The sequence below is a fragment of the Eulemur rufifrons genome, chromosome 16 (assembly GCF_041146395.1).
Source record: "Eulemur rufifrons isolate Redbay chromosome 16, OSU_ERuf_1, whole genome shotgun sequence".
NCBI lineage: Eukaryota > Metazoa > Chordata > Mammalia > Primates > Lemuridae > Eulemur > Eulemur rufifrons.
The window spans coordinates 41,523,951-41,654,822 of NC_090998.1; the positions used below are offsets into that span (position 1 = coordinate 41,523,951).

Genomic DNA, 130,872 nt, shown 5'->3' on the forward strand with positions numbered 1-130,872 from the left:
TTCTCAAGGGGAGAAGGGGTGTTAAGTTCCACCTTCTTGAGGGTGAAGTATCTACATAAATTATTTGGAAATCTTCTGGAAGTGTTGTCTAGTCTTGATTTGTTTATTTATTCAATTATTTATTTATATCAGTGTTATGGGTTGAGTTGTGTCCTCCAAAGGAAGATACATTGAAGTCCTAAACCCGTGTAGCTCAGAATGTGACCTTACTTGGAAATAGGGTCTTTGCAGATTTAACCAAGTTAAGATGAGCTCAATAGGTAAACCGTAATCCGATATGAGTTGTGTCCCTATAAAAAGGAGCAATTTGGACAGAAACTCACAGAGGGAGTACCATGTGAAGACAGTCATGCAATGTCAGAGGCAGAGATTGAACTGAAACCGAGGAATTCTAGGAATTACCAGCCATCACCGGAAGCTGGGAGGAGGCAAGAAAGGAGTCTATCCTGACTCTCAGAGGGAGCAAGGCCCTGCCGACACCTAGATTTTGGACTTCTGGCCTTCATAATTGTGACACAATAAATTTCCATTGTTTTAAGCCACAGAATTTATGGTGCTTTGTTATGGCAGTCCTAGCAAACCAATACAATCAATATGCACTCACATACATTTATTTTATACTTTGAGTTATAATACAGTACTAAGTAATTCATTTTGTTGCTTAAATTGTTTCAGCCTTGGCTATTGGGAGCTTTTTTTGGTTGGTTCCTTTGTCCCTTTGATATGTCCCCATCCTTTTGTTTTTTGAGCACTTCCTTACTTTCTAGTACTACAAGATGCTCTAGATCACCTTGTATTTTCCCTGACCCCACCCCAAGAATCGGCTATTTCTCCAAGGAATGGAGAAACATTCACTCTTTTATTAGAGAATGGTATTTAGGAACCAAGATCTGGGTGCCAGGTATACTCACTCCTACTGGAGTGTCATTACTTTTAGGCTCTCTCAGCGAACAGAGTAATATATGTATGTATACACACACTCTATTAATTGTTTCTGTAGCTATCCATCTGCATATATGTTAAACTAAATATGAGTTCACACTGATGTCTCTGGCTCTAAACCAGTGCCACAGAGCTCATTCTAGCCTGCCATAACTTCTCTCTCTGACAATGAGAAACTTGATTCCCAACCTCCATTAATTATTTGCTCAACCCAATATAGATCTAAAGCAGTTTCAAAAATTTTAAGCCATATCCTATTGAGAAACAAATTTACCTATAAGAGTACTACATTTATGTAGAGTATATCATTCTTTTTATCTTTAGCTTTTGACATTTTCCAGTCAAAACACTGTTTTCCAAAGTTACTTAGGTCAGCTCCTTTTTTTCTTACCCCCTTCAATGTCATAAATATGTGATACAATTAGATTAATTTGTCAGTCTACATTCTATCCCGGAATACCCTGGCATCCCGGCTGATTTTTTTTTCTTTGAGGCAGAGTCCCGCTCTGTCACCCTGGCTAGAGTGCTGTGGCATCAGCCTAGCTCACAGCAACTTCAAACTCCTGGACTCAGGCAATCCTCCTGCCTCAGCCTTCCAAGTAGCTGGGACTACAGACATGTGCCACCATGCCCGGCTAATTTTTTCTATATATTTTTAGTTTTCCAGCTAATTTCTTTCTATTTTTTAGTAGAGATGGGGTCTCGCTCTTGCTCAGGCTGGTTTCGAACTCCTGAGCGCAAACGATTCGCCCGCCTGGGCCTTCCAGAGTGCTAGGATTACAGGTGTGAGCCACCAGGCCCGGCCCTGGCTGACTTTTTAAGGTGTTTATTAAATATATGTTGGATGGACAAATATTAGTGCTAAGCTCCCCAGGAACACAATTCCTCCCTATCTGTGTCCGTATCTTCCAGTTACATCTACATAAATAGGTGCTCTATGAATCCATTGAATGACTGAATATACTTCTATTCACTTAATTGCAAAAAAAGCAAGTCCCAGATCCCCAGCTGCTGCTTTTTGTTCACTAATAATTCCCAACTCCCAACCATCTGGCTGACTCTGGCCCAGTCTAGAAAAGTCTTCTGTTCCCTTCCCAGCTCTCATTTCTCTGACATCACTGGGCGTCTGGTAGAACGCACATGTGCATACACGCTGTCCTGCTCCCCTGCCTCTTTACCTCCGTGTCTGTTACATGAATGTGTGTTTTCCTCTCTTCAGCCCTACCTATTTCTTCTCCCAAACGCTATTATAAAGCCTTTGACAGTTTCCAGTCAAAACACCATTTTCCAAAGTTCCCAGGGCTTCCCTGGGAAGCACTTTTTTTTTTTTTTTTTTTTTTTGAGACAGAGTCTCACTCTGTTGCCCAGGCTAGAGTGAGTGCCGTGGCGTTAGCCTAGCTCACAGCAACCTCAAACTCCTGAGCTCAAGCGATCCTCCTGTCTCAGCCTCCCGAGTAGCTGGGACTACAGGCATGCACCACCATGCCCGGCTAATTTTTTCTATATATATATTTTTAGCTGTCCATATAATTTCTTTCTATTTTTAGTAGAGATGGGGTCTCGCTCTTGCTCAGGCTGGTCTCGAACTCCTGAGCTCAAACGATCAGCCCACCTCGGCCTCCCAGAGTGCTAGGATTACAGGCGTGAGCCACCGCGCCCGGCCGGGAAGCACTTTTTGATTTATCCTAGGGGCAGGTTTTGCTCTCCTAGTGAACCCCAGCCGCACTCTGGGCCTCTCAGGCTTTGGCAAGAAGAGGACAAAGAAAAAGAGAGGGTGGGCTGGAGGGGAGAGGGGGCCAAGAGATCCCCTGGAGTGGGATGGGCTAGCTCAGAAGTCCAGGAGAGACAGCCTCCAGAAGAGTTGGGGTGCTCCCTTCACCTCTCACCCCTCCCCCAGGACTGCCTTTGCTCCCACCAAAAACATCAATATTTCCTTATGTCAATTCTAAAGTTACATGGGCTGGAATCTGGGGGCCCAGAGATAAAGAAGGTGTGGGGCCCCTGTTCTCAAAACACTCACAATCTAACTGGAAAAATAAGCACAAGAAAAGAAGCAAAAATTGGCCAAGCATGTAATCCTAGCACTCTGGCAGGCCCAGGTGGGAAGATCACTTGAGGTCAGGAGTTTGAGACCAGTCTGAGCAAGAGTGAGACCCCGTGTCTACTAAAAACAGAAAAAATTAGCCAGGCGTGGTGGTGAGTGCCTGTAGTCCCAGCAAGTCGGGAGGCTGAGGCAGGAGGATCCCTTTGAGCCTAGGAGTTTGAGGTTGCTGTGAGCTAGGCTGACGCCAGGGCACTCACTCTAGCCCAGGTGACAGAGTGAGACTCTGTCTCAAATAAATAAATAAATAAATAAAGCAAAAACACAAAATAGCAACTCAATAATGTGGATGAAATCAAAGGAAGGAAAGGCCTCAACTGGCCAAGAGGTGGGAAAGAGGTTGCAGAATTTAGCTTTTGGTGAGTGGAGTGCGGGGAGGGTTTAGTCCCTGCGAGCTGAAAGCCTGGAGTCCAGGGGAAGAAATTACCTCTGAACACCAATTATGTCTCATCTTCACTTCCCCTTAGCTCAGTTCAGTACCCAAGATGGGAAACCGCAGCGCAGCGGGGTTCTGGGGAAAGCAGTTCAACCAGCTGGCAGAATGGGAGTGTGTTCGCAGGGCCATTGTCCACGGGCAGTGAGTGCCAGATGGAGCACAGGGCCTGTGGAGGCAGGAGGACATGCAATACTCTCGATGGCCTTGAGGAGGAGAGAGTCACAGGGATCAGGACTGAGTTTCAGCAGGACCAGTTTGGAGGGCGTGCGTGGGACAGATGGCACAAAACAGGCTGGAGACCAGCTGAGGTTCCCACAACAGTTCCCCTCAGGCCCATGCCAGACTTAGGCCATGTCGTCATGGTCACCGATCTTCCTCTCTGGGTCTTTCTGTCTATGGACAGAAGTGCCACCACTTCTCACCTCAGACTTAAAGCTGAATAGGGTCCAGGCAGGCCCCTTCCTTTACCCTGTGTTCTCAGAATGAAGTCAGCACCTGGGGGTGCCCTGGATCTGGAAGGCTGGGTGCGAGAGATGCTAAGCATAAGGGATCAATCAGTAGAACAGAGGGTAACATGGAAGGGGGGGAGGAAGTCCCAGCAGAGTTTATTTATAGAAAAACCTAAGTAACAGCCCAAGCTATTTAGCCTTTTCTCAGCCCTGGCAGCGGCTTCTCAGCAAACTTCTCATGCAGAGGCCAGACAGAATCCCCAGGGTTTCTGCCGTGGCCCACGCTCCAGCCTGAGTGCCCACGGTGTGCTTCAGATCTCTGCTCTGGGTGCTGAGCAGAGGGCATCCCAGAGGGAGGAAAAGCAGCGTTCAAGAGTTTCAGTCTGCAAAAAGGAGACCATTGAGACCCCAGCACTGGTGGGCATGCGACACCGGACATCCGCGCTGGAGGATGGGGGGAAAGGGAAGTGCAGTGCTGGGGTGGTGGATGCTATACTGGGCTGTGCAACCCAGCTGTGACTCTAGGGAGGAACCGAGCTGGGCAGGTGGGAGCAGGGAGCAGAGCAGGGGAATCTGTAGAGGTGGTGGTGTGGGAGGGGGAGGGGATCGAGGAGGGAGTGGTGGATGTTAGAAGGTAGGAGAGTATTGGGCTTTTTCTGCAGGGTAACCTACAAAGAAGGAGCACAAGCATCTTTAAGCCACACTGGGATGCTGTGAAGAACACAGCCATCTCTTCCCGCATCCCAACTTCCTGCAGGCTTTTCCGTTTTACTCAGAAGCACCAAGCTGGAATCCAGGAGGAAGACCCTAGCCACAACCATGTGCAGGGCAAAATAGTGATAAGGGTTTGGGGGACAGGAACCAACCTCCCCACCCAGGTTCACAGCTTGGGGCTGGGAGTGGAAGAGCATAGGTAGAGGAGAGCTGCCCCACAATCCCCCTCCTCACTGCCTGTCCAACTTGCATCAGTATCTCAGGGTACCAGGGAACTACTGCTCCTCCTAAATGCAGGTCCTGGGGTCCCAGGAGAGCCTGTGGGGAGGGGTGGTGCTGAGAGGGAGGTTCATTTTATTTTGTATTTACCTAAAAGTTCAGGAAGCCCTTGCTGACATTCTTGCTTGGGGGCCCAGAATTTAAACTTAGTCACTGCCCAGAGCCCTTGTTTTAGGAAAGAATGAGATGGCCGGTTGCATAACTCGGAGCTGGGTGGGTGTGGGTTGCCGAAGGAAACAGTCCCTCTTCCTGCCTCTTGCAAGGAGTGCTGGGGAAGCAGGTGGGCAGCAGTTGAGGCAGACTCTTGGAGCTAAGGTGGACGAGTGGGCAGACAGAAACACCCAGACCAGTCCCTCTCTGAAGGCCCCTGGGCACAGCACAGCCTCATGAACGTAGAAAACCCAACAGATGGCTGGGGGAGAAGGGGACAGAGGAAGGGGACAGAGGAGAGGGACAGAGGAGCAGGCTGACCTGAAGGGCAGGCATGTGTCTGGGGAGGTCTGTTCTCTGGCCACTATCCCCAAGAGCATGCAGAATATAGGCTCCTCTAACCTTTGTCCCCCCTCCATAGTTTCAACTGCCTAATTTCCCCCTTTTCCTGCCTCCCAGGTGTTCGGCCAGTTCTCACCCTGTGCATTCAGCCTCTCTCCAAGGAGAGGCTGACTCAACATGCCCCACCACAATGTTGGGGTTTCCCACAGTTCATTCAGGGTGTATTCCTTCCCATCCCTGCTCCCCCAACCCCTCTATCATCTTACCCAGTCGGGCACCCCTCACACCCCTTTCCCCATGGCCACATCTCAGGGATACTTTCTCTTGCCCCTTTCCCAATTTGGCCCCTCCCCTTCTCGCGGTTGGTCTTCTTCTCCCACCAGCAGTAGGTCCTCCCACGACCCCATCATCCCTCATCTCCATCTTTTCTCTGTCTCTACACATTCATTCACATCCCTCTTGGGAACCCCCATCCCTTCTCAGTTCCCTTTTAGCCCCCCATCTTCCCACTCTCCACAGGGCCCCTGCCTGTCCTTCATCTTCACACACACACACACACACACACACACTCACGCACAAGAGCGTATCCTCCCGCCCTCCCCTTCCTCCACCCCTCCCCACCCTCCATTCCCTCCAGCCAGCTGTACAGCTCCCAAATTCCGGGCTAGATTCCCAGGAACAAAGCAAGAAAAATCAGAGCAATTTGAGAAGTAAACAGAAACTGGGAAGGGAGGGGAGAGAGAAGAGTGGGGAGGACCCAGGTGGGGGGGGCTCTCCAGTCCCACCCAGTTTAGGGAATGCCCCTGCCTTCTCCACCTCCCCCCCTTCACCTGGCTCTTAAAGGGCCGGGCCCCAGACCGGCGGCTACTTAAGGCAGAGGGGCGGCGGCGAGCGGCAGCTGCGCTACAACTGCTCGGGAGAAGCGGACGGGGCAAAAAATCATGACCATGACCCCCCACAGGCTGCTGCCGCCACTGCTGCTGCTCACTCTGCTGCTCGCTGCCAGCCCAGGAGGCGCTTTGGCGCGGTGCCCAGGCTGCGGGCAGGGGGTGCAGGCGGGCTGTCCAGGGGGCTGCGTGGAGGAGGAGGATGTGGGGTCGCCAGCGGAGGGCTGTGCAGAAGCTGAGGGCTGTGTCAGGAAAGAGGGGCAGCAGTGCGGGGTCTACACCCCTAACTGCGCCCCAGGACTGCAGTGCCAGCCGCCCAAGGACGACAAGGCGCCGTTGCGGGCGCTGCTGCTGGGCCGAGGCAGCTGCAGCCGGACCCGCGCGCCCGCGGGTGAGTCCGCGCCCCGCCCCTTCCCCACCCACGTGGGACTCGCATCTCCCGGGGCTGGGCGGCCTTGTGAGCCGCAGGGTCCTGACCTTGACGCTTCCTACTCCCCGACCTGGGGGGCACCTTGGAGGGTGGGGAGGGGCAAGCGCAGGAAGCAGCTAGGAGGGTGGGGTGTGGCTAGGGGACCTGGGTAGAGAGCTGGAGGTGTCTGAGCTCTCCGCCTTCTTTTTTGATACCGCTATTTATTTTCCCTAGAGGGAGCAGGCGGGGGAGGGGGAAATGGAGGGTTTTGGGGCAACCCACGTGCCCCTGCAGGTCCAGCTCCTTCAACCCTAGATGCTCAAGCTGGAGAAAGGACCCAAATGTTGTTCCCAGCTTCTGCTTGGAGAAGGAGGGAAGGGAACCCCAGACTTCCAAATTCTGCACAGGCTGAGAAACGTCTCCTTCTATCCTCTTAATACCAGTGTTCGAAGCACCTGAACAGAAGGGGTCTAGGATCAAAGATGCTCCAAATCCAGAGTTGTACTAGGCTTGACTAGGGACAGAGGGCAGGCACTGTGTGGGCCCAGGGGGAGGGAGAAAGAGGTGGGAAAAGAGGGAATCTGCCAAATCAGGGTTATGATTTAAACCTGCTCAGAATCCTTCACCCACCTACCCCACCCTACTCCAAGGAGGAGAATGCAAGCAGAGTCACTGGGTGGGTGGGACAGAAGTGAATCAGCACCCAAAAGATGGGGGGGCAGCAGGGAGATGAGGAGGGCAGAAAATGCAAACTGCTCCTACCCCAGACAAATCTGAGCTCCTAGTTTCTTCCAGGGCAAGGGATGGAAAATTAACTTGGTGTTTCTTTCAGTTCCAAATGCCTGAGTGCAGGCTTCTAAGGGTCCTTCCAGAAGAGGTGGTCTGGGTGGGAGAAGGCAGTGTGGATCATGGTCATGACTGGGTACTAAATGGAGGGAATGCGGGACAGGGTCTGAGGAGGGTGGGGTACCCTCAGGGAGAAGGATCACACCCAGGATTGCAGAGGAAATGGCTCTCCGTTGCAAGTAGCAGTTACTTGGGAGCTTGTCTTTGGGCAGGGAGGGAGAGAGGGGACCCCTTCAGGGGTTCCAATATCTAATTTTATAGCCGGCGCAAATTCCAAACAGTACATGCTCCCCTCCCTGCCTTTTCCTAGCCTTGACTCATTTCCTCACCCCTTCCCAGTCCTGAGCTCTCCCCAGGCCCCCCAGGAACTATCTCCAGAGCCAAGAGCAACCTGCCAGTTGGAAGCCCCTCATTCCCTGCACCTTTGCAATCTGCTCTCAGCCCATCCTGGTTAAGAGTTGAATCCGTATGCTCCTGGGACCACAGGGTTGACCTGGCCTGAGCCACAGGGGACCAGAGGGAGAGGTCCCCACTGCAGTGCCCCAAAAGTAACCACATCTCAGGCCTGGGAGAGGTGGGCTGAGTCACAGCAGGGTCACAGCCGGGACACACATTCCGCTTAGGTCCCTGTTGACCCCCTCCTACATCCGTTGTTCTACTGCCCCATCTCCCTGGCTTGGTGCACCCCCTTCTGGCCTCTGGTGGAACAGCCAGGTCTTCTCACTCGAAGCCCAAAGCCTCGCAATAACTAATAGTACTTTGAATTTGTTCTTGGCTTTTGCTTTCCAAAATGGTTCTCCGTTATAAGCCGTAAAATTACTCTGGGGACTATTGGGGAATACTGTCAGGAAAAGTCATATAACTATTTGTCAGAGAAAGAAACTAAGGCCAGCATAAGGTAACAGTGGCGCCAGGTTCTAACTTTCCGTACTTTTCTCCCCATCCATAAGGCCCCTTCTGTCTCCCACGTCAGTGGGTAGTGGTGGGAGGGCCCCTCTCCACGTGGCTCTGGTCATTGGCATCTGCCTCATTCCTGACCCCTTCTTCTCCCATTCTTCTGGGGGTTGTAGAGGAGAATCCCAAAGAGAGTAAGCCCCAAGCAGAGACTGCCCGCACACAGGACGTGACCCGCAGAGACCAACAGAGGAATCCAGGGACCTCTACCACTCCGGCCCGGCCCGGTTCTGGGAGTGTCCAAGACTCCGAGATGGTGCGTTTGGGACAGGAGGAGTGGGGAGCCCTGCAGGCTTCCATCTGAGATTTCTGCCTTGGGCTTGGAGAAGTCTCCGGTGCCGGCCCTGGAAGCCTGGCTGGTGGGGCCGATGGGCTGTTCAGGGGAACTGGGCTGGAGCAGTCCTGAGCTGCCTGCTCTCCCTCCCCCAGGGCCCATGCCGCAGACACCTGGAGTCAGTGCTGCAGCAACTGCAGACCGAGGTCTACCGAGGGGCTCACACCCTCTACGTGCCTAATTGTGACCATCGAGGCTTCTACCGGAAGCGGCAGGTGAGATTCTGCCTCTTCTGCCCTTGCTCCAGCATGAGGTTCCTATGGGGGTTGGGGGGCAGTTTACAAAGTTGCATAAATAAGACACTGTCCCTGTCTTTAAGGATCTTCCAACTTTAGGACCCACACAGACAAAGAATAACCAAGCATACATTGTAGTAGAGGACTTAAAGGACCTAAGGAATGGGCTAGCTGAGCGGCTGTCAGACTTGGGGCATCAGCATCACCTGGAGGGCTTATGGGCAGACGGCTTACTGGCCAAGTCCTACCTGCAGTTTCCCATTCAGTAGATCTAGGGTGGGGCCTGAGAATTTGCATTTCTAACAGGCTCCCTAGTGATGCTGGTGCTGTTGGTTTCGGAACAGCACTTGGAAAACTACTGTTCTGGGCTAGCAGAATGCACACAATTTATTGCTTGAAGAGGGGGAGCCAAGGAAAGGGAGCCCAGTGGACCTCACTGTCCTGAGAGAACTCCAAGATGCTTGTGCATCCTCAGCCCCAGGAGTCCCCGCCCTTCTGCTGGAAGCCTCCCCCCTGATCTGTGTGCCTCTCTCCCCAGTGCCGCTCCTCCCAGGGGCAGCGCCGAGGTCCCTGCTGGTGTGTGGATCGGATGGGCCAGCCCCTGGCAGGGTCTCCAGATGGCGAAGGAAGCTCCCCCTGCCCCACCGGGAGTAGCGGCTGAAGCTGGTGGGTGAGAGGGGCTGCAGGGCCACTAGGCCGTCATCTTGGGTTATTTGTTGAGTGATGACTAACGCAGGGGCTCTGAGCCCCACAATCCACCTTCAGGCCCTGACCCCTTGCCCCCTCACATCTAGTTGGAGAGATTGTTGATGTTGGCTTGGGGTGTTAATAAAGCTGTGTTGGGGGTCTCTGGCTTATGTCTCTGTGTCTACCTCTCACAGTTCAGGAGCCCCTGGCCCTCTCTCTGCTCCGACTGCAGCCCACCCGTAGCAGTCTCCCTTTCTTAGAAACTACCTTCATTCCTTCCTGCTGTACTTGGAACACAGGAGAAGCCACTGGCAGAGGCTTCGAGCCCTCAAGCCTCACCCAGCTACCCACTGGGAGTTGGGGGGTGGGAGGAATCACTGAGATCATGGCCTCAATCTGTTGTGACCTTGTTTCTAACACTGATCTTTGGACACAAGGGGGAGGGGAGGGATTAATAGTTAATTGCCAGCAGGAACCCAGCAAAGAGGAACTCTCAAAGCCCTTACTCTTCTGTTACTTCCTTACTAAAAAGGGAAGGAAATTGTTATTTATATGTGAGCTCATCCCATGGCCCTGAACCATGTGATTTTACCTAGACTACCTCTTCTTGTGCTTGCAATCACCTTGTGAGTTAGGGATTTTGCCCTATTTTTCACAGGAGGAAACTGTGTCTTAGAAAGTTTGGGTCGCTCTTTCTTTCGTTGCCAATAGTGCGCAAACATGGTGAACGTTCCTAAAACCCACCGGGCTTTCTGTAAGACATGTGGCCAGCACCAATCCCACAAAGCGACACAGTACAAGAAGGGCAAGGATTCTCTGTATGCCCAGGGAAAGCAGCATTATGATAGGAAGCAGAGTGGCTATGGTGGGCAACTAAGCCGATTTTCCGGAAAAAGGCTAAAACTACAAAGAAGATTGTGCTGAGCCTTGAGTGTGTGGAGGCCAACTGCAGATCTAAGAGAATGCTGGCTATCAAGAGATGCAAGCAGTTTGAACTGGGAGGAGATAAGAAGAGAAAGGGCCAAGTGATCCAGTTCTAAGCATCTTTTGTTTTATTATGAAGACAATAAAATCTTGAGGTTATGTTAAAAAAAAAAAAAAGTTTGGGTCACTTGCCTGAAATTACGCAGCCAGTAAATAATAGCGGGAGGTTTATTTCTGGTTCTTCTGTATGTTACAATACCTGGCAATCCTTAGGTGCTGAATAAGTGTTTGTTTACTCTCCTGTCTGCCTACATGCTAACCCAAGCAGTGTCCGGAAGAGGTGACTTTCAAGGGCCGTGGCACCCAGCATTTCCTGGAGGGGCCGCACCACCATGAGTATCAGGGGTGCCGACCCCATGAGAATGTTACCGCACGCATACAATCCCACTCCTGCGGTCTAAGGGAGCTGAATGCACTGATATGTGAAGATGTTCTGACTCCTCCCTGACCTCCGGCCTGCTGGGGAGAGATGGAAGGCTAGCCGTGCTGGTTAAGCCTCAGAGAGGCAAAGTTCCCCTCCCCATGCACAGTGGCCATTCCTGTGGGAGGGACAGCACACTTGGAGCCAGGAGTCTGGGCGGTGACTGGGGTGTTAAAGAGATGCAACTGTTCTGCAACAGACAGCAGAGCAGAGCCTATACCTGAGAAGCTGCCCTCCAGATCAGATAACCTATCAGGCTCCAGGAGGCCCTCTCCTCCTGAAAGGACTTTAGTCTTTGGAGCTGCCAGCTGAGCTGAGTGAGACAAGAGCTGAGCAGGGCAGGGCAGGCTGGGAGGGAAAGGAGGGAATACAGGTAAGGACTGCCTGCTGCCCACTCAAGACCCACATCATGGAGCCTAGGGGTGGCCATTTGCGGAGGAGAGATGGGCCGAAAGGGGAGCAGGAGGAGCAACACTCTGGAGAAGGTGAGCCACCCTCTGGGAGTGCAGAGGCTCAGGAGGGGTTGGGAAGAGATGCACTGTTGAGGGGAGGCTCCTGCTGTCTAATGTCAATCTTTCCAGCTGTCCTGGGAGGTCAAGGAAGGCAGACCCCGGCCGCTCCCCCAAGCCACCCAGCTGAGACATGGAGGAGAAGGGGCTATTGAGAGCTGTGCCCTTACCTTATCTTTCTGACCCTTTAACCCCAGAGGGTGAACGGAGCAGCTTCCTGTTCCCTGGGCATTTTCTAGTCTTGTCATCAGGCCCCCTGCTTGCTAATGGCCTCCTCACTACCTGCAAAAACAACTTCCCCTTCTAGTTGCTCACCCACGACACTAGATATTGGCGGGTTGGGGCAGGGGTAGGGGGAAGGCTGCTGAGCATTCAGAGAGCACGTCCTGGACAGAGGATGCCTCTGGGTCTGCACAAAGTGGCAGAACTCTAACTGGTCCCCTTTGAGTGTGCCCTTTGCTCCCTCCTCCTAGGAAATGCTGAGACGCACAGAGCCCCAGACTTGGAGCAATGGTCCCAACATATGGAGGTGAGGGACATCAGAGGTCAGAGGTTAAGATGGAGAGTTCCTGGGGTGGCGGGAGGCAGGGCTGAGGACTGGCTTGGTGATAAAGATGATTTGTCCTTGAGTTCAAAGTTCAGGTTAGAATTCAGGGTTAAGATGGGGGGTTTGAAGCACAGGTCCTCAGGCCAGGGACTGACAGTCAGCCAGTGAACAGTCTTTCTGTTAGTGGGGCTAGAGGTCAGGGGTAAGAGAGTGAGGATCAGATCAGAGGTGATGTGGATGGAATTCAGACCCAGGGAGCGCAAGCCTTGCTCGTGCTGCCATTCCTTGGTCCTCACTGCTGCCCTGGGAAGCCAGAAGATCGACTCCTGGGGAACCTGTGGGAAGGAACCATGGCTTGTTCATCTTTTTGTTCCTAGCACGTAACACTGTGCCTGGCACAGAGAGAAGCTCAGTAAATATTTGGTGAATTAAAGGATGGCTGACTGCATGGAGGGACAGTGGGCCCTGCCCTGGCTTTGTCCTGTAGGCTGTGAAGACACAGTTGCTGGAGCAAGCGCAAGGACAGCTGACGGTGCTGCTGGATCAGGTCATGTGGGAGGCCGTGCAATCCTATCCCCAACAAGGCAGGCCTCTGCCCTCCACTCCCCTAGATTCCTTGAGCAGGTGAGTCTGAGGGGCCAGGGGACCGGGGAACAGCTGCAGCCAGCTCCTCCATAGCAAGGATCGTGGACCATAGACATCATCTTATGCACCCTTTACGAGCCTTGGCATGACCCTGACTTCAGCCTTCCCTCTTCTCCCCTTGTCATCTTGTCTTCCCGACACAGGCCTCCACCTTCTGGACCTTGTTCTGCCCTGGCCCTGACCTTCCCCTACTACTGCCCTTGGTTCCCAAGTATTGACCTTCTGCATGGCCCCGCCCTCGGCCCACTGCCTTCTTCCTTCCTGGCCTGACTCTGAACAAATGTCTCAATTCAGGACCCGGGAGCCACCCCTGGGGAAACGGAAAGTTTTTGTCATCCGCAAGTCCCTGCTTGAGTAAGTCAGGGCATGGGAGGAAAAGAATAGGCTTCAGCTGAGGGGCCATGTCACCTCATTTCCCATCCCTAGGCTCCAGGTGGTTTGTGGGGAGGACTTGAAGAAGGTTTCTAAGGTTCCTTTTCCCCCATTTGCCCTGGGCATGGCTGTGGAAGAAAGACCACCAGGAGAAGTCCCAGCCTTTAGCTGGAAGATCCAGATCACTAGGCCCTGTGCCCTCATGTGCACAGACCCTGAGCCAGTCCCTGCAACTCTGGGGACTCTCCCACACTGACCTTCGGGCCCTGTCCCTCTAGTGAGCTGATGGAGGTGCAGCACTTCCGCACCATCTACCACATGTTCATCGCCGGCCTGTGTGTCTTCATCATCAGCACGCTGGCCATCGACTTCATTGATGAGGGCAGGTAGGCCCCCTCCCCCCTGGGGTAGGCACCCCGATCTGGCCAGACCCTCTGGGCCCCCAGTCCCCCACACTGCTTCCAACAACCTTCCCACCTAAAACACTCTCTAGGACCCCTTCCCTCTGCAGCCTTGGATGGCCCTTGGTCTGTCTCCTGGAACCAGCCACTCTGGAGACACCATGATCCCTCTCAAAAACTTCTCAGTGAGGACCTTGCCCTGGGGCAGATTACATGTGTGCATACACATGCGCATCCATGCACCTTCCTGTCCAAGTCAGTTCTATTCCACTCAAGTAACCGCCACTGAGCACCTACTGAGTACCAGCCCTGGGGGCCAGAGAAGCGAGCAGGGCAGACCCCATCCCTGTCTGTGAGGTACTTCCAATCTGTCCAGGAAGCCAGACATGCACACAAGTGCCTTGGTGGATCATTCTTCCCACAGAGCACCCCTGCAACTCTAAGGATGAGCTTCAGAGGGCGGTCTGCCCCTGGGGGTCTGCATTCTCGTGTCCCCTGACCTCACCCTAAGTCAGCCTTAGAAAGCAGCAAAAGGAAGAGGACCAAGGATCTGCAGGTTCAGCAATAGTACTTCCTTTTGGTAAAATTTTTATTGTCAATTATCCAAGTTTTATAAGGATAAAAATCTCAGTGAAAAGTTCAAATACACTTTTTATCATAAAATGACAGTCCTTCTTGCCCACGCCCTCAGTCCCAGACCTCTTCCCAGAGGTAACCATTTGTAACAGTTGTGAGTTTCCCTCCAGAGCATTTTTCATGCATTGACATCCATATGTATATAAGTACCAAAGAGATGTCTGTTGTGTGGGTTTTACATAAATAAAATACTGTACCTATTATTTTGCAATTTGTTTTTACTCCCTAATAATCTACCTTAGGAATCTTCCCATTTTAATGATGGCAGAGTATGGAGGTGCCAGATTTTGTTCATTTAGTCTTTTATTAATCAACATTTAGGTTGTTTCCAATTTTTCCCCTTCACAAACCATACACTCTTAACCTAGGCAAACAAAACTCTGAACAACTTGTATCCTCTTGGCTCAAGTCTACAATTATAGACACCCCAAAGGAACAAAACTAAGGAAAATCACAGTCTAGATACCTCATATCCTAGCACTTGTGGTATACAGAGTACTGAGCCCTCCTGCAACACCATGAAATTCACAGAGGCCTCTAAGGGTCATTTAGAATCAAACCTATTCCAGGACTAAGTCTCGGGCAGCACCCTGTTCCAGAAGCCCTGGGCCACAGAGGTGCCATCTTGAACACCTCCAGGGATGGGGAGCTCACAACCTGATCAAGATACCTCTGTTTATTTTCCAGTAGCTCTGATCGAGGAGTAAGGGGACAAGGACGGGCTACACTTTTGTCCACTTTGTCTCTCTTTCCCCACTCCAAGGCTGGTGCTGGAGTTTGACCTATTGATCTTCAGCTTCGGACAGCTGCCCCTGGCGCTGGTCACGTGGGTCCCCATGTTCCTGTCGACGCTGCTGGTGCCCTACCAGGCCCTGTGCCTGTGGGCGAGGCCGGGACCCAGGGGCGCCGCCCGGGCGTTGGGGGCGGGCCTGGGCTGCTCGCTGCTGGCCGCCCACGCAGCGGTGCTCTGCGTGCTGCCTGTCCACGTGGCGGTGGCGCACCAGCTCCCGCCCGCCTCGCGCTGCGTCCTGGTCTTTGAGCAGGTGAGGGGTGAAGCGCTGCTGGGGCAGGAGGGAACAGGCAGGCCATCCCTGCAGGGGCAGCTCTCAAAGAGCAGAAGGGCATTTGGTAGAGAGTTGGCAGGGGGAGCTAGTGACGAGGGGCAGAGTCCGTTGTGAGGGACCTGGGGGGAACCCGCAGCTCCTAAGGAACAGTAAACGAATGAGGCGCCAGTTCACCACTTCGCAAACATGGTCTGACGTCGCAGTCACGGTCGCACGGGCTAGGCCGGGTGAGGACTCCGCCTGGGCCTCTCCTGTCCCCCCAAGGTTACCCTTCCTGCCAGCAGCGCTCTGTGTTAGGCTATAAGGCGATCGGACCACACAGATTTTACACCCTGCCTGCCGGCTCTGTGGGGAATGAGAGCACAGAGCGGTTAAGTGATTTGCCCAAAGCCACTTGGCCTCCCTTCCACTCCGCCTCAGGTCAGGCTCCTGATGAAGAGCTACTCCTTCCTGAGAGAGGCTGTGCCTGGGACCCTTCGTGCCAGAGGAGGTGAGGCGGGCAGCTGGCCCTGTTGCGAGCTCAGTCCACTGGGCTGGTGGAATGAAGCCAGTAGTTGCAGGATCCTCATAAAAGTGCTGCCTTCCCCAATCCCATCTTGCCCCCAGGCCACAGCTCTGGCCTCCCACTGGGCTCTGTGGCCTTAGTCATTAGACATGGTCAGGTCCCATCTCTGAGAGATGGCCCTTCTGTTACCCAGGACTTCTGGCATTTTCCTATTTCCACGCCCAGCCTGAAAAATCCAGGATATGAGAACCTCATGCAGGCATACCTCAGAGATACTGTGGGTTTGGTTTTAGACCACCGCAATAAAGCAAATCATGAATTTCTGGGGTTCTCAGTGTATGTAAGAGTTATGTTTACACTATACTGTAGTCTATGAAGTGTGCAGTAGCATATGTCTAAAAACACAATGTACATACTTTAATTAAAAAATACTTTATTGTTAAAAATACTGATGATCGGCAGGGCGCAGTGGCTCACGCCTGTAATCCTAGCACTCTGGGAGGCCGAGGCGGGTGGATCGCTCGAGGTCAGGAGTTCGAGACCAGCCTGAGCAAGAGTGAGACCCCGTCTCTACTAAAAATAGAAAGAAATTATATGGACAACTAAAAATATATATAGAAAAAATTAGCCGGGCATGGTGGCTCATGCCTGTAGTCCCAGCTACTCGGGAGGCTGAGGCAGTAGGATCGCTTAAGCCGAGGAGTCTGAGGTTGCTGTGAGCTAGGCTGACGCCACGGCACTCACTCTAGGCTGGGCAACAAAGTGAGACTCTGTCTCAACAACAACAAAAAAAAAAGTGCTGATAATCATCTGAGTCTTCAGCGAGGGTCTAACCTTGATGTTGATGGCTGCTAACTGATCAGGGTGGCAGTTGTTGAGGTTTGGGGTGGCTGTAGTAGTTTCTTAAACTAAGACAACAATGAAGTTTGTCACATTGATTGACTTTTCCTTTCATGAAAGATTTTTCTGTAGCATGTGATGCTATGTGATAGCATTTTACCCACAGTAGAACTCTTTCAAAATTGGAGTCAGTCCTCTCAAACCCTGCCAGTGCTTTATCAACTAAGTTTATACAATATTCTAAATCCTTTGATATCATTTCAACAATGTTCACAGCATCTTCACAAGGAGTGGATTGCATCTCAAGAAACCACTTTCTTTGCTCATTCATAAGAAGCAATTCCTCATCCATTAAAGTTTTATCATGAGATTGTAGCAATTCAGTCACTTATTCAGGCTCCACTTCTAATTTCAGTTCTCTTGCTATTAATATTTCTACCACATCTGCAGTTATTTTCTCCACTGAAGTCTTCAGCCCCTCAAAGTCATCCCTGATGGTTGGAATCAACTTGTTCCAAACTCCTGTCACTGTTGATATTTTGACTTTCTCCCATGAATCATGAATGTTCTTAATGGAATCTAGAATGATGAATTCCTTCCAGAAGGTTTTCAATTGACTTTGCCTAGATCCATCAGAGGAATCACTATCTATGGCAGCTATAACCTTACAGAATGTCTTTCTTAAATAATAAGATTTGAAAGCTGAAATTACTCTTTGATCCATGGGCTGCAGAATGGATGTTGTCTTAGCAGGCATGAAAACAACATTCATCTCCTTGTACATCCCCATCAGAGCTCTTGGGTGGCCAGGTGCATTGTCAATGAGTAGTAATATTTTGAAAGGAATCTTTTTTCTGAGCAGTAAATCTCAACAGTGGGCTTAAAGTATTCAATAAACTATACTGTAAACAGATGTGCTGTCATCAGACTCTGTTCCATTTGTAAAGCACAGGTAAAATAGCATGATTCTTAAGGGCTCTAGGATTTTTTGAATGAAAAATGAGCATTGGCTCCAATTTAAAGTCATCAGCTGCATTAGTCCCTAGCAAGAGAGTCAATCTATCCTTTGACGCTTCGAAGCCAGGCATTGACTTCTCCTTAGCTATGAAATTGCTAAATGGCATCTTCTTCCAATAGAAGGCTGTTTTGTCTATATTGAAAATCTATTGTTTAGTATAGCCACCTTCGTCTATTATCTTAGCTAGATCTTCTGGATAACTTGTGGCAGCCTCTAGACTAGAACTTGCTGCTGCACCTTGTACTTTTATGTTATGGAGATGGCTTTTCTTTAAACGTCATGAACCAACCTCTGCTAGCCTCAAACTTTTCGCCTGCAGCTTCCTCACCTCTCTCAGCCTTCGTAGAATGGAAGAGAGTTAGGGCCTTGCTCTGGATTAGGCTTTGGCTTAAGGGAATGTTGTAGCTGGTTTGATCTTCTATCCACACCACTCAAACTTTCTCAATATCAGCAGTTAGGGTGTTTTGCTTTTTTATCATTCATGTGTTCACTGGAGTAGCACTTTTAATTTCTTCCAAGAACTTTTCCTTTGCATTCACAACTTGGCTAACTGGTGCAAGAGGCTTAGCTTTCAGCCTATCTTGGCTTTTTATTTTATTTCTTTTTTTCTTATTTTTCTTTTTTTGTCAGCACAGAGAATTGAGTTCAATTTTTTCCCCTATCTTGGCTTTTGACATGCCTTCCTCACTAAACTTAATCATTTCTAACTTTTGATTTACAGTGAGAGATATTTGACTATCCCTTTTAGTTGAACACTTAGATGCCATCATAAGGGTATTAATTGGCCTGATTTTAATATTATTGTGTCTCTGGGAATAAGGAGGCCCAAGGAGAGGAGAGAGATGGGAGAAGTGTCGGTCAGTGGAGCAGTCAGAACACACACATTTACTGATTAAGTTTACAGTCTTCTATGGATGTGATTCAAGGCATCCTAAAACAATTACAACAGTAACACTAAAGATCACAGATCACCATAACAGATATAATAATGATGAAAAAGTTTGAAATATTGTGAGAATGCTAAAATGTGACACAGAGACACAAAGTGAGCACATGCTGTTGGAAAAATGGCACTGATAGACTTGCTTGATGCCGAGTTGCCAGACCTTCGGTATGTTAAAAAATGCAATATCTGTGAAGCACAGTAAAGCAAGGTGCAATAAAACAAGGTATGCCTGTATCAGGAAGTCAGGATAGAAGGGCAGGAGACTGGGTTGTGGAACTTGTGGGCGCCAAGTGAGGCTCTGGCCACAGCAGGTCCTGCACTGGAAAATGGGGTGCCTAAAATGGAAGCAAAGAGGGGGCATTAAAGAGCACGCTCATTGCGTGCCCACTTGCCTCCCCCAGCCGGCATCTAGATCCTACATCCAGCTCCTCCTCCGCCCCCCCCCCCCCCCCCCGCCTCTGTCCTATCTGTCTCTCCGCTCACCAATCCCACCCCCTTCCCCAGCAGCCTACCCACCTCCGCCCTCCCACTCCCTAATCCACCTGCTTATTCTTCCTCAGGTAAGGGGGCCCAGGTCCCCAGTTTCTCTAGCTACCTCTACTTCCTGTTCTGCCCCACACTCATCTACAGGGAGACTTACCCCAGGTAAGACCCTGCATCTCTGCCCCCGGTGCCCCGGCCCCAGGACCTGGCAGGTGGACTACTCCTTCTCATTGCACAGCCCGTTATGACTGAGGGTGACCAACTATCCTGGTTTACCCAAGACTGTCCGATTTTAGTACTGAAAATCCTACACATCCCAGGAATACTCTTCGTGGTTGGTCACCTGAGTTGACACCCAAGCTAAAAATCCATTTGTCATCTCTGGTATGGAAAATTCAAAGTGTCCTAGACCCCACACACCCAGATAGTCCTCCCAGGCCTGCGGGATTGAGGGGGCTGTGGAGAGAGGCCCCAGAACCCGTGCCCGGCCTGAGCAGGGAACAGCATAAAAGGGTGAGAAACATATTATCCCCATTGCTGTTGCAGGACACCCAACGTCAGGTGGAATTATGTGGCCAAGAACTTCGCCCAGGTCAGCAGATGGGGCAGAAGGGTGGACCACCTGTGACTCACGGTGGCTGAGGAGACATTGCTGGGAGTGAGGTGGGGGAGGCCTGGGGAGGAGGCGGCAGGGTGGTGCTAAGGGAAGACGAGGTAGCTGCTGAGCCAGAGGTCCGATCCCATGGGCAGCTCCCAGAGGTGTGCGCCCCATCCCTCCCCAGGCCCTGGGCTGTGTGCTCTACGCCTGCTTCATCCTGGGTCGCCTCTGCGTTCCTGTCTTTGCCAACATGAGCCGAAAGCCCTTCAGCACCCGTGCCCTGGTGCTCTCTATCCTGCATGCCACATTGCCAGGTGTGCCCACCCAGATGGGGCTAGGGAACGCCTCGCTCTTCACCTTCCGTCAGTTTCAACACCTTCCCCCTCTGAAGCTCGCCTCGTATCTGTCCCCTCCTGTCAGTGCTCATTGCTGCAATTTCAGTTCAGATTACTAGCCAACGCCCCCTCCATATCAGCCTCTTAAGCTATCTCCCTGGCACCCAAATCTTTCCTCTCCCATCTAGCCCTGACACTGCCACCCAGGCAAACTTTCCTGTGACCAATGAATCATTCCCTACCCTGCTTCAAAACCTCCAGTGATTACCCATTGTGGGCACTTGTAGATAAGATTTAACTTTGGTCTGGCATTCAAGGGCTCTTCCCATGCAGCCCCAGCCTGTCTTCTCATCCCACCACAAGCCCTGAAAGACATGCACTTCCGTGCCTCTGGGCCTTTGCTCATACTGGCCCCTCAGCTTAGAATGCCCTTTCCCCATTTTCCAGCCATGGAATCTAGTTCCTGGGAGGCCCATGGCTGAGATGTCCCCTCCTCTGAGAAGCCTGCCTTTTCTAGCCATCAATTACCATGACCCACCCCTTGCCCTGCACATTGATGGCCTCCATGCTTAGCTCCCATTACATTTGACCTTGCTACGTGGTTGGACATGCCTCTCTGTGTCTGTCTCTGTATGTGTCTCTCTCCAAACACTATGAACTCCCGGTGGCTAGGGGCTGTGAGATCCATCTTTGCATTCCCAACATCTGGCACCGAGTAGATGCCAAGTAAATGCACACGAGCAAATGGATGAATTAATGAATGCATGAATTTGTGAGTGACTAATAAATGATTAGTAAGAGTTGGGGCCCTGGTTGCTGGGCAGGGGCTCCTCAGAGCCCAGATCAGGGCTGCCTGGGGGTCCAGGTAGGGCTGTCTGACCTGCAGCCCCTTGTCCCCACACACCAGGCATCTTCATGCTGCTACTCATCTTCTTTGCCTTCCTCCATTGCTGGCTCAACGCCTTTGCGGAGATGCTACGATTTGGAGACCGAATGTTCTACCAGGTGAGGGCCTGAACCTGGGCCAGTTGGAAGCTGGAGGCAGGGAGGGTTAAGGAAGGATCTGGGGAAGATGGTGGCTGCGTTGGGTGTTCCTTCAGCTGTGCTGCCGAGCTCCCACAGTGAGAAATGCGGTCCTCTAGGTGTGGTTATAGCGCTGCCCCTCCATCTCCCAGCCAGCCAGGGCTAACTGCTTTTGTGTGCATGGTACTATAGAATCTTCTCCTGAGATGGGGAGCAGGAGGGAGGACAGGGGCTGGGAGAGTGCCTGCTGTCTGTATTCTGCCCTTCTGGAACACTGGGACCGGGTGCCCACAGAGGGAGCAGCAGAGAGCAGCTGGAGCCTGGGGTACTCACCTGCTTTCCCCGACCCTGACCCCACTCCCTCCCCAGGACTGGTGGAACTCAACGTCCTTCTCCAACTACTACCGCACTTGGAACGTGGTGGTCCATGACTGGCTGTACAGCTACGTGTATCAGGATGGGCTGTGGGTATGGGCTCTGCAGACCCTTCAGGTCCCAGAGTTAACAGAGGCCCACCCAGCCATCCTCTCCTTCCCTCCCTCTGTACCACCCACCTTTCCAGACCTAAGGGTCCTTTAGATTTCATCTGTCCTCATTCTACCCAACCCAATGGGTGGGAAGTCCTTCTTACAATCTAACTTTCTTCCTTCTTTATCCTTAATTCCACCCCCTTCGCAAGGCATTTCTTCCCTCCTTAGCCTTCTGAGGAACATGCATATAGCAATTTTCGGTTACCAAGGTCTTTCACATACATTAATCAGCACATTAACCGTGAGAAGTAAGTATTATTACCTTCTTATTTTAAAACTGCAGCTACGGCCCAATGGGCCAATAAAATGCACTTAGATAAGACCAGTGTCAGCTCTTCTGACCCAGATCCCATATTCTTTCCATTGCACCACACTCCCTCCTGGCTTCCTTAAAGAGTGGGCTCTTCGTGGAGCTCAGGAAGACTCACTTCCCACTCCTCCCTCGCCCTGCCAGCTCCTTGGCGGCCGGGCCCGAGGCGCAGCCATGCTGGGCGTGTTCCTGGTCTCTGCAGTGGTCCATGAGTACATCTTCTGCTTCGTCCTGGGGTTCTTCTACCCAGTCATGCTAATGCTCTTCCTCGTCTTTGGAGGTGAGCTTGCCTCTATGCCACTGGAGGGGAGCCATCCAGAGGGAGGAGGCCTGGGTCCTGCTCCTGGAGATCCCAGACTAATGGCGGGGAGGCCACACACCTAGGACCCAGAGGAAGCTGCTGGGCTGAAGAGGTGGGGTGGGGAGGGAGGCAGCAAGTGGGTATCCCAGGGGCTGTGGGAGGAGGTTTCTGGTTGAAGAGCATTTGACCAGGGCACAATGGAGGAAGACAGAGGGGAGAAAGCAGATAAGGTTGGGAGGTTCGGTAGGAGATCAGGATATTGAAGTGTGAACTGAGGAATCCTGGTTTTACATGAGCTACTGGACCTTCATGGGTTTCCGCAGCTGGGTTCAAGATCTTCCCCAGTGGAGCCTTCCTGTTCCATCTTTTCCCAGTACCCTGGGATGAGAGGGAAGCCAGGGAGACAAGGCACGAGTATCTGCAGCTGGGGTGACAACTTTTCCTCCTGTGCCAGGGCTGCTGAACTTCACAATGCACGACCAGCACACGGGCCCAGCGTGGAACGTGCTGATGTGGACCTTCCTCTTTCTGGGCCAGGGCATCCAGGTCAGCCTGTACTGCCAGGAGTGGTATGCACAGCGACACTGCCCCTTGCCCCAGGTAAGGCACTACAACTCTTGCCCAGCTCCCCATCCAACAGGACACATCCCCTTCCAAAAAGCCAGCACCTTTTTGTTCCCCAATTCAGCAGCCATGGTCAGGCGCCAGGGCCTGGCTTGGGGGTGATGGGCTCCCATGTTTTGGATGCACAGGGTGGGTCACCAAGAGTGACCTCATTCATAATTCACCCTTCTCTGGCTTAGACAACCTTCTGGGGGCTGGTGACACCTCGCTCTTGGTCCTGCCGTCCCTAGAGGTCAGGGCACCCTCACTGCACAGATGACACCATCAAATTCTTCTCCGCCTGCAAAGCCTGGACCAGGGCTCCTCTCTGCGTTTCCAAACATGGTTCTCAGTCGACGGGGCCTGCATGCCGGACCTGGCCAGGGAATTGCAGGGACTGAGGTCAGTGGACCTGTAGGTAGCTGAGCACAGACTCAGCATGGGGGTGACTTAGCCCCATCCCCATGGATTGGGCACACGATCCCCTCCCACCCCACGACTGTCCAGACTTGGGGAGACTTGAGGGACCTTACAGATTTGGTGAATGTGGGGGGACTCAGGAGAACTGGGGCCACCAAGGTTGAGAAGGGTTTTGTTCTTGACTTTGTGCTCCTTCCCATACAACAATAAACTCTTTGTCTCCCTTTTTTCATTCGTTCATTCATTCATTCATTTGCTGAAGGCCCACTTTTTGACAGGTATTATTGGGGGAGGGGTGAGAATTTGGGGTGACATCCTTCCTTACCTTCTCTACGCCACAACCCTCTCCCTGGAACCCAACTTCTACCCCTCTCCCACCTCTATTCTTTCTCCAGCTCACATTTCCATGCCCTTTTAATCCTGCTCTGGCAACCTCCGGCGCGTTTTGAGAGGACACATAGCAGGCCCCGTTTCCTTTAGCAAACCCAGGAGAGAAACCTGAGCCATATCTTTTTGTTTTGTGAACCTCAGTTTCCACATCTATAAAAGGGATATTGGCTGGACGAAGTGGCTCACACCTATAATCCCAATGCTTTGGGAGGCTGAGGCAAGAGGATCCCTTGAGCCCAGGAGTCTGAGGTTGCGGTGAGCTATGATCACATCACTGCACTAGTCCAGGCCCCAGAGTGAGATTCTGCTTCAAAAAAAAAAAAAGAAAAGAAATTAGGAGTGTCCCAACTGTAGGAACACAGGAAACTATATTAGGTAGGGTACAGAAGTTCAAAATATTTATATTCAGAACTGTTCCAGAAACTAGATGGTGTGTCTCTCTTATCTACACAGATTCCCTAGCTGGTTCTAGGGAGACATCTGGGTAAGGAAAAGGAAAAACATTAGCCCCTCGGGGAATGAGGACAGAAAAACCAGGGTCTCTGAAAGAGGTGGAACACATCTTTTTTTTTTTTTTTTTTACATTTTAACAGTATATATAAGACATCTTTACATGTTAATAAACACAGATCTAGTTTGTCATTTTTAATGATGGCATGGCATTACATTGCATGTATATACTATAACTAATTATGTATATTTCAGTTGTTTCCAATATTTTCCTTTTTTTTTTTTTTTTTTTTTGAGGCAAGATCTCTCTCTGTTGCCTGGGCTAGCATGCAGTGGTTTGATCATAGCTCATTGCAATCTTAAACCCCTCTGCTCAAGCAATTCTCCTGCCCCAGCTCCCTGAGTAGCTGGGACTACAGTTTTGTACCACCAAGCCCGGCTAATTTTTCTATTTTTTGTAGAGATGGCATCTTGCTATGTTGCTCACGCTGCTCTTGAATTCCCGGTTTCAAGTGATCCTCCTGCTTCAGCTTCCCAAAGTGCTAGAATTACAGATGTGAGCCACCAAGCCCAGCCTCAATATTTTGCTCTTATAAACAATTCAGAGCACCCTCACTGCCTAGATGAACATCTTTGTGTAAATATATATACATCTTTGTGCTCGTTCCTCAGGGAATTTCCTAGATGCAGAATTACTGGAATGTTAGGTAGGTTTACTTCAAATGTACACACTGCTAAACCTCTCTAGAAAGCTTATATGAATTTACAATACATAGTGTCGCCCATCTCCCCACCCTCTTGCTGATATTGGGTTTTGTCAACTTTTAAATTTTTGCCAATCTGATAAGCAGAAAATTATATCTATTGTTTTTATTTTTGCATTATGATCATTCGTTTAAAAAATTAAGTATATTTTCCTGGGTACCAACCATTTTTATTTTATTTTTATTTTGTTTATTTGTATGTTTATTTTGACTGGCTAATCAAACTTTTTTAAAATTTTATTTTATTATTTAATTAAGCTTTTTATTTTGAGATAGTTACAGATTCATATGCAGTTGTACGAAATAATAGAGATATTCTACGGCCCTTTATCTAGTTCTCCCAATGATAACATCTTACAAAACTATACACAGTTGTGTACAATGTCACAACCAGGATATTGACAATATAATCAATACACAGAACATTTTCATCATCACAGGCTCTTTAATGTTGCCTTTTTTTTTTTTTTTTTTGAGACAGGGTCTTGCTCTGTTGCCTGGGTTAGAGTGCCGTGGCTTTGTCATAGCTCACTGTAACCTCAAACTCCTGGGCTCAAGCAATTCTCCTGCCTCAACCTCCCAAGTAGCTGGGACAATAGGCACACACCATCACATGCAGCTAATTTTTCTATTTTTTGTAGAGATGGTGTCTCACTCTGTTGCCTGGGCTAGAGTGCCGTGGTGTCAGCCTAGCTCACAGCAACCTCAAACTCCTGGGCTCAAGCAATCCTCCTGCCTCAGCCTCCTGAGTAGCTGGGACTACAGGCATGCACCACCATGCCTGGCTCATTTTTTCTATGTTTATTTTTTGTAGAGACGGGGTCTTGCTCTTGCTCAGGCTAGCCTCGAACTCCTGAGCTCAACCGATGCACCTGCCTTGGCCTCCCAGAGTGCTAAGATTACAGGTGTAAGCCACCGCAACCGGCCCAGATCTTAACTTTTTCATTCAACTGATTTTGTATATACCCATGTAATCATCACCCAAAATATGTAGAACATTACCATGCCCCCAAAAAGTTCCCTCATGCCCCTTTCTTGTCAACTATCCAATAAGAGGCAAGGACTTACTTATTTCTACCCTCAGATATTAGCTTTACCTGTTTTACAACTTCATAGAAATCCAGTGTGTACTCTTTTATCAATGGCTTTCACTCAGTTTAACATCTTTCACTCAATATAACATTTTTAAGATTAATCTATGTTTTGCATATATCGTTTGTACCTTCTTATTGCTCAGTAGTATTCCATTTATGAATATATCACAATTTGTTTATTCACTTGATGGACATTTGGGGTGTTTCTAGTTTGAGGTTATTATTAATAAGGCTGCTATGAAGATTCAAGTGTGCACTTGAAAAGAATATGTACTCTATTGTTGGGTAGAGTGTTCTTAAATATCAATTAGGTCATGTTGTTTGGTAGTATTGTTCAATCTTTTATGTCCTTTGTGATTTTCTTTCTACTTGTTGTATCAGTTATTGAGAGAGAGGCGATGAAATAATTGTGGATTTCTCCATTTAGCTTTTGTTTTACATATTTTTGAAGCTCTGTTTTTAAGAGCATAAATATTTAGGATTGTTACGTCCTCTTGATGAATTGACCTCTTATTATTATGAAATAACCAGCTTCATCCCTCATAAAATACTTTGCTGTGTCTGACATTAATATAGCTACTCCACCTTTCTCTTGATTAATGTTAACATGCTATATCTTTTTCCATCATTTTATTTTTAAACTATTTGTGTTTTTATATTTAAAATGCATTTCTTATAAGCAGAATATAATTGGATCTTGCTTTTTTTTATCCCATCTGATAATATCTGCCTTTTAATTGTGGTGTTTAGACCATTAACATTTAACATGAATATTGATATGGTTTAAATCTACCATCTTTCTATTGTTTTCTATTTGTTCCATTGATTCTTTTTATTCCCCCTCTTTTTATGCCTTCTTTTGAATAATTATGAGTCCACAAGTGGAATGAATGATACATTTTATTTCTTATATCTTATTGTATGTCCTTTATTCATTTCATGTTTTTGATATTTTGATCATGTTGCTGTTCATTCCATTTCACCTACTCCATTGTTACTTTGGCAATTCTACCATACTTTTCCATTACCTTGATAGCTACTTTTCCTTCCCAGCAATAATTAATAAAACACATATTTCTTTATCATTATTTGAAAATATACCAATTATTTCTTCCATTAAGATATTTCATGTCCTGCTGCTTCTACCAATAAGACAGACCTTTAGAATACTTTTGCTTACTTCTTTCCCTCTGCTTCCAACTCCTAGGTTTTGCTGAGACAGGATAGTACTTATGGCCCTAGATATAATTAGGTATCTATCAATCTCTATGAACATTTAACTATGTAATATTTTGCCAGGTTTTTTGCTCACTACCTGTTCTTTCTCCTCTTCACCTTCCTCTATCTTGATTTGTCTGTTCTGTAATCAAATCTTTCTTGAATATTTCCCTCAGGTGAGGTATGAGATCGATATATTCCGTGAATCCTTCGGATCTCCAAATATCTTTCTTTTGCCCTGACAGGTGAAGGTTTTTCCAGCTGGGGATAAGATTCCTGGGTAGCCATCTTTTTCTCTTAGTTTTCCCACTTTTGGCTTCCAGTGTTGCAGACAAAAAGTCCCACGCCAATCTGATTCATTTCCTTTTGTATTAATAGGTTACTTGCTCTTTCTGCCTAGAGACTTGAAAATGTTTTTCTTTAACCTCAGAATTTAGGAATTTCATGTCTTTCCTTGTATCTTCCTGTTCTCTTTCAGTCTGCAAGCTCAGATCTTTCTTCAGGTCAGCAAAGTATTCTTCTATTCTTTAATTATTTCCCCTCCTCCATCTATTCCTTTCCCCCTTCTGGAACTAGTATATTTGAATGTTAGGACTACTGGATCTATTCTCCAAGTCTCATATTTTCCTCATTATTTCCATCTCTTCATAGTATTTGCTCTGTGCTTTTTGAAATATTGTTTCCACTTGTTCTTCCAAGCCACTAATTTGAGTCTCAGCTGTGACCATTCTCTCTTTCAATACATGCACTGATTTTTTTTTTTTTTTTTGAGACAGAGTCTCACTCTGTTGCCCAGGCTAGAGTGCCCTGCATCAGCCTAGCTCACAGCAACCTCAAACTCCTTGGCTCAAGCAATCCTTCTTCCTCAGCCTCCTGAGTAGTTAGGACTACAGGCATGCACCACCCCGGCTAATTTTTTAGTTGTCCAGCTAATTTCTTTCTATTTTTAGTAGAGACAGGGTCTCACTCTTGCTCAGGCTGGTCTCAAACTCCTGAGCTCAAACGAGCTCAGGCCTCAGCCTCCCAGAGTGCTAGGATTACAGGCGTGAGCCACCGCCCCCGGCCCCCATACACTGATTTTTAGTTGTTATTGTTGTTTAAAATAATGTTTTTTAGTTCCAGAAAAATTTGGGGTTGTTTTTTTTTTTCTTTTTGGCACACTACTTGACTCTCTTTAAGTGCTAATAGTTTCTTAAGTTGTCATGAACCTCTTCCAGTGGTTACTGTGCTTTCTAGTGGCCAGGGAAACCAGCTATAATAACCTCATCCCTGCAAGGCCAAAGCTCTGTGAGTCACACTCTTCTGCTTTTCCCATGGTCCTGGTCTCTGCTCAAGGGCTCTCCAAAGCTGGTCTGCACAGTACAAGAGTGAGGAAGCTCCTCACCAGGGCTACACAAGAGGTCTTCCCCCCCTTAACCTTAAGTTCAAGCCTTCACATGGCACCCTGCCCGCTGACCCTGGCAGCAACATGGCTAAGTAGAGATAGGTGTTTGGAGATGGGAGTGGAAAAGAGGAGTGGAAATTTCCTTAGAACAGAAGTTCTCAATCTCAAACAGTAGTTCTCTCTAACGTGCGTTAGAACCACCTGCAGGGTTTGTTAATACAGATTCTTTACGTCTAAAGTCTGAGAATTTGCATTTCTAACAAGTTTCCAGGGCAAGCCCATGTTGCTGATCTAGGAACCACACTTTGAGAACCACTGCTTTAGCATACACCAAACCAAGTCTTCCTTCTTTTCTACCCTCTTCGTCTTCAAAATTATACTTCTTTTTTTTTGAGATGGGGTCTTGATATGTTGCCCAGGTGGGTCTCCAACTCCTGGGCTCAAGCTATCCTCCCACCTCAGACTCCCAGGAGCTGAGATAACAGGTACACAAGCCACCACGCCCAGCTATGCCTTTTTTTTTCCCCCCAATGGTTAGGAAATTAACCCAATGTTAGGTACGTATTGTCTCCTGGTTTATGTTTGGCTCTCCAACTGGTTCCTAGTACTGGCTCTTTTGCACGTGCAGGCTCCACCCAGGGCCCCTCCTCCACTGAGGCCCTCACCTATGCTTAACTTACAGGCCCCGGCCCTCAGTCTGAAGAATGGGGGCCGGCAAAGGGCCAAAGGCTCTCAGGGAAGGCCCCCAGTTAGGCCCAGTTGGCGTACAGGTGAGTCAGACCAGAAAGTGCCACCTTTGCGCGGCCTCAGGACCCCTTCCCCCCTTTAGGCGCCCTTGTGTTATTGCCCTTGTGCCCACAAAACGGCTGCCACTGTCCCGGCCTCAGTCCAGGACCCTCCGGGATCGGTGGGGCAGGTGGCAGCTCTCACTCCTGCGGAGTGACATGGGGCACCTGCAGTGGGGGTGGGCGTGCTAGGATGGCGTGTGTGGGTCTGGGGCCACCCTCCCGACTCTCCTTCCTGGCTGGGAACCCCCTTCCCGTCTGGGGTCTGTGAGCCTTGCCGTTTCTGCTTGCCCCATCTGTGTCCCGCAGACTGCGCCCACCTACTCGCTCCAACCGCCTCCCCTTAACCCCTTTGATTTTGTCCAGTGTTTTCTCTAAATCGCCGTGCGCGACCCCCATGTACCACCCACTCCACTGGTCGTGGCCCCCTCCGGAAGCCGTGCTGCTCAGGTGGTCTGTGACCTCCGTCCCACCCCCACGCCCCACTGTTTGGCGCCCTCGGGTGCTCCAGTCTTTGGAGCCCCGCTTGCACAGCAAGCACTGCCCCGCTCGGGAACACGGACCTCAGGTGGGCATTTCAGCAATGTCCAATGCTCCTACTATTTATTTGGAGGATTTCCTTTCCACTCTCCAAAAGAAATATTTCATTCTTCTCTCTGCTCCCATCCTCCATGTCCAAGCCCGCGGGTCCCATCAGCTCTCCTGTGCCGCAGTTCCTTCCCGCTGGCTGGAGGAATAGCCCTCCTCGCGTCAACGGCCATTCCCTGTCCTCACACCAGCTCGCGCAGTCCCGCCTCCGCGCCAGGCGCCACCCCTCCGCTCTCCTTTCCACTCAGTTGCGCCAACAGCATCAGGACGTGCCCTCCACGATCCGGCCTCGCTGGCTTTCCCTCCCTTCACTCTGCTGCCTCGTCACGCTTCTGTCTCACTTCTCGGCTTCCTGTCATAGCCTCGCTTCTTGAAAGAGTGCTCTGTGCTCACCGTGGAGGTTTCTCACCTGGCATTCGCCGGCGCGTTGATCAGGGGTCTACAAAGGGGCCTCTCATGTTTTAGTGTGGGTTATTCACTCCAGTCCCCGTTCCTGCCTGTCATTTCCCTCCTCATCCTAGGACTCCCTCTAGCACATGACAAATCTATATGTAGTCTTGAAAAATACAGTGTTTTACTGTACCTTTGTATTTATATAAGTTAATTTATGCTATGATTCTCATCCCATTTCATTCGTCACTTTCAAAAGATGTATCAGTGGTGCTATAGGTAAATTTAGCTCATTTCTGTTGATTCCTGTGTGGTATTCGATCGTATGCACACACCACATTTTATATGTGCCTTCATTTAGTAGTGGACAGTCATTAAGGTATACTCGATTTCACTAGAACTGCCAGATAGTCTCCAAAATGGCTAAACCGGGAACCATTTGTATTCCCACCCTAAGTGCATGCATGAAGTTCCTATTTCCTCATATCTCAGAGCTGAGGTATCTAATTTACTTTGCATCGAAACAGCCAGTTTTTCCACCACTATTTGTTGAAAAGACTATCCTTTCGCCACTGAATTGCCATTGCATCTATTTTAAAAATCAATTGATCTGCTACTTTGGGTGGCTGAGGAGAGAGGATCCTTTGAGCCCAGGAGTTTGAGACCCAGCTGGGCAATAATGAGACCTGGTCTCAAAAACAGAAATCAATTGATCTTATATGTCTGGATCTATTTTTGGATTCTCATTAATATTCCATTGATGTATTTCTTGTTATGCTAATACCACACTGTTTTGATTACTGTGTCTTTCTATTAAGTCTCAAAATCAAGTAGTGTAAATTCTCCAACTTTTTTTCTTTTTTCAAAGTTGGGTTGGATATTCTAGATTATTTGCATTTCCATATGAATTTTAGAATCAACTTGTCAATTTCTACAAAAACCATGCTGACATTTTGATAGAGATTACATTGAATCCATAGACCAGTTTGGGGAGAAGTGACATCTTAGCAATCCATAAACATGATAAATTTCTCCATTTAATTCTTATTTAATTTCTCTTAGCAGTGTTTTTAGTTTTCAGTGTATAGGATTTACACATCTTTCATCAGAGATCTCCCTAAATATTTCGTATTTTTTGATAACATTGTAAATGGTATTGTTTTTAAATTTAATTTCCAATCGTTTATTGCTAGTATATAAAAATACAATTGATTTTTGGGTGATTTTATATCTTGCAACCTTGTTAAACTAGTTCTAGTAGCTTCTTTTGTAGATTCATTAGAATTTTCTAGAAAATGATCATATCACCTGAAAATAAAGACAATTTTATTTGTTCTTTTTCAATCTTTATACATTTTATTTCCTTTTTCTGCTTCATTGCCTGGCTAGAACCTCTAGCACAATGGTAAATAGGAGGAAAGAATGTGGATCTCCTTGCCTTGTTCCTGCTCTTAGGGGAGAAGATGTTTTATATACATTTATACATATATAACTTTGCATATCTATATATTTGCATATATATCAACTTTATTCAAATATAATTCACACAGCGTACAACTCACACAATTATGGAGGTCAAGAATTCCCATGATATGTCATCTACAAGCTGGAGAATCAGGAAAGACAGTGGTGCAATTAGGTCAGAGTCCAAGGGCATGAGAACCAGGGCAGCCAATGGTATAACTCCCAGTCCCAGGCCAAGGCCTGAGAACCAGGGGTAAGGAATGGTATGATCCCAGAGTCCAAAAGCCCAAGAGCCAAGAGCTCCAATGTCGGCAGGCAGGGGAAGTTGGATGTCCCAGCTCAAGAAGAAAGAGAATTTGCCCGTCCTCTGCATTTTTGTTCTATTGAGCCCACACTGGTGAGGGTAAATCTACTTTACTCAGTCTACTGATTCAAATGATAGTCTCTGCCAGAAACACCTTCACAGACATACCCAGAAATGATGTTTTACCAGCTATCTGGCTCAGGCAAACTGACACATAAAATCAACCACCACAGCAATAAACCTCTAACTAAAATGAACAGGAAAAAAAGAGAGAAGACACAAATCATCAATGTCAGGAATGAGAAAAGTGACAATACTACAGATTCTATGGGTAATTAAAGAATAATAAGGAAACAAGTTTCTGTTAATAAATCCTACAACTTAGATAAAATAGACAAATGTCTTAAAAGACAAAAATGACCAGTTTACTCAAAAAGAAATAGACCTGAATTGCCCTTATCTGTTAAAGAAATTGAATTTGTAGTTTAAAAATCTTCCCCCAAAGAAAATTCCAGTGTCAAATACCTGGTGTACATAATCCTCAAGTCTATCTACACCACCTCCAGTTGACATTAAAAACACTTGAACCCCTGAGCTAACTATAAAATGTATGTTGTTATAAGAAAAGCTAAAAATAACATGCTACAAATTAAGGAAATGTGCAAGCTAATTATGTTGGCACCAGAGAATTTGCTAAAAATGAACTCCAGGAATATTTTCAAAACTAGGCCATCACACTGACTGGATCCCTCTAACATGTGGAAACTGGATCTCAAGAGCTGACAAAATATCAGTCTAGAAAAGAAAGCACAGAATTATTGTATTTGTTGGGAGAAAATTAGAGAAATAGTGGTTCGTACAAACAAACGGTTTTCCTCTTTAGAGTAAAATGCATCTTCCGGTTAAGAGACAGACACTTTTGTGACTGTGTTGAGAACCTTAGCCCTGCCCAGCCTCAGCTGCCTTACTTGTAACATACAGCTTGAAAAAGCTGCCCAAAGGCCAAGGTTATATCAGATGAGTACTTGTAAGGGTCTTTCAACTTCAAGAGCCATAATTCTATGAAACTGGTAATGCTGATGCTAAATCGTGGGTTGTAAAAACATTGCCATCTTTATACAAAACTCCAAGCTTTTCCACTTCACATTAAAACCTCTCGAAAAATGAGGGTGTGCCAATTAAGCACCCCAACTCTGTACCTCATTCCCCCACCTACCCTCCCTAGGTTATCATGCATTCACTCTACTGCCCCTCAGCTAGTCCCAGGGAAACGTCACTTCTGCCTTTGAAAGCTCTGGCCCTTAGCACAGCTAAGATAGGTCAGGAGATCCAAAGGGATGTTAGTTTACGTTTTAAAAGTGCTGAGCATACCCAGTAGCAGTGACCACACCTGGTGCCTAGGTTGTGGTTTCTAAATACTATTCTCTGCTAAAAGGAATCAGAGCTCCTTGAAGAGATGGTTAGTTTCAATACCAACCAGAGAAGGGGCAGACAAGAGGCAAGATAAGCCTGGAACGTTTTTGTTGTGCCAAGAAATAAGGTAGTACCAAAAAAAAAAAAAAAAGGGAAAAATGTCATGTCAAAAGGATATGGAAGCCAGATTATTAATAAAAGGTCAGACCTGGGACAATTTAAGCTTTAAAATAAGTAAGGACAGAAATGAATTATAACCTATTGAATAAAACAAGGGTCCATAAACATAAATGAATAAGGAGAAGGGACAGCGCTTTTTTTTTTTTTTTTTTTGAGACAGAGTCTCTCTCTGTTGCCCCGGCTAGAGTGCTGTGGCATCAGCCTAGCTCACAGCAACCTCAAACTCCTGGGCTCAAGCAATCCTACTGCCTCAGCCTCCCTAGTAGCTGGGACTACAGGCATGCACCACCATGCCTGGCTAATTTTTTCTATATATTTTTAGTTGTCCAGATAATTTCTTTCTATTTTTTTGGTAGAGACGGAGTCTCGCTCTTGCTTAGGTTGGTCTCGAACTCCTGAGCTCAAATGATCCTCCCGCCTCGGCCTTCCAGAGTGCTGGAATTACAGGCATGAGCCACCGCGCCCGGCCGGGACAGCTCTTTTTTAGTCTAATGCCAAAACATAAAAGTGGAGGGAATGTTGGAGTTAGAAGATCACCATTTTGCAACCATTATGATAAAAATTGGCTTGGGCAAGAATCATGAGTGGATACTAAGTCAAGGCGGAGAAAGTATGAAGAGGAGCAGGATTATTTGCATAATTTCAAACTGCTCATAGATTGCTTATTAGTTGCAAGGGGGAACATAGTAACTATATATAGTGGAGAGAACAGGCAAAACCTTAATCAGTTTTGACCTTGATGAAATTAACACCACCAATAAGGAGCAGATACACGTTATATGCCTTGGGATGCGCTGTCCCTTAAAAGAACAGGTGACTTATGTCATATGCCAGCCCAGAATGCATGAGGAAACACCAGGAAAAAGCAAATTGATGAACAATTTATAAAATAATTGGCCTGTTTTTTTTTTTAAATGTCAATGTCATTAATGACAAAGAAAGGCTGAGGAACTATTTTAGATTAAAGAAGATAAAGAGATGTGACAATAAAATGCAATACATGACGCTGAACTGGGTACCGGAAGGGGAAAATGCCATAAAGGCATTATTGGGACAATTGGCAATTTTGGGATATGGGCTTTATAGTGTCAATGTTAAATTTTCAGAATTTGATAATTGTGCCATGATTAAGAGAATATTCTTGTTCTTGGGAAATATGGAATACAGTATTAGGAGATAAAGGGAAATAATATATGCAACTGACTTTCAAATGGTTCAGAAAAAAATGAATATAGTACATATATAGAAAGAATGATAAAGCAATTTTGTCAAAACATGAAAAATTGATAAATTTGTGGGGCCGGGCGCGGTGGCTCACGCCTGTAATCCCAGCACTCTGGGAGGCCGAGGCGGGAGGATCACTTGAGTACAGGAGTCCAAGACCAGCCTGAGCAAGAACGAGACCCCGTCTCTATAAAAAGAAAAAAAAACTGATAAATCTGCATAAAGAGTGTGTGGAAGGTCTCTATTCTTACAACTTTTCTACAAGTTTGAAATTATTTCAAAGTAAAAAGACTTTATTTTTTGAGTACTTTTTGAGACAGGGTCTTTGTCACCATGCCAAGCTAATGGTTTTATTTTTTAGAGATGGGGTCCCCCTATGTTGCCCAGGTTGGTCTTGAATTCCTGGCCTCAACTGATCCCCTCCCTGGCCTCCCAAAGTGCTGAGATTACAGCATGAGCCACCACATCTGGCCCTAAAAAGATTTTTAAAAGGTACATAAATAGAAGAGAAATAGCCAAATGAGAACGTAAGGTGTATAAGAACAGTTTAGGCATCCAGTCAAATTCTGACTTTACTGTAGCTTGTACTCTTTCACCTACTTTCCTAAAAAGCCTCTTACCCTCAACCTCACAGAGCTGCCACACATCACAGATGCCCCGCCCCCCCCCAGCTTCTTTGCTTCCCAGCCCCCGGCCTACCTCCCTGAGAAGGGCACCGTCTTCCTTCCCCAGCCAAGAGGAGGCCGGCCTCTGAGATACTTTGACTCCTTTGCTCTTCTTTTCTTTTTTTCTTTTTTTTTTTTGCTCAGTCATAACATAGCTTCTGATTTTTTTTTAACATGGTGTTTGTTTTGTTTTGTTTGAGACACGGTCCGCCTCTGTCACCTGGGCTAGAGTCCAGTGGCGTCATCATAGCTCACTGCAGCCTCAAACTCCCGGGCTCAAGTGATCCTCCTGCCTCAGCCTCCCAAAGTGCTAGGACCATAGGCATGAGCCACCATAGCTGGCCTTCTTTGTGTTTAAAACCAAAAACACCCTTTCCAACATTGCCACCTACCCAGGTGTTCTTAATGTCTTTGTTTTCCTGTTTGATGGAAATATGATTTCCCCAGGCCAAAGGTAAGACAGGTGATTAAACCTGTGAATGGCCTCATCCTTCTTGCAAGCAGCAGATCCACAGCATACAGTTAATAAAACAGCCCCAACACCCACACCTGTGAATCAGATACACCTGCCAACAGAAGCCGGTTAGCTCCATGGTTAAAAGCCAGAAACATGGTCTGAGTTTAGTTTCTGACTCTACTGCCTAAAAGTTGTGTGACTGAGCAAGGCAACTCGTTCCTGGAGCTCATTAATCATTCACTCAACAATAGTTCCCACCTAATAAACAGCAGACACTATTTTAGGACGTAGCAATACAAAATCTCTGCTCTCTGAACTTACATTCTAATTGGGTAAGATGGAAAATAGAAAAATAGCTAAAATATATAGTACGCCAAGTGCCTATACATGCTATGGAGAAAAACAGGGCTGATGAGGGGATAGGAAGTAGAGAAATAGGAGGTGAAAACATAGTTTTAAATAGTCAAGGAAGGCTTCACTGAGGAGGTGACATCTGAACAAATATCTAAAGGAAAAAAAAAGGGAGCTAGCCATGTAGATGGATGAACATTGAGCAAAAGGGGACAGCAGGGGCAGACACCCTGGAGCGGCCAGGTCTCAGTTGAGCGATGACTGAGATGAAATCTTAAACTCTTTGAGGGCAGGGGAAGGAGTTACACATAGCAGGAGCCCAGCGAGTGTTGATAGGAGAGAGGAAGCCAGGAGAGGGAAAGAGAGAGACTTATTGAATCCAGAGATTTTGAGGTTAAATTTTGGGAAAGGAGGAAAAGAAGCATCAGTTTTATAAAGTTGGAAAAAAAAACAGGTGATTAATCGATTTTATGTCCTGTTTTTTTGGCCTTGTCTTAAAAATATTTCTTAAATGGATATGAGTCAAGGAATTGGGAGATTTTATTTTTGTTTTTGCCTTCTGGCTTTGCTTCAAGTTGAAAATAGGGATTTTTTTTTTTCTTTTTTACTATATTGGAGACATTTTGAAGATATATACAGAATCCTTTAAGATTAGGGTTTAGAGTTCACAGTGATATTCTCAAAACAATTTTTTTATTTGGAAGAAATTAAAATACCATTTATAATAAGAATAACAAGTTTATTGGGGAATTATCAGTAATTTATGAATGGAAAGGCTTTTTTTTTTCCCCAAATGGTTGAGAGAACTGAGTCTGCGATTTGGATGTTCTTTTGCTATGGTTTGTACAGTCTGTATTGGCCTCTTCCAATAACTTTGGATGATTTCTACATGACCACGTTGCTGTTTTCATAAATGGTATTTTTAGGAATTGGAAATAACAGAAAGTTCTGGTAGACTTGCCACTTGTTCTTAATAACTTGTGTAGCCAAATGCCTCTTTCCCGAAAGGTGACTGAGAACCACGAAGAGCCAGGATTGTAAATGTTAAATGGATGTTTTTATGTAAGACAGTAGCAATACCAGGGGATGTAACAGTGGCTTGGTTGCTGGTTTGTTGTTGCTGCTGTTATTGTTTTTTTTTTTTTTTTAACTTTTCTGTTCTTTAAATTACAGAAGAAAAATCTTTTGTCTGCATGTGTGAAGATTTTTCCAGAGTGATAAGTGGATAAGGCTCTGGTCACAAGATACAATCAGTGCCCACTTTGTTTCAATGTCACCAAAGTACAATTAATTTTAGAGTGACTCTACTTTTAGTCTTTCCTTTCCCACTAAAGATTTTGGGGGGAAAATTATTCCTATATTTGGCTTCTCTTATACCTGCTTTTTTTTAAAGAAATGAAGTTCTCCATTGTTTGGTTGAAAGGTAATACACTTCAAAACATATCAAAATAATATATCAGAAATTTTAAATTTATTATTTTCCTATTACAAAAGGAATGCATATTCATTACATAATAAAAGCGAAGGAGCACAAAAGGTATAAAGGAGTCTATTCAAAACTTGCCTATTATTCTATCCCAGGGAAAACTATTAACATTTTGGCATATTTCATTTTATCAGTCTTTTCCTATGTATTTTTGAACATAGCTCAGATAGTATTATATAAAAAGTCTTATATCCAGCTTTTTTAACATAACATTATATTAAAGTTATATTTTCTCATATCAATAAAAATTCTCTTCATAAACATAATTTCAATGCAGAATAACATTCTATCATATGGATATACTATACTTAAACATTCTCAAATACTTAGGAGAATTAGTGGGTCAAAGCATATAGATCTTGTGAAGGCCACTTTGTTTCCTAGACAGGTTGTTCTTGAGAGCACAGGGAGGGAATAGAGGCTCGGTGACAAGGCTGGCGACGAGGAGCAGCAGCTCACAGGTCCCGGCCCAGCCGCTCCAGCTCGTCCAGGAGGAAGTCCATGTCAGCAAGGGTCAGGGAAGGGTTGGCCACAACCATGCGGAAGAAGTTGCCCCGGGTCCCATGGGGCTGGTAGCCAATCATCATGGAGCCCTCCTTCACCATGCGCTCCTTGAGCACAGGGGCCACCTGTGAGAGGGCAGAGAGGGATTCCAGCTGCAGCCAGGGGTCAGGGGAGGGGTGTGCTGTTTTCCTGGCCCCCTGGCTACCAGAGATGCTTTTATCTTCCACCCAGCCACCTTCCAGGGGTAGAGTTCATTGCTCAGACCCTGACCTTGGCCCAGTTTACATTTTCCACCACATCCAACCTGCTTGACCTTCTCTATCTTCTGTTTTACTCCCCATTTCTCCTGTCTCCAAGAAATCTGTCACATGAGCCATTTTCTGCCAAATCCTGACTTTTCTCTGATTTCCAACACTGCTTTAGTCTGCCTTCAAGCCTGTCATCCTGAACACCTTTTCCTCCCCTCTCTTAATTCCTGTAATATTTTTGATAATATTAATCTATGCCCTGTGATCTAGCATGTAATTTACAAAATTGCCTTGAACACGTTAGTTTCAAATAGGTAACTCTTCTTTTCTACAATAGCAACTCCACACAGGCAAGAACACTCTTGTCCTTTCAGATCATCTGCAGCACCTTGTACCAATCTATCCTTAGGGACCAGGGCGTGACATGGCTCCTCGCCTCTGGGAGCCTTGTACCGACTGGGCTTACCAGGTCGTTCTGTCCCCAGCATCAGTGCTAAAGCTCTGCCAACGTCTTTCTGCCTCACATCTGTCCCGGGCCTGAGCTCCCATCCCAACTCCCGGCACAGAGGTCTGTGCACTGCACACTGGTGACTTCTCTTGTAACGCCCCTCTCTGTCTTCTTCTTACTTCCCAGAAGTATACCTTGCTCCTCATGCCCACCCCCAGAGAAAAGAAGCCACGTCGGTGTGTCGTCCAGGTGGCATCCCGTCGTACCACGCACGGCCAGCAGGGGGCGGAAACGCGCCAGCTGCATCAGCGCCCGGGCTGTGTTGGGCAGAGCGGGCGGGGCAAGCCTACCTTAGACAGCCGCTCCTCGTAATCTGGACTCCCCCGCTGCCCCCGCAGGCTGGGGGGTACAAACCAGAAACACACGTTGACAAACTCAGGCTGAGAGGAATGAGGAAGGGGAAGGTGTGAGCTGAGGAATGGGGCTGGGTTCCTCTCTCCCCGCCAAGCAGAGGGCCGCAAAGGAGCACGGCGTCCTACCTCCATGACCAGCTCGAACCCTTCCCGCTTCTTCATTTCCTCCACCAAGTACCTGCGAACAGACAGTGAGAAATCACAGAGGAGGAGGAAAGGCAGAGAAACACAGCCCACAGAGAATGAGCCAGAAGGACATAGAGAAAGGCAGCCCTGAGAGCAGGCAGAGGGAGGGGTAGAGCCCTGGAGAGGGGCCCCAGGACGCCCCCAGGCCTACCTGGCCAGGGCAAAGGTCCGGTCCACGCGCTGCTCCAGCCCTTGCCCGCCCTGCGCCTTCCACATAAGCCACAGCTTCAGACAGTCCACGCGGCGGCCACACTGCACCACCTTGTCTCCCGTGTCCAGAGCCACATCGTAGAACTTGTCCTGCTGGAAAAGGTAAGTGGCCTGGGCCGCGTGGCAGCGCTTGAGCAGGTTCTGTGCAGGGTGAAGAGACTGTCAGACCCTGGCCTCTGCGCCAGGCTCTCCTCCAGGGTGGCGCTGGGGGGGTCTTCACTCGGGCCCCCAGCACCAGGGCACTGCTGGGATGGCGGCCAGCTGACTCAGACCCTTCACTACGTTTTCTCCCAACACCCAGGGTTCTTCCCAAACTCTGCCCAGGATCCCTCTGACAGCAGCTTCAAGCTGGAAACTTTTCCCTTTGCATAAAGACAGGCTGCTGGGGAAGTGCGGGAGCCCAGTACAGGTAAGGGTGGTGGCAGATGCTCAGCTTCAGATGGGATGGTAAAGAGAACACAGTAGGGCCTGGACCCCCTCTAAGGTGGCACAGAGAGGAAGATGGAGCTCTAGGGAGAGGTGGGGCCAGGGCAGGGGCAGGGGTGGACCCACCGAGGTGTCCCGGAGAAGCAGCGCAGAACACTGCAGGCCTGCTGCAAGGAGCTTGTGGGGATTCCAGGCCACAGAGTCAGCCCTGAGTGGGGTGAAGCAAAGCCAGGTCAGGGGCTCCTCCTCAAGCTGCCCAACCAGAGACCCTCCTCCAGTAAAGGGGCTTTGGTCTCACCCCCACCCCAGTAGTCAGGAAGAATCCCCATGTCTGACCTCCCAGCCCTAACCAAGCATCTCTCCAGTCCCCTGCCCACCAACCTCCTTTCCCCAGTCCCATCCTAAGCTGCCCAGATCATGACTATTTGCTGGATCAAGGATTTCAAAGGCAAGATTTGGGAAGAAGGGGGCCGTATGCACCTCTGGATCCCATCCAGGAGATGCCTGTGTGTCTGTGACAGCAGGACGCTCCCACCCCAGGCAGCCTGTGGAACAGGAGGAACAACGCAGGCCTTGGCTTCAGCTCGGCCCACCCCCCCCCACCCCACCCCGGGCCCAAGTCCCACTCACATCCACATGCAGCCATAGCCCATGACGTTGGCACACGTCGGCAATTGCCTCCAGTGGGTCAAAGGCCCCCAGCACAGTGGTGCCAGCAGTGGCACTGACCAGGAATGGCACAGCACCCTGTTGCAAAAATGTAGAGAGAAAAAGAGGCTGTAGAGTCATCTCAAAAGCTACCCAGAGCCTGGTGCTGGGCCCAGCTCTAAGCTCTTTGCATGCCTGACCTGGCCCCTTTCAACCTTACAACAATGTGTTACTGTCCTCTTTAATTTGCATGCAGGGACACTGAGATTCAGAGATCCAAGCAGAAGCTCCAGAGATGAACTTCAAACCTAGGTCTGTCTGATTACTTATTTCCAAAGCTCACACTCTCAAAAAGTTTTAATCTCTTACTGGAAGATCAAAATGCTATTGAAAAAATTCAAATAGTATGAAAGTTTATGCAGAAATTGAATTAATCAAAAACTACCACAAAGGAAAGCCCAAGCCCAAATGTCTTCATTGATGAATTCCAGAAAACATTTAAAGAAAAATTGATGCTAGTTCATAAACTCTTCCAAAAAAACAGAATATAAAAAAACCAATTGTATACATTAGCAATGAACAATCTAAAAATGAAATTAAGAAAACAATTTCATTTTCAAGAACATCAAAAAGAACAAAATACTTAGGAATCAATTTAACAAAAGAAATGCAAAATATATACCCCAAAACCCACAAAACATTGTGGAAAGAAATTAATGACCTAAGTAAATGGAAAGACATTTCATGTTTATGGATGAACACAATCCCTAACAAAATCCCAGTTGGCTCTTTGCAGAAACTGACATGCTGATCCTAAATTCATATGGAAATTCAAGAAACCCAGAATAACCAAACGCATCTTGAAGAAAAGTTAGAGAACTTAAACTTCCCAATTTCAAAACTTACTACAAAGCTACAGTAATCAAGACAATGCAGTCTATAGCTGTGATTCCCAACCCCGGGCCATGGACCAATACCAGTCCTTGGCCTGTTAAGAACTGGGCTGCACAGCAGTAGGTAAGCAGTGGCAGGTGTGCCAGGGAAACTTCATCTGTATTTACAGCCGCTCCCCATCACGCGCATCACTGCATAAGCTCCACGTCCTGTCAGATCAGCAGTGGCATTAGATTCTCATAGGAGTGCGAACCCTACTGTAAATTTCGCATGCAAGAGATCTAGGTTGCACGCTCCTCATGAGAATCTAATGCCTGACGATCTGAGGTGGAGCTGAGGTGGTGATGCTAGCACTGGGGAGCGGCTGCAAATACAGATTATTCCGAAAGACAGAAAGAATGTTGGTTGCCAGGGGCTAGGAGAGGGGGTAATAAGGAGTTGTTTAATGAATGTAGTTTCAGTTTTGCAAGATGGAGAGTTCTGGAGACTGATTGCACAACAATGTGAATGTGCTTAACACTACTGAACTATGCATGTAAAAATGGTTAAGATGGTAAATTTTATGTTACACGCACATGCGCGCAAAGAACTGGCAGTAGATTCTCAACAGGGACCCTATTGGCATGTTGGGTGGTACAGTTCTTCTTCATGCAGAGCTAGCCCTGCACATTGCAGAATGTTTTGCATGCCTGGTTCCCTCTCAATAAAGGCAGTAATGCTCTCTGGTTATTGTCACAAAACAAAGCAAAATAAAATAGCTCTACACACTTCCCAATGACCCCTTGATGATTGGAAGAGTGGGGGTGGGGGTGGACAGTAGTACCAAAGCAAGTATCCCTAGATGAGGAAGGCTACAGGTAGAGTGGAAACCCTCCAGGCAAAGGGAGGAAGCTGTCTCACCTCTACAGCTTCAATTCCAGAAACATCCGTGGCCTCAGCACAAGCTTAGAATGTTCTTATCCACTCATATGCCCACCACCTGGTCAACTCCTTTTCTCTGTTCAAATCTCAGCTCGACCATTACTTCTAAGGGAAGCCTTCCCTGACCCCTTCACCTCTTCAGTAGGTCAATTTTCCTGTATTACCCTCAGCAACCTAGTGGCCCCACCCCTGAGGCTCCACACAGTCACTTCAGCCCACAGGGGAGATGGGCATGGAGCTCACAGCACACACGCAGCTGTTTTACATATAGTTATGAATATCAGTCTTCCTTACTGAATAAAAGTTCTATGAAGGGAAAAAAGGGGCAAAAGATCTGAATAGACATTTCTCCAAAGAAAATATACAAGTGGCCAATAAACAGATGACAAGATGCTCAGCATCATTAGTCATCAGGGAAATGCAAATCAAAACCACAGTAAGATACCACTTGACACCCACTAAGTGGCTATAATCAAAAAAAGATAACAACAAGTGCTAGTAAGTATGTGGAGAAATTGGGACCCTCATACACTGCTGATGGGATTCTAAACTGATAGGGCCACTTTGGAAAACAGTTGCAACTCCTCAAAAGGTTAAATACAGGCTGGGCATGGTGGCTCACGCCTGTAATCCTAGTACTCTTGGAGACCGAGGCAGGAGGATTGCTTGAGGCTAGGAGTTTGAGACTAGCCTGAGAAAAAGTGAAACACCGTCTCTACAAAAAATAGAAAAATTAGCCAAGCATGGTGGCATCCACCTATAGTCCCACTACTCGGGAGGCTGAAGCAGGAGATCGCTTGAGCCCAGGAGTTGGAGGTTGCAGTCAGCTATCATGATGGCACTATACTCTACACTCCAGCCCAGGTAACAGAGCAAGACCCTGTCTCAAAAAAAAAAAAAAAGAAAGAAAGAAAGAAATACAGAGTTACCACATTACCCAGCAATTCCACTCCTGGGTATATAGCCAAGAGAAATGAAAAATATATGTTAACACAAAAACCTGTACACAAATGTTTATAGCAGCATTATTCATAATGGCAAAAAGAAAAATGGAAACATCCCAAATGTCCATTAGCTGATGAGTGGATAAATAAATGTGGTATATCCATGTAATGGAATATTATTTGGTCATATAAAAGAACAAAGTACTGGTACATGCTACAACTTAGTTGAACCTTGAAGATATGCTAAGTAAAAGAAGCTCATTCCAAAAGACCATGTATAGGATGACTCCAGAATTCAGAATAGGCAAATCCATAGACACTAAGTAGATGACTGATTGTCCAGAACTGGGAGGTTTGGGGGAATTCAAGAATGATGGCTATGGGGTGTGGGGTTTCTTTTTTTGGGGTGAGGAAAATGTTCTAATATTGATTGTAGTGATAATTACACAACTCTGTAAATATGCTAAAAAGTACTAAACTATATACTTTAAGTGGATGAATTATATGTTATGTAAATTATATCTCAATAAAGCTATTCCCAAAAAAAGTTTACACAATAAAACGAGAAACTCCGTTATTCTAATTGCTGCTCGTATTGCTACTCAGAGATAACATCCATATATCAATAAATATATACTATTGTAATAAATAAAACAGGTTCATAATGTCCAGTCTATACTGCAACTTGCAATATATACTTAGTGTATATAGTGGAGGTATTTTCACGTTAGTATATATATTCTTACCTTATTCTTTTAAATGGCTATACAGTACTCTAACAATAATAATTAATACTAACAAAACCAGCAACCGTGCTAATGTTTATATAGTACATCTATGTGCCTGGCATTGTTCTAAGAGCTTTACCTATACTAATTCATTTAATCCTTACAACAACCCTATGTGGCAAATTTTATATTATGCCCATTTTACAGAGGAAGAAACAGACACACAGATATACCATAACTTATTTTATCTACTGATGGACATTTAAACTTTTTAAAAATTTTACACTTTTTTCCAGGAAATGTTCTCATGCACAGAGTTCTACGCACTTGTGATGATGGTTTATAGTTCAAATTCTTAGCAGTGGAACTCCGAAGCAGCAGACACATGTAAAAACGGCACAGATGGTGCCCTCCTAGACGGCTGCAGTAGTCACATGCCCCTTGAGGCGAGGGGCACTAGCACCCCACATTCCCTAGCTCAGCCCACACCCTTTACCACCACCCACTCGTCTTCCTCAGCTTCCCCTGCACAGACCCTCCCAGCCCACAGAAACCTTGTACACGGCGCTCCAGGCCCCCAGGTCCTTGCTGCAGTGCTGCCTGGGGCTCCCTCAGTGGCTCAGTCCTGCCCCTCAGAATCAGGCACAGGCCCTGAGAGCAGCCTAGTGTCCTGGCCCCTCAGGCTTCCTATCGTCACTTCAGCCCTCAGGGGAGATGGGCACGGAGCTCAGGGGAGGGAAAAAGGGTGCCTTGAGCAGGGCGAGCCCAAACAACCCCACCCCACCTCACTCACTCACCTCTGCCTCAGCCATGATGATCTGCTGCTCCAGATCCTCAGGGACCATCTTCCCTCTGAAAAAGAAATCAAGTGGGAAGAGAAGTGATAGGTTCCCTAGGCCAGGAGGCATTGAAAAGCCTGTTGAAAGCAGGGAAGGTGGGGCTGGCAGTGCAGAGGCCACATGCTGGCTTTTCCCTAAGAGGGGTGAGCGAGCTCTCAGGGCCCGGGGCAGCAGACTCTGGCAGGCCCTGGTGGAGAGAGCAGCAATTCTGCAGGAACAGTGAGGGCAGAGAAGTCCACCGGGGTATGGGCCTGCGGCCAGTGCTTTCTGGCAGCAGGAAGGTACAGTGTACCAAGCTGGGTCAGGGCCATGCGCACAGAAGTACTTTCACCTCTCATCAGCCTTGACCACTCGGACACTGTCAGTGCCAAGTCCCAGAAAAGCAGCTCCCTTCTTGATGGAGTAGTGACACTGTGAAAGAAGACAGAGGGCAGGTTAGCACAACTTGGGCTAGTGGTCAGCAGGCAGGAGGATGGGGAGGAGAGAGACAGGTGAAAAGTCAAGTTTAAGCCACAACAGATGGGATCCTGAAGACCAGGGCTTCTCAATGTCCACGTGCACATGGATTACCTGGGTGTCTGGTTAAAAGGCAGGTTCAGATTTAGTCAGTCTGGGGTGGGGCCTGAGACTCTGCATTTCTAACATGCTCCCAGGTCAGACCAATGCTGCCGGTCCACAGACCACACTCCGAGCAGAAAGAGTGTGGACTTAGTCCTGCACTCCTCGCCCCGGCCCCCGCCCCTGCACAGAAGGCAGAGGGAACCGGAGCATTTACTTGGAAGGGAGCACATCCGCCCAGGGACGGACTGGCCTCCGAGGAACACAGGGCAGGGAGGGGAGCTGAAGGGCCCTTGACTTAGCTGCCTAGAGGTAAGGATCAGGCGCCCAGGGTTCGTTCTGTGCCTCCTCCCACCTCCTTCGATGTGAAGAGGGCCAGGGGCGGCAGTGCCCGGAGGCCCCGCTGCTTGCAGTCCGGGAAGCGCCGATAGCGGGCCAGGTTCATAGCATACATGTTGGAGATGGAGCCACCTGTGGTGGGAAGGGCACATGGCAAGAGGAATGGGCACCAGGTCAAGACTGGAGCTCACCTCCCCTGATCTTTCCACCAGAAGAACCCATCAAAGAGGCTGGCGTGACTGGCTCCCAGGGCACAAATTCCCAGGGCCAGCAGATGCACCTGACTCCCCTCCTCCATTCCCTGGGCTGCACCCAAGGGACAGCCACTACTTGGAGAGAGCACGGGCCAGGGCACCGATCCAGGGACTGCTGGCAAGCATGAGGATGGAGGGGACTGGACAGCCCTTTCTGGATTGGCCCGGGCCCAGGTGGAGAAGAAACAAAGAGGAATCGCCCCTCCTTGCCAGCTGCTTAGGGCAAGAGAGTGATGGGGGAGGAGGAACCCTTAAAAAGGTCAAAGAGCGGTCCCTCTCCTGCTCACATACCTGGGCAGAAGACCCCATCCCCAGAACTCCAGCCCACCAGGGCCCGGAGTTTCTTCAGCACCTCCTCTTCCATGAGTACAAACACAGGGGCGATTTCATACGTGTACCTGCCAGAGAAGGAATGATGAGAAAAGGAGAGAGACGGAGAGGGACTGCCAGGGACAGCCCTTCACCAGCAGAGAAGTCAAAGAAAGGAGATGGTGTGAATGGGCAAAGGAAGGGGTGGAAGACAAGGACAAGTTGGTGACAGAGAATCAGGGAAGCAAGAATGAGAAGAGACTGGTGTCAGGAGACGTGAGAAAGCTTGGAGGACAGTCCGAAGGATGAGAGGGAAAACGCGCTGCCAACAGATGTTCCCAAGAAACGGTCCCCCCAGCGACCCCCCGCAGCAAGCCTAAACCCTCTGTGGGGGGCTGGGACGGCTCACTGGCTGGTGTTGAGGGTCTCAGTGATAATGCGCCCGGCCAGAGCGTGGGCATCCAGGCCCGAGAAGAGCTGGTTGAAGAACCGGGGGTGACCTGGAGAAGGGGAGCGGGGCAGGGAGCTCAGGGTGGAGCTGGGTGCAGACTCCGCAGGCTCCCCCCACCAGGACCCAGGGCACACCAGTCTTGACGCTGTAGCGGATCACAGCCCTGCACCGCTCCAGGATCTGCTCCTGCGACTCCCCCTGGCTCCGCAGCTCCAAATCCAGCAGCTGCTTCAGCTCCTCTGGCTCCTTCCACTCGCAGACCTGGGAGGGGAAGGCACCGTGGACGGGCTGTGCAAACCACACCTCGGCAGACACAAGGCATCACCAACTTGCACTTAGAACAACTTAGGAATATTTTCAGAGCAAAAATATTCACATGAACAAGGGTAAACAAACACAGTGCGACCCAGCATGTAAATCCCTGAGGCACCCAGGGGGATGGTGGGATTGAAAAGAGACAGGGAAGACTGGTGGGCAGGAGGAGGTGGGAGAAAGGACTCACCTTCTGGGAGGCACAGGTCCCTTTCCGAATGGCCTCGTCCATAACAATCCCAAACACTTCCTGGAGCAAGGCTTCTGCAGCCACGGGGTTCCCATTAAGGGCAGGGAGTGGTTTTGAGTCAGCCATCAGGATAAAATCTGCGAGCAGAGCAAGAGTCATTCCCTCCTCAGCCCGTGCACCCTGCGTGGACCTAACCAGCAACAGCCTCCACCTGAGTCCTGCAGCTCAGTCCCAGCCATCCAGCGCCAAGGCACACACAAGGGCAAGTGAGAGCATCCGAGCAGACAGCCAGTGGAAACAGGTGGAAGAGAAAAAGACAGCTAGTGCTAAGCAGGGGACCCTAGTGGCCATTGCCCACCTAAGGCAAAGACAAGAAGCCTACCTCTCTGCGTAGGCAGTTCAGGAGAGCTGGGGGCAAGGTACACAATAGCTTCTCAGAAGAGCAGGACCAAGTCGGCAGAGGGAGTGAGCAAAGCCAGCGAATCTCGTAGGCATGACATAACTCTCACGACCCTTGCCCCAAAGACAACACTGACAGATCTGGGATAGGGCCAGCAGGTTCAGGTAAGTCCCCTGTATAATCATTAGCTTACAGAAAAGGTGGGGACATGAGATGAAAGGCAAAAGGCATGTGGTAGGGTTGAGAGAAGCAGAGAGCTGGCATGGAATCGGGAACCTCAGGGCCCAGCGTGGGGGTGTGGGAGGGGAGGCAGGGCAGCTTCCTGGAGACTGAGGGGGAGGTGAAATGGTTTAGGCTGATCTCTTTTGTTTGCAAGAAGGATAGGAGGTTATGTTGAGGAACCATTTTGCTAAACAAGCACAATCCTGTGCCTTCCCGGCTGGGTGGGAGTCCTTGCTTAGCGTGAGCACCAACTCTGTTGACCACTGGGAGAGCCCCCTGCCCCACTGGGAGGACACAGCCCAGGGCATGGCTGGTTGCTGGCCCTTGGTGTCATCAGAATTCAGAAAGGAGGTGGGTGGAGGCTGAAGGCTGAGGAAGGCCTGCAGTGGAGCGGGAGCTCCCGAAAGTGGGCGGAGAAATGGGATGGGTGATAGGGAGGAAAAGGAGCATTTGTGGGCGGGGGAGGAAAGCCATGAGCTACAGGGAAATGAGCAGGGCTCCTCCCGAGGTCAGAGAAGGCACCAGCAGACTGGCGCACAGGAGCAAAAGGGGGTAGGCAGAGCCGCGTGGGGTTGTGGAGAGTCTTGAGTGCCGGCCTGGCTGAGGAGTCTAAATTTTATCCTGCACAAAATGGGAAGTCACTGAAAGATTGTTCAGCAAGGAATAATGTGATGAAAATGATGCTCTCAGAAGACTGGTTCATAGCAGCAAGATGCAGAAGAATTAACAGGCCATTGCAGTAAGCCAGGCAAGAGGTGACCCACACTTGAAAAAGGGTAACATTGGTAGGAAAGGACAGATGGAACAGTCCGCAGGTGTGGTCATTCCCTGGATTACACTGAAGTCAACACTTAGGGGATCCATGTTGGAAGAAAGAAGACTCAAAAATGACCCTGGCATTTTGAACCTGGGTGAGTGGAAAAATAATGGTACCCCTAAAAGGAATAGGGATGCAGAAAGGGAAAGCTGTATAGAAAATAAAATGGTTATTTTTTGTAAATACTTATCCAAGTGGAGGTCTCCTGGGACTACAGATACACCCATGGGAGAGGGCCAGGCCCAGCGCTCTGATGAGATGCTTGAAGGGAAAGCAGATGCGAGAGGTGGGGGACCGCTGAAGCCTGTGATGGGCTCCATCCCCCAAGGCAGAGAACGCTCAGAGAGATGGATGGGAGGAAGGGGCAAACACGGAGGCCTGGGGACCCCCAAATGGGGAGGCAAAATGATCGAGAAAATTGGGAAGGGAAGCAACTTTCCTCAAAAGGGACTGCTCTGATATAATCCACTGTCCACAGCCACCAGACCTCGGGCTACAGCCACGCACCACACAATAACATTCCGGGCAACAACGGTGGTCCCATGACATTATAAAGGAGCTGAAAAATTCCTATCTCCTAATGACAGCCCAAAATAGCTTTACTCACACATTCGTGATTATGCTGGTGTAAACAAACCGACTACACTGCCAGTCAGTATAAAAGTATAGTACATACAATTACATACAATACATAATACTTGATATGTTACTGGTTTATATATAAATATTTACTATGCTATATGTTTTATCATTATTTTAGAGTATATTCCTTTTACTTTTTTTTTTAGGTTAACTGTAAAATAGCCTCAGGCAGGCCCTTTGGGAGCTGTTCCAGAAGAAGACATTGTTATCACAGGAGATCACAGCTCCGTGCGTGTTATTGCCCCTGAAGACCTTTCCAGTGGGACAAGACGTGGAGGGGGAAGACAGTGATATTGGTGATCCTGTGTAGGCCTAGGCTAATGTGTGTTTGTGTCTTACTTTTTTAACAAAAAAGTTTAAAAGATAAAAAAATAAATTATTTAATAGAAAAGAGCTTACAGAATTAAGGATATAAAGAAATAAAATACTTTTATATAGTTAAGCGTGTGTTTTAACCTAAGTGTTATTACAAAAGAGTAAAAAAGTTTTTAAAAGTTTATTAAGTAAAGGCCGGGCCCAGTGGCTCACGCCTGTAATCCTAGCACTCTGGGAGGCCGAGGCAGGAGGATTGCTCGAGGTCAGGAGTTCGAGACCAGCCTGAGCAAGAGTGAGACTCCGTCTCTACTAGAAATAGGAAGAAATTATCTGGCCAACTCAAAATATATATAGAAAAAATTAGCTGGGCATGGTGGTGCATGCCTGTAGTCCCAGCTACTCGGGAGGCTGAGGCAGGAGGATTGCTTGAGCTCAGGAGTCTGAGGTTGCTGTGAGCTAGGCTGACGCCACGGCACTCACTCTAGCCCGGGCAACAAAGCGAGACTCTGTCTCAAAAAAAAAAAAAAAAAGTTTATAAGTAAAAAAGTTATAGTAAGCTACGTTTAATTTATTATTGAAGAAAGGAAAAAATTTAAAACAAATTTAGTGTCATCTAAGTGTACGGTGTCACAAGGTCTACATTAGTGTACAATAGTGTCCTAGGCTTTCATGTTCCCTCACCACTCACTCACTGACTCACCCAGAGCAACTTCCACTTCTGCGTGTAAGTGCCCTATGAAGGTGTACCATTTTTTATCTTTATACCACATTTTTGCTGTACCTTTCCTATGTTTAGACATGTTTGGATACACAAATACTTTGTGTTACAGTTGCCTACAGTATCAGTATAGCCACACGCTGTACAGGCTTGTAGCCTAGGGGCAACAGCCATACCGTATAGCCTAGGTGTGTGGTAGGTTATACCATCGAGGTTTGTATAAGAACACTCTATGAGGTTTGCACAACAACAAAATCATCTAACGATCTGTTTCTCAGAATATGTCCCCATCTTTAAGAGACATATCACTATAGTTGAAAACACAGGTCCAGGGATCCCTGGTGGTCCTACCCTTACATTTCCCTGGGTAGATTGGGTTTGAGAAAAACCGGAGAGCTAATCCAGGCCTCGGTCCTTCATCAACACTCCTTCCAGCCTCCCTGGTGGGGGGCAGCATTTGAGATCAAGATGTTTGAGGGAGGAAAGAGGTTAACAAAAATAGGTACCATTTAGGTACTTACCATATACCATCCTCTGTACTTAATAAGCATTATTCTAATTTGCACAGCCATTTAGGGTAAGTTTATCATCTGCACTTAAAGATAAGGAAACTGAGTTTCAGAGACACTATGTACCATGTTCAGGTCACACAGCCAGCACATGGCTGAGCTGGGTTTAGACACAGTGTGTTGGGTTCTGAAGCCCCTACCCATGGTGCTCTATTGCCTCATGCATGGCTCTCTTGGGCAGGGAGTTCATTGTGGTGGAAAGACCACTGGGCCAGGAGACCTGAGGGGCCCTTAGGGCCCCAGTTTCTAGAAAATAAAAGAGAGAATCTCTAAGGCATCTGCAGATGTTCATAGAAAGTTTCCAGGCAACAAGGATGTCAAACGCTCTAGTAACTGAGCTCAGGCCATGGGATTTGGCAAACAGGCTGGGGAAGACCTTCCTGTCAAAGTTGGGGGGTGAGGCACAGGGATAGGTTGCAAGAGATTAAAGAGGGAATGGCTGGTGAAGCAAGAGACTCTAGGGAAACCTTAGCTCACTCCACCGGCACCTTCTTTAACCACCGCACCTCAGCTACTGCTCAGACATGAAATCTGGAGGTGGGTGCTCTGAACACTGAACACTCCCAGTTTCCTCTTGGGGAAAATAGGGAGGTGAGACATCACTGTCTTCATTCCTCACACAGGATCCTGTCCTGGGAAGAGGCCCTACCCGCAAAGAGTCTTTCTTTTCTCATTTTAGAGATGGAGTCTTGCTATGTTGCCCAGGCTGAACTCAAACTCCCGGGCTCAAGCCATCTTCCCGCCTCAGCCTCCCGAGTAGCTGGGACTACAGGCGAGCACCTGCACCAACCACCCAACTTTGCAGAGAGCCTTTCTGCCTTTCCTTTTTTTTTTTTTTTTTTTTAATGGGAAGGTGGGGCGGGTGTGTCGGCTGCCTCCGTGAGCCTTTCTTTTTAAAAGCAAGAAGGACATTAACCCACAAGATAGAAAACCAAGCAAAGAAACAGGAATAACAGAGTTAGGAACAGCGCTCTAGCCCCTAGTTGAGAGGAAGCTGGTAGGACCAAGTAGGGTTTGTCTTAAAAATTCACGTTTTTTCTAACTTCATGGGATCTGTAGTCTACAAATTCCTTAAACCGTCAACTCCCTCATATCTTTCCTTTCTTCACTTACATAAGAGGACTTCAAAAAGTTCATGAAAAAATGAAATTAAAAGATAAAAATAAAAAATATAAACTTTATTTCTCAACATAAGCTCCATCAATTTCAAGACACTTTTGTAAGCGATGATACCAGCCATTTAGTCCAGTCCTAAAGAACTGACGGTTCTGGCTGGGAATTTAGCCAAGTCAATTCAGTCTTTTTAAAATTATTAACTGAAAAAAATATGGTTGCCCCTTAAAGATTTTTTTAAAGATTAGGAAACAAAAAGAAGTTAGGAGTCAAATCAGGACTGTGAGGTTGATGCCTAATGATTTCCCATTGAAACTCTTGCAAAATTGCCCTTGTTGATGAGAGGAATGAGCAGGAGCATTGTCATGGTGGAGAAGGACTCTCTGGTGAATCTTTCCCAGGTGCTTTTCTGCTAACCTTCTCAAAACACTCTCATAATAAACAGACACTATCATTCTTTGGCCCTCCAGAAAGTCAACAAGCAAAATGGCTTGAGCACCCAAAAAACTGTTGCCATGACCTTTGCTCTTGACCAGTCCCCTTTTGCTTTGACTGGACCACATCCACCTCTTGGTAGCCATTGCTTTGATTGTGCTTTGTCTTCAGGATTACACTGGTCAAGACATGTTCCATCTCCTGTTACAATTCTTCAACGAAAGGCTTCAGAATCTTGATTCCACGTGTTTAAATTTTCCACTGAAAGCTCTGCTCTCATCTGCAGCTGATCTGGGTGCAATTGTTTGGCACTCATCAGAGGAAAGTTTGCTCACCTTTGATTTTTCAGTCAGAATTGTGTAAGCTGAATCAATTGAGATGTCTATGGTGTTGGCTATTGTGTCTGCTGTTAATGGTCAGACCTCTTTAATTAGGGCATGAACAAGATTAATTTTTCCTCAAAATTAATGTGGATGGTCTGTCACTGTGGGCTTCATCTTCAACATTGTCTCATCCCTTCTTAAAACTGGTTGTCCATTTGTAAACTGCTGATGTCTTTGGTTTTATTATCCCCATAAACTTTTTGTAAAACATCAATGACTTCAACATTCTTCCATCCAACCTTCAACATAAATTTGATGCTTATTCTTGCTTCAATTTTAGCAGAATTCATGTTGCTCTGATAGAGGCTCTTGTCAAACTGATGTCTTATCCTTCTTAGTGCCTCAAACTAGATCCTGTTCAGACATGTTATAACAAGTTAGCATTAACTTGTTTTGGTGCAAAAAATGTTTGAAATCTATGCATAGTTTTTTTTCATAGTATGCATTTTCTTTGAACTTTTTGAAGACCTCTTGTATAACCTAGATTATATGGTCAATAGTTTTAACCACTCTCTTTCCAACTCTAATTCAACTAGCCTTCTCTCAGCAAATCCATCAGGCCTGCTGGATTCTGCTAGTGAAAATCACATAACCATTCAAACTGGTATCACTATCATTCATGGTCTCTATGCTCATTCCAATTAAACACAGCAGATTAAATACATATGTTTACCACTACTCCTTCCTGAAAGCCCACCAAAATTACATCAGTGAAATTTTCAAACTGGATGAATAAGGCAAATGAGAAAAGAGACAAGAAGTGAAAGATCTCAATAATCACAGAAGACAGAAAGCAGAGAAGTGGTGACTGGTTTAGCAAATAACAGAAAGCCAAACTAGTATGTCTGCAGAGAGCCAATAGGAAACAAGCTGGTTCTTGGGGCAGAAGCCCAGGAAGGCTCAGGATTGAAAGCACTGGCTATCTTGGAAGGTGTGGGGGTGGGGAGACAGCCATTAATGAAAACATGGGGATGAAATGATCTGTATAAGGTACAGATAGACCCTCATTCTTCTCCCTTGCCCACTCAACCAGGTAGCTCTCCTTCTGTCCTTCAACTTCTAAAGAAGCAGAATGTTTGTTCTCTGGAGAAACTGAAACGGAGAGACCAGGACTCGAGGACGTCAGGTGAAGAACGTGGGGATGAGGCACTGTCCTGAATACAGGAGGTTTCAGAGGAAGTTACATACCAAATCAATGCCAATTAGGTCTCAGAATTAGTCACCAGGGGTAAACTCTCCAGGGGGAGGAAATCAAAGAACTCCTGTCTGAAGAAACTGAACTGACGAGCCCAGAGAAAGGATCTACTGATACTTATTTCAGTTCTCAGGCAATCAACTGTCAGTGATGCCCACCAGTCAATATGGCCTGTCCATGCACTTGAACCTTCCAGCATGTCTTAGTGCCTCCCTCTAAAATGTGAACCAAGGATGGCCAAGGATCATCAGACACTTAAAGAAAGTCCCTAACGTGAACCACAGAGGAAACACAGACAAACTGAAAAAATGTATTTGGAAGAAGCAGAGAAATGCAGGGAACAGAAGAAAGTCTCACAAATCAAGAAAATATTGGGCCAGGTGTGGTGGCTCACACCTGTAATCCCAGCACTCTGGGAGGCCGAGGCAGGAGGATAGGTTGAGGTCAGGAGTTCAAGACCAGCCTGAGCAAGAGCAAGACCCCATCTCTACTAAAAATAGAAAAAATTAGTCAGACAACTAAAAATAGAAACAAAACAAAAAAATTAGCTGGGCATGGTGGCGAGTGCCTGTAGTCCCAGCTACTCAGGAGGTTGAGGCAGGAGGATCACTTGAGCCCAGGAGTTTAAGGTTGCAGTGAGTTGTAATGACACCATTGCACTCTAGCCCGGGCAATAGAGTGAAAGCCTGTCTCAAAAAAATAATTCAGGTGGGGCAGAATAATCACTGGAACAGGAACTTGAGGTTGCAGTGAGCTATGATCCAGCCTGGGTGACAGAGTGAAACCCTGTCTCACACGAAAAATAAATAAATCAATATAAAATAATTCAATGGTTTTTATACTCACAAAGTTGTGCATCAGTCACCACTATTTAATTCCAGAACATTTCATCACCCCAAAACAAAAACCCCGTACCTATTAGCAGTCACTCTCTATGCATTTTTTAAAAGGGTGAAAAAGAAGGAAAAATATTTCAAAATTTTTTTTTTTTTTTTTTGAGACAGAGTCTCACTCTGTTGCCCAGGCTAGCGTGAGTGCCGTGGCGTCAGCTTAGCTCACAGCAACCTCAAACTCCTGAGCTCAAGCAATCCTCCTGCCTCAGCCTCCCGAGTAGCTGGGACTACAGGCATGCGCCACCATGCCCGGCTAATTTTTTCTATATATATATTTAGCTGTCTGTATAATTTCTTTCTATTTTTAGTAGAGATGGGGTCTCGCTCTTGCTCAGGCTGGTCTCGAACTCCTGAGCTCAAACGATCCACCCACCTCGGCCTCCCAGAGTGCTAGGATTATAGGCGTGAGCCACCGCGCCTGGCCTCAAAATGTTAACTGTACTTCTTTCTGGATGTTGGAATTATGGGTGCTTTTAATCTTATTTATATATTTCTATATCTTTATAATTTTATACAATCATTTCACATTATTTATGTAATTAAAATAAAGGTTACTTATACACAACAACAAAAAATTATGAAGGAATTAGGGGCTGCAAGAATTCCAAAATATACAGATCGCCAGGCTCAAGGAATGTCCTTTGTATATTATGTGGTTTCCCAACTTTGTAATCTACTATTATCCAAGGTCTAAGCATGGCAAAGCGACCCATACTGCTCATTCCTATTATGCAACCTCTGCAACCACCGCTGGCTCTCAGGGAAGGGAATGGGTTCAGCTTGTTCAGCAAACATTGACTGAGTGTCTACTGTGTACCTGGCTGGCATTACCCCAGGTGCTGCATCTGCCCTGTGGGCACCAGATAATAGGCCAGTGAGGGAGACTAGCATGTAAAATAAAGGCACGATCTGCACAACAGAGTGGAGTGCTTACCAAGGAAAGGCAGAACTTGTCAACCCTGCTCAACTGGCCCAGGGCAGGCTCCAGGGCGAAAACACTCAGGCTTTCCCTAACCAGATAGAGAGCTGATGTAGGGAAAAGACTGATCAGGAATCATTACAACACTATTAGAAAAAGTGATGGGGTGGGCCAGAGGGAAGAGGGAGTTAGGGAAGGTCACACAGGAGGAGGCCCGCTTGGGGGCAAAGGGATCTAGGCAATTACCTCTTGAAGTGCTCACAGCGGGGCTTATTGTTAGAAAGTTAAAACGTTGACTTCTGGGCTATCCGCTTATCAACAAACCCCACTGACTCCACACTCACATTAAAGGAGGCACAAACTCTCCTTATGCATATCATGTTTTGTCCTAGACAGCACATTCCTGGGAGGAGAGAACTAAGTCTTATCCTTCACTAAGTAAACCAGTGCAAAATAGGCACCCCCCAAAACCTTAGTTTCAATCTTCCCCATTCTCCACCTTCCTTCTCTCAGGTTTCAACAAAGGCATTCAATAAACATTTGTTGAATCAATCAACAATGTACAGGTACTGAAAAATAATGCTGCATTCTGCTTACATTTGATTTGCATCAGCCAAGAATCTATAGGAATGATAATTTAGATTTGCAAAGGTTTTCTTTCCTTCTCAAAGCCTTGTCATCTATTACCACATTTGATCCTCATAGTAGTACCAGAAATTAGGCTGAATAGGCATTTATTCATTCTCATTTTCAAGATGAGGACTCTTGAGCCAGAGAGGGTGACCTAATTTGTCCACGATGACAAAGGTAGCAAAGCAGCAAGCCTAGATCATTTTCTGACTTCTACACTAATACCTCTTTCTCTATATCTCTGGTCCCTTTTAAGTCTGGCATGTCTCACTGCTTCTCACCATACACAAAAATAAACTGCAGCTAAGATAAAGACATAAACTGAAAATATACAACTATATCAGAAGGAAGTACAGAGAAATATTTTAAGAATCTTGAGGTAGCGTGTCACAAAAACCCAAAAGCCACAGGCAGATCTAACAGTGTAAAACTTTTAAAAATTTGTATAAAGAAAGATACCATTAAAGTGGTTAAGGATAACTCATGGCTTTATTTTTCCTACTCATTATCGTATCTACTGAATGTTTTTTTAAATGTTTTTTGCTCTTTTTTTTTTTTTACTCAGTCCCCATCAAAAATTGCCAATGCCGACTATATTGCAAGTTGTCATGGCGGGTATTGGGAAAAGTTTTCAATTAGCAATAATCTTCCCTTGGATAAATCTCATTGGCTACGATACTGCCCCTGCACAAAGCTTTGCTCCTTGAAATTATTCTTTTTCATATAAATTTTAAAATCAGCTTAAGTCCTATGCAAAATCTTGTTTTAAATTAACTTAATCTATAGCCAAAATTGATGTCTTTTCAGCACTTAGTCTTTCTGTTCATGAACCTGGTAAAACTCTCCATTTAATCAAATCCTTTTATCTCTTCACTAAAGCAGTATAGTTTTCTTAATATATGTCTTGCACTTTCCTGTTAAATTTTTTTCTAGAAACATAATATTTTTGTGGATAAGACTATTTATTTTATGACATTTTATGGTTGGTTATTCTTCTTATATTTTACTTATATAATGTTGTTTGTCAATCTTACATCTGGCCATGTTGTTGAACTCACAAGCTTTAATATACTATTAATTATTTCTCTTTATAGATGAATATATTATGTGAAAATAAGGAGATTTTGGGTGGTCAGGGGTTCTAGCAGAATATTAGTTTTTTGTGGTTGGTAGTTTGTTTTGAGATAGGATCTCCCTCTGTCACCCTGGCTAGAGTGCAGTGGCCTCATCACAGCTCACTGCAGCCTCAAATTCCCAGGTTCAAGCGATCCTCCTGCCTTGGCCTCCCAAGTAACTGGGACTACAGGCACGCACCACCACACCAGGCTAACATTTTCTATTTTTGTAGAGATTGGGTGGGGGCCTGGGGGGGGGTCTCGATCCTGCTCAGGCTGGTCTCGAATTCTCAACTTCAAGCGATCTTTTGCCTTGGCCTCCCAGAGTGCTCCCACTGCATCCTCAGAATATTAGTTTTGATGGTAAACATTCCTAACTTGTTCCCATCTTTGATAGGAATGTTTCAAATATTTTCCCATAAAAAATGACTTTTGCTCTCAAAAAAAGCTGAAAGATAAATGAAAAATGAAGAGGAAATATTTTAAATACAGATGACAAAGAATAGTTAATATTGATAACATAGAGAGGATTTCAGGCCGGGCGCGGTGGCTCACGCCTGTAATCCTAGCACTCTGGGAGGCCGAGGCGGGTGGATTGCTCAAGGTCAGGAGTTCGAGACCAGCCTGAGCGAGACCCCGTCTCTACTAAAAATAGAAACACATTATATGGACACCTAAAAATCTATATAGAAAAAATTAGCCGGGCATAGTGGCGCATGCCTGTAGTCCCAGCTACTCGGGAGGCTGAGGCAGTAGGATCGCTTGAGCCCAGGAGTTTGAGGTTGCTGTGAGCTAAGCTGACGCCACGGCACTCACTCTAGCCTGGGCAACAAAGTGAGACTCTGTCTCAACAAAAAAAAAAAAAAAAAAAAAAAAAAAAAAAACATAGAGAGGATTTCTACCAATCAATAAGAAAGAGACAATCTACTTTTTTTTAATGGGTAAAGAATATGAACAGGCAGTTTACAAAAACCATTAAAATGGTCAAAAAGCAATAAAATAGTCCTGGCTACCTGGGAGACTTAGGCAAGAGGATCACTTGAGCCCAGGAGTTAGGGACCAGCCCATACATAGCAAGATTCAGATCTACATCTTAAAAAAAAAAAAAGAAAAACAAAGAAAAAAGAAAAAGCAATAAGAGATGCTTAATCTCACTATTAACGACATGCAAATTAAAACAATGAAATACAATTTTTCACCTACTAATCAAATCTGCAACTGTATAAAAAATTCAGATAGGGGCAGGGTGAGGTGGCTTATGCCTATGACTCCAGCATTTTGTGAGGCTGAGGCAGGAGGATCACTTGAGCCTAAGAGTTCCAGACCAGACTGGGCAATATAGTGAAACTTTATCTCCACAAAAAAATAAAAACATTTATTGAGGCTGAGCAGGAAAATTCCCCTCAACCCAGGTGTTTGAAGTTCCAGTGAACTATGATCTGAGTGAGCATGTAAGTTGTTACAGACTTTTACAATTCAATTTCACAAAATCTATTAAAATTTAAGATGCACATATCTTATCTACACATCTATAAATGCAAAAGGATAACTATTTAAGGATGTTAATTATAGCACTCTTCATAAAGCAAAAAAACCTGAACTAACTTAAATGTTCAAGATGGGACTAGACAAATTAAAATACAAACATAAATTGGAACACTACGCAACAATTTTATAAATGTGAACTGATTTAGATGTCTAAAATACACTGTGTGGCACATTCCAGGTGCTCAATAAATATGTACTGCATGGAAAAAAAAAACATTTTTGTATGAATACAGAAAAAAGTCTAGAGGGATATACATACCAAGCTGATAAGAATGATTACCTGCAGGAGCATGGGATAGAGGAGGAGACTTAATCACTTTTTTTGCCTTATATACTTCTGTATTGTATGGATTTGTAAAAGAAATATGAGCTAATTTTACAAGTGCAGGGACACAGACCAGTGGAACAGAACAGAAAATCCAAATATAAAACCATCCTCATATAGCCATCTAATCTTTGACAAAGCAGACAAAAACATACTCTGGGGAAAACATTCCTTATTTAATAAATGGTGCTGGGAAAACTGGATAGCCACATGTAGGAGACTAAAACAGGACACACAGCTTTCACCTCTCACAAAAATCAAATCACGGTGGATAACAGACTTAAACCTTAGGTCGGAAACTATTAGAATTCTAGAAGAAAACGTAGGAAAGACTCTTACAGACATTGGCCTAGGCAAAGAATTTATGAAGAAGACCCCTAAGGCAATCACAACAACAACAAAAATAAATAAATGGGACCTGATCAAATTAAAAAGCTTCTGCACAGCCAAAGAAACAGTCACGAGAGTAAACAGACAACCTACAGAATGCGAAAAAATTTTCGCATACTACACATCAGATAAAGGACTGATAACAAGAATCTATTTAGAACTCAGGAAAATCAGTAAGAAAAAATCGAACAACCTATCAAAAAGTGGGCAAAGGACATGAATAGAAATTTTTCAAAAGAAGATATAAAAATGGCTAACAAACATATGAAAAAATGTTCAACATCTCTAATCATCAGGGAAATGCAAATCAAAACCACAATGAGATATCACTTAACTCCAGTGAGAATGGCTTTTATCAAGAAGTCCCAAAACAATACATGTTGGCGTGGATGTGGAGAGACAGGAACACTCATACACTGCTGGTGGGACTGTAAACTAGTGCAATCCCTGTGGAAAGCAATGTGGAGACACCTTAAACAGATTCAAGGAGACCTACCATTTGATCCAGCAATCCCATTATTGGGCATCTACCCAGAAGAACAAAAGTCATTCTATAAAAAAGACACCTGCACCCGAATGTTTATAGCAGCATAATTCACAATTGCAAAGATGTGGAAACAACCCAAATGACCATCAATTCACGAATGGATTAGCAAAATGTGGTATATGTATACCATGGAATATTACTCAGCTATTAGAAATAATGTCAATATGGCATCTCTTTGTTTCTCCTGGAGAGAGTTGGAACCCATTCTATTAAGTGAAGTATCCCAAGAATGGAAAAATAAGCACCACATGTACTCACCAGCAAACTGGTTTCCCTGAGTGCACATTTGGGAATAACACCAATAGGGTACCTGACAGAGGTGGGGGTTGGGGGGAGGGGATGGGTGTATACCTACTTGATGAGTGCAATGCGCACTGCCTGGGGAATGGACACGCTTCAAGTTCTGACTGGGGGGGATGGGGGTGGGGGGAGGGGATGGGTGCATGCCTACATGATGAGTGCGATGTGCACTGTCTAGGGAATGGACACGCTTGAAGCTCAGTCTCCGGGGGAGGGGGGAGGGGGGGCATGGGCAATATATATAACCTGAACTTTTGTACCCCCATAATGAGCTGAAATTAAAAATAATAATAATAAAATTAAATTAAAAAAGACTCGTTTCTGGTAATGTTTCTCTCTCTCTTCGTTTTATCTCAATTTTAGGATGATCCTCAGAGCACAAGGAACTTGCTTTCAATGGCCCAAATCGTAGGGTGGCTTAAGGAAATTTGTGTACAAAAAATCCTTTGGAATCCTTGTCTTTTTTCATCATAAACATTTTTTTCTTTTGTTATCGCCATTAATACCCCTAAACTCACAACCTAATATTGCCTAAAGCAGAAATCAGGACTTAAATGGAACCGACATTTCCCTCCATCAAGTGCAATTTGCATGGTCCATCTTTAGCAAGACCTCTCCCTAATGGCTAAAGTCGGGGAGAGAATTTGAAGATAGTCACAAGTTTCCATTTTCCTAATGCAGCCCAGCTCAGGGGCCAACCTTCATGGCCAAATCTCCAACGAGACTAGTCTCCCACTGAGAGAAGTCCTAGTGGTCTTTCCCAGGTGAGGAGGCCAATGTTAGCTGCTGCAGGGCCTGGAATAAAGGTGGAAGGGGTAGAAGGTAACCAGGCTGGCCTCCGGCTGCACAGACCAGGCTTTGACTTCTGCAGGTAAGTGAGCAATGCGGCCTCGGGCTACTCAGGAAACGCCTCTGAAAGAACACTAATTTTCAAATTGTGGTTGAGCATGGAGTGCAAACAAAGTTAACTTCTCTCCCAGCTGACCCCAAAATCTGCAGATTTGGCCCCATTGGAAAGTTCAGGTAAAGACAATCTCGGCTGAGTTACGTGAAAAGGCTGGGAAGAAATTACTCTGGCTCTACTTGGGGCTGCGGCTCAGAAGCTTTGAGGACAATGTGGGCGAGGAAGGGAGAGTGATGGCACTCTTTCAAGGAGTTTTAAACTAGCTCCTCCAGCAAACCCTCTCGAAGAGCACCCAGCGCATAATTATTTTAGGGCCCTAGTTCCCGCCCTCACTCAAGATGGCGGTCAGGGCTCGCACACGCCATGGCGCACGCGCCGCCCGTCGGGCCCGCCCTCCTCCGGCCCTTCCGCGCGCGGGCACCGCCTACTCACCAGCTGCACCTCTGCGTGTGTCCCCAGGCTCACCCCCTTTCTGGATGCCCCCACCCGTCTAGCTCCCGAGCCCGGAAGTGGATGTTGCCGCTTGTCGGAGAAGACGAGGGGGAGGGGGAAGTGCTTCCGGAGAAACGGGCCCAGGTTGGTGTTTGTAAACTTGCCTCGGTCCCGGCGGGGGCAGCGGTGGCCGCAAGGTTGGCAGGGTGTGCTGGGCCCTGGAGGAGGCGCCGCGCGGCCGGGGAGACAGCGGGAGGCCGCGCCTGGCAGGTAGGAGCACGCCCCAGGGAGCGCGCAGTGTAGTCAGGGCAGACGGCAGCGCTTCAGCAGCTCGCAGGCCGTGGGGCGCCGCGCGGGAAGGGGGAGGGGAAGGGAGGAGGGGCGCTTGGCGAAGGGAGGGAGCTCCCCCGGGGAGGGGAAAGGCCGTGCGCGCACACCGCCCCCCGCCTGCGCGTCCCGCCGCGTCTCCGGCCCGGGAGAGGGGGGCTTGTTTCGAGGGGACGCGGGCGCGAGCACGCACCTCGCGCGCTGCTCGGCGCTCTCCTGCTCGCCTCCTGGTCAGTGCGGCTGGTGCTGCGGCTGGCTGTCTGGCCCGCGGGCTAGCGGGACGGAACGCACCGCTCTGGGCTTTGCCTGCCTGCCCTCCACCTCCTCAGCGAGTTTCCGTACCTTCGGGCGGACTTGGAGAACGCGCACGTGTAGGCACTGCCAGTCTGGTTTCTGCCCACCACCCAAGCGCCCAGCGATGGCCTGAGCTTTCCTCCACCCCACTTCTGGCCGTCTCTAGAGTATGAGCTCTGCGGGCCGGCCCACTCGGCACAAAAGCCCCAAAGGGTCTCCGCCCCCTTCCATTCCTAAAATGGCAAATCCAAGCAGTTGCCCTGTTGGCAGAGTTCCTCCATAGGAGACCCCAGTTACTTTTGCTCCTGTTGGCTACCCCTCCTTGCCTAGGAGACCAGTTTCTCCTACTGACCTAGAAAGAGAACTCTTCGTGACTCGTGTCCTCTTTCTGAGCTTCACAGAGAGCACCCAGCGAAAAAAGTTCAGCGCATCACACGGTGTATGGCCTGAGGATGTTGCACTTAGCAGTGGCCTCTCCATTTCTGGTTTCAGGTTTCTGAAAGAGATCAAGAGAATTCAGCTGGAAAACCAAGACTGGCAGACTCTTTTTTTCTTCAGACAATAGGCAGGAGCCAGGCAGAGTCCAGGGATTCTTGGGACACCTATTTTTTTTCTTTGGAGGACACTAAGTTCTGTTTGAAGACAAAGTTCAACATGGCAACAGGACTGAAGAAGCATGAAGGAATAGTTATCATAATTTGGTGACAGTTTTTCAAACGACACTGTCTTAAGGAAAGGTGGATCAAGGAACTCCTGAACTTTTGGTTGCATTAAGTGAGAAATCAGCATGGCTCAGGTAAAAAGCTCTAGAGTCCTCCTCCTTCAAGATCACTGGGAAGCCTGTTTGCAGTTTCACTCTTGAATGCTGCCTTAGTCAACATATTGACCAACCCCAGTGAGCCAAGCTCTGTATTAAGCACCAGGGGGAGATCTAGAGGAAGGAAAGGAGACAGGCCACAGCCCCTGCCTTCAGGGAGCTTCCAGTCAAATGAAGGAGGTAGGCTATACTGCATCACAGGCACTGATGGGACATTTACAAAGCAATGTGTACTCAGTTTACCTTTGTTACATTAAGTGCTGAGGGATGTAAGGGAGTGAATAGTCTGGTGAATGCTTCGTTTATTTTTTTTGAACAGGAATTTATTGAGCTCCTGTTATATGCAAGGCATTGTGCTGGGAATACAAAGATGAATAAGATTGTCCTTGTCCCCAGCAGGCTTCCAGGCTACTTGGGGTGGGGGGAGGGATAGAAAGATAATTATTTGTTTTTATAGTGACAATGCCTTGCATAGTGACTGGCTACTAATAGAGACTCTGAATCTGTTGATTGAAGGAATGTGCAATAATAGAGGTATGTACACTGCAGAGGAGAGAATGATACTTCTGCTTGGATGGAAAAAAAGGATGACGTGTGACGCATGCATAGGATTTTGCTAGATAAATAAGCAGAGAAGGGCATTCAGACATGAACTGCATGGGCAGGGGCTTAGAGGTGTGGGAAAGAGGTGATGAGGTTCCAGGTACTGCAGGTAGTTCAGTAGTTATGGAGCAAAGGATTTAAATGGGGATAGTTAGGGAGATAAAATAGATAGTGATGGATAGGCAGGAGAGTTATGTCCTGGAGAAGTAAGCAGAGTGTAACCCAAGGGCCTTTTGTGCCTTGCAAAGGAATTAGACTTTATACGGAATGGTGACTCCCTGAAGAATGTTAAGCAGCAGAGTAACATCAGAACAGTGTATTTAGAAGGTCATTGTGGAGGTCAAGGATAGATTGGAGAGACAAGATGACCAGATAGGCTATTGTTGTCATCTGGGTAGAAAAGCTATATACACACATCCCCAGAGCTTCTCCCAGCTTTCTTCCAGGGAACCTCCCCTACCAGTCTCACCAGGATGGCAGCTTGATTGTAGTATAATTGGCTTTCTTCCAGCTGCTTCTGCATGCACAGCTTCCTCCTCCCATGCAGAATAGGAGCCCTTTGGTTCCTTCTTCCTTTGTCTGTTTGCAACCCACTTCTCAGCATCATGTTCACTCTTGTTCTGAGAAGGCTGCCTTCCACTAAGCACTAACTGTGCTGGGCACTGCTAAGTATTTTACATCATAGTTTAATTCTCACCAACCCTATGAGGATAGGTACTATGACAGGCATTTTTCATTTAGGAAACAGACTTAAAAGGTAGAGTAACTTGCCCAAGATTACACAGTACAAACAGCTGAGCTAAGATTTTTAATTCCAAACCTTTCACCCCAAAGTCCTTAAAGGTGGAAGAAGGGGTCCCAAGATATACTGATATGCAGAAGGAATTTCTTTATAAATTTGGGAGTTTGCTGACCAACTGTTTCTTTTTTTTAATCACAACAGGCAAATAAATGGTAAGAATGACCACTATTTCTTAAAAGTTTTTCTTCAGCAAGAAACGTATATTGTCTACTGCTGGCTAAACAGAGTCAGTTTGGAGAATGTAGCAGTGGAAAGAAGAACTTTGCTTAAACATCCCTTATTTAATTTTTTTAACTATATGTGGAGGAAGGAATGTGAAAAAATGTAAACATATGTGCACACATACAAGTCGCCTAAGACAGCAGTCCCCAACCTTTTTGGCACCAGGGACTGGTTTCATGGAAGACAATTTTTCCACAGACTGGGGGTGGGGGCGGATAGTTTCAGGATGATTCAAGTGCATTACATTTATTGTGCAGTCACACCTCTCTGCTAACAATAATCTGTATTTGCAACTGCTCCCCAGTGCTAGCATCACTGCCTCAGCTCCACCTCAGATCATCAGGCATTAGATTCTCATAAGGAGCGCACAAGCTAGATCCCTCACATGTGCAGTTTACAGTAGGGTTTGCGCTCCTATGAGAATCTAATGCCACTGCTGATCTGATAGGAGGCGGAGCTCAGGCAGTGATGGGAGTGATGGGGAGTGGCTGTAAATACAGATGAAGCTTCACTCACTTGCCTGCCCGCTCCTCACTTCCTGCTACACGGCTGTTCCTAACAGGCCGTGGGTGGGGGTTGGGGACCTCAGGCCTAAGGGATCAAGAGAAATTGTATATTCAACTCCAAAGTCCTTCTAAGTGTTTAATTTTTTTATCTGTTATAATTGACATTTAGGAAATTTAAAATCTAAAGGAAGAAATAACCTAATTTTACCGGTACACATAGTTATTTATCAGTAAAACAAACTGCTAGGTTGGGTAGTTGGTACCAGCGAGGTCTGCCAATCAGAAGTGGGCTCTGAAGCTGAGTACTGTCGAGAGAGGAAGAAGGAAGGTCCCCTAGGAATCTCTATTTCAGTGGGTCAGCAAGACAGACCCTCATACCCACTCACACTTAAGGCCTAGAAATACCTTCACAGTGATATGTAATCACGCACACATTGCCTAGCACAGTGCTGATGACAAAGGTGTCAGTAATACTTGATCATTCGTTTGATCTATAGTTAAATGGTGAGAGGTGACAGAAAAATAACTAGTTCCTGGTGAGATGAGTTAAGGAGGACTCTTGAAGGAAGCAAGGTTTGGCAAAGAGGATGTACTGGAGATAGTTCGGTAGTAATGGAGCAGTTTGTTTGTAGCTGAGTGTAAATGGTAGTTCTGTAGAGCATGGCAGCCTGTTTTTGCCCTGCCCTGCCAGGTGATTTGACACCTCATCTCCTTTCAACTTAGGCAAGTCTCCTGGCATGTGAAGGCCTAGCAGGTGTAAGTTTGGTTCCCACTGCAGCCAGCAAGAAGATGATGCTGAGCCAGATTGCCAGCAAGCAGGCCGAGAATGGAGAGCGGGCAGGTAGCCCTGATGTGCTGAGGTGCTCGAGTCAGGTACAGCGCTTGAGTCCATTGTGGCACCTGGGGGTCGGGTGGCCCAAGCTCTCTGCCAGGAGATGCCAAGCTCTGATTCCTCGTACTTCATTTAGGGAACTGGGGAAAAAGGATCCATCAGGGGGATGAATGGATGTTGTTATTTTGGAGAGCTAAGGAAGGCCTTTTCTATACCTGTACCTCCTTAAGACCAGGATACTTGGAGAGTATATTTTCTCTAAGCTTTTGGGGCAGGTGGTTTACTCTCATTCATAAGTTGTTTATCTGAAAGCAGCATTTGGTTTCATCTTGTGTTCTGAGATGGACTGTGAGTTTAGATTTGATTTGTCTTCAAAGGGCCACCGAAAAGACAGTGATAAGTCCCGGAGCCGCAAAGATGATGACAGCTTGGCTGAGGCCTCTCATTCAAAAAAGACTGTTAAAAAGGCAGGTAATGGGGTAATCCCCCAAACTGATACAGTTTAGTAATGGGGTAATCTTCCTCTTTCTTCCCAATATCACTCAACCTGGAGCTTTGTCTAGACACTTTGGTCTCTCAAAGCCAGTGAATGTGTGTCCCCTGATTTCACCCAGAGACTACTATAGTATTTGATTTCTACCCTCGCTGGAACATCTGGTACCATTTGGGGAACATGAGATCCGATGGTGCGGGGCAGGCAGACTCCAGCTTAGGTATACTCAAGAATGTTGGGTTTGACAAGGTGGACAGCTTTCCCACTCCACCTCCTTCCCCAGAAGGTCTTTTAACTCCAAGGAGTATGGGAGATGACAGCACCTTTAGACAGCATCAAAGAGGTTCCTTTGTCCAGCAGTTGGAAGTAGACCCAGAATAAAATGGTCTCTCCAGGAAGAGGGCATAGGGACGGCCTCATGACATGCCTTACTGTTGCCCCCAGGTGGTGGTAGTGGAACAAAATGGTTCTTTTCAAGTAAAGATTCCTAAAAATTTTGTTTGTGAACACTGCTTTGGAGCCTTTAGGAGCAGTTACCACCTAAAGAGGCACATCCTTATTCACACTGGTAAGTCTCTAGCTTGTATTCAAAGGGGGAGAGCGTTCTGTAGCTTACATTCTGTGTGTGTGTGTGTGTGTGTGTGTGTGTGTGTCCAGGTGCGTTTAGTTTAAAGGGGAAGTATTAGAAATGGAAGAAGAAGATAAGTGAATGAGATAGAGATTGCATGGCTCTGTGTCTGGTGTCACTGATACCAGCAGCTTTGGGAACCCCTTCCCATTTATGATAGCTTAGGTGCCTACACATTGCTAAGAGTTAAAGTTTCTGAGAAAATAACTGGAATGAAATCCCTACCATACATACCTCCTGACATTCACTTCTCTCTCCACTCGGGCCAGGTGAGAAGCCGTTTGAGTGTGATATATGTGATATGCGCTTCATCCAAAAGTACCACCTGGAACGCCACAAGCGTGTGCACAGTGGTGAAAAGCCTTACAAGTGTGAACGGTGTCATCAGGTAAGACTCACAGGTCATCCATCCCTGCTGCAGCCCCACACACAAACTTTTTCTTCCCCGAGAACCAGCACTGGCCCCTAGTCCTGCCTGACAAAGGGGCCACCTGACATTGCTCACTATAGTAGAGTTAGCACCGTGCTGAGATGCATCTCTCTGGCCTCATGCAGCTGATGATGGGGAGGGCCCATTAGAATATTGTAATAGTAATAATAGCATTTCTTGAGCACTTACTCTATGCCAGGTACTGTGAAACATGCATACATTACATGGATTATTTAATCTTCTTGTTAACTCCATGAGGTAGCTGTGTTGTTCTCATTTCACATATGGGACAATTGAGATTCAGAGAAATTAAGTTTCCCAAGGACACAGCAGATCAAGAGCAGAGCCAGTATTCAGTCCAACTTCAGAGCTCGTGTACTTTGGAGGAAGAGATACAATCTTTGCCCTAAGGGTCAGTTATCTGATCTGATGAGAATATAAGAGCCAAGACCAAAACAAGACAAGAACAAGAGATGAGAAATGATAATAACTAACCCTTCTTGGATGCCTTGCGAGGTCCTAAGCTTTGCTCCACACTCTTAACATTGAATCTTCAAAACACTAGCATGAAAGCTCCATGAGGGCAGAGACTGTCCCGTCTGGTTCTCCACTCTGTCCTCAGCCCGAAGAACTGTACCTGCCTTGAGATAGATACTCAATAAATGTTTGATGAATAAAGCAGCCATGCTGTGAGTAGGTACTTTTAGCCTCGTTTTACAGATGAGTATACAGATTTAGGGCTGTTAGATAACTTGCCTAAGGCCATAACAGTTGGTGAGTGATAGAGCCGGGATTCAGACCCAGACACTCTGGCTTCAGAGCTTGCCTTCCTAACCAGGGCGTGCTCATGCTATCTCTGCACATGCTGAGGGGATAATAGAATGTTACATCTGCCTCCTTTGTGGGGGAGGAGCTAGCCAACAGGTCGCTGAGTTTCTCCTCCCAGGCACTTAACCCTCCCTTTCTTCTCAGTGTTTTTCTCGGACAGATCGATTACTCAGACACAAACGGATGTGCCAAGGGTGCCAGTCCAAGACTTCCGACGGGCAGTTTTCTCTATAGGCGCAAGGGGCCCTGGGTGGTGGGAGTGATCAGAAGAATCTACTGAAGAGCGCACCCCCTCTGGTCTGATGGTCCCACCACCGCCACATCTGAACCTGTCCCCCTCCTGGAAGAGTGGACCCAGGAGACCAGAAGAGTGCATCAGGGGACGGTGGCCCCAGAGCCTGAGCTCTGTAAATAATCTTGAGACTATGAGTATCTCGGGGAAGTTCCCACAGCATTCCTGGGTGGGGGAACTAGTCCCTGGACCCTTGGCTGAGGTCATAGGTGGGAACTCATGGTACAGGACCAAGACTGAAGTGTGGCTCCCACAACCTTGGACTCTAGCTGGCAGCTGAAATGGAAAAGATTGGGGAAGGGGATTTGTTTGTTTGTTCTGTTTTTGTTTATCCAAAAGCAATTTCAGCAGGTAAACTGTGGATACAGGTCATCTGGAGGCATAGAGTCCTGGTCCAAAGCAGGGACTATGGCTCGTCCAGCTCTCCGCAAAAATTAAGTTTTTAGTTACAGTAGATCCTCAGTGTTCCACAGCCCTGCACCTCACCTCCTATTTGAGGGATGATAGGATCAGGGATGGCAGCTGAGCTTTTTGGCCTCCTTACACACTGTAGGGACAAAGGGAAAAACAGTGGGAGGAGCAGACAAGGGCTGGATCCAAAAAGAGTGGATGGTACCTCTTACTTCCTCAAGGGAAGAGCAAGAGTTGTGCTGTAATGGGTGGGTGTTGTAATGGCCCATGCCACACTGGTAGCTGATGGGGTCAGCTCAAGTGCCTTTAGGAGGAAACTTGGGTGAGAGTGGCCCATGAAGCCCTTTTCTTCTTTGGGCACTTGGTCTTGGAGATGTTTGTGGCTACCTCGCTGCCATTGACTCCTAAAGCCAGACAGAGCAAGGAGTTATGGATGTCAGAGTGGGTTCTCTCTCCTTGTGCCCTCTTAGGAACAATCCAAAACTAGTCCCAATTTGGCTAAGAGCTGTTCAGAAAGCAAAGGAATTTGGTGTCCTCTGACCTGACTGTTGAGCAGTAAGAGCTGTTCTCCCTCCCCAAGTCCTATCACTGTATTCAGGTAGAGGAAATAGGGGTCTGTCCTTTGGTCCCAAAGAACAGATCTTGGCTTCCTTCTTGATGGCCATCCCTACCCAACAAAGAATTAGGGAGTGGGGAGGATGCTGCAGAGAAAAGACTGGGGAAGAAACCTAATGTAGGTTTTATTCTTAACCATGTTCTTTGCTCCTCTCTGCTCTGACACCACCACCCTTTCCACCCCCAGAAAAGTGATGGGGGGGGTGTGTTCGTGTGTATGTGTGGTATGTGAGTGCTCATATTTGTATGCTTGGAGGAAATGGCATGTTATTGAGCCAAACCCTTCTCTGGCCCTCACCTTAGGGGAGGATGAACAGAAAACAGCCTTCTCCCACCAAGACCTGAAAGGTGCTTGAGGTCTCAGCAAGAGCTGAGAAACACAATTTAGGGAACAGAAGAGCTTTGTTTTGTAGGGGTTTTTTTTAGATTGATTCAACAGGCTGATGGTAAGGGTGTTGGTAAGCCAAGCCGAGGCTTGTGAACATGAATTTTCTGAGGTGAAATAAACCCTTTCTTCCTGCAAAAGAAAGGATCCTTATAGGAGGTTCTGGGGTTTGGTTGGCCCCCACTATGGCCTGCCCTCACCAGTAGTCGGGGGAGCTATCTTAGGAGTAATCAAGGAGCCTGGGTGAACCTGACAGCTCCAAGCTGTCAGTGGGAATCTGAGATGGCAACCTGGAGTAAGTGGCATTTCATTTCCCAGAGAATGTAGGGAATAGACGGCAGCAGCAATTCTTGGCTATTACCTGTTCTGGAGGGATAAGGGGTGGAGGAGGCTCATCCATACCTCTGGCATATTTCAGGGAAAAGGAAAGGAGACATGGTACCCTTTACATTTTCCCTGACAGCATCTGAGATCCTTTGGGGGAGACGCTGAGGATTGTTTGCTGCCGTGTACTCTTCTAGCTTGATGCTGACAGTCACATTTGATGTCAGCAGATCTAAGTCCAGAACTTAGATCTCAGTCCTTGGATCTGCCCTGTGGCCCCTGCAAGCAGGGGTGTCTTTCTGCATGTGAGCCAGCCCCCTGTCTGTTAGAGGGCTCTGCTGGGGCTGGGATTTTTCTGTCATTCATTTCTGGGATGATTCACACTCCCAGCTTCCAGCAACCTATAAAACACCATCTTAAATCACTTAGAAAACTGTCCTCCAAAAACGCTTTTGAAAATAGGAGGCCTCTCTCCCTGCCACTTGCAGCTAATCTGTTTGGGATGGAAGGACAGTAGAGAGAGTCACAAGTGACCTATGCCTCTGTATGTACACATGTGTGTACTGGGTCACAAGGTGCCCTGCCCCCCCACAGACCTTGGCTTCTTGCCTAGGGAGGGAGGGAACGTCTGAGCATGAGTTCAAGCAGCCATGCCAGAACCTCCCTGCTGAGGAATTGGGGGTGGGGGAAACTCAGGAGCAGGTAGGCAGTTCAGTTCGGGTGCTGATGCTCTGTGGCAGTGGATGTGTGAGGACAGAGGAGCAAAGGGGTGCGGGAGTGACTTAGCACTCAGAGGGCCCAGGGGCCCCACTTGCACCCCAGGAAAGTCACAGACTAAGACCGCTGCAAAGCCTTCTGGGCCCACTGCCCCACCCTCCCTTGCTGGGGTGGGGCCTAGCACTGGAAAGATGCCTCAGGTGTGTGTAGAGTGAGGGGAAATGAAGCTAGGGCAGGCTCTCAGAAACCAAGACGTGGAATTGGGGGATCCAAGAAAGCAGAGTGCCTGTTCTTAGGTGGGCTGCTGCATCAGGCCCTGCCAGCCCCACCCTTCCCAGCACCCCAAGTCTTTTCCGTCCACCCCCAGCAGCCTCGACATCACTTAGCTACTGATGTGCCCCATGGTTTGACATTGGAGGGTTAAATGAGTGGAGTCCCACCACAACCCTCTCCCCAGATGCTCTCTGCCTCTGCTGGGCCCTGGGGCTTTTGTCTTCAACTATCCCCTTCCTACCCTTCCTCTCCACCCTCTTTTTTTTTTTTTTTTTTTTTTTTAATATACTTATTTTGCTATGGGGGAGGGGAATATCAAATGGACAAGATCACTTTTAAATGGTAGTTTTTATAAGATGTTATAAACTTGTATCTTTTTACCATTAAAGTGCAGTGTATGTTCCTTCGTGATATATTTAGGATTTAAATAAAAAGAAAATGGGGCTTTTCTACATACTATCTCCTCTTTGGGAAGAATGTCCTTTGAGGAGACTTTCACCGGAGACCAGAGTAGTTTTGGTGGTTTTCCTTTTTTCTCCCTAATATAACACCCCACAAGCTCTAGCACCCTACAAACCACCATTTTAAAGCCCCCCTTCTCCACGGAGGAGCAACAAGTAGGAGTAAAAACAGGCCATCAGTTCTGAACAAGAGAAGAAAGCATACACAGCAGGACAGGACGAGAGTAGACACTTGGGTGTCTCTCCAAGTGTGGCCTGTAGCCCTGCATCAGTGGCACCCAGGAACTCCCCAGCCCTCTCCAGACCCTCCCAGGCTGTGTGGCAGGAGTCTCCTGCGCGTTCCAGTCGCCCTGCCCTCGGGTGGCAAAGGGAGGAGAATGGACATGACCTTTCCTGAGGCCCAGGCTAAACAGTCTGCATTGGCCTTGGTGAGGTAACGCTAAATGACATCTGTGGTCTCAGGTAAGACTTTATTGTGTGCTTGGGTGGGGTAACCCTCGCTCCTTGTGAGGTAGGGAGGCAAGGTCGCAGCAGCAGGAAGCAGCCCTCTTGGGTGTCACTCTGAAAATGAAGCAGGCTGGTGACCACTCCTCTGCAGTGGCTTAGTGCCTTTCCAGGCTGCTGCCTGACAGAGCCGCCCCCAGTTCTCACTGTCCTCCCTGGGCAGTGCTGGTCCCAAAGAGTCCGGGGTGGGAGTCCCTCATTCAGAGAGCAGGACGGTCTGCCTCTTGAAAGCAGGGGTTGATGGTGGTCGTGATGGCACTTTTGTAGAGAGGATTGCTGTCCTGGGGAAAGACATTGCAAATTATGAGGGAAAATCCCAGGATTCCTTGTCCCCTTCATCTAGTCCTAAGAGGCCAGCCTACAACTTAAGCAGGATCCTAGGAGCCAATGGAAGTCAGCAGACGGGTGGGAGGAGTCAGGGCTGAGCTTGGGTGACGAAGCAGAGAGCAAAAAGGGGCCCAACCAGGGGAGGCAAGCAAGGACAGCCCAGCCGGGTGGGACAGGAGGCAGGCTCCTCACCTGCTTCCAGTTGAGTTGCTGCTGCTCCTTCTCAAAGCGACGGTATTCCCGACGGTCATAGATTTCCACTGAGAGCCGGTAAGCCAGGACCAGCCCCAGTCCCACTGCCACGATGCCCCCTATGCAGCCTAGCACAATGGTTCGGGTATGGTCTGCTCCCTCTATAGGGAAGGAACAGGACACAGACTTCTGGGGGCTGGGGCATAGGGACAGATAACAGTTGCCCACAATGTGTCCAGCCCTTCCAACCGTGTCACTGACAGCGAAGGGAACCCAGTAGGATCCAAGGTTATCGTCACTGCCCAGGGCCTAGTCTTGTCCACTTGGTCCATCACCTCTGCCCCTGCCCTGAATTCAGAGCTCTGCTTCAGCCCCCAGTCTGGTTTCCCATTAGCTTCAGCACACATCCCCAGAGTTCTAGGCCCTGCGTCAAACTTCCAGGGCTCCACTTGGCATCTCCACCCACTTACTGTCTTGGGGTCTCACTCTCAGTGTGACCCTGCCTCCAGCCTCATCCTCCACCAAGAAGAAGAACAGCTGATTATCCAGGGTCCTGTCTTTGCACCAGCCATCATCCAAGATAGGGGCCAAAGCCAGGGTCACGTTGGCATGGGCACAAGCTGTGCTGCAGTTGGGGGCCAGGGGGCCAGTCCCAAAGGCCCCACACTCTGCACAGTCCCTGTGTGGTGGATACCAGTGTTACCAGCTGGGTGGTTGTCACCCACTAGCCCCCACCCACAGCACAAGCAAGGAGAACAGGCAGACAGAAGTAGCTCCTCAAGCCCCACCGCGCCCCTGCTCCCAAGATGCAAGACCTGAGGCCTCACCTGTGTCTCTCGCATGGTGTCTTGCAGCCTGGGCACTGGTCACACAGAGCACCGTAGTAGCCGTCGAAGCACTGGCAGCGGTTGCATTTGCATTGTCCGTGCCCACTGCAGAGCCCGCCCTCGGGACTGACACAGCTGTCTGTGTCCCCGCTGCACTCGCATGCTCTGCCCGTGCGGTTGGCGTGACAGTAACATACTCCACATTGGCAGCGGCCAAAGCCTGGGGCAGAGCCATGTACAGGGTGACAACCATAACTCCCCCCCCCCCCCCGCCACCACAGGCCCATGTATTTAGTCGCTTTCAAGTGTGCCAGACACATGCTCTAACCTAACTCATAACACCAAAATCTTCGACATGTGCCATCGGTGCCATGAAGCTCCCAGAGCCCAATTGCCGTGGAGGGCCCCTCAGACCCTGCCCTCCTCCCAAAGTCTGCAGGTACCTCCACAGAGGATGCCCTCGTGTCGCTCACAGCTGGCATCATCACACTCGCACAGACGCCCGGAGCTCTGTCCGCTGCAGCTGCAGCGTCCACACTGGCACCGTCCCTTTCCACTGCACAGGGGCCCTGTTCCATTGGGGGCCCGGCACCCAGACTCCAGATCCGGGGAGGACAGCTCAGCCTCAGAGCACTCACAGAGCCGACCCAGGCGGCCGGCATCACAGCTGGGAGGGAAAGGCAGAGGAGAGAGAGGTGGGTCCAGGAGTTTGACCATCCGTGACCTGTCTCTCCCAGGTTCCTCTAAACCCACGTTCTTGAAAGAGTTGGAGAGAGACGAGTGGCTGAAGGGGGGCCAGAGTGCAGTGAAGCACGAAGGGGTGGAGGAGTGAGAACGTTCTCATCCAGGGGAGGGCTTGGGATATCTAGGAGACTCCAGGGGGAGGGTGGAAAGTGAAGGAGGAAGACTACAGGGTTGGTCATTTGTGGGGAGCCAGGTGGGTGAAGAGGGAGCCCTCACCTGCACACCCCACACTGTAGGCGTCCCTGGTCACTGCAGTGGGGAGCCTGGGGCTGGGTGTCACTGCAGTTACAACCACACAGCGTATGCAACTCCACAGTCAGCTCCTCAGAGAAGCCAAGGGCCCGGAGCCTCAGGAGATGGGGCTCTGGGAGGCAGTGGGTAGCTTGGAGAGTAACCCAGAAATTCACCTGAGGACAGTGTGGGCAGATTATACACACGTGCACACCCCAGCCCACTGATCATCCAGATCCTTTAATGGATAGGCCAGGCACAGTGGCTCATGCTGGTAATCCCAGCCTGGGCAACATAGCTAGACCCCGTTTCTACAAAAAAATTTAAAATTAGTCAGGCGTGGTGGCCCACGCCTGTAGCCCCAGCTACTAAGGAGGCGGGGGCAGGAGGATCGCTCAAGCCCAGAAGTTCGAGGCTACAGTGCACATGATAATGCCACTGCATTGTAGCCTCAGTGACAGAGCGAGGCCCTGTCTCTAAAAAAACAAAACTCAAACACCACATGTACTCATTATTAAATTGGAACTAACCAATGAGCACACATGCACAGAGGGAAGTAAAACTCAGTGGAAATCAAGCACGGGGGAAGGGGAGAAAACCTACTTAACGGGTACAATGAACACTATTTGGGTGGTGGGCACACCAATAGCCATGACTCAAGCATTACCAAAGCAATCCATGTAACCAAAAACATTTCTACCCCCTTAATATTTTAAACATTTAAAAATAATTAAAGGATTGGATCATAACACCCATCTCCCAGAAACACGCCAGAGGAAGCCACTCATTAAGTCCCCTCAGAAAGGCTGGATGAAGGACTACACTATCGGCTATCACGTTGTTTTCAATGCCTACCCCCACCTTTTCCTGCCTGCTTCAATTTTCCACGCCCACCCCCCACTTCCTCCCGCCTATCCTGGAGAGTTCTCACCGTCTGGTTGACTTGGACTTGGCTGCACTGTCCCCGATCCGCAGCCTCACCCTCCCTCTTCTCAGGACCCCCACACTGGGACCTGTAAGAGATGTGGACCCCAGGAGGGAGTGAAGAGTGTTCGAGGGTCACAGTGGATGACAGGCTCTGTGGAAAGAGAAGGAGTGGGCAACCATGTGAAGGCAGGACCCACCCTACCTCTGCCCTCTCCAGCCATTCCCGTTCTGCCAGCACCCTGCCCTCTGCCGCCCGGGGCTCCTTCCGTTCCGCCTCATCGGGAGGCATTTCTGGAGCACGTGTGAGAATGTTGAGTGGAGTACCCGGTTCCAGAGGCCTCTAATGCCGAATTGCAAGGCAGCTGCCAGCAAGGGCTGGCCAGGTGCTGTAAATGTGCAGTGACCATGTTTGTCAAACACCAAATCAGGACACATAACCTGGGTGCGTGCAAGGTCTAAAGGACAGATTCATCACACCGAGTGTCCTGGGAAATTTGATACAGTCTCACATTTTCTTGCCATGGATTTAGGACATGGTCCCTGTCCTCAAGAAGCCTACAGTCTAGTTGCAGAGATAAGACCTAAACCCAGGAAACACTTAAGAATGTTTGTGGTTCCTTCTGCCCGTACAATTCTATGGTTCTTGTGAAGAATATCTCTGAATGGTTTAGAAACTTAATGAAGGCAGGCTCCAGATCTCACATTCTTTATGTACAGACTGACTGGGGACAAATGCCAGCCCTTCCATTTGTTATCTGTGTGATCTCGGGCAAGTCACTTAACCCCTTGTGTCTGTTTCCTCATCTGTAAATAGGTTAACAGTTACGAAGCAGGGGTTCTGTTGGGGTAAAATGAGGTAGCAAACAGTGTGTGCACCTAGGACAATGTTTGGTGTGAAATAAAATCTCAATGACTATAACTTTCCTTTCTTACCCAAAGCAGGGCTCCATGCTCTGCACACGGCAGACACTTAAGATTTGTGAATGTGAGACTGAGTGAACTGTTAATGACAGCCACATGCAAACTTTAGGTAGGATCTGTGGAATGTGAGACCACAGCTCGCTCCTTCTTAGCTCTGCCATCCCACCTGAGGGTCCCCTTCCACCTCTCCCCAGTGCCCACCCTCACCGCCGTTCCCTCACCCCAGCCCCTCACATTGTAAGCGTCCATGATGAGCTGTACCACATTGCTGGAGTCCTCGCTCAGCTCCCCCACTGCAGACTTGGGAATCAGCTTACTCAGCTCCTGAGTTACAGGGAGTTGAGGGAAATGGTGGGTCACAGCTCTAGGAAAATGGGCTCCTGGGGGTCTGGAAGGGAAGGTGTATGGGGGCAGAGAATGGATCTTTGCAGGAATTGAGAAAGGCTGGGGTGGGCCTAGGGGGTCTGACATTTAGCTAGCTCTCACCTGATAGACGGGCAATGTGGCACTGGTGACAGCAAAGATGGGTTGGATGTTTGCTGCAGAGAGGGCCTGGGCTACCTGACCCACAGACGGGTAGTCCTGGGGGAGGGAGCAGGAACAAGGTGAGCACCACAGGTTTCCCCCACAATATGCAAGGTCCCTCCACCCAGGGAATCCAGGAACCAGGTTCCACCAGCTGGAGGAGCCCTGGAGGCTTGGTAAGGAATAGAGATGAAATAGAGAGTAGGGTGACAAATAGGTTTCCTGTCTGAGCAGCTGGGGAGACATGGGTGGAAGAACTGCTGGAGAAGATGGCAAGCTATTTACAGGGTGGTCACCAGTGAGGGGTAGGGGTCCTTGAAGGAGAGGAGGGATGGCTCAAATGGGGAGGGGAAGGTTGAGGGTGGGGACTCACAAACTCTGGGCTTCGACTGTAGAGGCCATTGCTGTCCAAGTGGCAGTGTCCATCACTGGGCATGAAAATGCCACCCAACTTCCCATCCCCAGCTGTGTGGAATGTGTCATCTGAAGTGAACACCAGCAGCCGGGACACATTTCTCCAGCCAATCTGCTCCTGGGGTGCAGTGGGGGCGGGGGTAGGCTATGTACAGGGTATGGCCCTTGAGCCACCCCAGCTCTATGAGCCAAGGATTCGGCCGGTCCCACCCTGAATCAGTTTATTCGTCCCCTTGCCTAGAGCTCCTTGCTTCTCCCTGCTCTCCCCAGCCCCCAAACCAAGGCCACTGCTAGTGGAGGGAGGCCTTCTTATGAATTAGGAAAATATGCATCTTCCTCAAGGTATTTTACTCCAGTCCACCAAGTAACTGTTAAAATAAATATGCAAGCGACAGTGACTACGGTATGAATGTCACCTCCTAGAACTGTGCACTACACAACCAGAGTGGGCAGTCCTGTTCCCAGACAGTCCTTCAGCCTCAGATCCCAGACCCACCTCCTCACCTGGCAAAGTGCAGCCTGCAGAATGGCATCGAAGCCACCTTCAGGTGAGTCCAGGTTGCCGGACACACTCTGGCGCCCCACCTCCCGCTCAAAGGCCTGGGCGTCCCCCGTCAGGGACAGCACGTGGTGAAAGCTGAAGGGCGACTGGCAGCGCTCCACCCGGCTGGGGCAGGGGTGGCGCAGCTTGGAGGGCACTGTGCTCACAAAGGGCAGCACCGTTTTATCGACGAAAGAACCAAAACCTGGGAGAGGGGAGGATGAAATCTGTGCCAGAAGCCACTGGGCAGCAGCAGGACGCTGCCGGGGTCACTGCGGAGGACTCCATGGGAAGTGGAGGGTGGGGAGGACGATCATGGACAGGGTGTGCCCATAAGGCAGGGATGCAGTAATGGGTAAGGGCATGGGTTGAGGCCACCCGGCTTAGGGAAGTAGGGGTGGAGGTCATTAAGAAGAGAGCACAATGGGGTCACAGACAGGGGCTTCCTGAGGGCAGAGGAAGAAGGCCAGGGTGTAGGGTGTAGCAGCAGCCTGAGGCAAAGGCAGTGGCCTTGAAATGAGGAGAGATGGCACAGAATTCAGAGCCAGGGACTGTGTGTGGCATCTAGGCCTTGTCCAAGAGACGCTGGCATCAGGACAGTTTCCAGGTTGGTAGGTGCAAGACAGCTGTCTGACCCTGGGAAGGTATCTGAATGGTCTCTCCAGACTCAGACCTCCCAGAAAGTGAGGGGTCCTACTGGACAGTCTCTTAAGTCCCCTCCAGCTCTGACCCAGAAGATGAGTGTCTGTGGAGAGAGATGCAGGAGCCTGTGGCCTGGCCAGGTCTGTTAACAACTGGGAGAGGACAGGTTGGGGCCTTTGTGAGTCCGGGAGGTTGGCAGAGGCTAAGGCGGTGGCTGAAGTTAGAGGCAAAGGCTGACAGGGTTGGGGTCAGCGCTCCGCTCACCAATGCGCACGGAATGGGTGACCTCCTGCAGCCGGACCAGCAGGGCGTGCCCGAGCTGGCGCACGCGTTCCAGGTCATCCTTCATGGAGTAGCTCAGGTCCATAAGGTAGTACAGGTCCACTGGGTATCCCGCGGCACGGAGGAAGCGGACCCGGAGCTGCTGGGGCTCCCCTGGCAGGTGGGTGGCGGGCGCAGGTCAACGAAGCCCATTCGAATCCCAGTCTAGACCTCTGCCCGGGCCCCGCCTCCCCTAACTCACCGGGCCGCAGCGTGACCCGGACCCTCTGCGGCGCCAGCTGGGTGGCCCCCTCGCCGCGGGCGCCCTGGCGGAGCGGCTCGTCCTGCAGCACCTCCTGCCGGCTGCGCGGCTCCTCCAGCTCCTCCCGCGGGCAGCCTCGAGCCAGCAGCTCGTCTCGCCGGGCGCAGCGCCGCGCCTCCGCCTCCCCCGACGCCGTGAAGTTCTGCTCCGCAAGGGGAGGCGCGTCGGGACCCCGGTCACGGCCCCCCAGCTCCGCTCCCACAACCACCCTGCGACCTGGCCACCTCTAATCCCCGCCACCCCAAGTCAATCCCCTGAGCCCTTCTGATTCCCTGCCCTCCTCGTCAAGCTACCTTGAACTATGTCCTTTCCCCCTTGTCAGAGCCCCCCACTTCATATAGAAGTCCACCCTCCCCTCCCCTTATCTCAACTCCCCTTTTCCCCAGCCACCCACCCTTCTCCTCCCCCTAGAGCCACAGATTTCCTGTTGAGATGTCAGGGACCTCACTACCACAAAAAAGTTGGGGAGCCTAGCTTCCTAGGCCAACCTCCCCTGCATGCTCAGACTAAAATTCGAAGGGGGTCAGACTAAGACCTCCAGTTTCTGGGAAGGGAAAGGTTAGGAACAGAAGAGGAGATGACACCTTACCCCTAACTGTCTAGTAACCCTGACCACAGGGGAAGGAAATGGTTACAGCTGCCTCTCAGCTGGCCCGGCTGCCAGGCCCTAATCTGGGGATTGGAGGAGGCAGACACAGACCCAACTGTCCCAAGAGGCCTAGCTCCCCAGCTCCAGACTTGCACCTCTGCCTCTCACCTACCCCAGATTTGGAGTCTACCTGTCCTGTCCTCCCAGATTCACCATGTGCCTTTGTCCTGGCCCTCTCAGCATCGGTAGCTCTGCCTCTGCATGAGTTTGCCCTCAGCTCTTATCTCCTGGCCTGTGCTGATCTAACTCTCCATCTTCTTGTAAGAGAGACAGCTCTGCCCACCTCCAGCTCAGGCACCACTCTTGTGCTCTGCCAATCTATGAGGCCTGTCTCTTTAAAGCATAAACAAACAACAGCCAGGGAGGTGACTACTCCCCAGCATCCTTCTTGGCCACTTAGATAGCTCAAGCCCACAGGTTTCCAACTCCTTCCCTTCTACCTGCCCAGTCACAGGCTGCTACACACCCGGGGACATAACACCCCCGCCTTCAAACACAGACTCAGAGACCCAGTCACACAATTTCTGCTGTGGACTGAGCTCTGTCCCCCACCACCAACAAATTCTTATATCGAAGCCCTAACCCTCAGTGCAATAGTATTTGGAGATGGGGCCCTTGGGAGGTAATAGGCTTAGATGAAGTCACAAGGGCAGAATCCTCATGATGGAATTGGTGCCCCTACAAGAAGAGACAGCAGTTTGTTCTCTCTCTCTCTCTCCACTATGTGAGGACATAGCCAGAAGGTGGCCCGTCTGCAAGCCAGGAAGAGAGCCCTCACACCAGAGAACCGAGTCAGCAGTATTTTGATCTTGGACTTCCCAGCCTCCAGAATTATGAAAAATGAATTCTTATTGCTTAAGCCACCCAGTCAGTGGTATTCTGTTATGGCAGTTCATACATGCACAACAGTTCCCTCTACCTATACGCAAACATGAATTTCCACAAGCACATACTTCTTACCAATTTATAGTCACAAGTCCTCTCCACTTATACACAAACAGATACAGACATAATCATACGTGCACAGGAAATTTGCATGCACGTGACACACACACAATCACACATAGGACTCCCATGTGCACAAACTCAGTCATGCAAGAGACTGTGGAGTGCACTCAGAAAATCATACATGTGCCTACACAATCACACACATATATCTAGGCTGCACATACACATACATATGGTTCAAAGGCCAAGGCCCATCTTTACCAGTTGCTTGCACCATGCACAGCTGGGGTGTGAGAGGATGCACTTCTGGCAGGAAGGGGCTGGCTGGCAGGACCCCGGAAGGGACAGCTCAGGATCCCCCCATTCCGTAGCCTCCTCTGGAGATGGGATCTTGTCATTCAACTCATGCTCACCTCTGCTCAGGGCCAGCAGGAAAACAAGGACCATTGACAAAGCCACCATGGCCTGTAATAGGATATAAAAGATGACATGTGGGTTCTCAGGAAAGACCCCAAGCTCTCAGTCATCTAAATTTAGCTTGTGGTTGCCACTCTCAAAATTCTACCCCAATTCTTTTCTTTTTTTTTTTTTTTTTTGAGACTGAGTCTTGCTCTGTCACCTGGGCTAGAGTGCAGTGGCATCATCGTAGCTCACTGCAACCTCAAACTCCTGGGCTCCAGCAATCCTCCTGCCTCAGCCTCCCGAGTAGCTGGGACTACTCCCTCTTGCTCAGGTTGGTTTCAAACTCCTGACCTCAAGCCATCCTCCCGCCTCAGTCTCCCAGAGTGCTAGGATTACAGGCATGGGCCACCATGCTCCGCCCTGTACCCCAACTCATAGTTTCACTTCTCCTGTGAATTCAGCAGTTTCTTCAAAAGGGTGGGAAGCGGCAGGTACCAGGCTGGGGTAGGGGCCTCAGAGAAGACCTGTCCTTCCTGTGTGCAGATCTCATGTGGCCAGGGTGAAAAAAATGGCCTGACAAAGGGTCTGGGGAGTGGGCCTGGAGCCACTAAGGTGTACACCCCACTCTATTCACCGAGTTTCCAAGCTGTAGTGGTGGGAGAACCAAACAGGAAACGGGCTGGATTCTGGTCCTGCCGCAGTCACTCACTGGCTGGGTGGCAAGTCAGACTTTCTCTCTGGGCCTTAGTTTCCACATCTGTAAAGTGAGGGAATTGATTAAATAATCGACAGCCGTTGCAGTGTTCACAATCTTGGATTCTAAATGAGGGAAGAGGGCCGGTGAGTGGGAATGAGAGGAAGGAAGGCTGGAGCAGATGACGGAGTGTGTGTGAAAGAGTCCAGGAAGGGTAATTCTACTTGGTTGACATGGTAGCAAGAGGAATGAACATTAGGCCACAGGAAGAACTCTACAGGTCTGGGATAAGGGAGGAAGGAAGGCCAGTGCTAGTAAAGATTTTTCTCTTTCCTGTACTTTGCACAAAGGGAATCTAGATTAGAGAAAGCAATCTAGGGTGGAGGCAGGTAATTCCTGGAATGACCTCCAGGAAGATCAGGCAAATTCCTAATTTTAAAAAATTTATTTTGGCCGGGCGCAGTGGCTCACGCCTGTAATCCTAGCACTCTGGGAGGCCGAGGTGGGTGGATCATTTGAGCTCGGGAGTTCGAGATCAGCCTGAGCAAGAGCAAGACTCTGTCTCTACTAAAAATAGAAAAGAAATTATATGGACAACTAAGAATATACACAGAAAAAATTAGCCAGGCATGGTGGTGCATGCTTGTAGTCCCAGCTACTCGGGAGGCTGAAGCAGAAGGATTGCTTGAGCACAGGAGTCTGAGGTTGCTGTGAGCTAGGCTGACGCCACGGCACTCTAGCCCGGGCAACAGAGCGAGACTCTGTCTCAAAAAATAAAAAAATAAAAATAAATAAATAAATAAAATAAAAAATTTATTTGATGCCACTACATCCTGGTGACAGAGCAAGATCCTGTCCCCCCCCCTCAAAAAAAAACTTATTAATTAAAAAATTGAATAGGTAATCCATTATCACACTTCAAAAGTCAAAAAGTTAAATCCCAATGGCGTTTTTTGCAGAAATGGAACAGCTGATCCTAAAATTCATATAGAATTGCATGGCACTCCAAATAGCCAAAACAATCTTGAAAAAGAACAAAGTTGGAGGACTCACACTTCCCAATTTCAACACTTACTACAAAGCTACAGTAATCAAGACAGTGTGGTACTGGCAAAAGGACAGATATATAAATCAATGGAATAGAATTGAGAAATAAACATCCATCTGTGGTCAACTGATTTTCAACAACGGTGCCAAAGCATTCAATGGAAAAGAACAGTCTTCAACAAATGTTGTGGGGAATACTAGATATCCACATGCAAAAGAATGAAGTTGGACCCCTACCTCACACTATATACAAAGATTAACTCAAAGGGCCGGGTGCAATGGCTCACACCTGTAATCCTAGTGCTCTGGGAGGCCGAGGCGGGAGGATCGCTTGAGGTCAGGAGTTCGAGACCAGCCTGAGTAAGGGTGAGACCCCATCTCTACTAAAAATAGAAAAACTTAGCTGGGCCTGATGTCATGTGCCTGTAGTCCCAGATATCTGGGAGGCTGAGACAGGAGGATTGCTTGAGTCCAGGAGTTTGAGGTTGCTGTGAGCTAGGCTGATGCCACAGCACTCTAGCCTGGGCAACAGAGTGAGATTCTGTCTCAAATAAAAAGAAAAAAAAAAAAAAGAAAGAAAACATAGGGGTAAATTTTCCTAATCTTGTATTTGGCAATGGATTCTTAGCTATAACACCAAAACAAAAGAAACAAAAGAAAAAATAGGTCAAACTGAATTCCTAAAAAATGTGTATATGTGAAAATAAGTATAGAAAAAGAAAAAATAGATAAATTAGATTTCAAAATTTTAAACTTTTGTGCATCGAAGGACACTATAGAGTGAAAAGACAGCCCACAGAATGGGAGAAAATATTTGCAGATCATATATCTGATGAGTATCCATAATATATAAAGAACTTTTACAATTCAACAACAAAAGGACAAACAACCCAATTAAAAAATGAGCAAGGGACTTAAATATACATTTCTCCAAAGAAAATAGACAAATGGCCAACCAGCACCAAAAAAGATGGTCAAAACCATTGGTCATCAGGGACTATTGGTCATCAGGGAAATGTAAATCAAAACTCACAATGAGATAATACTTTATATCCACTAGAATGGCTACAATAAAAAATGAAAAATAACAAGTGCTGATGAGGATATGGTGAAATTGGGATCCTTATACACTACTGGTGAGAATGTAGAATGGTACAACCACTGTGGAAAACAGTTTGGTTCTTCAATAAGTTAAATATAGAATTACCCTACCCTATGATCTGGCGATTCCACTCCTAGATATATACCCCAAAGAATTGAAAACAGATGTTCAAACAGAAACTTGTACATGAATGTTCATAGCAGCCCTATTCACAATAGCTAAAAGGTGGAAACAACCCAAATGTCCATCAACTGATGAATGGATGAACAAAATGTGGTATATCCATACAATGGAATGCTATTTGCCCATAAAAAGCAATGAAGTGCTGATACATGCTACAACATGGATGAACCTTGAAAACATTATGCTAAGTGAACAAAAGCAGTCATGAAAGACCACATATTGTATGATTTCATTTATATGACAACTAGAAAAGTCTATAAAAACAGAAAAGGTTGGGCACGGTGGCTCACGCCTGTAATCCTAGCACTCTAGGAGGCCGAGGCGGGTGGATCGTTTGAGCTCAGGAGTTCGAGACCAGCCTGAGCCAGAGCGAGACCCCGTCTCTACTAAAAATAGAAAGAAATTATATGGCCAACTAAAAATATATATAGAAAAAATTAGCCGGGCATGCTGGTGCATGCCTGTAGTCCCAGCTACTCGGGAGGCTGACGCAGGAGAATCGCTTGAGCCCAGGAGTTTGAGGTTGCTGTGAGCTAGGCTGAGACCACGGCACACTCTAGCCCGGGCAACAGAGTGAGACTCTGTCTCCCAAAGAAAAACAAACAAAAAAACAGAAAGTTACCAGGGGAGAAGGGGGAATGGGGAGTGACTGCTTACTCAATCAGAAATTTCTTTTTGGGGTGATGAAAAGTTCTGGAATTGGTAATAATGGCTGAACAATACTGTGAATGTACTTAATGCCACAAAATTATACACTTAAAATGATTAAAATGATAAATTTTTGTGTATTTTATCATAAAAAATCATTAAAGTTAGATAGTGAGAAATCTCCCACCCCAGACACCCCAGTTTCCACATCTACCCTAAATAAATATCATTTATTATCTTTTTTCTCATAACCTTTCTAGAGATTGTTTTATGGATATACAAATTAATATGAATATACTTTTCAAATGGTAGAATTCTATCAGTGCTAGAATACATACAATTTTACACAGTTTTATTTTATTTCTTTTTTATTTATTTATTTTGAACTCCTGACCTCAAGTGATCCTGCCACCTCGGCCTCCCAGAGTGGTAGGATTACAGGCATGAGCCACTGCTCCCTATTTTTTTTTTTTATTTTAACTACTTTTCTTAGAGATCTTTCTACTTTAGAAAATTAAGAAGTTCCTTGTTCATTTTTATGGCCATAAAGACTTCCACTGCATATCATAGTTAATCAGTCCCAGTCAGGCACGGGTGGCTGACACCTATAATCCTGGCACTTTTGGAGGCTGAGGCGGGAGGATCGCTGAGGTCAAGAGTTTGAGACCAGCCTGAGGAAGAGTGAGACCCTATCTCTATTGAGGCAGGAGGATCGCTTGAGCCCAGGAATTTGAGGTTGCAGTGACCTAAGATGATGCCACTGTACTCTACCCAGGGTGACAGAGCGAGACCCTGTCTCAAAAAAATTAATTAATTAAATAAATAAATAGAAAATAAAAAGACATAATCAGTCCCTCAATGATGGGCATTTAAATCGTTTCTAGGCCGGGCGCGGTGGCTCACGCCTGTAATCCTAGCACTCTGGAAGGCCGAGGCGGGTGGATCGCTTGAGGTCAGGAGTTCGAGACCAGCCTGAGCAAGAGCGAGACCCCATCTCTACTAAAAATAGAAAGAAATTATCTGGCCAACTAAAATATATATAGAAAAAATTAGCCGGGCATGGTGGCACATGCCTGTAGTCCCAGCTACCCAGGAGGCTGAGGCAGTAGGATTGCTTGAGCCCAGGAGTTTGAGGTTGCTGTGAGCTAGGCTGATGCCACGGCACTCACTCTAGCCCGGGCAACAAAGCGAGCCTCTGTCTCAAAAAATAAAATAAAATAAAATAAAAAAATAAATAAATTGTTTCTAATTACTCACTACAACAAATAATGCTACCATGAAATATCATGCATTTATCATTTTACATGTGTGCAAATGAATCTGTAGGATAAATTCCTGGAGGATGTGCAGGATCAATAGATCAGTGTTATTTATAATATTGGACAGTATTGCCAACACAAGCTCCTTAGGGATTGTGCCAGTTCACATGCCCTTTAGCAGTGTATGAGAAAGGCTAGCTCATTCCTTGTCACGCACCATCTGCATCACCCTCAGCCTGGACCCAGGCTCAGGTCCCGATGCTCTCCACGGAGTGTGGGGAAGGGGTGGGTGCAAAGTCGTTGACCGCCCCATCCTGCTGCCCACCACCTGTAACCTCAGGGGAGGTATGTAAGGGAGGAGCCTCCAGATACCCCCCCACACACCCAGAGGCCGCCCCAGCGCTGAGCCTCCCCGTAACCTCAGCCCCGCTTGCTCTGCGCGCCTGTGGTCAGAGAGGCTGGAGATGGTGCAGCACAAAACACGGTTCTGACTCAGCTCTCACAGGTGGGGCCCCTGCTGCCTCACGGGTTTCCAGGCTAGGACAAACACAGAGACCTCAAGCCCATTCGTCTCCCCTTAGAGGGGACCCTGGGACTCCCCAAACTTCCCCTCCCCTTCCTCCTAATTCTTCCCTCTTCTCCCCTCCTTGGGGACATATGCCCTGCCACCTGCTTATCTGTCTCTTTCTCTCTCTCCCCTCTCCCTCTGGCTCCTTCCTATTCAAAACTTCGATTACATCTCTCTGCTGCTTTTCTCTTCTCCATTTCTGCACAGTTCTTTATTTTACTTCCTTTTCCCTCCATTCCTAACCAGAGAATGGCCCAAGGTCACCCAGGGCACTAAAGGCAGAGAAGGGACTGAGACAGGTCAGGCCTCTTGGCCTGTTTGCCGCTTGCCTCCCTTCCAACTCAGGCACCATCACCGTCAAACGTGGTGTCTTCTCCCCACTAACCCCAATAGGCTCCGCCTAATCCCATTTCTCTTTCCTTGGGGGTCTTCTTCAGTCTTCCCTTCTTTCCCTGGACCAAATAGTTGTCTCATTTTTCTGGACTCCATTCTTACTCCAAAACACACTCTGTTGTCCCCCTCCACAGCTGAGAAACAGCCTCTCCCCAACCCATCCACCTCCCAAGTCAAGCAGAACCCTCTGCTGCCCACTCAGAGTTGTCCCAAGTCAAGCGGAACCCTCTGCTGCCCACTCAGAGTCATAAAGAGGGAACAGAACCGTCTCCCAGCGGTGTGCAGTCTGTGGCCAAGGTAGCCACCGGGAAGAAGTCTGAGCTAAGGGCAAAGCATCAGGCAGCAGGCAAGGAGGCGGGGAAATAATGCTGGGAGAACCCTACCTTGACGCCAGACAGGCACTCAAGTAACAGCACTCACAGGCCCCCACCTCTTTTCCCTCCCTCCAGCCCTACTCTAGGGAGATGGGGCAGGGGTTGTGAAACTGGAGGTGGGAACGGGGACAGGGGATCTTAGGAACGTGGAAAGGAGTCAGAGCCTTTCTCAAGTCCAGAGAGATCCTGGGTGTCCAGGTCAGAACCTTCTTCCCAGGAGGTTGGGATGAGGTGGGCGTAGGCTTGCAAGGAGAGGAGGTAAGAGGGCTGGTGCCCTGGTACTCACAGGTGCGTGCAGAGCGGCCCTTCCTCTGGAGGCAGTTGCAGCCTTTGTGTACGATCTGGGAGGCTGCAGAGGAGGAAGTGACACGCCCCGGGGTGGGGGAGACTGGGGTAGTGGGGGTGACTGATCTAGGAGAAGGTGGAGCAGATAGGCAAAGGAAGTAGATGATGCAGAGATTTGGAAGAAGTTCATTTATTGAGCCCCTGTCACATGCTGGACACTTCACATTACAATTAATCCTCACAACAAACTCCTAAGAGGGGTGTGAGTCCCCCATCCCCCAATTTTACAGATGTAGAGAGTGAAGTTTAGAGGCAGCAAGTAAAGAACTTTGTCCAGGTCTCACAGCTGATGAGTGGCTGGTCTTGGATTTAAATCCAGGTCTGCCTGCCTCCAAAACTGGTGACCTCTGCACCTCTGCATATAGGAAGGAACATAATAAGAGGAATAAGGTGGCAGTAAGTATTATAGAGAGGGGGAATTTACAGGCTTTCGTTCATGTTGAAAACCCAGTGCCCATCATAGTGTGCCTAACTACATGGGCCATGGAGCCAAACTGCCAGAGTTCACATTCTGGCCCCATCACTTACTAGGAATAAGGACTTTAGCTGAGTTACTTAACCCTTCCTGTGGCTGTTTTCTCATCTGTCAGTGGGACTCATAGGACTGTTGTAAGAATTAAATGTGCCAACTCATATCAATTGTTTACAAGAGTACCTGGCACATACTAAGGGCTTGACAAGAGAATCGGTAGGCATGAGGAGTAGTGCGGGTGAGAAGTGGAGAGGCTTATGAGAAATTCAAGGTCCAGGCAGCTGGAAACTTGGCGAGAGAGGAACAGGGCCAGGCTCAGAGTGTGAGGGGTGCCAGGCAGGAGCCACGACAGTAGTGAAGCCTGGGAAGGGGCCCGAGGAAGTGAACTGGGAGAAACAGAGCATGCAGGAACCACCAGCTGGAGCTAAGGCAAGGATGAAGCCTGTGGGCATTTGCCCACTGGGAGCTTTGAGAGGGAGTGAGACAAGAGGTGTGTTCACAGGTCAAGGAGCTCTCCTTGAGGACAGGGCCGGGCTCTACCAGGCTCCCTGCTGTAGCCACAGCCCCTAGCAGAGCACCCAGCTCCTAGTGGAAGGTCAAGTGGATTTCAGAAGTGCAGCTGCTGGGAGGAAGCAATTGGGAAGGGGGGGGTTCCTCCTCCGGGTGGGCTTTGGGGGGGCCCAGGCTGTGGGCTAGACAGAATCTACACCCTTCCCCCACACCCAGGGTTACCATGGCAAGGACCCCTCCTTCCCCTCAGGCCCTGTGGTTTCCTCTAGAGCTTCTTTCTTTCGCTTTCTTCTTCTGCTTCCCCCCCTTCTCTTCTCCCCCACTCCCACATCCTAAATCTCTTTCCAGATGCACAGGTCACCAGCGAAGAGCCAGGGACAAGGGAGGCAAGGCACTCTCCCAGGTAAGGTGGGCCATGGCGGGGGCAGGGGCGGGGACGGGAGCTGGGGAGGTGTGAGGGAGAGTCACAGAGGGCAGGGGGAAGAGAGTTCAGGGGTGCATAGCAGAGGCCAGAGGCATTGCAAAGGCACTTTGCAGAGGGAAGTCCTGTGAGGGCAAGGAAAGATACTGGGAGAGAAGGTAACAGTGGGGTTGTGGGGGGAATGGAGGTCAGGGAGTGAACATGGGTCACGGAGGGCGGCACAGCTCACTGGGTGAGGGGCTGCTATAAAACAGAAACACTGTAGCTTCTCTTCTAGGCCCAGAAACCCTCATGAGAACCAAAGAAACCTCAACGGACCCCCTTCCCAGAGAAGGGCAGATATGCACATGTGCATGACCGGACTGGGGATGGGCTCAGAGATGGCTGAACGGCCATTCATGCCTTCCCAGGGGCGCCCAGCGCCCAACATAGAACCCACCTGGAGGCTGCGGGAGGCCTGACCACTTGGGGTGCCCTGCGGGCTCCCCCACTCCGCCCCCCATCCAGGCACATTTCATCCTGTTTTCGGCCCACAGAGGAGCTGGCCCTCCTCGCTCAGCGTCCTCTCCAGGTCAGCCAGTTATTCCGCCTGCCACCTCCTAGAGGGAGCCACATCCCACGAGTTTCCATCACTTTATTTTGCAAAAATAGAAAACTCAGCAATATGCAATACAGCGGGGTGGAGGGGAGATGTAAACAGAGGGGAGGGGACAGCACCCTGACCCCCCAGAGAAAAAGGGGAGCCAGTGGGAATCTTATTTGGCAGCTAAATACAAACTGGGGATTGGAGGAAGGGAGGGGTCATAGGGGCCCTGGGCTCCCCCACCCAAGACCCCTGGAGGAAGGGGTCAATTCCAGGGCGTAAACAAAAGCTAATAAATAAATAGAGGCTTCCTCTGGGTCAGGGTGGGATCAGCTAAGCAGCATCCCCCCTCCCTGGGCCAAGCTGCTCTTGGGGGTCAAGGGTGGAAGGCACTAGGGAGAAAGGGATCGCCCAGCCCCTCTGTAGTGTAGGAGCATCCCTGCCCTATGGCTGAGATGGGGGCAGGAGGAGCCCAAGGCATGTGACAGGGCTGGGGGAGGGACTCATATGGAGGGCACAGGGCAAACCCCACCCCCAAGCAAAGAGGTGTAGATTGGACCTGGCCCTTTCACCCCAGAAATGCAGGGCCCAGCCTGCCCCCACCCTGACTGGCAGGAGGATGGGGCACAAGGGCAGCATGCGCCCAGCAGGTGCATCGCACAGCATTAGGCACCAAGGGTAGGCGCAAGAGGGTGGGCTCAGCCCTCCCCCTTTGACCCCCTTTTGGTCTCTAGTGTTCCTGTTTGCTCCCAGAGGCCCAAGCACCTGGCAGAGGAAGGGACTGTGGAATGACAGGGTCTTCCTCCTGCCCTGGGGAGCCTAGGACCCTGGTATCTGAGGGGCAGTGCTGAGATTTTAGAGTCCAAACCCGGGCTCACCCCTCTGCGCTCTCTCCTGGTGGGAGCAGGGCAGGCCCCCGGGACTGGTGAGGGAGCCAGTTAGAGCAGGAAGGGGATGAACACAGAGGCACCCCTGAAAACTTTGGCAAAAACAAGGAGCTCATTGGAAGGGGTGGGGAGAGGGCAGAGCAGGTCCTCCCCCAGTCACTGGTGGTGTCTGGGAGATGGTCAGTCTGCTGCCTGGAGCCCCAACCCCCACAGTGGGGGAGGTCAGGGGCCCTGGTCAGGCTGGGGACTTTGGCCCCCTTTGTCCTGGCCCCTGTGAACCTCATCCTCACTAGAGGCCTTGGGGTGGGGACCAGGCTGTGAAGAGTCATCCTCAAACATTTCGGGGTTCTCCAGCATCTCTCGGATCAGGGGAGGCATCGGGCCTGGAATCTCCATCTTCAGGGTAATGGCCCTTTCTGCTCCTGCAATGGAGAGGCAAAGAGGTTCAGGAGGACAGAGGCACATGGCCCTTGAGGCCACCTCCCTAATCTTCCTCAGCTGCCCTCTGATTATGGGGACTCACAGCACAGGCCTGTCACCTCTCTGTCCCCAGCTCACCCTCTCCCCACTAAGGTTTCTAGGTGCTGCTCCTCTGCCGGGAAGCTCTACCTGGTCTAATCTGCCAAGCCTGACACCCACTCATCCCACTCTTTCAGGCTGTCTATTCAAAGATTGCTCTGCGCACAACTTCCAGCCCCACTCCCCAGCTACCTCACTTCTAATGTCCAGAGCTGGCCAGTTTTCCTAGGCCTGTTCTTTTTTTTTAGGCAGAGTCTCACCAGGCTACAGTGCAGTGGCATCATCATAGCTCACCGAAACCTCAAACTTCTGGGCTCAAGCAATCTTCCCACCTCAGTCTCCTAGAGTGCTAGAATTACAGGCATGAGCCACCACACCTGGCCATCCTAGGCCTGTTCTTAATACATTTGTGACAACGGCTAATATTTACCAAACACTATGTTCCAGGCATCCTTCTAAACCAGCACCGTCCAGTAGAACTTTCCGCAGTGTCGGAAATATCTGCTCTGTCCAATACAGTAGTCATTAGCCACATGCGGCTATTGAGCACTTGAAATGTGACTACTGCAACTGCAGAACTGAATTTTAATTCATCACAGTTCTAAGTACATTGTTTGTGTGCGCACGCGCACTTAAGAGACAGGTCTTGCCATGTGGCCCAGGCTGGAGTGCAGTGGATATTCACGGGATGCACTAAGCCTGGAACTGTTGGGCTCAAGTGATCCCCCCACCTCAGCCTCCCAAGCAGCTAGGCCTATGGGTGCTCACCACTTTACATTGTATATAAACTCATTTAGTCATCACAATAACCTTATGAGGTAGGTGTAAGTACAGCCCAGTTTACAAACAGGAAAACAAGGTACAATAAATAAAGGAATTTGTCCAACATCTCCCATTTCTAGTATGAGGCGGAGCTGGGATTCCGATGTAGGTTGCCTGGTTCTCAATCACTCTGTCCTTGTCTCTGCCTGTCCACCGGTCTGACCTGGGAGACTGGCAGCTCTGAGAAGACACAGAGGGGACGCTCACTCGGGACTAACCCTTGGTGCTGATGCCCCGGAGGTCGGTGATTTTCATGAGCATCCTCGGGAACATGTAGGGCTGGCTGGGCCGCCGGCGCCGGGCATAGAGCCTCAGGGCTTCCAGCAATGGCTCCTGCAGCTTGTCCACTTTTTCGGGCTCCTCCAGATCCATGCGGTCTATGGGGACAGGCACAGCGGAGTGAGAGGGGAAGGCAGAGATGGAGAGGACACAGTGACAGGTAGCTGATTCCCAACTGGCATTGCCCTATGGGCGTCCAGGTCCCAAACTTTGTCCCATCAGCCACTGCCCTGTTGTTCCTGAGCCCCACCCAGGCTATCTCCCCTGCTCTAAGCCCTGTACCTTCTCCCCTCAGCAAGGGGCTTTCTCTGGTAAATCATTCCTGCCAGATTCCTATCTCAGCACCAGTATCTAGGGTCTCCTCAGCTCCCCCGGCTTTGCCTCTTTTTTGTCCTATTTTCTAGGCTGCTGGGAAGCCTGTACAGCATCTGAGAAGTCTGTGGATGGCGCCAGGTGCAAAAATCCCAAGGGAAGAGACCACCACGTTTCCGAGGGAGTCAGAGATCAGGTGTGGAGTGTTGTGGGAACGGAGAGCAAGCAGACGCCAGGGGGCACCCCCGCACCTCCACAGATGAGGCAGATGGCGCTGAGCAGCCCTGTCTCTGTGTCATCCATCTCCAGTGGCAGGAGCTGCCCAGCAAAGGCAAAGACCAGGTCTGTGAGGGGCCCAAAGCCGGCATTGTGCATCTGGGTCCGGTTCAGGGTCAGCCCGTCGGAGAAGGTCATGGTGTCCTGTTCTGGGGTGTACCTTGTGCAGATCCGCAGCATCTGGAGGCGGGGGTGGGGGAGGGTTAGTGCTGTCTGGGGAGATGCTCCTATGGGTGTGGGGAAAAGAGGGAATGAGTGGAAAGCGAGGAGAAGGTCAGGTCCCCCGTGAGTGCAGCCTGAAGCAGGCATGGGGAGGAAGGCAGAGGAGGAGGATCTGAGGCTTGGGGAGGAGAGGACCTGAGAAGTCAGGAGCCAGGGTATTCAGGGCCTATGATCAGGACACAGGGGCAGGGGCTAAGACAAGAAGAGTTTAGGTAGAGGAGATCTGAGGAGTCCCAGATGGCAGGGTGGGATAAGGAAATCTTTGTATGGACCAAGGAACTGTTGAGGGTCTCATATGAGGGTCAAGCTGTAGCACGACCCACAGGGCCTAACTTACCAAGATGTCCAAGCAGGCAGCCTTGAGCAGAGTGATCTGGTCAGCAATGCTGAGTCCTGTAAAGCCAGGCAACCGCTTGGCAAACTCCACAATCTTGATGATGCACTTGGTAGCCAACTCACTGAACTTGTCCCACAGCCCCAGATCCAGCTGCACCCGGTGGTCTGCACTGGAGTTCTGCAGGAGGAGGGGTGGAAGGTTAGAGTGCAAGCTGCGGCCCACCTCTGGGGGCTGTCTTCTCTCAGCCAATACCCCAAGCTCTCCCCTCCGCATTCTGATGCTCTCTTTGTCCTCATCACCAGACCACAGCCTCCAACACAACCCACACCCATTCCCCCGACAACGTGAAGAGTGCCCTACCCTCTCTGGGGCTCTGCCCATTCCTCACCGTGGTGTATTTGCCCAGCTGGCAGAGCGAGGGGAAGGTCTCCTGATGGGCTTTGCTGACCTTGGTGATGAGCTCTTCTAACTGGGGGCTCAGCTCATAGCTGTCAGGTGACCCTTCTTCCTTCACCTCTTTCTTCTTCTTGTTCCGGTCATTCCGCACAGCTTGAGGGTGGAGGCGCAAGGAGAAGGTCAGGACCCTCAGAGCCTCGCTTTGGACATCTTCTCTTACCCAAATTTAATGTGCTCAGTCCTTAGCACGAATATCTATTCCCTGGTACTCTAATCAATGCCTCAGTTTCCCTATCTCCTACATTAGCTCCTATTCCTAGGCTGACTCTCCCCAGCCCCACCCAGGGCCTGCAACCCCTGCTCTCTCCCCAGGCCATTCGGCTCCATGTCTCCATCCTGCCCTTCCTGTCACCCTGCAGGAGCTGGAGGTTGGGGGGGGGGCAGGATATGCAGGCGGCAGGATATCCACTTATAGCCTTGGCAGCACAATGGGGGGGGATAGGGGAGGGGCCACCCCAGATCCATCTCTGGCTCAGTCCTGGGAGCCAGAGAGGGGAGGGGATTGGCAACTCTACCTCCCCAATTTTCCCATGAAACAGGGGGAATATGAGGCCGTAACCCCTATTCCCCCATTCAGAGGAAGGGTTAAGCTCCCAGAGAGGGGAGAGTGGGAAAGGGTGGGGCCTCCTGCGTGAATGGAGCTAATCAAATAGGAATGGCCTGGGAGGAGGTAGCACCCCAAGGGAGGCTAGGTCTCAGAGGTCAGGAAAGTGGGGGTGGCCAGAAGAGAGAGGGTAGCAGTCACAGGGTAGGACAGGAATGCTCCTGCCCAGGCCAGGGATAGGAACCCACCTTCCTTGGACATGCCCACTTCGAAGCACTTCTGCAGCCGGCAGTATTGGCAGCGATTCCTGGTCACTTTGTTGATGATACAGTTTTTATCTCGGTGACATGTGTACACCATGTTCTTCTGAATGCTGCGGCGGAAGAAGCCCTGGAGTTGGGGGGAAGTGGAGAGTGCCACTGAAACAGGATGCTGGAAGTACCAGCCTCTCACGGGCCTTGCAGGATGCCCCAGGCCTGACCCAATTTCTTAACCATCTGTGTGCAAAGCAGCCCCGTCCTACTCCTAGCATCTGTGTCCCTGGTATGTGATCTTACCCGGTAACTCTGGACCCCCAATCCACCCACCCCCACCATGTACACACCTTGCAGCCTTCACAAGAGCTGACCCCATAGTGGTAGCCAGAGGACTTGTCATTGCACACGAAGCATGGCTTGTAGACCCGAGGAGGCGGAGGGGGCGAGGGCGAGCTGGGCACCATCTCCTCTGAGCTAGTGCTTTGTGTCTCCACCGCTGAGAGGGAAGCAGTGATGTGAGGGTCAGGGGAGAAGGACCCCACAGACCTCCAGGCCTCCTCATCATGCATGCCCCATGAGCACTTCTTCCTCCGGCCTACTGGTGATAACCATCATTCCCACAATGCACTAGTTCCTGCAACCACGTACAGCCCACAGCAAACACTCCCACAATCCCCTCAACAGCCACTATTACTGCAACGTGTTGTGAGTGTGACCCCCCACAATCTGGCCAACTCCTCCACAATAACACCAGCCCTGGCCCTATATGACAGTGTTCAATTCTCCAAATTGCAGACCAAGGCCATCCTGGAAATTAACTTCTCTTGGCCTTAGTTTCCCTAACAATCTAGTGGGTGGGTGGAAGGGTTAAGGCCCTGCACTCTGAACTGTCCAGTCGCTCCCTGTCACTTTTGTAGATCCTTGTCAGGTAGTCTACTTCCCACCATCCTCCTCCCTGTGGGGCAACAGATCTGGGGGTGGGGAGGCAATTACAGGCCACTTATAGCTGGCACCTGTCTGAATGACCTGCTGGGATACTCAATAGTTAGAACAGGACCTCATATCTCAGGCAGTACAGGGCAGATAATCCTCAGGCTTTTCGCTCTCACACCAAACCCCAAATAACCACCAAAGTCCTTTTCCCCAGAAACCAGTGAGATGTGGAGCAAATGGGGCACAGCTATGGGGACAGTAAACCAGAGGACATGCAGGGGCCTTATCTCACACCTGAAGAACTGAGGCCACGACAGGGGAAGTGACCAGCTCAGTGCCGCACTGCCAGCGGATGGTGGGGCCAAGGCTCTCAGGTCCTCAGATTAGATCTAAGTGGCCATGAGTCAGAGAAGCTGGGGAAGGGGAGACTGGGGTATTTGCTCGGATTCTCAGGGCTAGAAGCTGTTGGGAGTGTAGCAAACCAAGAAGTCAGGTGACAGTGGGTAAACAGGGCTCATGGGGGAGGGGACTTATCTCTGGACCCTCTCTGAGCCTATGTCTTCACTCCTAAACTGCCTCCAAAGAAAATATCCAATTGCAGCTCAAAAGGGGTCTCAGCCCACAGAATTTGGGGAGGATACCCTCGTTCAGGAAGCTGCTGAGTATATCTGTGTGTGTGTGTGACAGGGAGAGTATGTGTGTGTGTCTCATCTGCAGAGGCTAAGAAAATCTGTAAATTGTTCAACCTGTAGGACCTGTTGCCCACACCTAGAGGGCCCAAGTTAACACAAGAAATCCCTAAGAACCTCCCTAAGGAGTGTTCCATGTGCCCACCTCATGAGCACCTCCTTCCTTCTAACCCTCTGCAGCCCACCTGGTCAGAAGGCTGCCCCAGTGCAGCCGGAGAGGGAAGGAATGCCCAGGATGCCAGGGTTCCGGGCTAGCTCCACCCACCCCACAGGAGGGAAGCCCTTCCCACCCCCAACACACACACACACACACACACACACACACACACACACACAATTAGCATAAGAATCCTGCTGGAGTGAGATTCCTCAATGAAAAAGGAGAGGAGGGTAAGAAAGAAGGTTGCCAGGAGTCTATTCAAGACTTGGGAGAAGTTTCAGGAGGGGCTGGTGCTGAGAGATGTGGGGAGGGCTGGAATGCCTTTCTAGGCCTCTCATCTTCAGGCCCACCACAGTGTCCTCCGAGGGCAAGTGTTCTGCCTAAGGTCTATGCATGGGGTGGTGCTCACTCTGGCGCTGACGCCCTCCCTGCCCACAGAGCACTGCCTCATTTCCTCTTTTGCGCAAGGACCTGGGCGCGGTCAGGCTGGCATCGGGCAGTGCCAGCCAATTATAAGACTGGGGGCTGTGGGGAGACAGGCCCAGGGGCAGCTTTTCCCATCTATGTGGTACTGTCACACCCCCGCCCCCTGAACCCTAAAGTGCATCCCAGTGGCTCTGAGGTCAATCTTCATTCTGGTGGAGGGCCTCCCCCCCACCCGGAAAGCTAACTGGGTCTGCTCCAATCAGATCCTCTCCTCAGCCCAGAGCTGAGACCCCACCATCAGGATGCTACTCTTGGGCTAGGCAGGGGCCCCTGCTGGGGAGGAGGGGGGTGGGCTCTAGGTTTTTCTCCTTTTAAAGCCCAAATTGCTGAAATTGAGGAAATTCCTGGCCAGGCTGAGCGGAGCTTCAAACAAACTCTTTATAACCGGCTGTAAATGCTCCCAGCTGCGAGGCCCAAAGCTGAGCAGCCTAGACTCACAATCTAGCACACACCTCCTTGGAGACACACACACTCTCTACAGGTCAACAACACACAGGGCAGCAAAGCAGGCATACTAACAATGTGCTCCTGTAACCCCGACCGGATTCTGGCACAGGGGAACACACTGATGAGATAAAGACACGCTCCAGCCACACTGTGGAGGTAGATCTACAAGTCACCAAGGCACACAAGACACACAACACTTGGCTACACATTTACAAACGAACTGCTCTACCACCAGACAAACACCCCAGCCTGCCAGCACAGCACTAGGACAGCAAATCCTCCAAACAGGCACAAACACACTATCCAGCCCTCCTCTCAAAGCGACTTTCCCTCTGAAAGTGTGTGGGGGCAGGCCTGAAGCTGATTTTGTGTGCCCACCAGGACCCTAGAGGCCAAAACTACTGGTCCAAATTAAAATGCAAAAACACATAGCCAGTCAAGTCCAAGGGGCTTCCATGGACCTGAAAAAGGTCAGAGTCCCTGCTGAGTTCCCCAAAACCCTTTCTGGAAGATTCTCTCCACCTCAGCACCCCCCCCCCCCCGCAACATACCCCAATTCCCCATCCCATGGGGCAATGACAGGAAAGTTAAGAATTCACAGGGATTTGGTGCAAAGTAATAGTTCCATGCTTTTTCTGCCATTGAAATGGCACACTTTTAATTCTTGCCCCACCCCACCCCAAAGTATGGTCTCCTGTCTGCCATCTCCCTCTTCCAGTCACCCAGTTGTTAAATCTGAGCAGCCTTGTCCTGGAACCAAAATACAAAAAAAAAAAAAAAAAAAAAGAAAGAAAGAAAGAAAGAAAAAGAAAGAAAGAAAGAAAAGAAAATCCGAACTTGTAAACAGCGCTGCCGAGTGCCAAGGAGCGAGGCGCGTTGGCGGGGGCTCTGTGACCCGGCGTGCGCACTCCCCCAGCGCCCGCCGCCCCGCCCGCTGCCCGCCCCTTCCGAGCGTGCCCCCAGCCCCTCGTCCCCTGCCGGCCGCACCCGGGCTGCGAGTGCATCCCAGCCCCGGGTAGATTTGGGGGGTGTTCCAGGCTCCCCTCCCGGCCCCTACCCACACCCCACCCCCACCAGGCACTGCGGCCCAGGCTTCAAAGCCGCCTCTCATCTGGACTTCATTTTTACTGCCTCTCAGTCCCCAGCTTTTTATTACTGCTCTGGAAAGGGGTTCCAGGGCCCCAGGCCTGGCATCTCCCATTTCACAGAGGGGGAAGATACACGTTTGGGGACCCAGTAGTTGTACTCCCCCTGCCGCTGTCACCTCTGGGCCACCCCCCACCACACACAAACTTTGCTTTAAACTTTTCGCTTCCTGCTGAAGTTCTGTGTTGGAGCCATAGGAAAAAGTCATCTCTCTTCATAAAGCAGTATACTCCTTTCCAAACGTGTCTTTTTAAAATTGGGGGCTGGGGGCAGAGCCCAGCGTTCTCCCTCTTGAATGCACAACCCCTTCGACTCCGGACAGGAACACACAGGACGCACTCTGGTACACAGCACTTTCCAAAACCGCCCCCGCAGCCACGCAGGGGCACACGCCCTCTCGGCCTCACGCCACCAACATCCCCACACAAGCCATGTGGACCTGCCAACGCTGTCGGAGGGCGACAGTGGTGGGGAGACCCCTACTCTCACACCCATACCACCTAGGCAAAGCGCCGCACACTCCAGGGATTCACAGACTCTGCAAATAATATTTTTTACACTCCCAACTTTCCACATGGATTTAACAAACGCCACCCACGGTCCTGGGTGCCATATCCCTCCGGGGACAGGGACTTGAGGGCACGAACTACCAACACACCTCGGTCTCTCGCTATCCCCAGGAACTCTGGAGTGGCATCAACTACAGGTCTTAGCTAAACACCCACCATAAAAACCACACACTCCAAACATTACTGCACACACGCAAAGGAGACGCTGAGGCCCCCACATTTAAAGGGCCAGTACCTCACATAGAAAGGGCCAGAATCTCCGCTTGCACCCCAGTCTCTCCCTTTACACATGGAAAGAGTAAGCCCAGCCTCTCTTGCACCCCACACCCCATCCCCGGGCTCGGGTACCTACATTGCAGACTGGCGGATTGTGGCCAAGCAAAAGATTCAAGTCCGGCGAAACAGGAGCTGCCGGTGGCTCTACGCAGCAAGCCGGCCCCGGGCCCGGCCGCTCCGTACAGCCGTCGCGGACCCGGGGCAAACGTTTCCATGCAGTCGTACATCGCGACCCGGCTTGGAGGGAAGCTGGGTGCTAGGAACACCAAGGACCCGCAGCCGATTCCCCCTCCTCCCCCGGCGGCACCCTGCTCCTGCAGGGGGGGAGGGGGAGAGCTAGCATAGGGCGCAGGGCTGCATGCGGGGTAAGGGGTGGGCGGGGAAGAGGGGGATCCCCAGCAGGGGAAAGGGATTGGGCGGGGCGCGAAGCCGGGGCTGCCGCTTCAGCCTGGGTCCAGCTCACTCTGGGCGCCTCGGCAGCTAGCACTGGGGAGACCTTTTGTAAAAGAGAAGCCCGGAGGGGTGGGGGGTGGGGCTTGGAGAGAGAAGGGGGCCGGGCACCAAGATGAGCAGAGCTGAGAGTGGAGCGCACACACACATACGTACACTCGCTCCGCGGCGCGCGCGCTTGCTTAGACACACACCGGTGCGTGCATTTATCTTGGCAGGCACCAAGCATTTGCAAATATACAATAGTGCACATGCATGTCTGCATGCACATAAAATCATAGGTGCACACGTTTGTGCAACACACCTAGCTCGGGAGAATGCTTGCAAGCATACTTCCCACAGCTCAAAGGCTCTGCACGTATTTGCACTTAGGCGCGTGCCCAGGTCGGGGTTGGGGGAAGGAGTGGAGGAACCAAGCACAAGCATTTCATTCCATAGAGTTTTTCCCCTCCCCCCAACCCTCCTTTTTTCACACAAGTCAATACAGGGGTGTTAAGGATGACTGGGGAGAAGGGAACGTGGAGGTCCCTTGCGTGCGGCAGCTGTCCCAGAGCCCAGGACCTGCACCACCTCCACCCCTCTCATTCCCAGGCCTGGCTCCTCCCTCTCCCTCCGCGCGCGCGCTTCAGGGCCTAACAGTACATTCCTGCGGCTCGGCGCGCGCTGCCTCCTCCTTCCTTCCCGTTCTCCCCACCCCCGGTCCGAGGGCCGGAGCGCGCTCCCGCCGTGAACTCTCCGGGAACCCCCCTCGGGGCGGGTGGCCGGGCGCGCTCACCTCCTCCTGACCCGGCCCCGCCCCACCCCGCCCAGGCGGTCTCCAGCGCCGCCGCGGAGTCCCCCCGCCCCCTCCAGCGCTAGCGAGAGTCTACCCCTCCTAGCCCTAGCTGTCCTCCCTCCGCGGCGTCCTGGGCCGCCTCCCTCCAAGTCCCCGAAGCCCCATCCCGCAACTGACACTCCCTAAGCGCCTCAACTGTCTCTCTCAATGCCCCTTCCTCGAACCTAACTTCACTTTTAGAGCACAAAACTAGCCCCCAAACTGTCCCTACTGTGCCAATTGTGCCTCAGATGAAACTGCCCTCCTGAGTGCCAACTCCCCTCCCCCAGCGTTTCTACGGTGCCAACTGCCCCAAAGTGCCCAGCGCCCCGCTCGGCAATAACTGCCCTTCTTCCCCTTCAGTGCCACACTGAGTGTCCCTCCAAGGGCCACCACACTGCTCGCTCGGTTGTCCCTTCCGGCACTGAGCGCCCTCGCCCGGCGGAGAAGCGGGTAAGGGGGGCGGGGGTTTGGCCACGTCAGAAGTTTGCCCTTGCCCGGCCGGGCCGAATCGGGGACCCTGGCCCCGGGACAGCGCCAGCGGCGGCGACTCCCGGAAACCGCCCCCTCCCCCGCGCCCCGCCCGCCGGCCGCCCGGCCGCCTGGCGGGCCGGCCCAGCCGGCTCTGTCAGCGCCGCTCACACGGGGAGCGCCGGGGGAGCGGGAGCGGCGCCCGGCCCGGCCCCTTCCCCCGCCTGGCGGCTGTGGCTGGGCCAGGGCGGGGCGCGCTTTTCTAAGAATCTGTTGTACCGGGTGGGGGGCGCACTGGGGTGCTGCAGGAGTGGGGCGCCTGTTGGAAGAATACAGCAGGAAGGGGTGCCACAGTAGGCGAGGGAAGGCGGGCGCGGGGGAGGGGCCAGGGTGGCTGCTAGGGACGGGGGTGGGGGTGAAGGCTGGGAAGTAGAGCCTGACTTGTGGATAGGGGGGACTCGGAGTGGCAGGGCTGACTAGGGGGCTTGAAGCAGGGAAAGAGAGGGAATGTAGTGCTCTTTCCAACTCAGTGTGAGCTCCTCCCTTGTGACCCAAACCCAAGTACCCCATTTCTGAATCTAGCTACCCCAAAAAAAGATAAAAGAAAAAAAACGGGGATAGGTTTCTGAATCCGAATCTGACCAGCGGCCATAAAAAAATCAATTAAGTGCAAAATGGGGAGTACCCCAAAAACAAGGGGGAAGGAGCCTTGATTAGTCAACTTCAGGCGGTCAGGCCCCCTCCTTCCCCCTCCGAAATCCGAAAGGTCCCAATTAAGTCAAGCCTGCCTGGTTGGTAATTAGAACCAGAAGTGGCCAGGCCAAAGGGAGGGGGGCTGGGAGGAGGGCACAGGAGGAGTAGGGGGAGGGCTCCAGGAAGCCATGAGTCCTCACTAGCCCCCCTTTCTCTTCACCAGATACACCCCACTCCTGATCACCCCATCTGTATCTGCTTCCCAGGCATTGAAGGGAGAGGGGCCTTAGGACCAGGCATTAGGGCGTTAGGTCCACCCTTCCCATCAACCCCAACCCCCCATTCTAGACAGTGCAGCCTTGGGGAGAAGGTAAGAGGTTGGGGGATCTAGTGCCCCCTCTTTTCCCCAAAGTACCCCCAGCCCTTATTGCAGCAATTAGACCCATTAGCCTTCTAGCATTTCATGGGAACCAGATGTTCTCCGCCAGCCTGGTGGGACTATAAGGGGGGCTGCTGCCTGACTCACCCCCTTCCCTCTGAGCCCCACCACCAGGGCACACCTCCTCCCAGCTAGAGCCCCACAAAGGCATGTCCCAGAAGCAAAGAGGAGTGTACTCCTCCCCCACTACCAAGGCCATAGCACTGGGATTCTTGCATGGTCACCCCTCAGAGCCCCTACCACCCTGGCAAGGATGAGTTTGGCCAGAACAAGCAGGAGTGGGGAGGACAGCTAACTCCTTATGCACGCCTCCTTTTCCCTCCTCCTGCCACCTTCTGGATGGGGCTTGAGGATAACTGGCTCTGATTTCCTCATGCTAAATTCTCCCTTTTTTCCAAAACCCTCCCTCAAAAAACTGAAAAGAGGGCATTTCAAAGTAAAGCAGGCCCTGCCCAGAAGGGTAAGTCGGGACTTAGGAGTCCCACCTGAAGAGCAAAGGGAGGGGCTCTCTGGAGGAGGGGGCAGCAGAAAAGCGGGAGAATGGGGAGGTGTGAATGCAGGACGGGGCCCAAGGCAGGACGTGAGGAGTGAGGAGCGCTGGGCAGGATGGGGGCTGGGACCGGGTAGGGGGCCAGGAGGGGGGGTGCAGCCTGGGCCCCAGCGGCGGCGGCTTGCCCGGCTCCCCCCACCGAAGAGGTTTCCTGTTGCAATCAAAGCCCCGTTTGTGTCGGCCTGGAGCTGGAGCTGGAGCCGAGGAGGAGAGACCGGGGAGGGGAGGGGAAAGGAGGCAGCGACTGGGGCTTTTTCCTGGAGCTGCCGTCTGTCCGCTCACCACCCTCACTGCCTGCTTGTTCTTGCCTGTGTCTGTGCCTTTCGGCCTTCATAGCTGTCCCTCATCTTGTTCAGTTCTGTGAGTCTCTCCTTTTCAGTTTCTTTTAAGTATTAGTAGGACTCTTTTTCTCCCTGTGCCAGCCTGCCCTCAGTTTCTCCATGTGACTTAGTGTGGTGAAGTCTGGACTCCTTGTCCTAGGGACAATGGCCCCATGGCCTGGGCAGTGTCACCAGGTTCAGAGGTCACCTGGTCCTCAGGGCCACAGCCCTCTCCTCAGGAGGGGGAAGAGGACAAGGCTTCCCTTCCCACTCTTCACACTGTGTTCCCTGAATGAAGCAAATATACAGCACACTGGCATTCACAAACATAGAGCTACACAGGGACACAGACACAGGGGTTTCGTGCACATGCATGAACATACACACACACACCGCTCTGCTTCCCACGTGCACAGGCCTGTGCTTGCCTGGGCAGCACACGCTCCCCTCATGTCTCCCCTCCTCTACGCAGTTCTGAGACGCCCGCCTCACCCCTTCAGGCCCCTGAAGGGCCCCAAGAGGTGGTGCAAGACTTCCCTTCTCTACAAAGATGTCCCCAAGTTGCCAAGGACCCAGCAATATGCTCCAAAAGCCAGCCTCAGGGAGAAATGCCAGAGTCCTTCACAGACCACCTTCTGTCTCTTACTCTGTGTGAGAGAGGGGCTCTGTAGACTAAGAGAGGGAGGGTGATCAGAGAGGCACAGACTCAGAGTGGGTATGGCTTTGGCATCAACTCTAGGCCTCTAATCTCTCTCCATGGTATGGTCTCAGCCAAAAAGGGACATCAGGTCAGAGACATGAGAGAGGGCACTGTCTCACCCTTGGGCCACTCTCCCACTCTGGGAACTTTCCCAGACTCCAGGATCCTTTCCTCCCGCTCTGCCTCCCTCTGAACTCCCATTAGGTGCTGCGTGCCCCACCTCCACTTCAGCTGTGTACGGACCCACCTCCAAGCCTTCCCCTCCCCTCCCTCTCCTGCCACCTCCCTGCCCAGACCTGTCCCTCAGTGCTAGCCTGGCCACACCCTCCCCAGCTACCTGCCCTGGTTCTGCCTCCTTCCTTGGATTTCTCCTTTCAGCCCCCTTCCTTCAGCACAGCCCTTGGGAATGGATCCCAGCCTGACCACTTCCCCTACCTTGACCTCACTTTGAACCCTGACCTTGATCTCAACGTGTCCAGGGCACAGGGGCAAAAGTAGAACTTCCCTGGGGACTGGCTTCTAGCTCTCAGCATTCTCCCCACTGCCACTCTCTTTTTCCTCTCCCTGGTTACTCCAGCTCCTTTAGTTGCCTCTCCCAGAACCTGAGAAAATCAAGTCCCAAGAGATTAAGTCTTATGGTTCTCTGCAAGAAATACATTTATGTGGGGAGGGTGGTTCCTTCCCACTTCTCCAGGCCCCTAGGACAGATTCATGGGGTGAAAATGAGGTAGGGGGAAGCCCAGCTGAAGGTTCCAAAAAGGGGGCTTTGTGCTCTCTTGTTCACCTGCATGCCACTCAAATAACCCCTGTTGGGCTATAGACATGCCACCAGCAGGCCTCACCAAACACCAGACACACCGTCAACAGCCCTATTAAATACCTCCTCACTCCTCACACTGAGTCTTTGTTGTACACACTGGAATTCTGCATATGAGCAGAGTCTCAGGGAGATGCTGTGCACACACACACAACTGCATAGGGTCTGGACACACACACACACTCCTTCTCCAGATGAGCACACTCTTTCCAGTGGCGCTGCCAGCCCAGTCTACTCACCCCTTTCACATAACACACAACCCTCCGAGTGCCCCCTCCTGGAGGCAGGGGCTCTTCCCTTCTACCTCTGTCTCTGAGCTGGTGGTGCTAGAAATGATGTGTCTTTACCTTTTGTCGTTTCCTCTCCATCTCTGTCTCTGTCTCTGTCTGAGATTGCTTCTCTCCCTCTCCCTCCCTCCTTCCCTCTCTCACATGCTAACCCTTTCTCACATGCTGGGCCCAGTAGCACAGCCCTCCAGCTCATGGTCACCCCCACCTGTAATGGCCTGGCCAGGAGGGACAACTACCAAGTGGGAGGAGAGGGGTCCCAGAGGGAGGAGGAGAGACCCAAGTCTTGCCTGCTGTCAGCATTCAAAGGCTTAACCCAAGGAAGGCAAGCCTGGGGGACAAGTAGGGATCTGCGCAGCATGTGGGCACCATGCCAGACCTGGAGGCAGGGAAGGAGTACAGAACCCACATGGCTGGAAGAGAGGATGCTTCTGGAACACCCCCTGCACCTCTCCAGATTACTTATGGTACAAGAGCCACCTTCTTTGTGGCTGTTCCCATTGTTTCCAGAACCAAGGAGAGTCTCCTGACCCCACACATCCTTGGGCACCTGGCACTATATTTCTTTCCTCTTTTTGTACCCTCCACATAATTCAGAACAATTTCACCTCTTGATCACAGAGCCAGCTGACCGGCCTCCCAGACTCCTGCTTCCCAGCCTGGCTCCCCATCTCCCAGCTGCATGCAGGCAGCAGCCTTAGACTGCACCAGACCCACCCTTGGCTGCCCACACAAAGGTGCTCCTCTCTGTTAGTTGACTGGCTCAGGAGGCAGTTTTAGACCCTCCAATTTTAGGCCCGCTACCTACTTATACTATTTGAGCAAGAAAAGTCTCATTTGTACACTTCCATTTAGTCTACATCCAAACCCCCTCCTCACCACCACTCCCACTCTCCATTACTCACCACTACTCCATTAGACCAAACCCACATCCCCTGCCTGCCTTCCTAACTGGGATGCCAATTTTCTACATCATCCACCCTCCAAATGCCCTCCTGTTTCGATTTGCCCTCATCCCCCAAGATCCCTGAGACTCACACAAAGAGGCCATCTCCTTGGGGAGGTCAGGCTGGCCCAGGCCCCGGAAGCTAGGGCTCAGCATCTCAAAAGGTGGAGACCCTCTGAGTGCCCCTGGGAAGGCAAAGGGGAAGCCTGCCCCTGGGTAGCCAGATCCAGGCCCCAAGGCACCAGCTGCAAAGAGTCGCTCCTTATTGGTGGCCATGGCAGCTGCGGTGTGGGAGTCCCCGGAGGTCTGCACTGGGCGGGGGAGGTCTTCAGCCACAGCCCCCGCCCATGCCCACTGTCCCGGCCTGGGAGGCTCCGTGCCCACCCTGCCTGGCCTGCCCACTGGGTCTCCAAGAATCCTAGGGAGAAAGAGAGGGAAAGGAAAGGTGAGAGCATGATCATTCTGAGGTTTCAAGCCCCATGACCCTCTCCCAGTCGGGGTCTTTTCTCTGTGCTGCTGGGGTTTACACTGCCCTGGCTCGGACCGTGCAGTGTGGTAGAAGAGGCAGGGCAGGGGGTATGCAGGCTCTGAGACACTCTCTAGATTAGCTCCAGGGAAGAGTAAACTGAGGTCCCAAGGTGCAGGACAGTCTGAGGACTTCTGGGGAGAGAACTCCTAGACTGAGAAGTGATCATGAAGCCCAGCTGGGCTAGACATTTGGCTCCACCCCGACATCAATCCTGTGAAGTAGGAATTATTAATATGATTCCCGTTTCATAATGAGGAAAATGAGGTTAAGGACTAGCTTAAGGTCACATGGTTAAAAGCAGTGGAGCCAAGATTCAAACTCTTTACCACCCTGGAGAAATCGAACACGCCTCTGTTATGACTCTGGGGCCCTACGCCTCTCTGGAAAGGAGTACAGTGCCATGGTGAGGAGCACGGACTCGAGCCAGACTACGTGAATTGACATGCTCTCCACTTGCTGGCTCTGGGACTTCGGGCATGGTACTTAATCTCTCTGTGCCTCAGTCTCCTCATATGTCATTTGGGAATAATAATAGGGCCACTTATCATAGGTAAAGTATTAAGGATAATGTAGGGCACCTACTAAACGCTATGTAAATGTCTCATATTATTTCTCTTTATACCTTCTTTTCCTCCATACCTATCTTTTAATTAGCATTTCCTTCTGTCTTCCTCAATACTCCTTCTTCCAGTTTCCCCTCCCAAGTCTTTCTCTGTCTCCAATTATCCTCTCTCCCTAACTCCTCTTGCACCTTCAAATCCACAGGTGCCGATGGAACCCCTCCCCACGCACCCAGTATGATGCCAGGGAGCTCCTCTCCTTGTCCTCAGCTTACTTTGCTTCTCCGCCTTCTTTTCTTTCTCATCTCTGGGCTCCCTGCTTTTGGGAAGCTCTCCCTGCATCCTCTCCTCCCCAAATGTAGCCTTGCCTCTGAGATTTTTAACCTGGGCCCAGGGGAGGGCAAGGGGAAGGAGGCCGAGAGAAGAAATGGGAATCCTAGGATTAGGCAGGCAGGTGGTTCCTTTCCTGATCCTCTGACAAGGGAAAGGTTGGCTTTCCCAGGAGCCCCAGAATTACCCACCTCCCTAGGGAGTTAGTCGGCTAGGGAGGGAGAGTCACCCCAGCCTGGGCACCTCCACCAGCCAGAACCACAACAGCCTGATATGAAGAAGGGCAGAAAAGGACCAAGACAGTAAAACCCAGACAGACTACAGGGTGCAGGGTGGGCGGGCCCAGAGGTAGGTGAGGGGTATTTCTACATCTCTTTCCATCAGTATTTGCTTCTAGGATAAATAGCTCTCAATCTTTGTACCTCTGCTATTTTTTTTTTTTTTTTTCCTATCTCTCATCTACCTTGGCCTTCAAGCCCCTGAGGGTAAGTAGTCATGTAGGTATAGGAACTCAGACTCCAACACCACCACTCCACACTTAGCCCTGATGCATGAAGCTGCCCCTCACCAAGCACCACGCATACCCCTAGCACCCTCAAACTCTTTAGCCCCATGTCTCCCAGGCCCTGAAAGTCTGAGCTCCAAGCCCTCAGGGTCCCTCTCCTTTTCCTTCCCCTATTCCCTGAAGTCCTCAACTCCAGTTAGGCCCAGGTGGAGCCAGGAGTCCAGGGGCCCCTGAGGCCCCTGGGCCACAGCTCAACTGGCCAGGCCACATTCCAGGTGGATTAACCCCTCCAATGCCAAGGGTGAGAAGCTACTAGAGGTCACCCCAACCCCCATGTTCCCCAGACTTGGCTTAGACTGGGAACAGGGCCTAAGGAACAGGGCTTTGGCCCTCCTTATCCATGCTTCTCACCTACAAATGGGAAACTGAAACCCGTGAGCAGGGCAGGAGGACTTGGGGGGGTCCCACAAAGAGATGCTCAACTCCTGGTCCTTACCAAGGAATGAGGCTGGAAATGAGCCAAGGACAACCCCACTCTCCCTGGCCTTCCTCCTGTTTTGCCCTAGAGAAGGGGATTGGGAGTTGAGTAAAGAGAGGAAAGGGGCAGAGATTCCTCCCATTTCTGAGCTCTGGTCCTCTGTCTTGGCTGGGAAGAGAAGGGGAGGGTCTTAAATCCAGGGTAGAGGAATGGACCAAGGATTTGAAGGCAGTGCAGAGTAAAAGGAAACCCTAAACTAGGGCCCCAGATGCCTTGGTTCTTTGGGGGACCAGTGGAGGGGAGAGAACACTTTTCTCCTCCCAAGATGCCACCTCAGATGGTGGGGGGGGGGATGACTGAGGGGAAGGGGGCTCTTACAAAGCTGCTTCTCTTAGAGCTGAGGTGGAGTTGAGGGGAGGGCATGGATGAAGGGGGCTGCCGGATGGAGGGGGGGTGAGTCTCCCTGCTGCCCTGCCCACTCCACAGCCTGGAACAAAGCTGCTCTTGTCGGCTGCTCTCCACCCGCTGCCCCCCTCCCCTCTGTATAAACACGACCACCTTTTTCCATGACCCCATCTCCAGCCTGGGCAGAGAACCCAGGCATCCTCTGCTCTAGCCTGGGCCCCCAGCCGGCTTGCTCCCCAGGAGGCAGCAGTGGGCCAGGTTTCCCTGGCTGCATGCCAGCCTTGGGGGAGTCCAGACCCTTGAGTCTCCACCTCTCATCCCCAGGTGCCCTCCCTCCACCCCGCTAGCCCCAGGGAGGGGCAGTGCCCAGGAGGCAGGCAGGCAATGCCAGTGGAATGTGTGTGGGCATCGGAGGGCACGGGCAGGGTGGGGCAGGGGGGGAACTGGAGGTGCCAGTTAGGTGGCTTTCTGAGCCAGGGTGGGGGTGTGCCTGGGGGGGGCGTGCCCTGTGCTGCCTACCAGGCTCTAAGCCACAGAGTGTGTGTGGTGTGTGTGTGTGTGTGTGTCTATTTGGGATACCCAAGCCCCAGGCACCCTGTACATACTGCCCCCTCCCCTGTCTTCTCTCTACTTGCCTCAAGGATAGGGGACACTGGCTGTGGTCCTCAACCCCACCTCAGCATCTGAAAAGTGACCTTAAGGACAGGAGCCTCAGACTTGTGGATTGGGATGCCAACTGCCCAGGACATGAGAGTTAGAGAAGGACAGTCATCTCAGCTACTTATCTTGCCCTATAGAACCCTACTCAGGCTCCCCTGTTCCTACCACCACCACCAACCATGCGTATTCTTACCCTCTGGCAACCTGCTGAGAGACTCCCTCCTAGTACTGGGTCAGATTGAGGGGACTGGGCTGTAACTGCTAAAGACAGAGAAGCAATGGGACTCTGGGAGTAGAATCCTGGGTCCCTGTCCCAGTCTTCCTGCTCTTCCTTCATTCCATTTGGGATCCCCTCAAGAATACTTCAGAGGAGCCCCCCACTTTGACTGGAGGGAGCCAAGACTCACACACCTGTGGCTGGGGACATGTCAGAGGGAATCCTGAACGGGCATGCCAGTTCAAGGAAACTTCACAGATCCCTCTCCTGTCCACTTGTCCCTCCAAACTCCTAGACCCAGAAGGCCAGGATCACTTGCCTGTAGACCCTTTCCTGGCCCTTCTGATGTCCAAGCTCTGCCATTCCACTGGGGAAGGAGGAACTTGGATCAGCCTGGAACATAGAATCCACCCCTCGGAGCCCCAGGGGGGTAGAGAAGGGGGCAGTTAGGTTGTCTCTCCCCACAGGAGGGAACCCTCTCTTCCCTCACATTCTCAGCACAAAAGTAGAAGGATAAATGCCCCCTGGCTGAAGACTCTTCCACATATGCTCTCCCCTACTAGTCACCAAAATGAAAGGCAGATAATCCAGCCCATTCCCATTCCCTTCCCACATGAGGGTTGACCCCAATCGGGGCAGGAATCCCCACTCAAGCCCAGCGGACAGCCTGACCAGCCTCGGGAGGGAGGGAATAAAACTGGTGTCGCTCCTCAGTGCCCCCTCCCCCAGCCCACCTCACCGGAGGACCCAGGCGTCCGCGGGCGGGCGAGCCAGTTTCCCCGCCTGACTCACCTGGAGTGGGAGGGAGGGGGAAGGGAGGCCGCGGAGCCCCGAGGTCCCGGCGTCGGGCGGTCTCCGGGATGGAGCGTCGCAGTGTCAGGGGCTCCCGGTAATGGGGGGCTCCGGGGGGGGCACGGCTCTAGGCTGGGACTGTCCCGGGGCCTCTCGGAGCCCGCCCGCCCACGTGACCGCCCCAAAATATCCGACACATTTTCTCCCAAACCGCACACTGACTCTGCAGGCGGGGACACGGAAAATATTTTCTTTCTTTTTCTCCCTCTCCACCCCCCCACCTCCCTCCCTGCCCGGCTCCCTCCTCCCCCTCCCGCCCTCGCTCCTCCCTCCCCTGCCGCCTGCCCCTGCCCGGCTCCCTCCTCGGTGCCCTGGGGCTGGAGGGATGGGGGGCGGGAGGGGGCGGGGCGGCCCGGGACGCCTGGGTTTCTGCCCCTCCCATTTGCTGGGCTTCCGTGGCTCCATCCCATGGGAGGCCGGCAAGGCTGGCAGAGGAGGTCACTGTCCTGGCCCCGTGATGCTGGCACTTTTCCCCTTCCTGCCATTTGGGGGGACTGGCTGAGTTGTCTCTGGCCAGGCTGTGGTTCTTGGAGGCCAGTCTCTGGTGCCTCCCCAGGGTAGGCAATGAGGGCTGTATCCATGTCCTCCCAGGGGTGAAGTGATGGGGCAGGAATATGCTACAGCAGATGCCACTGTCATTACCCTTCGCTTAGGTTTCACCTGCAGGTCAAAGTAGTCTCTCTTTCCCCTTGCCTATCCCAGACAGTCCTTTGGTCCCAGGAGCACACTGGTTTTGCTATGGGGGGTTGTGGGGGTCCTGAGGCCTGGCTCCTCCCTCTCATTCTGCCTGAGTAAACTCCAGGAATTAGCACTCCTGGGTCCCTGGCTGCCAATGTCGTCCCCACCTTTAGGCTTGGATTTGGAGGGTGAGACGCTGGAGAGGAGGGCAGAAGGAACTGTAGCTGGGAGTGGGAGGAGCCTTGGGCTGGGTGTGAGGGAGAAAGCCCAGGCAAGAGGGTGTGTGTCTGCCTCAGCCAGCACCAGCCTGCCTGCCTGGTAGATGCGCCACGAATGTTGTTGACTCTGGGTGTGTGTGTGTGTGTGTGTGTGCATGCGTGTGACTCAAATGTCCAAGAGTGCCCAGAGTCAGTGTCTGTGTCTGATGGGGACATTATCTGACTTTAACATGATCAACACAGACCCGACTCTCAACCCTAGACTGAGAACCCAGTGGTTCTCTCCTACTGAGGACAGAGGGAAAGAAAAGAAGGGATCTGAAATCCAAGCTCTGTGCAGAGATCCCAAACACTTCTGCAAGGACTAGGGTTGGGAGTGTGAGGGAGGAAAAGGCAGGCATCATAGGGACTGGGCCAGGCTGGTAGGCTGGAGAAACGTACCCAAAGAACCTTCCTTCCCCAGCAACACTCACAGTGGCCAGCACCTGGGACATGGGCTCCTGAGTCACATCACGTTTTCTGTACTGGAATTACTCTGCTCTGTCCTCACTGCCACCCGAGGGGCCAGGTGTCCTCCCTCCCGGGAAAGGCCACTTTTGGTAGCCAGAGTCAGGTGAAGGAGGGGGTAAAGAAGAGGCATGCTGTGGCTATCTCAGGAGAACTGGAGAAGAAACGTCAAGGGGGTTCAGACAAGCCCTCCCTTTCACTCCGAGGGTGGGAAGAACTGGGAATAGGTACTCCAGGGTCTCGTCCCCAGGTGGCCTGGCGGCTGTTGACTCTGCTCTGTTACCCTGGGAGCAGCTCTCAGCAGTGTGGGAGGGGTGAGTGTCAGGGAGTTGGACCCAAACGTCCAGGCTGGGGTGGGATGGTTCCCCGCCTGTGTGGCAGGGATCCTGCCAAGAGGCTGCAAAGTTAACCCCTCCTGCTCTGCCCTGGTGGTTGCTGGGGGAAGGAGGGCAGCGGGCCCAGCTGCGGTTTGGGAATGTGGCCCTAATTCCCCCCTCCCCCTCCCAGCACATCTGTACTTGGTTTACAGTGAATGAGTCTCCTGTCCTCATGAACCAGGCAAGGACACCACTCCCTCCCTGGACGGGCATTCTGACACAAAACCAGGCACCACCCTGTGACGCTCTCCCTGCTGGGTATCACCTCTGTGAACTCTTCCCTTCTCCTTCTGTAGAGGAGCTCAGGGGCTGGTTCCAGAGACCAAGAACTGGAGCTTGAGACTGTGCAGCTGGGGACAGGGAAGCTAAAACAGGGAACAAAACACTTGGGGGAGCCTCTAAAGAGAGAGCGAGTCAGAATTTCATCTGTCTCTGCCTTCCCATTTGTCTTGGTTTGTCTGTCTGCCTCTTTGTCTTTGGTGGGTGTTTATTCATCCATCGGTCTTGGTAACTGTAGCTCCTCCCTTCTGGTGGCCTCCTCGTCCCCAGTCAACGACAGCAGCCAAGCGACGATGCCCAGGAAGACCCGCCCTATGCCAGCTCCTTCTCTTGGGATTGCCACCGGCTCCACCCTACCCCTTCTACCGCCCCTCCCCAGGACCCAACGACTGGGGTCTGTTGGCTGCAGCAGTTTGGAAGTGAAACCAAATAACAGGAGCAGATTGGGGGACAGGGAAGAGGAGCATTGTGAGGGGTTCAGATTCTTCTCCCCACCCTCCACTCCCCATCTTGCAATGGAGCCAGCTTCCTGTCCAGGGATTCCAGGAGGAGGTTTGGGAAGAGAGCTTCCCACTCTGGAAACTGATGGGGGGGGGGTCCCCTCATTTCTCTTTTCCATGGGTCATCCCTATTTCTAGTCTCTGCTGTTTATGACTGCTCCACACTGTCAACATGGCAACTTAGAGAAAGGATATCTTGGGTGCTGTAGGACCAGGCTTCATCAGAGAGCAAAGACCAAAAGGAGATAGTGGAGAGGAAAGGAAGGTCCTGCCCTGACTTTGCTACAATGTCCCACCCTAATTCACCCCCGACACCGCCCCCCCCCCCAGCATCAGGATACTGAATAGGTCATTTTCCCATGCCCAGTCTGGTGCTGTGGGGGTGTCCTGTGCCATGCTCAGAGTTGGCTGGCAGATGTCTCTGGGGGGTGGGGGGAGCTCTGTTACAACCCCCAAGGACATCATTAAGGCATGGAAGTGCTGTCAGGGCTTGGAGACCAGGGCTCCCAGGGAGAGCCTGATGCAAACATGTTTTGTACAACATGTATCCTCTCCTTTCCCGTCCTCCCCTCCTCTCCCACCTCCTCCCTCTAGGCTGGCTCTGTGCCAAGGGTGGTGCCAGCCCTGCCCCTGGTGCTTGCTCCATTCCATTCCTTATACCAGCCCTACTCTGCTGCTTGCCAGCTTGTTGGCTCTCCTGGTGAGATGGTTTGTGTGTGGAAGGTCCTTCCCAGCCGCAGTGCTGCCCAGATCCCCACATACAATAAGGCCTTGGTTTTGAAACACAGGATTTTAGGACTAGCCTAAACAGCACTAGGAATTTCTTCCCTGAATATGCACCATTCATTAATTCAATAAATCTTTATTAAGTATCCCCTCTGTGCCAAGCACTGTGCTAGGCCCTGGGAATACCCAGGTAGGTCGCTGTCCTTGCAGGCTCACGGTCTGATGGAGCAGATGTTAACCAAATAATCCACAAAATTGCAACTAAATAATCAGTGTAGAGTGGCACAAGATACCATGAGAATGGAGCATAGGAATATTTCCCCCCAGCCAGGGAGATCAGGAAAGCCTTTTGGAAAAAAAGTGAGGGGAGAGTGGAGAGAAGGGAGGGCAACAAAAGAATATGTGCAAAGGCCCTGGAATCGAGGTCCCGGCCCTTAGCCACCTTGCTCCCCCAGAAAGAAGAGAGCCCCTCTATTCTTGTGACCCACCTGGGTTTCGATATGCCATAGGGAGGGATAATAAGCACTTCCTAATGGCCAAAGCAGGACCCTGGGACACCTGGTGACTCTGCCCTGAAATGATTCCACTCACTCCTTCATTTCCTTCTCCAGAAAGGAGAACAGAGGAAGAGAGGGAAGAGGAATCACAGGCTTAGACTTGAGATATACTACAGAAAACAAGGCCCCATGCTGGCAAATCCTCCAGGGTGAGGGCTTCCTGCATTTGCCCAGCTGGAGCCTCACCAGACAGAAAAGCCTTCTCCTCTGAGCCTGCTCTACCAATCCTCCCCCACCCCCGGCACCACCCCTGATCCAGCCCTGACCTGTCCCAGTCCCTGGAGCTAGCATGCCTGCCTTCACAGTTGCCTGCAGTGTTATGTGAAGTGAGCGCTGCAGGTGTCTGCCAGCCAACACGTGGGTGGAGGTAGCTGTCTGCTTTGCACAGAATCTCCTTCCAGGGGTTAGGGGGGTTCTCTCTCTTCTGTCCACTGGGGAACTTTCAGTTCCTCCTGCCTCGATAACAATGTTCCAAGTTTCTTCCTTTCTGAAGAAAAGGAATTGAGGGCGCTTTGGAGGAGGGAGCAGACCTCTTTGTGGCTATGCCTCCTCTGGAGCTGGCAAAGAGGTCATGGGACCAATGGGGTTAAGTTCCAGCCCTGCCCTGACCCACTTTCCACCTTGTGCTCACATCCCCTGGGGCCAGGGTCTTGGGTGGGGCCAGCCTGGCACCCTCACACCCACACCTGGGACTTCCCCTGGATGGAAACTCCCAGAACCAAGGCGTCCTGGTTCCTCTGCCAACTCCCACCAACTACCTGGGTTCTGTTCAGCTTCAGTCATATCACCCCATCTGCCAGCCTTTGGCCAAACTATGTCTCTGCAACAGACACAAGGATGTGGGCCTACCCTTTAGGACTGTCTTTGATGTCTGGCTGCCCCTTCTGGTGGACTCCTTTGAAGAAAAGATGTGGGGCTGGGGGGAGGGGGTTGTTGGGAAGCTATCCTTTCTCAAGCACCTACTATGTGCCAGGTGTTGTGCTAGGCATGTATATTATCTCATTTAATCCCCAAGGCAGGGAAGTCCAGAGAGCTAGCAATTATCACTCCCATTTCACAGAGCAGGGAGCTGAGAACCAGAGAGGTTAAGTGATTTGCTTAATACCACACAGCTAGGAAGTGGCAGAGCTAAGATGGGAGCCCAGGTGTTGGTGGTCCTGAGTTCTTTTTTTGAGACAGGATCTCACTCTGTTGCCCAGGCCAGAGTGCAGTGGCATAATCATAGCTCACTGCAGCCTCTAACTCCTGGGCTCAAGTGATCCTCCTGCCTCAGCCTCCCAAGTAGCTGGGACTACAGGCACGTGCCACCGTACCTGGTTAATTTTTCTATTTTTTTTTTTTTTTTTGTATGGACAGGGTCTCACTCTTGCTCAGGCTGGTCTTGAACTCCTGGCCTCAAGCAATCCTCCCACTTTAGCCTCTCAAAAGTGCTGGGATTACAGGAACGAGCCACTGCGCTGGCCTCCTGAGTTGTCTTGGCTACAGCAGGCTTTCTCTCTTCCTCCTGCAGCTGCCCACCTCTCCATGTGTGAGAGACTTGGGAAATTCAATTCAATCCAATTCAGCAAACATTTATTGAGCATCTGTTATACGCCAGGCATTGATAGGTGAAATAAAGGGAAGGTCTGGTGGGAAACGTGGGTATACGGTCTAGGAAGTGTCTAACTTCAGTATAATGATCTGAACAAGGTGGCATGGAGCAGAGAAAGAAGCGGCACTTTTATTTCCTCTTTCTGTACAAAGTATATTATGAACAGTGTACAGAATAAACTGGAATAAAGTGAATACCTATTTAATTGCCACCCAGGTAAAAAAAAAATGGAATGTTTTGCAGAATTTCCCCATGTATACCTTCCACAATCTCCTTGCTCCCCTAAGAAGTAACCACCATCCTGACTTTTGTAGTAATTGTAAACACAGGAATTGTTTTTCTTTATAGTTTTAGTGCCCATGTATGCATTCCTAAACAATACTGCTCAATTTTGCTTGTTTTTTAGATTTATATAAATGGAATGATACTGTATTACTCTTTTGTGTCTTATTTTGCTCAACTTCTTGTTTGTGAGATATATCCAACTTGTTGCACACAGCTGTCCTCTTACTGTTGCATAGTATTCATTGCATGAACACACCACAGTTGCTTTTTTTTTTTTTTATTCTGCTGTTGGTGGATGTTTGAGTTTCTTTCAGTTTGGGGTATCATAAATGACGTGGCTACAAACATTATTGTACATGTTTCCCAGTACATACATGCGAGAGTTTTTCTAAGATATAGAATCAACAGTCAAACTGTATGCACAGGTTCAATTTTATCAGATAGCACCAAACTGATTTCCAAAATGGTTGTACCAATAATACAGGAAGCAAGACATTCTAACCAGGGGCAGAAATTATAACCAGGGTGTAGAACCAAAAAGACCTATACATTTTCTTGCCTAAAACTCTCAGAGGTTTTCCCTTTTTACTTGGAATGAGAGCCAAGTCCCTGCTACGACTCACAAGGCCCTGTGTGAGGGGACCCTTGCCTTAATCTCTGACCTGTGCCACTGTGGCTCTCCCCTTTGCTTGTGGCACTTGCTGTCCCCACTGTCTGGAATGTTCTTCCACTAGATATTTCCATGACTTGATCCTTCACTTCTTTCTTATTTATTTAGTAGAGACAGGGTCTCACTATGTTTTCCAGGCTGGTCTTGAACTCCTGGGCTCAAGTGATCCTCTTGCCTCCCAAAGTGTGGGGACTATAGGCGTTAGCCATGGCTCCCGGCCCCGCTGCCTCACTTCTTTCAGGTCTTTTCCTCAGTGACACCATCCTTGACTACCAAATTTTAGGTTGCGACCTCCAGCATTCCTTATCCTTGTCCTTTTCTCAGCTTTATTTTTCTCCATAGCCCAGCCACTTGGGTTCCATTCAGCTTCAGCCAGCTCTCCCTCCTCTGCCAGGGCTTGACAGACTATATCTCCCTCAAAATCCTTAAGGGAAGTCACGCCTAACTGTTTGGGGGCTGTCTAGCTGCCCCTTCTGACTGATCCACCTTTTTGAGTCACTTTTTGTCATGGGATAGTGAGAACAGCTATTCTCATGCTCTGAAATATTAATAATTTGTTTGTCTACCTGTTTGCTTTTTGTCCCCACCCCACACCTCATTTTTATGGGAGCTCTGTGAGAGAGGAAACTTAGCTATCTTATTCACTGCCAAGGCCAGTGCCAGACACCTAACAGGCCCCAGGCTGGTCATCAGTCTCCCAGAGACAGCCGGCCCCCTGCCCTCACACCTAGGACTTGCTCTCTCTGGAAATTCTCAGAACCCAGGCATCCTACCTCCTCTGCTAGTTCCCAACATCCCGACTCAGTCTCTCACAGCCCTTCTGCAGCTGCCACTGCTTCCCTAAGTCCCCTCTGGGAGCTCTTTCGGGGTGGGGGGGGCCTGAAGCAGCAGCTTTGGCCATCAGGGTTGAAGAGACTCAAACAGGCCTCAGGGGACTAGAGCTCAAGAAAGACTTTTTGATTGAATAAAGAGGAAGACTTCAGAGGTGATAGGACTTCCCCAGGTGGAGAAGAGAGCAAGGGCACTCCAGGCAGGAGGAACAGTGTGAGCAAAGGGCTGGAGGCATGAAAGTGCACGTCATATCTGAAGAACGTGTTCTGGTCTGGTGCCGTTGGAGGGTTTTCAGTGGAGGGAGGTGGCAGGAGAGCATTGCCTGGCAGGCCTGGAAGGGGAGGGCTGGAGGGGGAGGTCTGAGCTCCCTGTAGGATCAGCAAGGCTCAGTGTGTCTTAGTTTTAATCCTGCCCCCCACGGTCGCCCCTCCTGCTCCATCGCTGCCCTCCCCTTCACCCAGCCCCCAGCCTGGCTGCTCCTGCAGCTGAATGGACTTCTCTCTGGGCCTGCGCCTGGGGCCTCGCAACAAGAAGGCTGCCCACCAAGAGCCCCCTACTCCTTCCAGGCATGGTCCACCAGCTGCCTCTCCTTGTCTATCCTGTCCCTCCTCTGCCTGTACCTTCCCCTGCCCTGGCTGTCCCCCTCCCACCTGCTCCTGCACCTGTCCCTCTTATGCAGCTCCCTGCCCCTCCTGTCCCAGCCTCCCTGGTCCACCCTGCACCTGCTCTTGCCCTCCCTGCCCTGCTTGTCCACCCTTGACTTGTCCCCATACTTCCTGTGTCCCATGCTCCGGTCCACCTCTAGCCTGCTGCCACCCCTCACCTTGCCCCATTTACCCTTGCTCCAGGGGCCGAGCTGCTTGTTTGAGCTCCCACATGGGCTGCAGTGACAGCTGCGGCTGTGGCCGAGGGGCTGCCTGGGGGCCTCCGGGCTCCACTGGCTGTTGCAGCTGCTGCTTCAGAGGACAACGCACTTCTCGGGGGCGCTGTCTGATAGTCTAGGTGGACCGCTGCCCACCAAGAGACTGCTGGTCTCCTGGAGCACTTCTGTAGCTGCTTCCTCAGGCAGGGAGGCAGGAGCTGGGGCGGGGTGGGGAGAGGGATGAGCTGGACCCTCATCCGGGCAGGCAGAAACAGCAGGCTGCTCAGAACCCTCCTCCTGCCCAGTCCTGGGGGAGTATCTGCTTTGAAGTTAGTTTCTGGGTGTCCTCCTACTGGTTCCAGAACCTCTTCTTCTGCAACTTCTGGAATGGAAAGTGTTCTTCTCAGAGCCTCCCCCACAGCCACTGAAGGTGAGCAAGTTGGCCATTTCTTCCCCTCTATTGAGCCTCCACTGGAGTCTCCTCTGCAGTTCTCATGGAGAAGGTGGACTCTGCCTCTAGAGAAGGTAGAGGATCCTTTGTCCAGAGACCACTTCTTCCCCCTTGGACTTTCACCCACATCTCTGATTGTCCCAAGAGTCTCTGAACCCCTGACCTCTCACCTTGAGTCAAGCAGACAAGGTTAGTGGCCTTTGGACAAGAAGAGGAGGCTGAGTAGAGGGTATCTGGTTCCTCCCTCCCCATGGATATCTTTGACATCCTTTGTGCTCATTTGTTTCTAGCCAGGAACCCTCTGCCTGGATGTCTTAGCTTTCAAATCTCTGAGAGTTCACTCAGCCTCATGACCTCAATCTTGCAGCAATAATCCCATCTGTGACATCCATGCTTATCTGGCATGGGGATGAAGGAAGCTGGGAACCCTTGACTCAGGCTCCTAATAATCCCATCCACACGTAGCTAGCTGTAAGTCTCCTGTCCCTGGGGGTGGGGCTGGAAGCCCCACCAAGAGAAGCCACCAAGAGATAGCTGGAAGTGAGACTCAGCTATCTGCCCAGAACTAGCTCATAGGCTGTCCCTAAGCCCCTCTCCATGTTTCTCAAGTTCTCTGGCTCCTGCACTAACCTGTTTCTTAGCTTCCTCTAGAACTCTTTGTTATTTTCTTTCTCTGTTTATTTTTTCCATCTATCTTTCTACTTCACTCTCCATTTCTATTTCCTTCTATCACTGGGACATTTTGCCTTCAGATCATCATATTATCTGTTTTCTGCTCCCTATACCTCTATTCCCTCCTCTATATCTGTCTAATTTAAAATCTATTTAACATATACATCTTTTTCTTTCCCCTTCCCCATCTCAATCCCTGTCTTCATATCTATTTTCTTCCTTGCTCTTTCCATTCACCTCACAGCTCTCTGCTTTTCTGTCCTATTCTGCTTTGTTGTGCATTTCATTCTTGATCTCTTCCATTTGTTTCCCTTTCTTTGTCCCTCTTCCTGTCTTCTATGTCTAGCTGTTTCTTTACTTCCTATCTTTCTTTTTCTCTCTCCTCCTATCTCTCATGCTCCCCTGCCCCCCCACCTCCTATCTCCCCATCTCCCTGGGTCCTGCACAACAGGGCACATCAAGCCTGTGTCATGTCTTTTTCGTTGCTTCCCAAGGGCCAGGACTCTGTCCGTACTACAGAGGGTCCATGCCCTGAAGTGAGGGAGGGGTGGACATGGCTATGAGAATAGCCCCTTGTTTCCCCATTCACCATTCACCATTCAGGCCATCCACCCCTGCTCGGCTCTAATCCTAAACCTTTTTTTGAAATGATGCTTCTCTCAACTTCTTATTCTGAAAGTTGGCAATTAGAAAGAAAAAGAAGGCTGGGCGAGGTGGCCCACACCTGTAATCCTAGCACTCTGGGAGGCCGAGGCAGGAGGATCACTGGAGGTCAGAAGACCAGCCTCAGCAAGAGCGAGACCCCGTCTCTACTAAAAAAATAGAAAGAAATTAGCTGGACAACTAAAAATATATAGAAAAAATTAGCTGGGCATGGTGGCGCATGCCTGTAGTCTCAGCTACTCAGGAGGCTGAGGCAGGAGAATCACTTGAGCCCAAGAGTTTGAGGTTGCTGTGAGCTAGGCTGACGCCACGGTACTCTAGCCCTGGGCAACAGAGTGAGACTCTGTCTCAGAAAAAAAAAAAAGAAAAAGAATTAAGCATTTATGTTACCTGTCCTATATAAACTATATTTCAGGATAGCTCTAACTGGTAGAGACAACTTCTTATTTACAGAAGAATTCTAACTAATGTAGAAGGAATATGGAATTAGGAAAATCACCATTTTGCAATTCCTCATTGAAATAACTGATCAAAGCAAGAATCACCTAATGGATGAAACCAAGAATGACTGTTGATGCAGAACTTTACAATGGAGGAATCAAGCCATTATAGTCTAACCCCACTGATGAATCCTAGGATCACAACCAGAAACCATGTACCTCCTGATGTGATGATGCAATGTGAAGCATCATCTACCAAGGATTTTTGCCAAGCAAAGTAATAAACAAAAAAACTGAACATGAATCTAATCAAACCTCTAGTGCTAACTTCTATTAACAGGAAATACAGGGGATGGAGGAACAAATTAAATAACACAACAAGGAAGTAAGTAAACACATCCAGAAAGTGGGACATTCTAAAGGAAATCTGGCCCAATTTTTTCAACTAGTCAATGGCTGGGGGAAAAAAACTGAGAGGGGATTTAAAAAGACAACTACTACATGGAACATGTGGACCTTGTTTGCTTCCTGATTTGGACAACCTAACTGTAAAAGCAAGAACATTTAATTATGGACTGGGTATCTATGATACTAAGGAATCAGTGCTAATTTTGTTAGATACAAAATGGCTCTGGAGTTATGTAAGAGAAGGTCCTTATTTCCTAGAGAGGCATGCTGAAGTATGGAGTGAAGTGACCTATTTAAAATATTTCAGCAGAGAAAAAAGGACAGAAAGAAAGGAAAAGGAACAAAAGTGGCAAAATCAATAACTGTTAAGTATATGGGGGTTCATAGAACTATGCTTTCTTTCTTTTTTTTTTTTTTTTGAGACAGAGTCTCATTTTGTTGCCCAGGCTAGAGTGAGTGCCGTGGCGTCAGCCTAGCTCACAGCAACCTCAAACTCCTGAGCTCAAGGGATCCTCCTGTCTCAGCCTCCCGAGTAGCTGGGACTACAGGCATGCACCACCATGCCCGGCTAATTTTTTCTATATATATATTTTTAGCTGTCCATATAATTTCTTTCTATTTTTAGTAGAGATGGGGTCTCGCTCTTGCTCAGGCTGGTCTCGAACTCCTGAGCTCAAACGATCCGCCCACCTCGGCCTCCCAGAGTGCTAGGATTACAGGCGTGAGCCACCGCGCCCGGCCAACTATGCTTTCTACCTTTGTGTATATTTGAACCTTTTTATAATACAAGTTTTAAATGATGTTCCTCTGGTAAGCATAGTTTCTAGTAACTCCCAGAGCATCCTCCCCAACTTCCCTGAAAGCCAGGACTTCCCTGTGACTTCCCCCTACCCTCAACCCAATCCCAGCCTTCCCTGACCTCCACCAGGCCACCCTGTATTCTCTCAATCCTCTGCTGGCACATTCCCCACGTTTAGGACTTTCCCAACTGTGCTTCACAGCTATAAGGAGCCAGGGGAACCTTACATATTTTGAATGGGTCCTATAATAAACAAAGATAATCCAAAAAATGCAATCTTGCTTTTGGTCTCTATCAGGTGCTTCTGAGCAAAATGCAATACAATAATGGCAGAAAACTGGTCTCCATCCTGTGAAACAGAAGACAAGGAATGTAAATAAGATCATTATGTTCCATCCACTGCATTCTTCCAGGACGACCTCCACTCCCAAGAAAAGAACACCAAGAATTTAGAGACTCACTGTAATGTGTTCAAGGGGCTGAAGCCCAGGACTTAGGTAGAGGACAGCTGGGTCCCCCAAGCTTTCACTTACTGAGTGACCTTGGGGAAATTATAATTTTTTAATCTTAGTGTTTCTAGATGAAGGCATGGGAACCATTACCCCTTTCTACTCTCCAGTAGTTTGCCAGCTAGGGATGAAGGCACTCTGGAACTTGTAGGATATAAATCAGCAGTTTACTTTATTATAAGAAAGTATTTCTCCAGATATAATCCCAGACTCTCCCACCCTCTACTCTCCAAGCTTTAGTATAAAAGAAAACCAACATTTACTAGTCACCTGTGCAGGTAAGTGAACTCATTTAATCTTTTCAGAAACAATATGAGCATGGAATTGGAAAGATCTGGGTCCCAGTTGTGACTCCACCTCTTACCATGTGACTCTGGATATGTTATCTAAGCTTTCCAACTCTCAGGATAATAATAGTACCTACCTTATGGGCTGTTGTGACAGCTTAAGGAGACAATTCACCTATAGCAGTTGGCCCAAACCTTCTTAAAAAAGAGCTTATGTAAATTATAACTTTGATAAGTGTTAATTAACAGTTAATATGGGCCAGTACTTTTTACAGTAATTTACATGGATTAACTTATTCATTAATTTATTCATAGAATACTTCTACAATGTTTATTACATACTAGTGACTGTTTTAAGTTTTGGGAATACAGGTGAACAAAACAGATAAAAATCTGTAGGGAGAAGAGATAGTAAATAAACAGACAAGTAAAATATATAGTGTGTCAAATGGTGTTAAATGCTGTGGAGAAAAGGCAGCAAGAGAACAGAGAGTTGGAAGGAAAGTAGGTAGGTTACTGTGGTGGAGGTGGAGGTGGTGTTGTTGCTATTTTAAACAGGATGGCCAAGGAAGGCCTCTCTGATCTGGTGACATGTGAAGAGAGAACTGGAGGAGGTAAGGGAGGGAACCATGTGGAATCTTGGAGAACCTCACAGGGAGCAGTGTGCAAAGGCCTTGGTGGTAGCCAGTATAGATGGAGTAGAGGAGAATGGTAGGGGATGAGGCCAGAGGAGTGGCAGAGGGCCAGAGGAGAGAGGGTTTTGTAGGCCATTATAAAAATGTTGGCTTTTACCTTTAGTGAGATGGGAAGCCATTATAGGCTCTTGAGGAGGTAATACTGAGGCTAGGGAGAGGTCAAATAACTCTTCCAAGGTAAGACAACTAGTAAGTGGCAGAAAGAAAGTGGGAGTTCAACTCCAGGACTGAAGTTCTTTTTTTTTTTTTTTTTTGAGACAGAGTCTCTCTCTGTTGCTCAGGTTGCCCGGGCTAGAGTGCCGTGGCATCAGCCCAGCTCACAGCAACCTCAAACACCTGGGCTTAAGCAATCCTTCTGCCTCAGCCTCCCGAGTAGCTAGGACTACAGGCATAAGCCACCATGCTCGGCTAATTTTTTCCATATATTTTTAGTTGTCCAGCTAATTTCTTTCTGTTTTTAGTAGAGACGGGATCTCGCTCTTGCTGAGGCTGGTCTGCAACTCCAGACCTCGAGCGATCCTCCTGCCTCGGCCTCCCAGAGTGCTTGGATTACAGGCATGAGCCACCGTGCCCAGCCCAAGACTGAAGTTCTTAACCCTATGCTGCCACTGAACTTTAGCCTTCTTTATTTCGGCACTGCTTTCCTGTGACTTCAAAGGAACTGGAACACTGAGAAGTTATGTGGCTTGCCCAAGGCCACATAGCCGGTAAGTGACAGGGGTAGGATTGGATCCTTGGTCTGTCCGCAGCCAGAGAACAAGTTCTTTACACCACACCGCCTCCCTCAGGTGTCTGGACCTACTGACTTCTTGCCTGGAGGTCAGTGCAGTGGGAGAAGAGGCAAACCAAGGAGCCCGTCTCTGCTGTGTTCCTTAGGAAGCTTCGGCCCCTGCCTCAGCGGGGCTGCAGGCATCTTTCCCGCGAGAAAGATGAGCCTTTATTTCGGGGTGGCCCCGCAGGTATCCACGAATCGGAGGACCGGGAGGGCAGCAGGCGAAGCCAGACCGGAGCAGCAACCGCCACAATTTCTAGCCGCCCCCTTCCCCTCCCTGGGCGTCTGGAGTTCTGCGCCGGGCTTCGGGCGCAGGAAGGCGGGGCATGGGCGGAGTTTTAGCGTCGCGCCCCCGTCACGTGACGGGGCCATCATGGCGGCGGCCAGAGGTCTGCCCGGTTCCCGGAAGCAGGCTGTGAGGGGCGGGCGTGCTGCTGGAACCCGAGCGGGAGCCGGAGCCAGAGCAGGGAGGGCGGCCCGGCGGCCTGGAGCCGGACGTGTCCGGAGCGACCCCGCAGACCGGGGCAGCAGGTGAGACAGGGTCTGGGCGAGGCGCGAGTGGGCGTGGCGGCTCTGGGCGGGGGCTAGGGAACGCAGGGGGGTGCCAGTCACCTGGAGGAAGGGGAATCTGAGATGCACGCGCATGACCCTAAAGCAACTTGAGAGGCCTGCGCCTGCGGGACGGATACCCGGGACCGAGGACGACACACTGAGAGCAAAAACGGGCTCCCCAGCGAGGATGGGAGGTAATCAGGAAGTGTGTGGAAGCTGCTGTGGAGAAGGGCAGCAGCCCCTTTAAAACTTTACGGACCAGGATTTTTGAAGGGGCTCACTCTTTGCTATACTAGGCAAGGGTGGGGCGAAAGCTCAGTCCTCTCCCCTCGCCTCGTACTCCTCCCTGCCCCACAGTGTTCTAGGAGACATTTCTGGTGGGGCCACTCCTGCCATCCACCCAACTGGTCCCTCCGGTCTGAGATCTGGGGGAGTGGAGTTGGCAGGGGGTTGGGTGGAGCTGCCATTTGCTTAGACTCCCAGCCCCTTGACTGTGCTACCGGGGCAATGAATGTGACTCTGACACTCCCTCTCTCCCCAGGTCGTCTGGGGGCCTACCATGCTGGTGACTGCCTACCTCGCTTTTGTAGGCCTCCTGGCCTCCTGTCTGGGGCTGGAGCTGTCAAGATGCCGGGCTAAGCCCCCTGGAAGGGCCTGCAGCAATCCTTCCTTCCTTCGATTTCAACTGGACTTCTATCAGGTCTACTTCCTGGCCCTGGCAGCTGACTGGCTTCAGGCCCCCTATCTCTATAAACTCTATCAGCATTACTACTTCCTGGAGGGTCAAATCGCCATCCTCTATGTCTGTGGCCTTGCCTCCACCGTCCTCTTTGGCCTTGTGGCCTCCTCCCTTGTGGATTGGCTGGGTCGCAAGAAGTCTTGTGTCCTGTTCTCCCTCACTTACTCTCTGTGCTGTTTAACCAAACTCTCTCAGGACTACTTTGTGCTGCTGGTGGGCAGAGCACTTGGTGGACTGTCCACGGCCCTGCTCTTCTCAGCCTTTGAGGCCTGGTACATCCATGAGCACGTAGAACGGCATGACTTCCCTGCAGAGTGGATCCCAGCTACTTTTGCCCGAGTTGCCTTCTGGAACCATGTGCTGGCTATAGTGGCAGGTGTGGCAGCTGAGGCTGTGGCTAGCTGGATGGGGCTGGGGCCTGTAGCACCCTTTGTGGCCGCCATTCCTCTCCTGGCTCTGGCTGGGGCCCTGGCCCTTCACAACTGGGGGGAGAACTATGACCGGCAGCGTGCCTTCTCAAGGACCTGTGCTGGGGGCCTGCGCTGCCTCCTATCGGACCGCCGCGTGCTGCTGTTAGGCACCATACAAGCCCTTTTTGAGAGTGTCATCTTCATCTTTGTCTTCCTCTGGACACCTGTGCTGGACCCACATGGGGCCCCGCTGGGCATTGTCTTCTCCAGCTTCATGGCAGCCAGCCTGCTCGGCTCTTCTCTGTATCGGATTGCCACCTCCAAGAGGTACCACCTTCAGCCCATGCACCTACTCTCCCTTGCTGTCCTCATCGTCGTCTTCTCTCTCTTCATGTTGACTTTCTCCACCAGCCCAGGTCAGGAGAGTCCAGTGGAGTCCTTCATAGCCTTTCTACTTATTGAGTTGGCCTGTGGGCTATACTTTCCCAGCATGAGCTTCCTACGGAGAAAGGTGATCCCTGAAACAGAGCAGGCTGGTGTACTCAACTGGTTCCGGGTGCCTCTGCACTTACTGGCCTGCCTGGGACTCCTTGTCCTCCATGACAGTGATCGAAAAACAGGCACTCGGAATATGTTCAGCATCTGCTCTGCCATCATGGTGATGGCTCTGTTGGCAGTGGTGGGACTCTTCACCGTGGTAAGGCATGATGCTGAGCTGCGGGTGCCCTCACCCACCGGGGAGCCCTATGCTCCTGAACTCTAACCCTGTTCCAGGACAAGGCACCTGGGATGAACTTGAATCCCACATCTCCAGGGTTGTATGGATTTCTCTGTGACTGATTTTGTGACTCTTTCCTGCAGCCCCTCCTGCCAGTGCTTTGTGTTGGGGAGGACATGGAGGTAATGGACTGGGAAGAAGGTGCCAAAAGTTGCCTCCGTGTTACTCCCTTTTCCCTTCCCATTTAAAAATAAACACATTTAACTGATCATTGATTTGATTTATTCATCTTCACCTGTAGCTACCTTAGTAGTTTCTGGTGAGTGGGCAGCTGGAGGTTTTGAGATGGGATTTTGAGGTAGGATTACCAGTAAAAGGTTTGTATTTCTAACTTCTCTTAGATTGTCTGCAGCTCAGACTGGGAGCTGTGGGATTGCTTTTCAGCTGAACTGTGTGGGAAGGACCTGCGGCTCCTGGGTCCTCCACATCTCTCTGTTGTGGGACAGGCACCCTCCCCAGTTGTCAAGCAAAACCCTTGCTCTACATCCAGGGCAAGACAATCTCTGGAGCATGTGGGGTAAATGTCCAACATGCCAGGCCACTGAGCAAAGATTCCAGAGACTTGGGCTGTTGCTATGACCATCCCTTGGGCAAACCCAGGGCCCTTCCTGCAGGAATAAGCTTGCAGCTCAACACATGCATGCTGCCTGCCCTCTGCCTCTGTGGCTATGAATGCACCATTTGTCTGGCATCATCTGAGTCCACCAGGTCCTATATCCCTGCATGAAACCTAAATTAAGGGCTGCCAAGGGAGGAGAATAGTCAATGGCTAAGGGATTGGGACATCTTGTCTGTACCTGATTTTTCCCTCCCCAGCCTGAGTGAGGGTGAGGGAGCCATCAGGGCAGGAAACAGTACCAGTGAGCCAGTTCTGTGGGCCCCTCCCTGCCTCACCTCTGATTATATCTGCCTTTTCTCCTCCCACCAAAACATGGGCTACTCAAGGGAAGCAGAGCGAGCTTTAAGAAAGGTGGGGATTGGCTGGGTGTGGTGGCTCACGCCTATAATCCTAGCACTCTGGGAGGCTGAGGCAGGAGGATTGCTTGAACTCAAGAGTTCGAGACCAGCCTGAGCAAGAGTAAGAACCCGTCTCTACCAAAAAGAAAGGAAACAAACAAACAAAAAACTAGCGGGGTATTGCAGTGTGGGCCTGTAGTCCCAGCTACCCAAGAGGCCGAGGCAGAGGGATGGCTTGAGCCCAGGAATCAGAGGTTGCAGTGAGCTACAGTGACGCCATTGCACAATACCCAGGACAGCAGAATGAGACTCTGTCCCAACGAAAACAAAAAGGTGGGGGCGGCAGTCAAATCAAAAATAAAAAAAAATAAAAAAAAAATGAAAACAAAAAGGCAACTGAACACCCCTCCTCCCAACCTCCCACCCCTTCAAAAAAAAATTAAAAAATAAAAGGGTTGGGATAGAGGGAAGGTAAGCTCAAGGGTATGTCTTGGAATGTGCTTGAAATGGGTATGGGGGACCCACCTGTTCTGGAAAGGGGTTGACAGCCTTTCCTTGGGTCCCAGACTACTTCCCAGACAGGAAGATGCAAGATGTTCAGAGACCTGCAGGTCCCAACCTGTGTGGAGAGATAGCATCAGCTGGTGCTGAAGGAATGCAGGGTGGAAGGGCTTCTGCAGGGTGAGGCTACGGGAAGAAATGGATGGTGGTCTCAGGTCCCTACCCAGAGCACAAAAGACATGTTTCCCCAGCAAGGCTGCAGGGAATAGAGGTTGAGGTTAAGTACAAAAAACAGGTATCTTTTCCTTTTCCTCCCCCATCATCTTGAGACCGAAGACAGAGTCTGTTGTAATAACTCCACTTCCTCTTTCTGCCCTGTTGAGCTGGACCTAGATATATTTTATAGTTATTTGCAGACTTTCCGTCTCCTTCTATCATTCTATGATCTTGAGGGGAGGAGGAAACTGTCTTACTCACCTTTGTTGCCCCTATATATACATACAAGTTGGTGCTTTGCCTGTGACTGTGCTTGGTACATATCTGGAGAGGAGACAGGCTGGTTCACACCTGGCTTTTCAAGAACCGCCCATATGGGAAGTGTGTTAGACTAGAATCTAGAGCCTAGTTAATGATTTGTTGTTTTGGATGACAGTAATTATTTATTGTTGGAACCATGTGGGGGGGTATTACATTCCTGAGTGATTTGGAAATGGGGGGGGGGTAGGGGAGACAGACTAATGAGGTTCCTTTAGCTTATCTCTGCTGAGCTTGCTTCAGAGGGGGTGGCAGAAAGAGTGGAGGGGGTTTTTTCCTGTTGGACTCGGTGTGTTAAGAGCTGGAAAGAATCTTAGGGATTGTCCATTTGGCCTTAAATGTATTTTTTATCCATCACCTACTATAAGGCATGCATTGTATTGCTAGGTGCTGATGAAATTTTTTTTACTCGAGGAAAATCCACTGAAAGCAAGTGAATTGCCTAAGGGCACATGGCAAGTGAGTGGCAAAACTGAGACTAAACCTTGCCTCATGCTGCCAACTCATTGCCCCTCATGACACATGCTGCCTGTGTCCCATGAGCCTTCGCCTACCTGCCTTTTAGTCTCTAGCCCTGCTCCCCCATCCCAAGCTCTTCCCTGGAAAAGGGCAAGAGAATGGGAACATTTGGCCATCTGGTCCACTTTGGGGTAGCTTTCCATATGGTTCAAATGAGGGATCGGGTCATCCAGTGCACACTCTGCAAAACGCTGCTCATGATGCTCCAGAAAGGCAGCATAGGGAAGTGGCCAAGACTGTGGATCCAGAGCCTATCTGGTTCAAATCTGGCTCCACCACTCTGTGCCTCAGTTTCCTCATCTGTAAAATGGGGGGGATAGCATAGTTTCAACCCCTTAGGGCTCTCATGAGGATTAAATGCATTATTGTATTTAAATGCCTAGGATAGTCCTTGGCCCACAGTATAAGCACTACATAAATGATTGCTTTTATATTTTATTTTTTAACTTTTCCAATCCAGCTGAGCTATCTGGATTTGGGTGTGAGAATGAGTAGATGGGGCTGTACTGGAGTGTAGTACTTTCCAACACATCTCAGTGACTGGGGGATTCCCAGCAGTGTTTATCCTCAGTCCTGGCCCAGATGGAAGTATCAAGCTGAGACGCCTTCTACTTTGGAGTATGTGAGCAGTTGAGTTGGGTGTCAGTATGTTCCACTTGAACTCATTTCCTCTTCCTCAAGTGGGAAGGTCAGCTTGGGGTCAGGCTGGATAGCACACTACCATCTTTCAC

The 130,872-nt window shown here is 49.8% G+C and overlaps 8 protein-coding genes, 1 non-coding gene and 1 pseudogene across 21 annotated transcripts; 6 read left to right on the forward strand and 4 right to left on the reverse strand.

Moving 5' to 3' along the window:
• The first annotated feature begins 6,106 nt into the window (after positions 1 to 6,106).
• IGFBP6 (insulin like growth factor binding protein 6) lies at positions 6,107 to 9,927 on the forward strand. Its single transcript, XM_069490708.1, has 4 exons — positions 6,107 to 6,691; positions 8,626 to 8,765; positions 8,939 to 9,058; positions 9,618 to 9,927. The coding sequence occupies exons 1-4, from the start codon at positions 6,355 to 6,357 to the stop codon at positions 9,738 to 9,740; spliced, it is 720 nt and encodes a 239-aa protein (XP_069346809.1). The 5' UTR covers positions 6,107 to 6,354; the 3' UTR covers positions 9,741 to 9,927.
• A 559-nt stretch (positions 9,928 to 10,486) lies between these two features.
• On the forward strand, positions 10,487 to 10,806 carry LOC138397102 (large ribosomal subunit protein eL42-like; annotated as a pseudogene).
• A 520-nt stretch (positions 10,807 to 11,326) lies between these two features.
• Positions 11,327 to 23,876, forward strand: SOAT2 (sterol O-acyltransferase 2). Of its 5 annotated transcripts, XM_069490838.1 has the most exons (15): positions 11,330 to 11,656; positions 12,154 to 12,209; positions 12,715 to 12,851; positions 13,167 to 13,226; positions 13,523 to 13,630; positions 15,045 to 15,324; positions 15,766 to 15,835; positions 19,215 to 19,299; positions 19,684 to 19,729; positions 19,920 to 20,049; positions 20,978 to 21,075; positions 21,463 to 21,561; positions 22,078 to 22,213; positions 22,689 to 22,834; positions 23,038 to 23,525. In XM_069490838.1, exons 1-15 carry the CDS (start codon positions 11,581 to 11,583, stop codon positions 23,086 to 23,088), a joined length of 1,578 nt encoding a protein of 525 aa, XP_069346939.1. In that variant the 5' UTR covers positions 11,330 to 11,580; the 3' UTR covers positions 23,089 to 23,525. The 5 variants fall into 5 exon arrangements, with proteins under 5 accessions (XP_069346940.1, XP_069346939.1, XP_069346943.1 ...); XM_069490842.1 differs by having other exon boundaries at positions 11,468 to 11,656; positions 22,689 to 23,875; XM_069490839.1 differs by lacking the exon at positions 12,154 to 12,209 and having other exon boundaries at positions 11,327 to 11,656; positions 22,689 to 23,876.
• Positions 23,877 to 37,909: 14,033 nt separating this feature from the next.
• CSAD (cysteine sulfinic acid decarboxylase) lies at positions 37,910 to 63,235 on the reverse strand. Of its 4 annotated transcripts, none has more exons than XM_069491094.1 (15): positions 63,019 to 63,235; positions 47,687 to 47,823; positions 47,319 to 47,445; positions 47,143 to 47,233; positions 46,716 to 46,822; positions 46,187 to 46,302; positions 45,605 to 45,684; positions 45,232 to 45,286; positions 40,930 to 41,046; positions 40,780 to 40,844; positions 40,426 to 40,507; positions 39,815 to 40,014; positions 39,604 to 39,655; positions 39,415 to 39,504; positions 37,910 to 38,493 (listed from the first exon to the last, which is right to left on the reverse strand). In XM_069491094.1, exons 2-15 carry the CDS (start codon positions 47,810 to 47,812, stop codon positions 38,320 to 38,322), a joined length of 1,482 nt encoding a protein of 493 aa, XP_069347195.1. In that variant the 5' UTR covers positions 47,813 to 47,823; positions 63,019 to 63,235; the 3' UTR covers positions 37,910 to 38,319. The 4 variants fall into 4 exon arrangements, with proteins under 4 accessions (XP_069347195.1, XP_069347194.1, XP_069347196.1 ...); XM_069491093.1 differs by lacking the exon at positions 63,019 to 63,235 and adding an exon at positions 62,663 to 62,840; XM_069491095.1 differs by lacking the exon at positions 63,019 to 63,235 and adding an exon at positions 62,499 to 62,512.
• On the reverse strand, positions 57,495 to 57,633 carry LOC138397638 (U4 spliceosomal RNA). Its single transcript, XR_011235782.1, has one exon. It is a non-coding gene; the product is annotated as a U4 spliceosomal RNA (small nuclear RNA).
• On the forward strand, positions 62,717 to 72,523 carry ZNF740 (zinc finger protein 740). Its single transcript, XM_069491096.1, has 7 exons — positions 62,717 to 62,768; positions 63,612 to 63,915; positions 66,793 to 66,942; positions 67,279 to 67,368; positions 67,839 to 67,962; positions 68,292 to 68,410; positions 69,425 to 72,523. Exons 2-7 carry the CDS (start codon positions 63,907 to 63,909, stop codon positions 69,512 to 69,514), a joined length of 582 nt encoding a protein of 193 aa, XP_069347197.1. The 5' UTR covers positions 62,717 to 62,768; positions 63,612 to 63,906; the 3' UTR covers positions 69,515 to 72,523.
• Positions 72,524 to 73,219: 696 nt separating this feature from the next.
• On the reverse strand, positions 73,220 to 88,739 carry ITGB7 (integrin subunit beta 7). The gene is made up of 15 exons (XM_069491823.1): positions 88,690 to 88,739; positions 81,995 to 82,198; positions 80,077 to 80,278; positions 79,818 to 79,988; positions 78,875 to 79,116; positions 78,330 to 78,488; positions 77,918 to 78,013; positions 77,666 to 77,755; positions 76,515 to 76,661; positions 75,569 to 75,759; positions 75,052 to 75,275; positions 74,609 to 74,828; positions 74,252 to 74,460; positions 73,782 to 73,942; positions 73,220 to 73,543 (listed from the first exon to the last, which is right to left on the reverse strand). Exons 2-15 carry the CDS (start codon positions 82,193 to 82,195, stop codon positions 73,463 to 73,465), a joined length of 2,394 nt encoding a protein of 797 aa, XP_069347924.1. The 5' UTR covers positions 82,196 to 82,198; positions 88,690 to 88,739; the 3' UTR covers positions 73,220 to 73,462.
• A 2,032-nt stretch (positions 88,740 to 90,771) lies between these two features.
• On the reverse strand, positions 90,772 to 111,554 carry RARG (retinoic acid receptor gamma). 4 transcript variants are annotated; one of them, XM_069491767.1, is made up of 10 exons: positions 111,315 to 111,554; positions 110,499 to 110,566; positions 106,931 to 107,256; positions 95,993 to 96,141; positions 95,637 to 95,778; positions 94,777 to 94,937; positions 94,389 to 94,565; positions 93,805 to 94,009; positions 93,181 to 93,339; positions 90,772 to 92,043 (listed from the first exon to the last, which is right to left on the reverse strand). In XM_069491767.1, the coding sequence occupies exons 3-10, from the start codon at positions 107,112 to 107,114 to the stop codon at positions 91,844 to 91,846; spliced, it is 1,377 nt and encodes a 458-aa protein (XP_069347868.1). In that variant the 5' UTR covers positions 107,115 to 107,256; positions 110,499 to 110,566; positions 111,315 to 111,554; the 3' UTR covers positions 90,772 to 91,843. The 4 variants fall into 4 exon arrangements, with proteins under 4 accessions (XP_069347868.1, XP_069347870.1, XP_069347871.1 ...); XM_069491769.1 differs by lacking the exon at positions 106,931 to 107,256; XM_069491770.1 differs by lacking the exons at positions 95,993 to 96,141; positions 106,931 to 107,256.
• Positions 111,555 to 119,082: 7,528 nt separating this feature from the next.
• On the forward strand, positions 119,083 to 119,595 carry LOC138397131 (keratin-associated protein 12-4). Its single transcript, XM_069491053.1, has one exon. The coding sequence runs from the start codon at positions 119,083 to 119,085 to the stop codon at positions 119,593 to 119,595; it is 513 nt and encodes a 170-aa protein (XP_069347154.1).
• Positions 119,596 to 125,508: 5,913 nt separating this feature from the next.
• MFSD5 (major facilitator superfamily domain containing 5) lies at positions 125,509 to 127,841 on the forward strand. Of its 3 annotated transcripts, XM_069489988.1 has the most exons (3): positions 125,624 to 125,682; positions 126,245 to 127,179; positions 127,264 to 127,814. In XM_069489988.1, the coding sequence occupies exons 2-3, from the start codon at positions 126,263 to 126,265 to the stop codon at positions 127,613 to 127,615; spliced, it is 1,269 nt and encodes a 422-aa protein (XP_069346089.1). In that variant the 5' UTR covers positions 125,624 to 125,682; positions 126,245 to 126,262; the 3' UTR covers positions 127,616 to 127,814. The 3 variants fall into 3 exon arrangements, with proteins under 3 accessions (XP_069346087.1, XP_069346089.1, XP_069346088.1); XM_069489986.1 differs by having other exon boundaries at positions 125,509 to 125,682; positions 126,245 to 127,841; XM_069489987.1 differs by lacking the exon at positions 125,624 to 125,682 and adding an exon at positions 125,816 to 125,897 and having other exon boundaries at positions 126,245 to 127,814.
• The last annotated feature ends 3,031 nt before the right edge of the window (positions 127,842 to 130,872 follow it).

Bases quoted from the DNA above. Each gene is read 5' to 3' on its own strand.
- IGFBP6 (XM_069490708.1), top strand. From the start codon at position 6,355: ATGACCATGACCCCCCACAGGCTGCTGCCGCCACTGCTGCTGCTCACT. The intron at 6,692-8,625 runs GTGAGTCCGCGC...TGGGGGTTGTAG, and splicing joins CCGGACCCGCGCGCCCGCGG to AGGAGAATCCCAAAGAGAGT. The intron at 8,766-8,938 runs GTGCGTTTGGGA...TCCCTCCCCCAG, and splicing joins GTGTCCAAGACTCCGAGATG to GGCCCATGCCGCAGACACCT.
- SOAT2 (XM_069490842.1), top strand. From the start codon at position 11,581: ATGGAGCCTAGGGGTGGCCATTTGCGGAGGAGAGATGGGCCGAAAGGG. The intron at 21,562-22,077 runs GTATGGGCTCTG...TCGCCCTGCCAG, and splicing joins TGTATCAGGATGGGCTGTGG to CTCCTTGGCGGCCGGGCCCG. The intron at 22,214-22,688 runs GTGAGCTTGCCT...CTCCTGTGCCAG, and splicing joins GCTCTTCCTCGTCTTTGGAG to GGCTGCTGAACTTCACAATG.
- CSAD (XM_069491094.1), bottom strand. From the start codon at position 47,812: ATGGCTGACTCAAAACCACTCCCTGCCCTTAATGGGAACCCCGTGGCT. The intron at 47,234-47,318 runs GTGTGCCCTGGG...CCCCTTCTCCAG, and splicing joins CCGCTACAGCGTCAAGACTG to GTCACCCCCGGTTCTTCAAC. The intron at 38,494-39,414 runs GTAGGCTTGCCC...GCCCTCTCACAG, and splicing joins ACGAGGAGCGGCTGTCTAAG to GTGGCCCCTGTGCTCAAGGA.
- ZNF740 (XM_069491096.1), top strand. The intron at 66,943-67,278 runs GTACAGCGCTTG...TTGTCTTCAAAG, and splicing joins TGCTGAGGTGCTCGAGTCAG to GGCCACCGAAAAGACAGTGA. The intron at 68,411-69,424 runs GTAAGACTCACA...CTTTCTTCTCAG, and splicing joins AGTGTGAACGGTGTCATCAG to TGTTTTTCTCGGACAGATCG.
- ITGB7 (XM_069491823.1), bottom strand. From the start codon at position 82,195: ATGGTGGCTTTGTCAATGGTCCTTGTTTTCCTGCTGGCCCTGAGCAGA. The intron at 79,117-79,817 runs GTGAGCGGAGCG...CCCCTCTCCCAG, and splicing joins CACCCATTCCGTGCGCATTG to GTTTTGGTTCTTTCGTCGAT. The intron at 74,461-74,608 runs GTGAGGCCTCAG...TCCACCACACAG, and splicing joins ACACCATGCGAGAGACACAG to GGACTGTGCAGAGTGTGGGG.
- RARG (XM_069491767.1), bottom strand. From the start codon at position 107,114: ATGGCCACCAATAAGGAGCGACTCTTTGCAGCTGGTGCCTTGGGGCCT. The intron at 96,142-106,930 runs GTGAGTCTCAGG...CTTCCCTCTCAG, and splicing joins CAAGGAGATGGCCTCTTTGT to CGGTGGAGACACAAAGCACT. The intron at 92,044-93,180 runs GTTAGTCCCGAG...TCTCCATTGCAG, and splicing joins CCGGGGCATCAGCACCAAGG to GAGCAGAAAGGGCCATTACC.
- LOC138397131 (XM_069491053.1), top strand. From the start codon at position 119,083: ATGGACTTCTCTCTGGGCCTGCGCCTGGGGCCTCGCAACAAGAAGGCT.
- MFSD5 (XM_069489986.1), top strand. From the start codon at position 126,263: ATGCTGGTGACTGCCTACCTCGCTTTTGTAGGCCTCCTGGCCTCCTGT.